At 38.0% G+C, this 103,882-nt stretch overlaps 10 protein-coding genes and 1 long non-coding RNA gene across 19 annotated transcripts; 6 read left to right on the top strand and 5 right to left on the bottom strand.

The window, feature by feature from the left end:
* Positions 1-5,654: 5,654 nt before the first annotated feature.
* Positions 5,655-6,603, top strand: LOC121894211 (protein S100-B-like). The gene is made up of 2 exons (XM_042406638.1): positions 5,655-5,823; positions 6,451-6,603. Exons 1-2 carry the CDS (start codon positions 5,695-5,697, stop codon positions 6,601-6,603), a joined length of 282 nt encoding a protein of 93 aa, XP_042262572.1. The 5' UTR covers positions 5,655-5,694.
* A 59-nt stretch (positions 6,604-6,662) lies between these two features.
* On the bottom strand, positions 6,663-16,394 carry LOC121894207 (bile acid-CoA:amino acid N-acyltransferase-like). 5 transcript variants are annotated; one of them, XM_042406634.1, is made up of 12 exons: positions 16,059-16,394; positions 12,566-12,693; positions 10,710-10,919; positions 10,166-10,265; positions 9,621-9,811; positions 9,352-9,527; positions 8,751-8,867; positions 8,487-8,572; positions 8,072-8,165; positions 7,844-7,924; positions 7,515-7,650; positions 6,663-7,359 (listed from the first exon to the last, which is right to left on the bottom strand). In XM_042406634.1, the coding sequence occupies exons 2-12, from the start codon at positions 12,672-12,674 to the stop codon at positions 7,259-7,261; spliced, it is 1,401 nt and encodes a 466-aa protein (XP_042262568.1). In that variant the 5' UTR covers positions 12,675-12,693; positions 16,059-16,394; the 3' UTR covers positions 6,663-7,258. The 5 variants fall into 5 exon arrangements, with proteins under 5 accessions (XP_042262568.1, XP_042262567.1, XP_042262566.1 ...); XM_042406633.1 differs by lacking the exon at positions 16,059-16,394 and adding an exon at positions 13,902-13,967; XM_042406632.1 differs by lacking the exon at positions 16,059-16,394 and adding an exon at positions 13,873-13,945.
* On the top strand, positions 15,524-21,441 carry sys1 (SYS1 golgi trafficking protein). Its single transcript, XM_042406637.1, has 4 exons — positions 15,524-15,665; positions 19,850-20,085; positions 20,185-20,252; positions 20,592-21,441. Exons 2-4 carry the CDS (start codon positions 19,924-19,926, stop codon positions 20,830-20,832), a joined length of 471 nt encoding a protein of 156 aa, XP_042262571.1. The 5' UTR covers positions 15,524-15,665; positions 19,850-19,923; the 3' UTR covers positions 20,833-21,441.
* A 667-nt stretch (positions 21,442-22,108) lies between these two features.
* On the bottom strand, positions 22,109-28,353 carry LOC121894209 (neuritin-like). Its single transcript, XM_042406636.1, has 3 exons — positions 28,022-28,353; positions 27,006-27,162; positions 22,109-26,257 (listed from the first exon to the last, which is right to left on the bottom strand). Exons 1-3 carry the CDS (start codon positions 28,110-28,112, stop codon positions 26,023-26,025), a joined length of 483 nt encoding a protein of 160 aa, XP_042262570.1. The 5' UTR covers positions 28,113-28,353; the 3' UTR covers positions 22,109-26,022.
* A 1,240-nt stretch (positions 28,354-29,593) lies between these two features.
* On the bottom strand, positions 29,594-34,989 carry LOC121894025 (translocon-associated protein subunit alpha-like). The gene is made up of 9 exons (XM_042406323.1): positions 34,803-34,989; positions 33,515-33,627; positions 33,333-33,423; positions 32,952-33,079; positions 32,390-32,524; positions 31,878-31,954; positions 31,017-31,095; positions 30,746-30,839; positions 29,594-30,567 (listed from the first exon to the last, which is right to left on the bottom strand). The coding sequence occupies exons 1-9, from the start codon at positions 34,870-34,872 to the stop codon at positions 30,503-30,505; spliced, it is 852 nt and encodes a 283-aa protein (XP_042262257.1). The 5' UTR covers positions 34,873-34,989; the 3' UTR covers positions 29,594-30,502.
* A 150-nt stretch (positions 34,990-35,139) lies between these two features.
* LOC121889209 lies at positions 35,140-35,986 on the top strand. Its single transcript, XR_006093465.1, has 2 exons — positions 35,140-35,714; positions 35,803-35,986. It is a non-coding gene; the product is annotated as an uncharacterized LOC121889209 (long non-coding RNA).
* Positions 35,987-39,050: 3,064 nt separating this feature from the next.
* LOC121894274 (signaling threshold-regulating transmembrane adapter 1-like) lies at positions 39,051-44,473 on the top strand. Its single transcript, XM_042406770.1, has 6 exons — positions 39,051-39,215; positions 42,712-42,828; positions 42,920-42,950; positions 43,070-43,128; positions 43,216-43,298; positions 43,864-44,473. Exons 1-6 carry the CDS (start codon positions 39,182-39,184, stop codon positions 44,101-44,103), a joined length of 564 nt encoding a protein of 187 aa, XP_042262704.1. The 5' UTR covers positions 39,051-39,181; the 3' UTR covers positions 44,104-44,473.
* Positions 44,474-47,529: 3,056 nt separating this feature from the next.
* Positions 47,530-49,637, bottom strand: LOC121894439 (ammonium transporter Rh type B-like). Its single transcript, XM_042407036.1, has one exon. It carries the CDS (start codon positions 49,236-49,238, stop codon positions 47,793-47,795), a length of 1,446 nt encoding a protein of 481 aa, XP_042262970.1. The 5' UTR covers positions 49,239-49,637; the 3' UTR covers positions 47,530-47,792.
* Positions 49,638-51,329: 1,692 nt separating this feature from the next.
* Positions 51,330-65,646, top strand: arfgap1 (ADP-ribosylation factor GTPase activating protein 1). 3 transcript variants are annotated; one of them, XM_042406668.1, is made up of 14 exons: positions 51,330-51,580; positions 52,390-52,420; positions 55,178-55,246; positions 55,939-56,048; positions 56,384-56,555; positions 56,903-57,003; positions 57,098-57,184; positions 57,285-57,399; positions 57,494-57,550; positions 57,652-57,684; positions 59,351-59,407; positions 60,831-60,890; positions 61,430-61,485; positions 61,605-65,646. In XM_042406668.1, exons 3-14 carry the CDS (start codon positions 55,187-55,189, stop codon positions 61,942-61,944), a joined length of 1,248 nt encoding a protein of 415 aa, XP_042262602.1. In that variant the 5' UTR covers positions 51,330-51,580; positions 52,390-52,420; positions 55,178-55,186; the 3' UTR covers positions 61,945-65,646. The 3 variants fall into 3 exon arrangements, with proteins under 3 accessions (XP_042262602.1, XP_042262601.1, XP_042262603.1); XM_042406667.1 differs by lacking the exon at positions 52,390-52,420 and having other exon boundaries at positions 51,332-51,580; XM_042406669.1 differs by lacking the exons at positions 52,390-52,420; positions 59,351-59,407 and having other exon boundaries at positions 51,332-51,580.
* A 1,706-nt stretch (positions 65,647-67,352) lies between these two features.
* Positions 67,353-89,385, top strand: elmo2 (engulfment and cell motility 2). 3 transcript variants are annotated; one of them, XM_042405880.1, is made up of 23 exons: positions 67,353-67,675; positions 71,947-72,017; positions 72,299-72,396; positions 72,794-72,834; positions 74,298-74,370; positions 74,474-74,524; positions 76,040-76,209; positions 76,362-76,461; positions 77,004-77,149; positions 78,084-78,162; positions 80,228-80,263; positions 80,649-80,699; positions 81,458-81,580; positions 82,096-82,215; positions 82,316-82,420; positions 82,511-82,619; positions 82,758-82,894; positions 83,979-84,142; positions 84,430-84,542; positions 84,639-84,746; positions 84,889-84,971; positions 85,087-85,164; positions 86,013-89,385. In XM_042405880.1, exons 3-23 carry the CDS (start codon positions 72,319-72,321, stop codon positions 86,211-86,213), a joined length of 2,166 nt encoding a protein of 721 aa, XP_042261814.1. In that variant the 5' UTR covers positions 67,353-67,675; positions 71,947-72,017; positions 72,299-72,318; the 3' UTR covers positions 86,214-89,385. The 3 variants fall into 3 exon arrangements, with proteins under 3 accessions (XP_042261814.1, XP_042261812.1, XP_042261813.1); XM_042405878.1 differs by having other exon boundaries at positions 77,004-77,155; XM_042405879.1 differs by having other exon boundaries at positions 67,363-67,456; positions 77,004-77,155.
* Positions 89,386-90,690: 1,305 nt separating this feature from the next.
* Positions 90,691-101,446, bottom strand: LOC121893802 (leucine-rich repeat neuronal protein 2-like). Its single transcript, XM_042405877.1, has 2 exons — positions 101,165-101,446; positions 90,691-94,185 (listed from the first exon to the last, which is right to left on the bottom strand). The coding sequence occupies exon 2, from the start codon at positions 93,762-93,764 to the stop codon at positions 91,407-91,409; it is 2,358 nt and encodes a 785-aa protein (XP_042261811.1). The 5' UTR covers positions 93,765-94,185; positions 101,165-101,446; the 3' UTR covers positions 90,691-91,406.
* Between the last annotated feature and the right edge of the window lie 2,436 nt (positions 101,447-103,882).

The following is a 103,882-nucleotide window of genomic DNA, read 5'->3' as shown; positions in this document are numbered from 1 at the left end:
GGTGAGGTGCCTGAAACTATACAAGAAACTCATCATTATTTTGACACTCCAAACTCCGATAGTGACATCCTGAGTAGTTAACTCAACTTTTCTACAAATACAGAGTGGAATTCCCCTTTAATAATCTTTGGCAATCTCCATGTTTGTTTTGATCATAGATACCCATCTGAACACTAAAGTAACTGGTGATCACCAACCAAGATTTGCACTGACTGCAGACCTTCACACAGAAGTAAGATGGCCTGCCTGAGTCCAGAGTAGCTAACCAATCACAATGCTTATGGGCATATCTTACCAAGGTTTTCTTTCGTTAAAGACAGCCCTCATACAAACTTTCATAGAATTACTTAGGACAGATTTCCTGAGTGTGCCATCTGAAAGTATTCTAATAAGTATTTTCACTGCACCATCTTGCTACTTGTCACCAGAGAAACTATAGACACATTCTTTTTTGTAGGAAAATACTTTCAGGGGACAAATAAAGAATCTGCGGTAAGTAACATCATTAAAGTCTTTACATTTAGAATAGATATACAATAGATTCAGCCATTGTTAAGGAATAGAATTAAAATCTTGATTGCTGAATGAATGGACCCTGCTGTAACTGAGATTGTTCAGTTATGATTTGACCTTTGCTCTTAAGTGAAGAAAATATCTTCACTCACTATTTGTTATATTCCATATGTATGAGGAAAGATCCATCTTGGTCATGTGATGTGGATACTTTAATCACTAAAGAGGTATCTGGACTGGACTGTGCTTGGTTGGAGTGATCGCTGCTTATCGGAGGGGGCTCTCTACAGAGGAAAAATGGGAAAAAGAAAGTCACTAGAGAGATGACCATCAAAACTGACCTCAGAATGGAATAAAAATTAGCAAATAATTGGTGAACAACAATTTAGAAAACAGTCGGCACAGTGCTGTGATTTGACATATGGTATACAGTTCTGATTACCTGCTCGTTGGTGTGCTTTTAAGTTTCTTCAGCTGGGCCAGAAACAGACTCTGTTTGCGAATAACTGGAATGAGCCTCTCGGACATCCTCTCTGAGATGACAGCAAGAGTGGCTCCATCTACCTCATGTTCTGAGAATGAGAAAGCATTTAATGAAGAAGAATGAGATATTCAATAAATCATAAATGGCAAGCATTGTTATGAATCTATAATTTGTTCAGACCATAACCACACAACAACATGACAAAATGGTGCTATCCACTAGAAACACCCTGCAGATATTAGCTCTCCAGCTAATGAAACAGCTAGCTGCCACCATCAACCACTACACATTTCACAACAAAACACCCCCACAATGAGAAGTTGCCCACTCCTGAGCACACACAGCTAAAACAATATTATTTCCTCAACAAAGGAGCAGTAAACAAGCTCCAGAGCGATAGCAAAACATAGCTTACCCTTTTTGTTTTTCCTGTTGATATTCCAAAGGTCATAATAAGCACACATCTCACAACAAAACCGCAGCCTGTTGCTCCCCAGCCGCAGTGCGTTGATCCCCAGCCACAGCTCACTGAGCCTACCAGTGTTTAGTAAACATGGTTGGTAAAAAAAAGTCGGTTTGCAGGTTGGGTCAGGTTCAGGTGGTTGATTAACACATATTTGCATGAGTTGGGCAGTGTGGTTTTGCTCTCACTGGTCAGCAGCCACAGTGCAGCAGAAGCCTCTGTGTGTGTGTCTGTGTGAGCGAGCAAGCGTACATACACAGCTTTGCTGAAACACGGTGCAAAACACAATGTTAGAGATCTTTTATGTAGTTATGAGAAGTGCAAGCAAGGAAAAAGACATCACCTGCAATAGTCTCACGCCGCAAGCATGCCATCGTGAACACCAGGATGTTGACTGTACCACATTTAATGACCACAGATGTCACTAATGAGAAGGAATTTCTGATTTCTACATACAGAACCTTTAATGGACTCCCAGTCATCCACTAATCCCTGATAATGGACACCTTGTCCCTTACATATTTGCACAGCCCTATCATGTGCCATTGACATCAAAGCAAATCCCTAGCGCACTTCTTTCTGTTCATCACTGCAATCAAACAGATTATTAATTTTGAATCAATATTGCAAATAACTTAGTATATCTCATAGGCCGATGAAGCAGTGTGATGTACAGGTTGTTCTCTTGATCCATGTATGCATCAAGGGCATGGAAGTCAGTTTCCTTCCCAGGTGTAATGGCCAACCACTGAGTTGTTGATTGGACACTGTAAGCATACAGATGCTCAGAGAAGCACCAAGTTTTGTAGTCTTCTATACAATTTCCACTGACTGCAGTACTTCACAATATGTATAACTGTGATTTCCTCAGCATGCACAAGGCAAAGGATTAAGAAGTCTCCAGTGGTGTATTTGACTCTGTCGTACAGCAGTTGTGTAGTTTTCCAAAGTGTTTCACTCAATTCAGCAGTGTCCTCTGCAATAATCTCTCTAAGCTCAGAGGGTAGTGCACACAAAGGTATCTCTATTAAAGAGTATGGGACATCTTCCGAACCAAGGTTTCCAGCTGATTGTGCTTACCAGCACTGGCGCATTTGATAGCGCCTTGCCAGAGTCTTTGCAATATTCTGGTAATTGTTTACAACTGATGAAAGGCGTTTAAAGTACAGGTGTTTGGCCTTGTATCTGAGACACCGATGTGCTCTCAGTGGACTGTGCTGATTGATTAATCGAGGATAGTGAACCAGAAAGTGAATCTTCGGAGTGAAGTTGTCAGGGAAAAGCTTCTGAAAACTCTTCAGAAATTCTGTGATGAGAGCAGACAGTGGACTCAGCCAACTTGTTTTGATCACAGGTGCAAGAACTATGTCACATATGGATCTAAATAGCAAATAGAGACCCCAGTAAGTGTTTTCCTGAGGGACAAAGCTTCCAATCAAAAAAGGTAAGAGTCGAAAAAGGGTCAGTTTTTCAACTGCTTTTCCTGGGATGACACCTTGTTGCAGAGCAGATGGCCTCAGCAAAACAGGCCTGTGAGTGACATCATTTTGTCCAAAGGGGAACTGTTGTAGCTGGTCAGTAAACTGTTGCAGTGTTACCAGTCTTTAAAGACTAATTTCAGGACCTGTGGGATGACTGTTTCCGCATCCAAGCAGTAGTGCTTTAAACATGTGATTGATGGTTTGGGTTTCTTTTGCTAACCAGAAATGCATGTAAGTAAAAAAGGAAGAACTGAGGGGACGCAGAATGAATATATACAAAAATAAAATTATAGTAAACTATACAATAGCATTAAGCTGCCATATTATCTGTTTTTACAATGGATTCTCTCATCCTCTAAAGTGTCACATCTTGTAGCACGAAGTCACTAATCAGCAAATAGACTCCTCCTCTCTTTTTGAAACATATAAACATGGCCTGCCTTAATCTTTTTCGAGCTTTGGGTGAGAATTTTTGCTTTGGGGGCATCCTCTCCAAAACCAATTATATCACAATAAGTGCATAATTAATGTACAGAATGTATTCTGTTATATTGTGATATAAGAACAATATCCTATATCTATCTACCCCCGCAACTGTTGTGGTTTTTGGTCATATTGTCAGAATCACTCACTAAATCCAACATAATGAACATAAAATGAGTAAAATGAGCATCATTAATATGGATTGTTGTGGTTTATTTATTACTTATCTGTTGCTTTTCAAAAGGTGCAAATACAAACTCCAAAACTAAAAAAAAAAAATCATTTTACATTTTTTAACAACCCTAGTCCTTCCCCTCTCCATTAAATACATTTTCTCCCAAGTTTACCACTTGAATAATTTCTCCCTACAGTATGTCCTGATGACTTGTCTTAACAGGAAATGCTGTATATAAAACCAAGGAAATAACATGCTGTCAAACTGCCAGTTTCATTGTGACATTTTATGACTTATCGTGACATCACGATCCCCTCCTTACCCATTTTCAAGTCAAGTCAATTTTATTTGTATAGCCCAATATCATTAATAAAATGAGGTTTTATTTCATACTTTGAACCTTGCAATTTAAAAGTGCTGCAGTTAATGTATTTCTGTCTATATGAAAACTGGCAATATGGCAAACAGGATGCCATTTACATGTGAGAGGTTGCTATGACTCTCCTCTGTGTGTAATTTAGAGTCTCTGCAGTTATAAGGAACAAGAATGGTGGTGGCTTATTGTTAGACTTTCCCAAATCATATTGCCTACAAATGCAATAACTAAGGGAATCATTTAAGTCCCAGTAATTATGTTTCTAAATAACAAGAGAGAAGAAAAGGGAAACAGTCTCCTCTCTGTCTGCCTCTGTAGAGAACACTGTTATATAGATGTACGGTGTGTACATGTATGTACAAAGTGTATATAGGCAGACATTTAAGGCTGGCATTCTGTTCATGTTTAAGAGTGCATCCAGCTTTGGTTGTTTCTATAATCACATTTTACTGTGATGGTCTTTTGAGTTCCTGGAGCTACAGCTCAGTGACAGCTATCCTTAGTCTCTGTTTCTGTAAGACCACTCACTGTTAAGTGCTAATTGCATTATTAGAGGAATATTACAGAAGCTATATGATTTCTTGGGATGGAAAAACAGGGAAACCTGAAAGCTTTTACAGCCAAAATCAGGAGGAAAGCAAAGGTCCAACTGCTACAATCAGGGGTGAAACAAATCATATTTGTAACTTCAGTTTGTGTGTGCATGTGTATCTTAAGTGTCACACATGTGTGAGTGCTTTGCTGAGTTTAACAGTTTTCTGCTTCAAATCTCTACTCAGATATTCATAAAGGCATTTCTTTTTTTCTCTCTATGTGTAATGCTAACGTCGATATGAGTGCACAATTGTTTTTTCACAACAGCTACAAATCTTATCCACACATTCAAAAACTAATTTCTCATTTTTATCCCACAGATTTACAAAGGATGATATGCAAACAAAGAAAGCCAAAAACCAAAGATAAACATAATTTCACAAGCTCAAGATGTTATTTGAATGCATAAAAGCACTGTTAATGAAAAACCATCAGAAGCATACGATGCAGTCTGTAGGCATTGTGCAGTTTTTATTTGTCTGTTGAGTATGCAAGATATTATCTAGAAATAATTAGGAAACCACTGAAGTTTACAGGACTCAAAGCACTGTGTGTGGACCCCACTTAAGGGGTGGCCGCAAAACAAAACAACCACGACTGCACACACACACATGCACACCCACACACACACACACACACATGTGCACAGACACATGCAGACACACACGCACTCACTAAGTGAAATGGAGAAACTTGATCATAGTCAAATGATGCATTTTAGGAGTGAATAGTTTTCACTCTGTGGCTCTGACCACTGATACCCATTAGTTGTGCATTACACAGTACATTGCAGATAAGAAGCCTTCATGAGAGTGATCAATACAGTTTAGTGTCCACAGTAAACTGGGCGAGGCAGTCAACACACTGCTGGGTGAGCCATCAGTTGCACTTAGGATCCTTACAAGACAGAGGAGTTTCTTCAGATGGAGGTAAGACAGGCTAAATGTTTTATACATTTATGATCTATTCATAGATGATAATAATATTAACATAAGTTACAAATGCTTGCATATATTACAGTGTATTTTATGTCTAAAAACATACAGAAAAAGAAGTATCTCTATCAAATCTTCATGAGGGAGTAAAACACATTTCAATTGTTTGTTGCAGGCCTCAAAGAAGAATATGTCAGACCTGGAGAGCAGCATGGTCACCATCATCCAAGTGTTTCACAAATACTCGGGTCATAAATGCAAGCTGAAGAAAGCAGAGCTTAAAGCGCTCATCGACAACGAGATGAGTCATTTCATACTGGTAAGTTATGGACCTGAAAGTGTACAAATTGGCATGTTTCTGGCAGCACTTTACAGTATAATTCCTCATAAAAACAACCTTTTACCAAGCATGTGTCATTTTCATGTCTGCTTAGAGACAGCCGTGTGCCACAGTTAATATGTGTGTTGTTGTAAATTAGATCCTTGGATATGTTGACAAAAACTGCACTAATGCTTTGATACTGTTGGTTGTTGGTCCAACACTAACCTAGAGTGAAATATCATGACAGTACTGGATGCTTCATGACAAGATACATCGAAATCTAATGACCAGCCAAAGATACTTTTGGCTTAATACTGAAATAGCGCACTAATGTGACATTTTAGCACACACGTTCAACTGTTAAATTACAGCTTGCTTGTGTTCAGCAATTATTCTGTGCTGACCAGCGGAGTCTGAGATATCACAAAATGGCAAAAGATAAACAACATTCTTCTGTCACCACCTTCAGTATCCAATCATTTTGTTTCCTGGTATTTAATGAGATTTGCAACATTATGGTGTTGCAAGTATGGCCACAGACTTTTGTTAAAAGTTAGTAAGTTATGTTAAATTATAGTTAGTCACTGGCAATGTTTCATGTCTTATTTACTCTTGAATGAACAGAAAATCCAAGAGAACGAAACCCTGGATGAGCTCTTTGCAGACCTCGACCAGAACGGAGACCTGGAGATTGACTTCCAAGAGTTCATTACCCTCATCGCCATGGTCACCTCAGCATGCCATGAACTCTTCATCCCAAACTACCAAAAGAAATAGTTAGCATATGTGCCTTATTATTATTACCCATTAAATTATTACCCATTAAAAATCTGAGGAACACAGAAACAGTGTGTATTTTATTTTTGGTGGGACTGACTACTGGCTATTTGAGAAGATTTTGACCCACATCAGCTAAATTGATTGTGCAGCATATAAAATATATACATGACAGCAACACATAAAGAATCATTCATTCACTATAACATTTGCATACTGCAGAGCTGCAGCGCCAGCTGATTCAGACCTGTATTTCTGGACCTGCGTTTCCTGTCTGATGCCAGCGAGAAAAGTAACAGCAACAGCATGGTGTAGACATGTGACGTTTCCAGTCAAAAGACAAAGATAATATTCACTTTTTTTTGTTGCATGTAAACTACTTGTTGAGTGTCACAACTGCAGGTGCCAGTAGCAACTATATGTAAAATGTTTGGGACTAACAAACTGCTGAGCTGACTTCCCTCCTGTATGTAATATATGTTAATGGACCTGTTCTGACAGTGGCTGAACGTCTCCCCCTTGTGGAGGAGCAGCTTGTTAAATGTGAGTGAGTGAGATTGTGAGTTTTTGAAGTGGTTACAAGCCAGTTGCAGGAGGTGCTTGCATCTAAAAACCAAAACATACACGTCCTGCAGTCCTCAAATAAAACAAGACCTCATAACCTCAGATTAGTTTCCATACAATCCAGGATTTTCTTCCAGGCATCTTCCTGGGCAGCAGCGTGGGGTGCGAGGTGACCTCCCCACAGAGTGATGACTGCAGGAGAAACAAAACAGGCGGCATTTTAGTTATTATTACTTCACACAACAATAGATACTTAATATTACAATCAAGGGTCTCACAGTTAAAATGTAATAAATATACAGTGGGATCTTGGCAGGCTCAAAATGTAATTCTGGGATAAAGCTCACGTTTTTTTGGTTTAACGCTCCACAGCGATGATCTTGAGTTTGGTGAGTAAGGCGGTTCGATCAGGTGACCAGCACCGGGATATGACAGACGGGTAAACAGGTGGGATTTACCTGCAGCTCTCAGAGTCTCCTCGATCTGATGACCAGAAAAATTGTGACTTAACAACTGTAACTGTACAACAAGCCCTAAAACAACTGCGTACAAGAGCAATGAAGTGTATTTAACAGCTAAAAGTGTGTGTTCTTGTCTAACTAGTATTACACAATAAATGCTCTCTTACATCAATGATGTGTTATGTTGGAAATAAAAGGAAAATAAGACAATCTACCACGTTTGCGTTCTCAATGCTTGAAGCACTCAGGTCATCTTCACCCACTATGTACATTAATGGACAAGCAACATTCTCAATCTGCAAAAACACAGGAGATCATTCTGAAGCAGACATTTCATTGATATAAAATATCTATATGCACATTATTTTGACCTTTATGTAATGCATGTGTGTGTATGTGTGTGTGTGTGTCTCAGTGGTGGTTTGTTGAGTCTTTCACATCACCTTCACTTTGGTCTCAGGTAAAAGGTTTGTAGGCAGGGAGATATCTCTAAAACTGACATGGCCTTGGTCATCATATGTCCAATATTTATCGTCACTAAAAAGATAATTTCACAGAAAAAAACACAAATCATATAATTTTTTTCAGTCTCTGGTGAAAGATCAGTCCTAAAATTGTTGAAAATAACCTCAATGATACTAATTTCCTGCTGGACACACAACTAAACAGTGTTACTCAGATAGCAAATTTACAAAATCCAGGCTATATTCCAGAGAAGTTTATTTTTACACAATCTCAACCAATAAGACATTTAGAATAACAATCAGTTAACAGTTAGCGTCTAAGATTAAAATTAGTACTTGAGTCTGAAGTAACACACATCATAATAGATAAATTCAATCTTAAATTACAATTTACCTTTCAAATTGTTCAAACCTGCCATCTGAGTCTGAGAGCCTGATGGTACTTCCAATTGGTCCGTTGATACAAATCACACAGGAAGGCTGGAGAGGAGAATATAAATTGTGAACTTCAAAACTTAATAAAATGTACAGTTAATTTTCTATTTCCAAACATTCAGTTATGTTGTCTTCATACCTACATATTCTAAATGGAAATATGTGGGCTATGTGTTGATCAGACTGTAAAATTTAGAAACAGACATTGAACTCTCTGACGTACTTTGACACCGTACTCAGTGGCAATTCGAAGAGTCAAGTAGACTCCGAAGGAGAGACCAATGATCCCAATTCTGTTGGCACAGACCTGATGATGATCTTGAAGTAGTTGGAAAGCTGACTGTCCAAACAGAACAAACAAGATATTTTAAGGGAATGAGAAAACAATTAAGGGAAATATGAGCTTTTATTAAAGGGGCACTCCGCCAATTTTACACACAAAGTTCAGTTTACACATCATGAGGATTACTGCTCAGCTTGTGAAAACCAGATTGGGCTTGAAGCTTTACATTTTTAATGAAAAGATTTACAAACTGAAGTTTTTGGAGTTAGAGAGAAGTGGGCATTAAGGGAGAGAGAGTATAATGAAAGGAAGCTATTGAGGGAAATGTATGAGCCAGTGTTTTTGGAGCTTGAGCCTTACTAGCGACTAGAATCAGGATATCTCAGCCTCTGTTGCTTCAACTTTGACTGTTCTTTTTAAAAATCTGTGTCTAACAAGTCCACCAACATTATGGAAGTGCAATAGTAAATCGCTGGTGTACCCCTCTCAGCGAGTGTTGCAGAAAACAATGAACAGAGCATAAAATAACATAAAGCCTTACCTTGAAATATGCATCACCAACATTGATGCTATTCTGTGGGGCAGGTAAGTCTTTGTGCCCAAAGTAGGCGAGGGAAAGGCTAGCATAACCCCTGGATGCAAACAGGGCGGAGCGGTACTCTACTAGTCCTCCACCCATTCCCCACAGGTCCAGCATGGCTGGAAACGGGCCTGGACCTGCCGGGAATAAGTGCAAGAGGTCAGAGAGGACACTACTTTTTCAAGCAAATCTTAAAATTTGTGAGTGAATGCATAAAATCGTGTGCTCACCGGGCGGTAAGAATAAGGTTCCTACAACTCCATTTTGGCGAACATCTATTCTCTTTACGCCTGGTGCCACATACCAGCGCTCAGTAGTCACAGCAGCCAGCTCAGTGCTCTGTTGCTCACTGGGTGACACGTGGCCCTCCAGTAAGGACATGTGCACCACGTATGGAGTCTCTACGTTTTTTTTCCTCAGCCTGTGTGAAAAAAGCACAATTATGTCAAAAAACTCTCATCAATCATTAACTATTTCTAGCAACAATAACAAGCATTTGAGTTTGGTAGCGTGCTTCCACTCCGGTATTGTTCAAGACCAAATCTGTGTGAGCAAATCCTGGGATTCACAACAATTAAATGAACATGATCTCTTATAGATTTGACAAACATGCTGTATTCAAATGAACCTAAATTCTATTACAGGTGGTGGCTGGAGGGATAGAGGGAAAGAGTGATTGTAGTAGCAAGGTTTCAGTGCTAAACACTCATAAATCTGAGAGTTAGTTTCAAAATAATCTTGTTCAGCTCTCAGTGAGCCTTTTTTCTTCACCTGCCTCAAACCTTCTCGTCCCCCCAGAGCCGGCTGTAGTGCCCAGAAGAGTCCCATTGGCTCACAGCCCAAATACGAACCCCCGACTGATTGATCTCTGGCCACTATTGGAGAGAAAAGGACACAGAGGGAGAAGAGACTAAATCAACATCCTACATAAAAGTCCAACTGGTTAATATAATTTGATTTCTAAAAGGTGCCTGCACAATGAACTGATTACTTACTTTCATCAGTCATTATTTAAAACTATAATTAAGTCACAACTGCAAACACTTTGTTCATCTTCTGCTCTTTTCAAATAATTTAGTATTCAGTAACTATATGTTATTCAATAATTAAATAAAATCCTGTTTTAATACTTGTTTTCTGTTATTCTGTTTTCCAATATTTATTGGAACCAGCATTTTAACTGTATATAATTTGACAATAGTGTCTTTTTTCAGTTATTGTAACATGTTAATATATTACATTTTTGGTCTTTAAATGATCACAAAAGCATTATAATCCATCAGTGAATATACTGTAGTACAAAACTCAGTGTGACTCACAGTTGATAGTACCATCTGCATTTGTATTATAGTGGGCAAATGACTCCCACAGGTCCCCATCTTCACTGTGCATTTGTGCACAGACTGTAACTGGACAGTGTGGTGTCAGGAAACGTCCTTTAACGCTGATGTGTTCATCTATGAGGGCACGAGCAGGTGTGGCTGTCAATACGGGGGCTTGTCTATAGCTGCTCCTCCATCGAACTGCACCTACAGGAAGAATGAAAATATACTTGTAATGTTTAGCTCTATGAAGATTCACAGAGGACACAATGTTGTAAAAGCTCTTATGTCAAGGTGTCAGATTTTGTATCAAAAGTAGGATAAAATCCAACAGTATCAAGGTGCTTTGCTGCCACAGTGTTATTCTTGATATTCTTACCAAATGGTGCCAAAGCAAGAAATTTTATAGTGTCATAATTAGAGCTGCGATGATTACTTGATTAATCGATTAGTTTCCAACTATGAAATTAATTGCCATCTATTTTGATGATCAATTCATTGTTTGGAGTCATTTTTGAAGAAAAAATGTTCAAATTCATTTACTCCGGCTTCTTAAATGTGAATATTTTCTGGTTTCTTTAGTCTTCTATGACACTAAACTGCATATCTCTGGTTGTGGACTGTTGTGGATGAAACAAGACATTTGAGGACATGACCTTGGGCTATGGGAACAGTGATTTTTCACCATTTTCTGACATTTTATGGACCAAACAACCAATTGATTAATTGAGAAACTAATCAACAGAATAATTGATAATGAAAATAAATGTTAGATGCAGCGCTAATCATAATAAGTGCCATATTTATAAGGAAATCCTTTTAAAAGAATCAAAGGTCAGAGCCGCTGTTTCTTGGACTATGACCTAACTGTACAGTAAAACCTTACTAACTAATAGCGTAGATTAACAGAAGACTTAGTGATGCCAAATACATTAGCTCTTTTGTGGATACGGCAATCTACAATGAAAATTACAAATGTGGTAATACCTACAACATATTTCCTGTCCCCTCTCCAGCCTTTGCTTTATAGCAAGTTTAATTATTGTCACTGAAAAGCTGAAACATGTTCCTGGGGTTTTCTGACCATATTCTAAAATATATGGTTATCTGTCCTGGATGGTCATATTTAAACAGCCTGTCATATCAACGAAGATAAAACATCCAGCATAAGATGCATCTATATCCTATGAACAGACTAAAAATGAAAATCTCACTTCTGTATTATATGATCCATATTAAATGTAGTGCAATTCTTTTTGCTGCAATGATGACACAAAATGGAAAAAATTCAAGTGGGGGTTCACTTGATCTGAAGTTTCCATGTATGAGGAAGGGCTGACATAGTGAGAGTATTGGGGACAACAGACCATCGTCACAGGACTCAACACCTTTCATTTATTAGGTTCAGGGCATAAAACAATATGTGACAGCAGTTCAAACACCTTTGTTACAACATGGCAGTCCCAATTCCTATTGTATGTAATGATTTGATGAAGCTAAACTTCAAAATGCTCCAAATTGTGTACAATTTCACTGAATAGAACATGTGTCTTAGTTTGACAATCCTCAACAGGTGTTATAAAGCATTTTGTAACATTTCAGTCATTAATCATTTGTTTCAGTGAGCAGCTGAGAGTCTGAGGATCTGGGAGTTCTACCAGAAGCAGCATGTCAGACAGTCAGGGGAAACTCCATGAACAAAGACAAATAGTACAACCTTCATGCATGAACAGTAGTTGTAGAGATGCAGAATCATGTGAGCAGATTTACTCAGGGTCAAAGTCAATTTCACTGCAACACAGACCCGGCTCTTCAAATAACCCATTTAAAAACACACAAAACAATATTCTTACCTGCTGTATGATGCAAACATGTCAGCCTCCTGTGTAGAGTGATGCACGGGATCATTTTCATGTCTATGAGCTGCCGTAGTGTTACCATACTCAGGGTTGCCCTCACCATTATGTTGTCACTGTCAGCCCTAGAGATTGAAATAACTAAAGATCAAATACCAACATGCATAAAACAATGCTGTGCTATGTCTATCTAGTGAAATAAGGTAGTTCTGCCCACAGAGGTGCAGAGTTGAATATTAAACCTTACAGCTGATCCCAGGGTGAAATGTACACTCTGCTGCCAGGATTTGCCTGACTGAGAACTTCTCTTCTGTTAGAAATTAACCTCAGACCTTTGTCCTGCATAACTCCGCAGCCTATAGTTACATAAGAAAACACGTGCTGCCTGGCAACCAGTCAAGTCCTGAAAAATGGGGATTTGTCCAGTTTGCTTGCAGGTTTGAGCCTGTTTTTTTATGCCAGTTTAATAAAAAACATTTTACGACTTATGACTACTAGATTCATAACTCAAACTATAAACATTACATTCTGCTTTGACTCGCCCTTCAGCAATTTGTATCTGAATTTGAATGTAAATGGCTTGTTATGAATGAATGTAGTTTTATTATTTAGTTCAGCTACAACTACACACAGTTGATGCCTTTTACACAACTTTTACTGTATGATGGTTCAGATCCTTTACTTAAAAACCCTCCAAACATGTTTTAAGACATAAAAATACTTGGGTTTGGATAATTATTTATATCTGATTTGGTTTTTCCACCAAAATGTTCTGTTTGAATTTTTAAAAAAAATACATCTACTCCTTCTCCAACATTGACAAATCCAGAATCTATAAATATGTAAATAGTATTCATTTCAAAAGTTTAACTGCTGAAAACAAGATGTCTCCTACTTCACTGTAAAGTTAATTCTCACTGTTTGTGCACTGTAGGCTTCAAGTTTCCACATCACATTTGTGTAAGTTGAACACTGGACCACGATTGGTTCCAAATTAGTTGTGATTTCATAAACCATGCTGGTAGGTAAAGTGGTAAAGTGAGATTTAAGATAAGCACGGAGGTATAGATGAATGTGTGAACATGCACAGATCTGCTGAACTCTCCACCAAAAGCAAAACATGACAAAACATGTTGAGAACAACTCTGACGACTGGCCCGACGCTTTCGACAGTATTAGCATTTATTGGACACAATGTCTAAAGAATTTAATAAATTCTTTGGGAAATTGCTGGAGCAGACAGCAGACTAACCCTAACCCCTAAATTTACAGTGAATCTTTTTCGGGCTACATTCATGAAATACCTTAACTTAGCATTTATAGTCCACCTAACTGTTAGAGAAAGTTCGTGCTGAAAACTTAAACTCCAGGCTGGATCCAAACCTAGCCTAAATCTTTTTAAATTCTAGGATGGCGAAGTCATGACCCGCCCTACTCTGCCTCTGATTGGCTAGTACTCGTTACCTTCGTTGGTTGGGTTGGTTAGAATCATAGACTGTATAGAATTAGGGTAAGAATATGAGGATAAGCCAATCAGAGGCAGAGTAGGGCGAGTCGTGACCTCGCCATCCTAGGAAAAACAAAATCGCTTATGTACCGTGACGTGTTCACCGTCATCTCTTCAAGTCTGAGAGGCTCTGGACTGCGAGGGGACAAAGATGCGGTCTGAGACGGGACTGAAGACCCACAGTGTTTCCATTGAGATAAATTGAAATCCCAGATCCTGTCACTCATTTCAACGTGTTTTTCTGTACGGTTCTAAAGGTTTTGATATATACACGTCTGCTGCTTTAAACAGTTCGGTGAGATTTCCCCTTTCGCCTACATGAACAGCTAAACACCGCTAATATACTCACATTAAATCATCAACTGAGGACCTTGACATCGTAGACAGACAAAAACAACCTTTGCCCGTCTACTTTAGCGGATTATAATAAACAATTCCAAGTTATAAAGCCTATAGGTCAGTTATTCTGTGTGTAGCCTACATTATAACTCACTACATCAATTAATTTTTACAACAAAAGTGAAAAAAGCAAACGTCATCAAAAGTAAATATTTTACCTGGCCTATTATTATTATTATTATTATTATTATTATTATTATTATTATTATTATTATTATCATCATCATTATTATTATGTGAATGTGTGTGTGTGTGTGTGTGTGTGTGTGTGTGTGTGTGTGTATTTCTATATTTTTAAACTTTGCTTTAACCCTTTACCAGGCACTCCATTTTTGTGCACAAGTCTGGTAATAACGTACCCAAAATAAAAAGGTTACTCATTTTAAATCTTTAAATTTTACAACAAAAAAGTTAGAATGAGTATAAGTGACCCTGAAAATAATGCCACCAAGGCTAAAGTGTTCCGTGGGGGGGGGGGGGGGGGGGGGGGGGGGCAGTGTTGCTTAACAGGTTTAAACGATTTTATCACGTCGATCAATTGCTTTTATGCTGATATTAAGCACCTTGAACTGCCATTGTGTATGAAAAGTGCTACACAAATAAAACTGACTTGACTTAGACACATCTCACTCACACATACCATACACGTTCACATATAGCATAATACTATCTTCAATAGTACAAAGACAACATGACTTTGCGTGAGAAAGAATGAGTATGTCATTATCATTTGTATTTTCTTCTTCAGTATGTTTGATTCTCATTTCATGAATTGCTTTGATTAAATCTTATTTTGAAAAGGCGATTTATTGCAACCGCCGGAAACGGGGAAAGAACTTCAAAATAAATGTCCCTCTTGCGTAGTAAGAAAAAAACAGCATATTTAGTTCAGAATTAGAATAAAATCAAATGCAACGTGGACTCCGAGAATATAGACATTATTCAATAGCGTGTTAGACATTTTCTCCATCAGTTGTGCTGCAGAGAACTAATTCAGCAGCATTTCTCATGTATTTGACACTGAAAATAATTCTTTAGCTGGTAAGTTTTACTTCTGGGTTCACCACAATGACTTCCGTGTTTTCAACCAAGGTTTGGCCAGTCCATCACAAGGCCCGGTTTAGCGGAGTTGTAAACACAGTAAGCAACCGACGGGATTATCGTTGAAACGGCTCATTCTTTATGGTTCAGGTCTGTATCTGTGTTTCTGAGTTTCTGAAACTGCTGCTCGTAAAGAAACCCGCCATGTTTTAGCTAACATGATGTAACCAGTCGCTAATCCTCCGTGTTGATGTGCCGTTAGTCGGTAGAAGAGACCTCATAGTTACTGCCAGTCGGTTAGTTAGGTTAAATGTCTGAGCTGCCTTGGCTTTTATTAGTATTTTGACTGAATGTCATAACGGGCTTTGTGTAATTTAGCCAACCACAAAACAGCGTTAACACCGTGTAGCCGCTTAACGTTAATAGTTGAGTGTGTGTTGGTGGGCAGTTAACTAGCTGCGGTTATTAGCCTGCTCCTGACGTTAAATATGAAGTAATCCTATGTAACACAGTCAGAGATAGTTACATCAGGGTAAGACTCACTCCACATTTAGGACACTTTCCTTCTCTATGACGTCGTGTCATCCACTGGTACTGAACTGGCTCAATATTTATCTAACATTACAGCACTCCCAGCCCAGTTTGTGCCTTTCATGCAATTGTTACCACCATGAATTCAGCCTAAAAGATCATTAACCGATTATATTTAAACAATATTGAAATTGTGAAAATATTGTAGGGATGACTATTGGTACTTTCACAAAATATTTACACAATGAGAGGTTTGATTAATAATCATCAGCAATGTGGATATAATGACTAAGTCGGTAACAGACGGTCTGCAGATGACACTTTCTATGATCAACTCACAGAAGTCTTGAAAGAGTGCAATCTCAACAAAGAATTATTACTTATGGGTGATTTTAATGTGAACTGGGAGGATAAAACTAAGAGGAAAAAACTAAAAATGATCACAGAGAAATTCCAACTAGAACAACTAGTAAAAGGCCTAACTAGGATTGCAAAATGCTCCAGTACACAAATTGATCTGATATTTACCAACAAACCAGAAAGAATAACTAAAAGTTATAATTTAATCACTGGCTTATCAGATCATACCCTAACCCTATGTGCAAGAAAACTGACTAAAAGTAGATTTAAGACTACAGCAACTAAGACAATGATCCTTCAATGCATACCCAGAACTAAGCAAGAAGAATTTACCAATGAAATTAACAGCTTGATGGATGGGATGATGTACTGTCCTCTGATGATCTGGACTATGGCTATGATACTTTTACTCACAGAATCAACTCTGTGAGGGAAAGATTTAATGTGAGGATACAGATAAAATCTAAAAATAAAAACAATTTAATGACAATTTGTGGAAACTAGTGAAATCTAGAGATGCTGCAGTAAGGAAGGCAATTAAAACTAGAAGAGACACTGACATGCTGATTTATAAACGTTTAAGGAACAAATTTATCCAAGAGCTAAGAGAAGCTAAATCTCATTTTTATCTCAATATTTTGAATGAGGCAAAAGGCAACAGTAAATTGATCTGGAAAAACATTGATAATCTCACAAGGAGGGACCCAAAATTTTAAACTCAAAGTCCAGGGAAAGTTAATTGAAGATCATCTTACTGTTGCTTCTGTCTTAAATAATTTTTCCTTGAGTCTGTAAATGAGTTAGGAAAAAAAATTACGAAAAGGAAACTGGATATTGTTCCTATGGATGCTACACGCCAGGTTTTCGAGCTGGTAGAAACTAATGAGTTACAAGTAAACAAAATCATCAGCTGTAAGAGATGCTTTCCAATTTGAAACCATGTTTGTCAAATCACACAAAAATATTTTAACTCTCCCTATTGCTCATTTAATTAACTTGTCTTTTAAACACAGCTCCTTTCCTGATGACTGGAAATGTGCCATTTTCACACCTATTTTTAAATCTGGAGACTGCATTGAAGCCAGTAACTACAGACCAAGAAGTATACTGCCAGTACTCTCAAAGGTTGCTGAGAAAGTTGTCATTAAACAACTGACAACATTTCTTAATATAAGCAATTTTGGTCTACATTGTATGCAATTTGGCTTTATTCCACTGAAACAGCTACCTTGCACTTAATAGAGCAAATTAAATCAAGACTTTACAAAGGAGGAGTAGTTGGTGCTGTGTTTTTAGATCTGCGTAAAGCATTCAACACAGTCAATCATGATCTTTTAATATCGAAACTCACTAAATTTAACTTCTCATCTAGAGCATTGGCATGGATGTCTTCATATTTATCTAATAGGAGACAATGTGTTAAAGTTGGTGACACACTGTCCAGTACCATGAAGTGCACAATGCGTGTTCCACAAGGGTCGGTGTTAGGTCCCCTATTATTTAGCCTATATATTAATGATCTCTCTCAACAGTGTCATGATGCAGAGCTACAAATGTATGCAGATGACACCGTTGTGTACACACATGCAAAAACAGCTGAGTTAGCTGCTGCAAAGCTAACAATTGCATTGGAGATGATCACACATTGGCTTGATCAATCATGTCTGAGTCTAAATGTAAACAAGACAAAGGGTATGTTTTTCTCTAAGACTATGGTACAACTTCCTAACACCGATATTTTCATCAAGGGTGAAAAAATTGACATAGTTACTGATTTTAAATATCTTGGTGTGACACTGGATCCAAATTTGAACTTAAAGAAACATGTTAAAAAAACGGTTAAAACCATAAAGTACAACTTAGCAAATTTTAGACATATTAGAAACTGTCTCTCTTTGGACGCAGCCAAGATATTTATGCAAGCTATGATTCTTTCCCATATGTCTTATTGCATCACATGTTGGGGGCAGGCTAGAGAAACCGCCATAAGACCTCTTGAGTCCTTATATAAACAAACTCTAAAAACTCTGGAAAAAAAGCCAATGCATTTCCATCACTGTAGGGTACTGGAGAAATACAATTTACTGAGCTTTGAGGATTTTAGATAATTCTCAAATTTGTGCCTAGTTTATAAAATTTTAAATGATTTGGCCCCTCCTCCACTATGTGACTTTGTGTCCACTCGCTCAGTAAGTTCTATTAGATCCTCCAGAATATCCTCTATACAAGATTGTACCATTTCGTCGCACTGCATATGGGCAGTCAGCTTTCTCTGTGAAAGCCACAACTCAGTGGAACGCCCTACCTGATGATATGAAGAACTGTAGTTCAATCAATACATTCAAGGCCAAATTAAAAAAATCCACTAAAGACCAATCAGCTGTGTAACCATTGAGTCTAAACTCCATCTATGGTCTTGATTTAAATTTGACAAGTTCTAATTGACATTGTGGGTGTATGTGATGTGCTGTGTGTAGTTTTGTATTTTGTATTTTGTATGGTGCGTTTTGTGTGTGTGTTTTTTTTTTTGTTGTTTTTGTTTTTTTGCTTTGTACTGTTTGTTGTTGTGCTGTTGTATGTTTTTTGTTGGGGACTACAGATGCAAACTAGCTTCAAGCTAACTCTGGTGCAGTGCATCTTCAATGTTTCAAACTGCACCCTGTCCCAGTCAATAAATAAATAAATCAATCAAACAAGGCAAATAATAGAACAGCTAGAATGGTCTATCACGATAGTACAATAACCAAAATCTAAGACGATATGTAGTCTCATATCATGATATCAATATAATATTGATATACTGCCCAGCCCTATTCTGAAGGTATTTCCACAATCCCCAAATACTCTTCTAGCCATCTGGATGAAAAAATATTTCACCTGCTGAATCATGAGAAAGATTTTTAGTTAAAAATCTTCTTTATTTTGTGGCTGACTGATTTTTTTTCTTTTTTTAATCCAGATGGTTAGTCTGTCTGTCTTTATCCTTTTCTTAAGAGAACATTGCAAAGCTCTACCCTTGATTTCAATGTATTGATTACATTCCTGGCCTGTTGATAATGACTAGTAATTGACTCCGGGGGTGGGGGTAAAAAAGGACTGTTTGCACTGCTAAACTAATCACATGCCTTTCACTCACCAAATGCTTCAAGAACAAAATACCTTCATAATTTTAAGTGTCAAGCAATCATTACAAGCTAACAGAGGTTAGCGCCCCTTTCGAAGTATCCTTGCTCCATCTGTGAAGATGAGAAAATGACTGTTGATAAGTTACTTTACAGCAATGCAGTAGGCTTAATAGTTTCAAAAAAACTGCTGTAATCTGACGTTTTTTGTCCTATTTCTGTGTAATAAATCTGGTGCATGAAGGTTTTAAACCCAAGAAATGAAATGTGATAATGCTTTTTATTAAGCTTAACTGTCTTTTGTCTGTATTTTTGTTTCAGATTTTTTGAGCTCACACTCTGAATGGGCCAGCTGGTAACATCCTTTGGGCCTCTACGTGTAATATCAGTCCACGATGACCGGTAACTTCCGTAGCTACATTTGGGACCCAGTCCTCATTGTGAGTCAGATTGTGCTGATGCAGTGCATCTACTACAGCTTCCTGGGCCTGTGGTTGGCAGGAGTGGACAGTCTGGTGCAAACTAGTCGGTCACTGGACCAGATCTTTAGCTATGAAGTAAGTTATGGGATCCATTTTGTCTGTGTAACCTGTTTTTTTTGTGCCAAATTTGTGTGCTCCTGAAATGGTATTCAAATCTTTGCTGTGCTTTGGCAGGCTCTTGGTTTTGCAACAATACAGGGCAGGCTCTCAATGATGGCGTTCATATTGAATTCACTTACCTGGTAAGAGACGTCTTCAGTCTTTTCTCTGCACATCAAAGAGATGCTGTTTGTTTAAGTATCTTATGAGACAACCCTTATTAAAGGGTGTTAAGTATTTATTCACTCCTGCACAAGTGAAGGATTTCCACCAGTAGAACTAAACACTGTTGTAACAGTTCTTAATTTAGATTAAGTAAAAAATATTGTAGTCATTTATTTTAATTTCTATAGATCTGGTGTGTAGCAAGACCTGAACTTTAACAACTCTGAAGGTGGATCTTTGTATCTACAGGAATCTTATCTGAAAGCAGAGGACTGCGTTGTTGATAACATAGTTTTTATGTCTCGTTGTTCCTGCAGCGCACTTGGTCTGTGGTTCTTCGTCCGTCGAGGGAAACAGTGCCTGGACTTCACAGTCACTGTGCACTTCTTCCACATGATTGGCTGCTGGATCTATAATGCTCATCTTCCAGGTGCCCTGTCCTGGTGGCTCGTCAATGTGGCCTGCATGGCATTGATGGCTGTAATTGGAGAGTACCTGTGCATGCGGACTGAGCTCAGGGCTATTCCAGTCAATAGTGGACCCAAATCTAACCTTTGAATTTTTGTTGACGCCACGCTGAAAATTGGTGGACGCTTAACCCTCGAGGAACTTGCTCAGAGAAGGTTTTTCGCTGCTGGCAAAAGAAATGGAACATGAACCGCCATCAGCATATATATATATATATACATATATATATATATATATATATATATATATTGGATTGAACGTCAAGTGATTCACCAGATGAACTGACCTATTTATTCATAACTGTCCATTAAATGTTGGACAGTATTAACTGTGTAGCATATTAAGATACAGATTTTAAGGCTTATCAAAAGAGACGTCAGTTTACACCCTTCTCTCAACCGGATGACTATAGCTTTTTGTTAGTAATTCTTATTTTGTGAGTGTTAATATTCAGTACATTAGCATGAACATCCTATTGCCTCATCTAAAGACATTTTAAGATTGATGATATTTGTTCTCTTTTTACACCCATAGGAAATCTTCAGAGCAAATATGAGAGAGCAAATGTCAACAACAGACAGTGTTGCTCTCTCTTTGCATTGGTATAATTACAAGGTGGCCGCGTTGGCAAACAAACATCATGGTTGCTATGTTATGTAAAGGATACTTTGGTTTTAAAATTAAAATCTTCCACTTACACCTCACTGCAATTTAGAGATGCCAACGTGCAGATTTACCGAGTGAAGCTTTTAATCATTTTTCTCATAGCTGCATCTAAAAGTGAAATGTTGAATTATGAGCTCAGTTTTCCAACAGGTATATTATAGTTTTCTGATATCATACATAATCAAACAGACGTAAGTCAAAGTAAAATCAGGCTTATTTTTACATTTCTTGATAATGTTTGTATATTCAGTCTAATAAGAGCTCGTTAAACGCCTTCCCTGTCAAGCTTGTACAGCATTTTGCACCAGTAGGGCTGTTTGTTTCCATCTCTTTGTGTCATGATGTATTATGCAGACAAGGTGGCCACTTAGGGGACCGTTTGTCAGACACCAGCTGTGTTCTGACAGCAGGCTGTGTCTGTGTTCCCGAAAAAACTATCACCAACGTGCAACGCCAATGCTTTCTGGAACAATTTTAGCCTCCCTATTTTGTGATGGCTTTTAAAATCTTGTCTAAAATAACAACTTCTTATCATTATTACAGTTGCTCATCTTCACATTCTGTGCAGTGACTGTCAGATGAAACCTTTGCAGCTTTGATAGTAGATATGTGATGTGTTTCGAAATTCAGTTTCTAAAATGTACATCATTCTGCTGCAGGGGATTTAAAGGAATAGTTTGACACATTAAGGGATAAACTTATTCGCTGTCGGGAGTTAGAAGAGAAGCTCGACTTTATGTCTGTCTATTAAATATAGCTGGTTAGCTTAGCTTAGCAGGTAAAACCAAGTAGGTAGCACCTCTAAAGCTCACTAATTACCATGTTATATCTTATTTGTTTTTTTGTGTGAACAAAGTGTAAAAACAGTAAGTTGTGTTGGTCTCCTGCTGACGCTGAAGACTCTTGGAGGTCACTGCGCTCCACCAAAATAAACAGCATATAACGTGTTATTCAGTGATCTTTAGGTGGATTTTGTTGTCTTTGAACAGAGCCAGGCTAGCTTTTTCTCTCTCTGTTTCCAGTCTTTATGCTAAGCTAAGCTAACTGACTGCTGACTTTAGTTTCATATTTACTGTACAGACTTGACAGTGGTATCAACTTTCCTATCTAACCCTCAGTAAGGAAGTAAACAAGTGTTGAACTATTCCTTTAACTTATGTTCAAACTCATGACTACTCTTTCTGAGGCAGGGTAAGCTAATATTTGAGTATTTCTAGCAATGGCTGCTCTGCAAGTTTTCACATGCAATGTCACCTTTATATTCCTTAACATAACTTTGTTTTTTTTATAATGGATTTAAATACAAATGGAGAGATGGACCTATTCATGTGATTAAATTCTCGGACCTGTTTCCAGTGCTGAAACATCACAGATGGGGTGTATGTTTTTTTTTTTCCACTTTTTTTTCTTTTCTTTTTTAAATGTAGATGTTGAAGGACTTATTGTACAATTTAAGGACTGTCATGCAAATGCTGTTTAATAAAACACCACCAGTGCATATTGATTGAAATAAATCTTTGTCAGGAAACTGTAGGTGAAAAAATAATTGGCCATTATGCTTCAGATGTTAAAGATAGGTCTTCTAATGAGTGCCACAGCACAAGCGTGTCTTTGGTTCTCTGAAGGTTTTCCACCCTGGGCCTTGATCCCTCATTTTCTCCCATTGCTGCCTCTGCTGGAAGTGTCCAGGTGGAAAGAAGCAGATGGGAGAGCACTAACGAGTTGGAAAAACACTAGTTGCGATCCTCATTACCAAGACTTTTCTTGAGGGAAGACTAAAAACAGAAACTCGGTTGTAAATGAGTCGTACAGCAGTGGACTCGCTGCTTTCTCTGAACCATTTCTGGGTCATTGATTAAACGCTCCACTGTTCCACCACTTCTGCTTTCACTTTCTAGATCTGTGCTTTCCATTAGTTTGCTAAAGGTGATGAACACAAGAGCTGTACATTTTAAACATGGTGCTTTATTATTACAAACACAATACTTTGCCATATATTGCTTTATACAGTCTTGTAAATAGTGTGCTTTTCTATCAGTAAACTGAAAAAAACCACATGGATACTGAACTTGTTTTTACATTCAGAAGTTCTTTCCATGTTGAAACTGTCGTTAGGGTTCATTTCTTATGGTATAATGCTCATGATAACACAATCATTTTCATGCTTTCTTCAACAGCATATGAAGGGATAAGAGTCCTCTCTAAAGTGATCATACATATTGCTCATGCTTTGAGGACGTTTTGTATTCTCACCACCAGACACACGATGGATGACGTTATGCTACCACATGAGAAACATGAAATAATTAGAAACAACTACAACAAACATGCTGATGGAGGTAAGGCGGGTGAGGGCGGGAAGGTAATGAATCTGCATAAGAAAGGATGCTGATACACCGGGAGAAATAGCCGATAACTTCATGCACAGATTAATACCACTGTACACTTTGTGTAAGGTAAAATCAACAGACTGGCCATTTTTCTCTGAAGCACTGTCACAAAAATTATCATGCATCTGTGATAAAAGAGATGATGGAAAATATTCACGACCACAGTCAGGAGTCGCCGACGTTTTGATGATGCCTGTCAGGATTGTCAGTGTTAAAGGAGATATGCAAATGTTGACAGTTTTGGGGAAACAAAATATACAAAAAATCTGATTGACTCTTGCTTTTTAATTCTTAATTTGTTCTGAATTTTATTTGACTGTCGCAGTAACTGACAAAGTCTTGAGGGAAATTTAACCTAATTACTTAAAATACTATTACAATTAGTGATATCTCACATGGTTTATTGGCTAAATATGTCAAATGAGTTGGGATGATACCATGATAACTGTAGCACTCATGAACTGATGTACATGAATATACGCTCATTCTTCTCTCTGCTCAATGTGATTTTTGTGTAAAATCAAGTCTGTTTCTCCAAATTAAACCAACTAAATGCATGAAATAGGTACTATAAGCATCATAATTATGCAATGCATTAATAGATAGATCTTTAACTGAAGTATTATTGATGCAATAGCAGTTGTATTTTCAAAAAAAATGCTGTTTCATTACACAGCAGCTATTCATTTTTCTATTGCATATTATTGGACTTAATTTAAGACTAATTGTTGGAGTTGAGCTAATAAATGCTCGTGCCTGTTAACTGCAGGTGATGTAACAGACATTTGTGAAAAAATAATGAACAGTCACACTTGAGATTTTCTTTTACACAAACATCAACAGGTCAGAGGTTTAAGAGTAAGAGTTAACCAAAGCATGGGGCGAGGCTCTGAGAGAGCGAGAGAGGAGCTGGAAAAGTGAACGTGTGATGGCATGTCGGATGTCTCTTTTTGGTGTCTTTGTAGCAGCCGTGCAACATCAGCCCCACAGGGCTGAAGTGTTGAGGGGGAAGAGGGGTCAAAAGCTTTATACAAGTGGCTTGATTGTCACTTACACAAACATTTACTACACTTTGAAACAATGGGCCTTTTCACCTTTTTGTACATGTGAACATTGGTTAGGTTCTACCTTTGGTGCAGTTAATTCTCTCAGATTAATTTCTGGTTTGAACTTTATGTTTGTCCTTTGAACACATTAAAATAAGTGACTCCTAATAACTCAAATTAAACAAAATTGTTTCCAATGACTCAGATTTGCTAAGATATTGCTGTTAAGTGCATCTTTAAAAGGTTTCTTGTAACATGTTAGCTAATTACATCATTATGGCTTGGCTGTATTGATATAAACTAGAGATTTAAATTTGTTTGGTGCTAAAATACACTGTAGCTCTTAATTAAAGGAATAGTTTGACATTTTGAGAGACGCGCTTATTCGCTTTCTTTGCCAAGAGTTAGATGTCAACACTGCTCTCATGTCTTTATGCTTAATATGGAGGAGAGTGGTGTCAATCTTCTTGTCTAACTCCCAAAATGTTGAACTATTTCTTTAACTATTGTGATAAAACCATACAATACATAGTACAGGGAGTGGACACAATACCAGGAACACCTTACTGTCTTAAATATGAAACTAGTACAACACCTCCACAAATACTGCTTTAAAAATCACCTCAGGGTTGAATCCACAAAAACAGACCATGATAATCTTCACAAATGTAGTATTTATTGCAGGGCGGATGTCTTGGATTGTATCAGGTTTTACAGGTTTCATGATATTGTGTCCACCCCTTATATATTTATATATTGGGCAACTTGGGCAACAAGAGCCACAGGTGTCTGTCTGACTGTAGATTGTGCTGATCAGACTCTGCTCAGATTGTATCTGAAATCCCTAAAATACATGTGAGTACATGATTGTTTGCTTTAGCCTGCCTGGCCTGATAAATTGGCATGAATATAATTTTCTCAACAACTGTGCCAGCTTTTAGACATAAGGGAAGATCAAGCTGAAATATTTGAGGGGATTTCAAATATTATTCATCACAGCAAATATTGATTGACTTGCCACAGACATCCGTGGCTCTGTGTCAAAATAATCCTTATTAAAATATTTGTCCCTCTTAAATCCGTGGCTTTAGGTTTCAGCTATGCTCAGGAGGGAATTTGAGGCCCTCCTCACCCTTCCCATCTCCTCACCGCCGCCCCCACTCCCCTTCAGTCCCCACCTATACTGAGGACCAACAGGGCCCAGTCGTGATCAGCATGCCTATCAGTGGCAGGGTAAGTGCAGCGAGAGGTGAACCTATGCTGGGAGAGGAGCTGGGGCTGCACAGGTCGAACAGACTTCCCTGGAAGCGCATCTTCCTGGAGTCCTGCCTCAGCGTCTCCCAGATGGAGCTGACTTCCTCCTGACAGTCGGACAGCGCTGTGAGGGCACATGTGTGGAAAGCTTCCCAGTGGCTGTGGCAAACAAAGGATCATCAGATCAACACATGCGTCTGCCATTTTCCCTCAGAATTTCATCCCCTGCTACAGCATGCAGACGTGTGCACATACTGGCTGTTGCGGATTAATTTGCTTGCCAATAATCTATCACTCAGATGGCTACGGTGGCTTCAACTAAGTCAAACTGAGCTTTAATTACCATGGCAACTGAATCAGAGAGTGAAACAATATCACAGATGATATTGCAAGTGGGCAATTTCAACAGAAGGCTTATGTGTAAATCTTTGTCTTCAATACACTGTGTTGGGGTTGTAGAGTACGTGCAGTAACAATGACAAAAAAACGTCCCCGGAATTTCATTACTGCTGCAGCAAAGTCATAAATTATTTAGTACAATGGCTCAGTGTCTCAGCACCATTCATTTCTGTATTCTCCCTCTGAGATTGTGGCAGCGGCTCTTTTCCTCTCCAGTATTTTGTCATGATGCATATGTCATACTTTACATGTCTGTATTATTCTACTGAATCATGCATGATTTCATACAAATACAATATGACCTTATGCACAGTGTCTGTAGATCAATGGAGGTTTGAAGTTTCTCTTTGCCCTCTGTGGTCGAAAGTGAACTAATCTGCAGTCTTTTTCTGATTTCCAATAAAATCAAGCTCATAAAAAAATATGTTGGTATTAACGCATATGTCCAGCGCTCACAACAAATGGCTGCCGCATGCATACTTTCTCTTACTGATAAAGGTATTATCACCTGCACACAGCCGCAACTCCCCTCTCGCTGGTCACGTTCTCCTGATAGTTGTCCATGCTTTCTCCCAGCTCCAGGACACAATCAGAAAAGTCCTTATAAATGTTCTCACACTTCACATCTGCATCTGAGTCTCCTGACACAGTGAAGGACAGGAATACTGAACAAAAAAAAAAAAAAAAAGACACAGGTGAGGTGCTTAATTTTACCAAGCTTTACCAGTGTGTGATGTTTGGCCTGAAACTGTTTCTTTCAAATGAACAAGTTTGAAAGATAAAGCAGTAGCAACATCCCTGATAAATACAAAGTTATCAGATTCCTTTGTGGTTTTTCAGTTTTATAAAAGGTGCATCAGTCCTGTTTAGGACTACAGGCCATTTGGTAGATTCTGGTTCCTCTTCCTCTATATCTCCACACTCTGAGCTTTAAACACTGCTTATGCTCATGCAACTTCTGCACAATAATCCCATTCAGTGTCTGATTTGGTCTGTCATTTCCTAAACTTGTATAATCAGCAATGCAATGTAGAGATTTTGCAGTCCTGCTATCTGAACTTCACTTAATACAGATGTCAGTGGGTGGAAAGCTGTGAAGCAGATGTTACCATTAGTGCTCCTGACCACTGCAGCCCTCACAGATATATCTTTCTACACAGGCTCTGTTTAGCTGTTTGCAATTCAAATTGTAAAACTTGTTCTGTAAGAGAACTCAAATAAGAAAAGGATCTAATTTTTTATTTTTAAATATTGCATGTCAAGCTTGCACTCCATCCCCTTACTGTAACACCCAGTATCTCTCGTCGATGGGTGTACTCCAAGCTGTGGCCACAGTACAGGTCTCTTATCCATGCAACATCACTAATAACCATGATGAAACAGTGATGGAGATATATAAAGATGACAACAATCATAGCTGTAACATCTCTGATGCAGGTAGATAATACCATACAAGGCTGACAAAACCATCCCGAGTAGTCTGCAGCCTTAAAGGAAACCACGGAGGAGCGTGAGATGTCTTACCCAAGGCAAACGCAAGAATCCCTCCGATCTTCGTCGACATGAAAAATCCCATATCATCCCATTTCAAGCCAAGCGGAGCGCACGGGATCATGCAACCGAGGTAGATCGGGAATAAAGGCGGTGCGCTGACTCACGCGGGGCTGATTAGCTGCCCATTATTAATGTGTGTCGGTGTGTATCAGCGATTAAGCGGCGAAACACACACACATACACACACACACACTTGGTGGGTGTGTATGTACAGTCTTTTCTTTGCTCCGGCCGACTGCTGACGTTACCTGCCTCCCGGCGCGCGCTGAGCTCATCTTCCCCTCTCAGCACCGGACAGCTCTCACCTCCCCGAGGAGGAGGAACCACCACGCAACCCTGCTGCAACCTTCATACAACACAAGGAGCACTCTGAGGATGTCTTTTTTTTTAATCTCTCATGTCATCTCAGTAGGATCTCTACTTAATCCTACTATTCACGTGGTTGATGCAGTGCTGCACAAAGCAAAGGTTAGAAAACTTTTAACAATCACAAACTGACTTATTGATTGGTTAAACTTTTTTTCTAATAGTTTCCCATAAAAAGCTATAATTTGGCACTAATCATGAGGGAGAAAGAGACAATTAAGTTATGAGACTTATTTAAGACTGTTGTGTGAAGTTAAAAAGTCATATGAGCATAAGGAGGATTGTTGGAAAAGTTGCATGGGGGAAATAGGCAATAGATAAATGATTAAATGTGTTCCAATAAATAAATAACTAAAAAGGAGGAGCTGAAAAATAAAATGAAGAACTACTGAAAGATACAGTAGGGTCTAAGTGACCCTAACCAAAAGTCTAAGTGGTCTTAGACTTTTGGATCCCACTGTAAAGAGAAGAGTAAAAATATTTTTTAATTTATCTACTGACTGGAGGTAAATTGGAAAAGTGTAGTGCTCTATATTTCTCTTTACACTCCATTTTTATTATCTAACTAACTGCATTATTTATTGATGTTTTCACGTGTATATATATACTGTATTTGACTCATCTGATAAGCTTTTACTGGCTTTTATCAGCTTTGAGGCTCCATACAAAAGCAGTTGTCGATTTACAGAGGAATTTTCTTTTAATAACTGCTCCATTTAAACCCACATTTATTCATCATTTATGTTGCATCGTATGCTTGCCTTTGGATGAATTGCACATTTTTGCATGCAGACCTGCTGTGCACTGACTGAGAGGCTCTAGGTTACACTAGCTCAGCATTTATTTAGAATAAATTAATTGAGGTGTACCAATTGAAGACGGTCTCTTTTACTTAGTTGTATTTCTGTCAAGTGTCAAATACTTCCCAAATTTTCTTTGGAAATTATTAGGGATTTACAGACCTGTAGAATTAAGTGTTAACAAAAGTTTTGAAAAATCTGTGGCTAAAAACATAATTTCCTCAAGTGGCATCATCCATCGTTGTCATGTTATTGAAAATGTGTTCAGTAAATTACAACATCACTGCATGAAGCACAAACTGTTGAGACAATGACGAGATGAGAACTAGATAATATGATTAAGTTTCCAAGAGAAAAACTAACAACATACACAAACTTTGTTCACCCTTTTATTTTTTTTCCAAAAGGTGTTTTATCACAAATAATGGCAAACAATCCCAAAGACTGCACCATTTGCACCCATTAAAGAGTCTGAAATGCTCCACTGAGACTCAAAAACAGATTAATTAACCTGCAGAAACCTCCAGAGAACACTGTTTTAATTTTTGTTTAATGACTGCAGCTGCCATTGCCCCACTGCAATGATACCAAACCTTTAAGAAACCTCAGAACACTGAATGGTAGAAACATACTGTAATCAGTGTGAAACATTTTAATGGATTCCATCTATTTTTTGGTAACATAAGGTCTTTGCATGGTCCCTCACATACGGTACAGATAAGGCACAATGGTGTTTACATGACAGAGAGGAGGAGGATTTATCTCATTCAGCAGATGACATATGAATGTTTTGAAGTCCTAAAATCCATTTTATCCTAATAATGCAGATAACAAATAAAGTTATTTAATCTCAAATGCAATTATTATGACTTCACAGCATTCATATGGGCAGAACTGATGTATTAATTTCTCCTTTTTGGGGTCAGTTTGTACCACATTCCCATGTTGATTTCAAACACTTGGGTTTATCTTTAATTAACTTTCACACACGCACACACGCATACTGACAAAAAAATCCCTTTAAAAATGAACTCAGTTATTCAGTTATTTTAGTGTCTAAATGGTCCCTCTGATCAGAGCAGTAGAGTCCAGGATGCTCTATGGTAGTGATACGAGCGGAGCAGCAGGCTGAGATCCATACAAACATCTTTAACACTTTGCTTGGGCTGAAGATTGGACTCCAGAAATGTTGATCCATTGTGAATGGGGAACTGTGTTACTGTGGCGAGGAAATGGGCTTTGAAAGCCTGACGTACAGTATGATGATGGATGGAAACCGACAGTTTTATTGATCTACTCCAGCCGTCCTCTTGGTTCGCTTCCGTGGAGATGTTTTAGGGGACGCCTTGTCTGTAAGACAGGATGTAACGATCAGCTGTTTGTACAGTTTGTGTCACAGTAATATGAGCAAAAGATCACCTTTCACATTATGGAAAAAAGAAATAAATGAAAAGAATGTTGAGGCAAAGAGGAGATGAGGATTCTCTGTGTTATTACTTGTGAAAGTCAGGGATAAAAATGAACATACTCATGACATTGAGAGTCTCCTGAGGGATCCAGCTGATGTCCACATCGTTTACCCCAACAGTGCCCTTCTCTATTTTCACTGAGAGTCTCTTTTTCTGCAAAACACAAGTTAAACACATCTCATGTTTAATCCAATATCCTGCCTCAATCTCAATCTATCCCTTTTTAATGTTATCGGCTTTACATGTAAAAAATATTTTGTTACATTTACATTGGTAATAACTAAACAAAATTATTAAAAATACAACATCTGATTGAAGGTAAACACGTACCGTCCTTGAATCCAGGACCTGATACATTCCAAAGAGCATCAGGACCACCAGTCCAACCAGGAAGACGTACATGAACATCCTGCAGATAAAAGAAAATCAATTCTTTAATCAGTGAATAGAAATCACTAAAACAGTTCCACAGTTCCTTATTTTTGGCTTTACAATTTATTTAAATATCTCTAGCAACCAAGAATAGTTTTTAATCACTTGACTAGTTTAAGGGAGTGGTATGAAAACATTCTGCATTTAACTTACTAAATAATGTGAGCACATTATTGATTTTAGAGCACAAACAAACCATCAAAAACAGTCCTATTCAAGCAAATAGCTCATTTTAATCAAATGCACATTTTTAGCAAGAACTGTAAGTATAAAGACTAATGAAACATAACTGGTCCTTGATTTGAGATTTCTGGGTGGAAAACACTTTCTCTTGCTGGACTAATTTGCTGTTGACAGTTTCTGTGCCTCACACAAGCAGCAGCACAATTCTGACAACTAATCTCTTTGTGCCAATTTCACACCTCCTGTTACAGGCTCTTACATGTGCTACAATAGTTTGGGAAAGCTGGCATTGTGAGAGAGTTGGATTCTGGTATTATGTGGGAAAAATACTGAAATTTAAGCATTATTTAAATAGAGCTGAGATGCAGAAATAGGTTTACTTTTTGACTCATGTCATTAAGTATGTTTTCCACCTGCTACCTACAGTTAGCGTTCGGATTTAGTCATTTTGCTGCTTTAGCACTTAGCATGCACTCTCAAAACTAACTGCAGTAAAGTAATATAAATAGCAACATTTTCATTAACAGATATTTACATGATAGGATAAAACATAAACCCAGCAGTAGAAAGCCTTACGTTTCTCCATCCAGTCCTTCATCTTTCTCAGTGATGGTGACAGTCTGGTTGTAAATGGCAGTCTGGAACATGTTGCCCTGAAAAAAAGTTGAAAACAACCAGTAAGTAATTACCTTACGTAAACCAGCTCCTTAAAACTTTCAAGAACTTTCTTTGCTCCTTAAAATCAGAGGACTCAGCATTCTTCACATCCTTCGTTATCAGCATGAAAACAACAATCAAAGCTCAGCAGGCAGAATGACTGGAAGGTGCCAGTAGTAGTCCCAATTATACAAAAATGTAAAAAAAATACAGCTGTGAAGGCTTACATGGAGGCCAACTGCTTTGCTGAAAATGGCCTCTTCATGTATTAATTTTCATGAATCATCCAAAACTGTGGTGGGGTGTGAAAAACCTTCCCGTGGTGCATCTTGACAGTTACCGTCTAACATCATCACACTACATTTTATCTCTAAAAAGTCACCCTGAACAGACAACCAGCACCAACCACAAATAATGAAAAACTTTCTTACCTCTGTGTCAAGATAGTTGAGGAGGATAACAAGACCGAAGGGACGACCAGCCATGGGTTGAGCTGGGATGAAAGAGTACTCGAAGGAAGCCTGAGCCTGAGGCTGAACTACAGTGCTCAGGGGCAAAGCTGTGAACTACACAAACACATACATTGTTAAAATTAGACTTCTTAAACTAGGACATAGTTTATATTCTCCAGTTGTATTTTTTGTGTTAGGTGGCAGGACAGGCGGCAAAACTAACTCCTGTCTAGAAAAATGCTAAAAATCTAAGAGATTATATAAAATTGTAACAAAACATCACATTATTAGGCCTTAATTGTTTGAATATACCACAAATTAATATTTTAAAAGCCTCTATTTCATTCAGAGGGACATTAAAGCAAAAATATTATACAACCACATCATTAACTTTGAGACAGTTTGTGAAGAAATTTTTGATAAACTCAACAAATTCAACAAATTATTGCATTTTTAAATGACTTTGCTTTGCATCCAGCTACAGATGAGTTGAGAAGGTGAAGTGATGTTTGATGGTGGTTTTATTTAAGATCCTACTTACGTTCTGAATGTAAAACTGGAAGTCTTGGGGGTAACGGAAGGACGCCTCCAACGACTGAACGGTGAAATCCTGACTCCCCTTGTTGGTGAAACCCACCAGGAACCTCACGATTTCATTGGCAGGGAACTCTAAATTTATGATGGATGTGAATAAATATTAAATATAGTAAAAAAAATAATGCATGAGTTCTGAGATGCACCAACAAAACCACAGAGTTTTCTCATATTTCACCCCATAAAACAGAAGCAGCTCAGGATCTTGTATTCAATTTCATGCTTCCATTTTTGACACAATTTTTTCTTCCGTCAACAAATGTTATGAGTATTAATGCTGTAAAAGCGCAATGATTGAAAAAACAAAGCAAAAAGAAGCCAGACAAACCTTCTCCTGTCATGAAGATGATGGTTGTGTCGGCATCAGGGTGAGAAGTCATCAGTTTATCGGCAGCTTCGGAGTCATCGTCGTCTCCTTCCTGAAGATGAACATCACTTTGTAACTTAACCGTCTGTGTATATAATATATGGTTTTGCTTTGTGCACTGCTGTATGATAAAATATATATACCGAGGTTTGTATCTGATCCTCCTCAACAAGCACCTCTTCTTCATCTTCCTCTTCATCTACTGCAACATCCGGGTCAGTGTCCTCAGCAGAGTCTGGCTCTGCAGAGACGTGGCCTGTGAGGAGGCAAGAGAGCAGAGGTTGAAAGCTGTATCATGATATTGTGTTATATGATTAGATTATCGAGGATTGTAGGTATCATGATGGTGATGGAAAGTGTTTTTCTGGTCTTAAAAACTGTTTTTAAAGTGTATTTTCACAGCTAACAATCTTTGGACTGTTCTCAGTGAATGAAACAGACAATAAATGTCCATATTTGTTCACCAAATCCAGATTACTAATAATTTTCCTTCTTGAAATTGTTTTGTGTAAATATTTGGACAAATACCAATAATCATCCCTTAAATAATTCCACGTTGTATCAATATATGTCAGTATCAAGATATTTAATCAAAAATATGTATTTATTTTCTTGATATCACACTGCCCTAGGTGGTTATTTGAGAGGAAAGCCTCCTGTAGCAGTAAAAAAGTGTTATAACAATATGATTTAGCCTACTTTTTTATGTATACTGAATGTCTTTTCTTTCTGTTAGAAGTTTTATACATCAATCATAACTTTATCATTCAGAAAATAACTAATGCAAAAAGCAGAGAAAAAACAATGAGTGATGTAATTTAATCATGCAAAAGCTTTAAATTGATTTACCTGCTAGTACTTTTCACAGTCATTCAAATTCAGCTTAAAATGAATGGTTAGATTAAGTTTTTCCACACATTGTTGTTGTTGATTAATGTTTATTGTAGCCAGTCTGCAGCCTGAACAATATATTCCCCCTGTTGATGTGTGTAAGAAAAGCGGCCAAAGAGAAACACAAGTTACCATCTTATCTATGGTGACGTGTCCCAGCAAGAGGGAGCCGTTAACTGTTGTGCTGCTGCATCCAAAATGTATATAATGTTTGGCCTAAAACTCCCCTCTGAACCCCAGAAAAGTGAATCTTAACTTCACGTTAATTTACAAGTTATTTTTTTAGCGGCAGAAGCTGGAATTGACGATCGTTTTCATTCATTTCAGAGTATCGAGTCTGTCCCATATTTATGAATAAATCATGAATAAAACGTTTTTACATTCATGCTAGTAAAGCAGCCGTGAAGACAGACAACAGACTGAGTATAGCTCTATGACTATATGCCACGTCAATATGTTAGGCTGTCTTCTTTTTTAACTTTTTAATTTTGTAGAGGCGGAAGGATAAACCGAGTCAAACGCAGCATAAATGTGACTTACCGATGGATATCAATCCACAGGGGAAGGCCAAGAGGAACAGAAGCAGCAATTTTGATCCGAAATTGAACATTTTTGCAGACTTGAAGGCTGAAGTTAGTAACACATCAGCGTTCAGGAGCAGAGAGGACAGCAGTCGAGCAGGGGGCGGGATAAGAGGAGGTTAGACCCGCCTGTTGGATAAGGTTCCCGGCTGCGGCCTGTAGGAGAGGGGGCGCAACGTGAGCATCCAGTTAAACCCTCGGTTGTAATACCACCTCTGACCACAGTGTGTATTTCAATAGCAGAATGGCGCTGTCCGCATTTCCTCTCGTTGACTCCACGGGAAGTAAAGAGTGAAGAAGCAGCAAGTCAACGTTTACGACTGATTTCGCTGAAAACTTCAGCCAAAATTTGAGCTATTCGTGTCTTTTTATGTTTGTAGTGAACGAAACTCACAAGACTTTTCATTTTTCGAGCTGATATTTATCTGCTGGTCTTAAGTAAGTTTGTTCCAGACATTTAATTCAGCTGTTTTTCCGCTGTGGAACCGAGACAATGTTTTATCTCTGAATGCGATAACATTGGTAATATTAATCGGTAGTAACAACAATGAACAAAAACAAATGGACATACTGCTCTCTCCTGCATTTGTGAGTGACAGTCAACCACTGTAGCATTGTTGTCTCTAATCTTGTCAGACAGATAAACTGATTCAGATAAACAAAGCCACGCCAGACTTTGTCAGATAAACAGTACGTTAGACACAGATGTGCACGATGTAACTCAGTGAATAAATTAAAATGTCACTCAGTAATATTTGAAGTGCGAGTTATATAAATGACTTGTGTGGAAATTCTGCACCTTGTTGTCTGAGCTGTCTCCTTGAACTGGTCTCATCTTCAGTCCTTCAGTGCATCGGTGTAACATGGTGAGGTATGAAACTTTTACTGCTGTTGGTTCATAAACAGACAGTTTATGTTCATTATGTCACATTCAGTCGTACTGACTTCTGTCCCTCCAGCGTCTGCCCAGACTCTTCAGGTTCATCTCTCCTCTGGTCAGACCACGACCAGCTAGACTTTTTGTTTGCCATGTCTGTATTAACTTTGTGTATTCATCAGCATCATCAACATGTGCATAAGCCTTCATAAACCAATCATATTGGCTGTGTTATGTATGATTTGATTAAATGAATTGAATTATAAGCCCAATAAATGTCCTGAATCTATCTGTTGTCTGCCTTGATTAGTTGTGTGAATAACATTCAGTGATCTTTACACAGACTATATAGTGTTCATCAAAAATGACAAAGTTAAAAGAATTTTATGTATGAAAAGAAGAGAACCTAATAATATTTAATTATGATCATTGTCACTCTGGGCCAGGACATTGCTGAAACGAATTGTCAGTGTCATCTCAATGAGGCTTTCCAGGTTAAATAAAAGTTAAGTAAAAACAAATTAATTATAACAACAACAATAATATTAATATTAATGTCTTAAATGGTAAATGTCATAACTCTTTCATGGTCAGATGGCCTTTTATTCAAGTCAGAGCAGTACTCTACATTTTGCAGAACATAATTATACTGTGTGAGTGTTTGAAACTTTGGGAATGACCTGAAAAAGGGTCATTTGGATACATTTTTCATTAATTTTTTTCTATGGTTACTGTTATCAAAATTATATTTACACAGAACGCAGCGATGATGGTAAATTAAAATAAATCAACGACTACAAGAGTAAATATTTACATATTTATTGTACTGTAAATATGTAGCCTACTTCATTATTTTTCTTAAGTAATATGTTGAATACTTTACTCTAATGTTTTCTTTACACTGTGACAAAGGATCTGATTACGTCTTCCACCAGTGATCATTTTGCAACAGGAAATACCCAATATCAGCCTCACGTTAATAACATTAATAGACACCATTTCTTTCTGCCTCAGAAATAATGGTTCAGTCTCTGATTTGCTCTATCAGAGTTTAGAGAGTAGCTGAAACCACGAAGAAGAAAATTAGGACAGCAAAGGATGTTGATAAAGCAAAAGACCTCAAGATGTTGCTGTAGCTCATTTAGAGGAAATATATAATATATATGTATATAAAGTCAGATGAACATTGCAAGGAGCTGCACAGAACTGAACAAATGTTTGAGTCATCAGCTGAATATGGTTGAACCCCATGATTGCTGCTGGGAAATTTACTGGAACATTACCAATGCACAGTGGTTTGTGGAGCTTCACAATGGTTTTTGGTGAATGCACCAAACACTACTAATAGTGCCACACGGTACAATTTCTCTGCTGCTTCTGCTAAACTCACCACATTTAAATAAAATTATCGGACTGCTGCGTCCTTTGTGCACTGTCTCCTTTGATATTCCTTAAAAAAACTCACACATCCTGACTGCCTACTTGTAAAGAGTCATCTCTTTAAATAATTTTTGTTCCATCATCATACAAAGGTGGATGTGGTTTGATCTATATAGCTTTGTCTCCTTGCAGGAAACCACTCACCCAGAGTCAGTGTGTGGGATGTGTGAAAACAGACTTGAGAAATGGCTGGAAGACGTCAGATCTGAATTCACAATTATCTCAAATATGAGAATAGTGTATATGTGTAAGAAAAAAAAAATTAAAATATCTTATATAAAGGGATAAAACATTTTTCTGGTATTATCTTTTGTCAGTTGTTATACAAACTACACAATTTCAACTTTGTCCCTCTTTGTTGTCACAATGACTGCCCAGTACAACCAAATACAACTCTAATCTTTAAATATCCTTTACTAAAAGTGAGTATTGTGGCCTTATAGAAAAATAGTGATGAATAATAATGTTCTGCACCTGGATTAGAAGACAAGAAGAATTGGAAATCATGCAGGTCAATACTGCAGGAAAATCCAAATGATTGCTGAACATGGCAGACAGAATGCCGAAAGTGTGTGTAGCATATTTAAACAATGGCTTATTACACTCCACATTCATTGATTACCTCTGAGTGTGTTTACATTTGCACCAGCATCCCAGTTATGATCAGGTTTTTGAATACTGGGATACTGTGGCATGTAAAAATATATATTAAATTGATTTGACTTGATACGGTGAACTGGAAGTGAATGTTTGACTCTGCTAAGGTGAAGGAAGACTGTATTGTTGCTCCCATTTTCTAATGCTGGTGACAGATATATGGCTGGTGATCAGATGGAGAAGATAAATCCAGCAGAGCGGAAACAGAGCACAGTCCAGAAAACAAACTGAGTTCATCCTCAAATATTGAGAGGACTCAGAAATTAAAGAGATTTCATGGATGTGGAAAAGCCAAACATGTGGCTGCACCAACACATGATGAGAAACCTGGTTAATTAATTTAATTTGAGTAAAAGCCATGTTTTAATACGGTCCATGTAAACATTAAGCATCATGTCCTGAATATCATCAAAACCAAGGGCCTGTTTCACAAAAGCAATTTGCGAGTACTGCTTACAAAATCATGCCAGTGTACCATTTCATAAATGTTTGTCACCTGCAAATTGCTGATGAATTTGTATGTGCTACACTGCTCTTGCATCATTGTGCATGGGTCGTAAATATGGTGTTTTCTTTTGATTAGTTCAGTGTGTCAAAATTAATGCGAGAGGAAATGATCTCATTTTGCAAGTTGCAGCTTGCATGTTGCAAATTTGGTAAAAAAGGGGCCCTGGATAGTGTGCATGCAAAACAGTCATAAACAACAGTGTAATCTGGTCAAGCTAGTTCAATTATAGAGAAAAGGTTTGCTTCAGTTTTATGAGTTTTATGAAAAAAGGTGAGGTGAAGGTGTTATACTGATGATGGAATTTTTCTTCATATTTACTGGTTAGTCTCAATTTTACAGCTGTCTGGACTGGTGTATAAAGAGTTTTGGCTAATGAGTTCATGCTTCATTTTTATTGACATATGAATGTACCTGTTTACCATTTGCACAAAAGTGTTGATTTTGTTTTTCTTAGAAAAAAAAAGAAAAAATATGACAAATTAAGTAGATACTAATAACAGTCAAGTGTGACTACTACTCTTATAGATAACCACATAGATTTTATTGATAATTTAAGAAACAACTATTTGTTTTATCTTAATTAAAACTTTTTTCAGTGCCCATGTTCCTTAATATTGTCAGAAGAGGTTCAGTCTCATTTGTGTTACCTTAACATGATTCTCAGTCAAAAAGTTTGTGGTTTTCTGCAAAAGCACACATCCTGTGACATCTAACACTGCCTTGAAGGAACAGTTGCTCCTCCTGAATAGCTGCACACTAAACAAGACAACAGATGCTGTCGTCGTGTTTATCGCAGATATAGTAAAAGAGACAGAAACAGATAGAGAGAAGTGTCCTCGGTCAAACCTCCATTGTCATGGAAGGCTGTTGCAATTGGACATTGACAAATGGTAAGTCTTGAAATAAGAAAATGTCATGTAAATGGGAGCTGTAAATGATGATTTTTGATGTGATTTGAGATTGAAAAGGCATTTATGAGATTTTCTGCTCAAATGTCAGTGACAAAGATGTTCAGTATTCACAGTTAAGACCAACACCATCAGGTCAACACAGGCATTTAGCAGTAATCACATTTAATATTAAGTGCAAGAGGTGCAAGTGGAACAGCTTGGAACTCGTTCTCTACACCTGATTTACATGAAATAATACAGGGGAATCAATAATACCCTTTAGACTGAAGAAAAAAGTTGTTATTTGTTAGGTGGTGTGTGAAGGAGAAATACCGCAGGTCCTTCCTTCCTGCTGCTGGCAGACTTTGCAATCATCGCTGCTCCCAGTAGACCACACGCACCAAAACAAGACAAAAAAGACAAATTCACTCATGTACAATATCAGTGTATACTAAAGTGTGCAATATCAATATTTCCTATGTGCAATCAAGTGATTTCAACTGTTGAGTCTGTTTTGCTTTTTTACTTATGCTTCTTGCTATTGCGTCATCCCCTTTGCTGCTGTAATGCTGCAAATTTCCCCACTATGGGATTAATAAAGGATTATTTGATCTCTTATCTTACAGAATACAACATACAGTAGATATGTGGTCACTACAAGTAAGTTAGGGAACATTCTATGTTGAGATTGAGCAGAAGTCTGGATTCTTTCTGAAGAGACGAGTCTTATGTTCTACCAGGAGATCGGTCTATCACTGGGGTGTCAGATATGTAAATGGAAAAATTTGAGAACACAGTTTTAAAAGGTAAATACATAAATTCATTGCATAGAAGAGAATTTACAATAGCTTCTATCACTTTTTTCTTTGGTTACCAGTCAGTTGCCCATTTACTTTTCCAACTCTGACAACTCAGAGTCACAACAGGGCATTTGGCTCCTTTGTGATGACAAATCGGAAACCAACAGTAACCAAGTGAGTGGTGTAATTCTACAGTAAAGAAGGGTTCATGTCTAACTAATCCATTGTACAAGCTTTGAATAATTGAGTTTGAAATTTGCACACTTTGCACTTTTATTAATTCTTTTTTTTTTATGGTCCAACTAAATCTAAATTAACTTCTCTGTAGAAGCTGTTGATGTTCTGTTAGGGGGGTCAAGAATCAAGCAACACTTGTAATATAAAGAACAACTTTATTATGAGACCAACGTGTTTGTTGCCCCCTTCAGGGTCAGTACACAACACACCACAAAGAAAAACATTTGAAGTGAAATGTTCTTTATACAAGTGTTGCAGGGGTCTTGACCCCTTCAGACTTCTTTCCTTCTCCATGCACCTTGGAAGTAGGTGAAGTTGTGCTAGAAATCCCTACTCTAATTCAAACACATGGACATCTTGAAAATTACCCAGCACCACTAAACTGATGCTATAACGGTAACAATGTGATGTAATTAATAATAACCTTCAGAAACTCTCTGATGAAAATGCAACTAAATGAAAGGAGTCAGTGTAAACCACTTAAAGGCATGTTTGAGTATTACTTGGTGGGTTAATTAGGTTGATGATTTCTTTGCCCAGAGGTAACATGCACGCAGTGTTTCACACATCAACACAATATGAAAAATAATATTCATATTATGTTATTTATATTCATCACAGAGGCCCTGTGCATCAGATAATATTCAGTGATAACGTGCTCTGTTTGTATTTTAAGTGCGTTTCCTCTTTCTGAGCTGCTGTTTAAGCACTTCAACAAAACCAGACGTACTGATGGGTCCATTATTAAAACAAGCACTGGGTGGCCACACAACAAACACCACAATTCATCAAATTTCCTAGATTTTCAAACATAATTTGTCTGAAATTTGATGTAGTGGCGTGGCCAAAGAAATTGTGTATTGATTTGCACATCTGACTTAATTCAAGCATGATCCAGGTTCAGTGAAACGTTAGAGTAATCTTCCGCAGTAAATTGGATTGACGTGCATTTGCAAATGTTGTTTGAGGTAGGAAACACATTCAACATGTTTTGCTGAGCATGTACTTTTGCAACAAAATGTATGTGTACAGTGCAATCGCACAGTTTGCATTTCATGCTTGCAAGCATCTCAGTAAAACCGCATATTTTCTTGCTGATTACTGAGCAGATTTACCAAAGAAAGTGGAGATCAAATCTCTTGCTTAAGAGCACCACAGCTGTACGCTCATGATTTATTTTATGACCTGTGTTTTTTTACAGGTTTTTTTCAGCAGAGATTTAAACTGTCCACTGACTACAAGTTTACATACCTGTCAGTCATGCAATTTGGAAACTTATTTCGCTACATAAATTCATCATTCATTCATCTAACCCAAACCCTAAAATGTCAAAGAGAAATGTTCAGTACTTAAGTGTTTATTTTGGCACTGATTATAACACTAATATTATACAGCTTATATTTATATACATACATAAGTGTGTTATCACGCTTCTCATCTAAACTCTCGACAAGAAAGTGAATCGCATATTTCTCACCATGTTGAACTATCCTTTTAACAACCCCAGATCCCTCCATCCCTGTCTGACTTTCAGTGATGAATCAAGCGGCAGCTACCATTGCAGTAGACAAAACCAATCAAAGCAATTTGTGAACAATAAACAACATTGTCGGCTGACCTGTATCCCAGATTTGAAACACTGAAATCATTACTAAAGAAAAATTTTCCTACAGCTCTCTCCAGTTAAGTGCACAACTTACCTGCCCTGATCATGAGGTCAAGGATTGCATCAGTAAATCGCAGCAGTTGTAGAAAAATTGAATGACATTTTCCAGTGATGTATGTATTCCTGACAGCATACTGACGGTGACAGTGGACACAAATGAATCTCCTTCTTCCTACATTAATGTATTTTCCTGTTGTTTTGTCCTTGCTGTATAATGTCCTTAATGAATTATTATTATGGACTTTTAATTGCCTCTGCATATATGAAATGTATATTTCAAACATTTAAGGTGTGCAAAAGCCAGTGAGTGGGGTGTTCCTGCAGGAAGTTTGCACGTTGTCCCCATGTCTGTGATGGTTGCTGGGTACTTTGATTTTTTTCCCTACTATTCAATTTGCTTTGTGTGTGTGTTCAGGATGTTACCTGGTTCCCACTTATGTGAGTAGGAAAACAATCATGCACAGGATAGATAATCGATGGATGGATAAGTTTTGGAGCCAATCGTGGTCTAGTACAAACCTACAGCACACATAGACTAAGAATGGTGACTACAGTGATGTAGGAAGAGTTAAACTTTACATATTCACAGATTCTTGATTTTTCAATGACTAAAGGAGTAGATGTAATTTTAAGAATTTCTAACCAGGTGATTATTAGACACAAATAATTATTTATGTTTTATATGTGTTAAAACATGTCTGGTGGGGATATTATAATTATTCTCTCTTTCTTTCTGTCTTTCTTTCTTTCTTTCTTTCTTTCTTTCTTTCTTTCTTTCTTTCTTTCTTTCTAGGCTGGGGCTTTTTGTGTATGTCATTTCGACTACAGATACTATTTGGGGTCATCAGTGCAATACTGGTCCTCTCACTGTCTTGGAATATTTTTTTCTGTGTCTCAAAATGTTGCTCAGGTAATCAAATTATTTTCTTTTACAAATTCAGTGAAAACAAGTTATTTTTCTGTATCTGAGGGCAAACATGTTCTTCTGTGTACTGTAACAGGAAGGACATGTCGACCAAGGATCAGACAAAGGTATGTATATATTCACTGATTCTCTTAAATGTCCTCTTAAATAGCAGAATTTTAGTACTCCATGCATGCCAAACTGAAAACTAAAAAGTGTTTTTCCCTCTCTGTATGTCCAATTTAAGGAGCACACGGCAGATGGAAGAAAATCCTATTTATGGAAACGTAAGCTACATGCAAACAAGTAGGTGAACTGTATGTGTGTGTATCTCTCTCTCACTTTGCCTTTATACATTTGTGTCTGTTTACAGTTTGATGTTTATGTCCACAGGCTTTACAGAAGTTGAGCATCCACATTCGTCACTCACCTCGTCATCCATGACTTATGAGCAGAGAGTCAATTCTGACTCACAGGTAATGTTTTACACCCCTGTACTAAGACAGAGGTCTTTACCGTAGGTTCACATCATGCTGTGCATCTGCTATTGATTCACATGCATCACTAACCTTCACAGAAAATGTTGCCATAAAGGATAAAGCAAAGTGGTAGTAAAATAAAAAAGAAACAGAAGCAGCAACATGAAAACAAAAAACAAGGATTGTAGGAAAGGCTGAGCTCAACAGTGTATGAGAAAACATAAATGTGTAATCAGAAAAATGAAACTATTGGTCTCTACGGTATTAAAAAAATTTCATGAATGCATAAAGTTATTTATAATGATTTTTATCTTATTCCTTTCACTCTAACTGCCATCAGACTGAAAGAGTCTCATTAGGATGTGTTTATACAAACTTTTGGTTCGCCTTCATAAGGTCAGGACAGGACATGGTTGTATTGGATTGTATCAGTGGTGGAAAGTAACTGTGAACATTTACTCAAGTACAGTACTTGAGTAAATGACAACTTTGCTGATATTGTCACCATAAACCTGCCCCTGTGTAAAGACATTACATTTTAATTTTTTGTTTCTCCTTCCAGTCCAAAACTCAGGACTGCTATGCCAACCTCACCCTGAAGCCTCCCCGGCTGCAGTCTGGCTGCAGCTCTCCACAGATCCAGTACTCAGATGTGGTTCATTTAGAGGAGCCAGATAAGGAAGATGAAGGCAATGCAGACACCGTCTCCACCATGTCTGATCTGTATGCTTCTGTGCAAAATCAGCGCACCAAAACCATCAACAATGCAGACAGCAGAGAGGATTACGCCAACCATCTCTGAGGACGGCACTGTTGCTGATGCTGAGCTGCCAAAAATTGCCTTTTTGCAACTTGACTGGCTGCCACAGGATGGCACTGTTTGTCATTATATCAAAAATAACCACCCTTTAGTGTAGTGATGTGCTGTAAGTCATACTTCTCATGCAAACTAACTGAGTGGTACACGTATTACTAAAGAATGTACATTTTTGTGAAGATTCAATGCATTATTCTGACATATCTTGCTTTTTGTTTAACTTAAATGAAAACAAACACAGCTAATATCTCTGTAAGAGCAAAGCATTTTATCAAAAATTCCCATTGTTTGTACTATACTAAACATGCATATGATATGAAAGATTATAACTTGTTTTAAGACATTAAAATACTCTGCTTTCAATAAAAATTTGTGTCTGACATAATTTTTTCACTAAAAAGTTCAAGTACCAAGTTAAACATTTTTAAAATCCAGAATTTAGGAATTTGCAAATATTGTTTTTTTTTCATGTCAAAAGTTTAACTGCTGGACACAAGATGTCTTCTACTTCACTGTAAAGTTAATTCTCAGTGTTTGTTCACTGGAGGCGTCACGTTTCCACATCACATTTCTGTAAGTTGCATACTGGACCATGATTGGCTCCGAACTAGTTGTCACTAATCATGGTCGTACTGTATGTTCAGTTAAGACCACAGATAAGCTTTTCCCCTTCAGCAGATAAATGTGAAAACATGTCTCTAGAGTCAAACTCTGCACAATGACAGTCAAACATACAAGTGAGGTAACAATAAGCAAAGCACCTTTTTGAGTGGAGGGGGACTTTAAAATACATTTCAAGCATCCATAGATAAGTATCTGACCAGTCAAATTTAGCTGATTTCTAATTTCCCACTGATTAAGTCATTGGTGTTGTAATGGCCAGTATATCTCCCCAAGATTAAATTAATGCCACTTAATGTCACTTATTAAACCTGTCAAATCAATGATTCACTTGATCAGATCAGACAAAAAGGCAACTCAGAATTAAACTGAATGTAAAAAACACATTCTGTTTTAAGTTAGTCTTTATCATATATTTATCATTTATAGTATATACAGTATATGTCCTATATACATAGAGCAAAATATGTTAAATGTCTGTTTTACACGTTCACTACACCTCACTCATTGCTTCAAGCCATAACATCTACTGTATTGTTATACAGACATTCAATTAGGCTTTTTTGAAGAAAGGTCATACTAGTCTGTACTTTGTATTTTCTATCGTGCAGCCTTATTTATGATGGCAGTAATAACAGTTAAGGAAGCAATAATCAGCATGAAAAATACTATGCTTTTATAATCATTAATGGCTAATTGCAGGACAGTTGTAAGTGTCCTTGAACAGAACAAGGTAATACACCTGGGAAGACAAGGGCATTCTGTTGTCCACTTGTTTTTGTAATCATTATTTTTAATATTGTAAGTAGTATGGAAATTAATGCAAAATCTGATGCTGTCACCATCAGTGATTTGTAATCAATAATCCTCCTTGAATCTCTAGAGTTTGAAAAGCCAAGGAGTACTAATTGACCTCTGACAAAGAAGAATCATACAATTTTGATTAATGATGACACTTCCACTGCTGAAATTTGTGTATCATGTCAAAATGTCACAAAGCTGAAAAACACATTGATTACTGTACATACATGTCTTTTTAGTGATATGTATCACCATTACTTTTATTTTAAATATAGTTATTGAATGTTAAAAAGAAAAGGCTGGGCAATTCAGATAAACAGAGGCAAGAAACCAACACTGAGAATCTGAATATGAACTGAAATCTTTGTGCAGCAGAGGTCATGATCGGCCATCGTACTTTCACTGATCATACAGTCCACTGTAGCTTTTTATTAGAGGTCAAATATCAAGTGGTCACAGTGGGGTTTTGTTCTTGATAAGGATGATGAAACTAAAGAAGAAAAAATGTAATATATGTGCCATATGCACTTGAAAATGTGATGCTTGTGCTTATTTAGCACCTCAAATCATTCTTTGTCATTTGTAAACGTTTTCAGAGGAGGAACCTAAACTTATGTATCAGCACTCTGCAAGTTATAAACTTTGAAGGCTGCTTTCCAATTAACATGGAAACTTTCCTACTGTCCATGATTACATAAGACACTTATCCCTATTAGATAATAACAGACACTGCATTGATAGAGGAACCTTTGTAACTAATACCAATCACTCTCCTGGCTGACCAAACCAACACCTGTTATCTGTTATTTATCAGCATTGTACAGCACATAATAAGTATTTTATTGACTCAAACACATTCCTTATTTTAGAAAAATAGAAAGCTTGTATTAAGAATGTGAGACATAGACAAGAAATTTGTCAAACTAATTAATTGATTAAGTGTAGTAAATAACATAGATGAAAAATGATAATAATTTTGCTTGCAATATAAAATACCCTTAAAGTGTAAATCAATAAACTTTCTAATCATGGAATCGAGTGCAGAAGAGTTTGCTCTGTAATTAAACTGGGGTTTATTGGTAACTGAGATAACAATATTGCAAAGTTTGATGTTTTACATTCTTTGGCTAGCATGAGCAGGACATTCTGTATTATTGGGGCTATTTATGGAATACAATAAAACTGTGTCTGTAGCACCAGGTATTGAAAACTATCAAATACTATCAAATACTCGGTCAGATTGTGAGTGTGGTTTACGTGTTAATTGATCAGATGTTGCCTTATTTATAAAAAAATCTCAATTTATGTATTTGACATGTTTAACATTGGCCGCCATCAGGTAAGGTCCACAACCTCCACATAAAAATAGAGTGAAACATCTAATGATGAGCAAAGTGATGTTTATGTGTAAAATCGGTTGAGTAGCCTGCACAATAAAACACAGTGTGCCTTTAAAGGCTACTTATTTGAATTTACACATGAGTCTACAGACTGTAATTTCAGATTTTACAATTGAAAGTGTTGAAAAATAAAATGTCATTTCATTAAAAATGTGGTGTTTGATGTTTTGATTGTGAGTTTGCAGGTTAATGGAGTCACTCCTGCCCAGTAATTAATTATACACAGGAACAAACAGGAGATGATGCAAATGGAGAATATACATAGTTGCACACTAAATACCTTCTCAAAGCACATGATGACCATTTCACTGAGGATTACTCTCATGCAGTAAGCACTGAGTAATCATTAATTATAAATGTATGATAAAATGGAAAAATGAAATGAAGGTAATGATGCTATTAAATCAACCAGTGAGAGCATGAGCTGAATATGTTACCTGGAAAATGTGCTATAACACATTATCAGCAGCAGTAAAATAGATACATCAGGATCTTCATGAAATCAGTTTATTTCAAATGGAATTCATAAAATACAATATAATACATCATGTGTCATATTTTACACATTTAATTCTCTTTTGCCATTTTACATACAAAACAACAACTGTAAAATTCATATAAATAGTATTAACAGCTTATATTAATTTTTAAGAACCCTTCATCTTAGATTCCAAATATATTTTATCCCTTCAACAGGTATAGTAATCAATCTCACCTCTGCTGGACACCAAGGTGAAAAATATCTACATTTTGAAATAGTTGTGATGACAATAATTCTCAGGTGATGACATACATTTACATCAACATTGATTGTCAGTGAAATGCTTAAAATGCCTGCCTTGGTGTGGCGGCTCAGACCTTGCTGTTCATAGAGGTGATTTGTCCTTTTTCATCACAGCTTATGGGGTTCTTGAGCACTTCTACACTGTCAAAGTCAGAGGGCATGTCGAAGAAAAGTTCATCATCAAAGCAGTCCTCGTCATATGGGGATGCCATGAAGGGCAGCTTCATGACCAAACCAGTGAGAACCCCACCAACAGCAGACACTCCGATGGTGCAGAAGATAGCTGCCAGCTGGTAGAGAGCTTGCTCCTGCGCGGTACGACCCAAGCCCGGCTTCAACCCGGGAATCAGCTGCTGCAGCTCCAGGAGCTTTGGATCTCCCTCAGGTGGAGCACGATGGGCAAAGATCTGGTACATGCTGGGCCCATAGGTTTCCTCGGTGGCTAGGAGGATAGCACAGATTCCTGCTGTTGATGATATGAGGCCAGTGAGTCCATGGAGATTGTGAATGCCACACTGGTCTTGGATCCTCAAGCGTCGTGCTAAAAAGGGGGTCAGGTACCTATAGCCAAAGAAACAGGCAGTACAGCCCATGATGCCCAGACCGTATGCAGCTGCAGGGGAAATCATCATGTCCACTGAAGCCCCGACGGTCACACCACCCGCCAAAGTCACATTCTGAATATCAGCCATTGTGAGCTTGCCTCTCTTATTGAACACTGCTGAGAGGGCAAAAGCAGTGATAGTGGATGAGCTCAGACCTATAAAAGTGTGGAGGATTGCTCTGTGTTGATCGTCACCCTTAAACGTAAGAGCAGAGTTGAATGAAGGCCAGAACACCCATAGGAACAGGGTTCCCAACACACACAGGATGTCAGAATGATAACTAGTGATCTCTTTCGCATGTCCCTGATTCAGGCTCGGCCGGTACAGAACAAATGTCACCCCTAAACCAAAGTAGCAGGCAAACAGGTGAATAAGAATGGTACCACCTGCATCATTTATCTTAATGTATTTCAACACAGCCCACTCTGTCACAGAAAAGACAGGGATCTCCAGCAAAGCCATCACTAGGAGCTGCACAGGACTGGTCTTCCCAATCACGGCTCCAAAGGAGATGAGCACCACGGCACAGGCGAACTCTGCATTCAGCAGGTTGATCACTCCCAGGTGAATTTTACCATCATAGTAAAACTGGAAGTAACCTTGGACTAGGATCGCCCACTGGATCGCAAATGTAGCTGTGAGAAAGTTGAAGACCATCCCGCTGAAGCCGTAGAATCGGAAGAAGGCCAGCAGGCAGCCGAAGCCAACGAAGATCATCACCTGAACGTCGGCAAAGTAGGGGTAGTCGCGATACAGTGAGTTCTCCATCGGGTTGGTCTCATTGTTTTGCAGTTTAGCGTTGGCGTTGTCATCATAAGTGACAAACATAGAATAAAGAACTAGAATGACGACCTGCAGCACTAACACTAGCACTGGCAGACGCACCTTCAAACTTGTAGACGGATTCATGATGATAAACAACTCACAGGCAAGTGAATGGCTCCCCCTGCGCACAAACACCCCTTTTATACCTCTGTTTTATCAGATAAGAACCGGTGATAGTATTGGGTAAAGAGCACACCCCCACACAGGCATATAGTTATCTAACAGTGCATCACCTTGAGTGAGGACTGCACTTTAGTCAAAATGACTTTCTCTCCTGTCTCTCATTACAGTCCTGTCTACAGTTAAATCTTTAAAAATCATAAAGATACTGTACAGCAATGGCGTGAGTTAATATTTACATTTAACTTGACTTTTCTCATGTTAGATGTTTGGTATATAAAACTTAAATTGCAACAGCTATGAGAGCTATTATTGCTGGTTGTTGTATTGCTCAATTCTAGGCATTCATCTTTTTAGTCAAGCTTTTTATTAACAGAGTTTTTGCTTGTTTTCTGTATGTAAAGTGTCCTTTGGTTACGTGAAAGGCACTTAAAATTTAAATTAACAATAATAATAATAATAAATTTTAAAGATTCTTGATTTTTTATTGTTCTGATATGTTCCCAATGACAGTCTGATGACAGAAACATAGACAATACTTTTACCAATACCAGTTTCAATATACAAGGGCTAAATGTGATGCCTGTCCACCAGTCATTCTAGTGTGGAAAGTGTGTGATTGATTAATTGACTGAGAATGTCAAAACTTTCAACTTTGTCTAGACCTGTCCTGTTTTGTTTGTTCTATACATTTGTGTCACATCTTATCTTTTACGTGTTTTGAGAGACCCTTGTCTGTCAAATTGGCCTCATTATAATTACATATGAGCAATCAGGGAATTGCTTATATATAGATGCCATTTTACGGATTTTAACAAGATCATGGGACTTCTTTTGTGGTAAACCATATTAAACACAAATTATTATTCAAAGTAGAGTATTTTATATACACCTTAAAGGACCAGTGTATAGGATTTAGTGGCATCTAGTGGTGAGGTTGCAGATTGCAACCAAATGAATACTACTCCTCAATGGATGTATTATAAGAACTGCATACTGGACTGAAAATGGCGCTATTCAGTCCAATAAGAATTGCTCGGTTGGTGCATATGTCAAAAAATGTTTCTAGTTTCCGAGTTCGCTTCTGCGTTGTTCAGCCCACTGAATATGCGTAGTAGTGTTTCTCCAGCTGGCCCATAGACTTTACATTGTGATAATGTCATTGATTTTTAAATTGCTTTCTTGGCTCACAGAAAGGCCCCCTCTAGAGCCAGTGTTTGGTTTGTCTGTTCTGGGCTATTGTGGAAACAAAGCAGTGCAAGATGGTGGCCTCTATGGAAGAGGACCTGCTCCTTATGTAGATATAAAGGGCTCATTCTGAGCTAACAAAAACACTTTTTTTCATGGGATTATATACTAATAAAAACATACTTATGACTATTATATTCCATTTCTGCCAAGTCTGTTCCACTAGATGCCACTAAATTCTACACACTGCACCTTCAAAGCATGTCTGTAGGGGGTCTTGAAAAGGTTTTTTTATTTTTATTTTTTATTTTTTATTGAGCTAAAGGAAAATGTACAGAACAAGACTGGGAATAGCTATACAAAATGAAGGATGGAATTAAATCAACGATGGTTGAAGCGGTGTTACAAAACATTTGAGTAATCATAACACACAAAGAGGTACCATTGTACCGAAAATCAAGAGAAATATTTCTTCACAAACAAACCATATTAAAACAAAGTAAGAAAAAAGCAAAAAAAACTGGTAAACTTTTAAGAGCACAAGATAGCAAGGAAGAGACATTTTAAGAAGCAAGGACCGGAATATAGATGTATACAGTTTCTTAGCCGTTTGTTAATTTTTTCCATATTTTTCAGTGACTTAAAGTAGTCGGCAAAGTTATGCATGAACACAGTGAAAGAGGGAGTACTGCCATTCCACTTACAAGTATGTATATGATATTTGCCCAAAATAATTACAAGATTAACGGTATCTGAAACGGGTCTTTACGAGGTGGTCATGCCTTTTTATGGATATGAATGGCCTTGTTCACACTCCGAGTCAGTGGAGGCAGCAGAGACAGAAACAGAGCGAGAAAAAACCCAAACGAAGAAGAAAAAGGAGAACCTACTACCATGATGCATTGCACTGCCAACGTAGGCAAACAGGAACATGGCTACCGGTGTTTAACACCAACAATCCGTCTTCACGATACACTTCTCTCGGCCTCACACAGCCTGTGACAATAATATAACATTTTTCTGTGCCTCTGCGACTGAAGGAAAACCTCAGTAGAGTCTATCAGCGGAGCCAGCAGACCCTCTGGAAACAGCGTCTTCGTTGTTCATCAATCAAACAGGTAACGGATCAATTAACGCCGGCTCAGTCCACAGCTAATGTTAGCATCATCAGTCACCAAGATAAATCACTTTCTAACGTTTGTCCATCAAGGAAACCACCTCTGAATAATAAACAGAAGCAAAACACCGCAAATTCGTCATAGTGCTTTACATGTGTATTGTTAAATATACACGTAAACATCTGTATGACATCTGAATGCAGCTGTGTGTGGAAACCTGGTCGTAACTTAACATGACTGAGATTTTAATCTCTCTAATAGACGGAAGTCATGAAGACCTTAAAAACAAACCATATGTCGACTACCTAATGATTATGGCCTCGCTTGAGGAGAATCTTGATATTATAAAAATGATACAGTAGGGATGCACCGATCCGACTTTTTCCAGTCCCGATACTGATACCGATATCTGGACTTTGGGTATCGACCGATACCGAGTACCTATCTGATACCAGTGTTTAATTAATAAGCTGTATGCCTCACTGTGTGGAAGAGACTGGGATCATTTTCGTATGTTTAAGGCAAAATCAGGCTTGACTTAAACATTGCTTTCCTAACTTTGTAAAACAAAATGTAACAAATAAACACACTGATACAAATGAACTGAATTGTTATTTATGAAAATAATTGTATCCGATGCTGACCGGCCCATTGTCATTGATACCTGATCCAGCTATTTGAGTATTGGATCGATAGCCGATATCGGTATCAGTATCGGTGCATCTCTATATTACAGCAAAATCTGATCACAGCCTCATGAAGCTAGTATTTGTAAAGAATATCCATTAAAATCAATATATCTTCCGTAGGAATCCCCCAAATTGCCAAAGGTCTGTTGAGGTGAGAAACATTTTTTTAATCTGGTTGCTCCAGAAGGCTAATGCTGGTTTGAGGAATGAAAACTTACCAACTGACTGACACTTTTTTTTGCTAATATTTACCCTCATGTCTGCTTCACTGTGTTGACTTGTGAAGGGTGTCTCTATGAAAACATCTCACCTGTCAACGTGAAAATCCACGCTAAAACAGAAGAGGAACTGTATATTGTACCATTCAAGTGATTTTGGAGAGTAGATTCAGTATATTTAAAGTATTGCTGAACTCATTAGTTGGACAACAAACAATTATTGCCAGCAATTTTGATTGTCGATTAATCTTTAAGGCATTTATCAAGCTAAAAGGACAAACATTTGCTGGTTCCAGCTTCTTGAACGTGACTATTGGCAGCTTTTCTCTTCCTCTCTCCATTGTATTACTGTAAATTTAATAGCCTATATTTGGGTTTTGGACTATTAGTCACACCAGTAATTTGAAGATGTGATCTTGGGCTCTGGGGAATTATAATGGATATTTTTCACTATTTTCTCACATTTAATAGACAAATTAATCAATAAATTAATTTAAAATATACCTGACAGAAGAATAAGGATGATCATATTTTGTCATTTTTTCACAGTTTTCACCTGAACTATTTTATTGCCTTTGTAACAGCTGATTTTGATAAGTGCTATATGAACTTTATTATCATGCTGTATTTTTGTATTGTCCACAAATCCCATAAAAAAATACCCAAACAGTCCTTTTCTCTATCTCTTGATACTTTCCCTGTCTGAGGCACTAAGCTCCAAGCCCATTTGTTCCTGCTAATAATGTCAATCTTTGAAAACTGTACATATATACAGTATATTTTCATATTTGATAAAAGCTATTTCCTAAACTGTTGGCAACTGTTGTTTTTAGCAAATTTTGTTCAAACAGGATTAAAAAACTATTTTCTGCCATGCATTAATACACATTTGGTGTTCTTGTGAGTGTTTACGATGGTAGGATTTTGTTTATGACTCAAAATAACAGTGTCCATGTAAATTGTATTGAAGAAACATGTCATCCCAGTGCAGCGGTGCGGCTCACTGATGTGTTTTTAATATTTTTTGGACAGAAATCAAAGTCTATGGCACACAGCTATATCAAGCTTTGGCTACACAGGAAATACTTGTTAGCAGGATCAATTCATTGTTGGATTTGGTCCTTTATGTCCTTAGGTGACACTTCAGTGGTGTTGATCCATTGACGCTGTTGGGATGTTTGTGTTTGTTTGTGATATTTTATCTGAAACTAGTTAGATAGAACGGGCCTTTTTCACTGAAGGCATTTTGACATGTCACAGAAGGAAAGGCACAGGTATAAATAGTAAAATGAATGATGGCTGAATTGCATTTCAGTGCTTAGCTGCTGTTTAAGGGTGCTGTTATTGTGCATGCTGGTTCACTGTCACATGGCTTATTGGGACACAGAGCCAATAATGTTATTAGTAACACCTGAGCTTTTCCTACTTTGACAAGTCAAAATATTTGCTGTGAAAAAGGTTTATGTCTCAAATGAAAACAAAGGAAGTGATTACAGCTGTGAATGTGTAGCCATATCCCAATAAAATGATCACTGGTTATCATCACTCCACAATGTATGCAGTTTCATGGGCAATAGTGACCTCATGAGATTGAGATGGCTGCAGAAATGTCTTTATTTGAAGATGGGGATATGTTTCAGGTGGACAAAGTCATGACTTTGTGACCTGAAATTTCCATGGAAAATATAAAAAAACCTAAATTAAAGAATGAACACTCATGAAAATTAGTCAACAACAGTTTTAATGATTAATCATTTAAACCATTTAACAAGCAAAAATACTAAGCATTCACTGGTTCCAACTTCTTACGTCGGAGGATTTGCTGCTTTTCTTTCTTGTTTTATATTATTGTAAATAATATCTATGGGGTTTTGTACTGTTGATCAAACAAAACAAGCAGTTTAAAGACATCACCTCATTATTTCTTTCAATATATTCTTACACTTTATAGACCAAACAAATAATCAATTAATGAAAAATAATCCAAACATTAATCAATGATGTAAATAATTGTCAGTTGCCTTGATCACAATATATAATGATATATAGGATTCTCAAATGGCTTACCCTTCATAACATCCACATCAGTAAACAACTATTATTTGTGACCTTAAAAAGTTGAATACATCATTTTATAGCGAGAATCTTATTTGTTTTGTCAGCAGTAACTTGCAGTCTGTGTCATTCTGCTGCTGCTGAGGCTCTTTGTCACTTTCCCTGACTGCAGACTGCTGCTGTCAACCACTTTCCAGGCGAGACACAATTCATCACGACCCTCAAACACATCTCCGGTCTATGGAGCGGGTCCAAGTTTTGTTTGTTGATGACATCATGACTACAGTCTGTTTAGCAGTTCAGGTTTTGAGAGACAGTTTTAAATTCACAAAGGACAACTGAACCCTAGTATATAGGCTAATATAAAAAAACAACAACATGCCTCTTGTATTTTAGGGTGGATTTTCTCTTGAAGAGACAGTCCAGTAGGAATATGTGATGTCAGTGTGTTAAACAGGGCTCTGGTATCAGTTTTATTCAACGGTTCCTTTCAGATGTAACTTGGTAACATGAAGTGATTAATTCCCAGGAGTATGATTAGTTGTTTTGAACACATTTGAATGCATATTTTGATCATTTGTTTTGATAAGTCGAATATGATCGATTATAATTTTCTTCAATATAATTCTCTTTAGTGGGTCAACATGGCGAGTCCAAGGACCAGAAGGGTTTTGAAGGAAGTGAGAACCCAAGACGAGAATAATGTAAGTCCTCATAGCGGCTTATTTATGTGGTCATGTGCTTTCGATAGTCAAAATAGTTTCAGGTCTTTGGAACCTTATAAATCACACAGCAGGTAGCAGATGTTTGACTTCAGTTCGTCACCTTCTTATAGTCCTACAAAAAATGTTAATGCTTGTACTTGTTCAAATAAATGTTTGTAATTTTGAGTGGTGATGTCACAGTCTGTGGACATTTATGCAACATGGTTTTTATCTTTGACAACAGCAGTAGGACAGATTTAATGTCTTCTAACAGATGCATTATATAGATAAATACATTGTTCTGTATTATTCCAATGACGTATCTTTAAAAAGTGATACCTGCTTAAAATCTACTGAAGTAAATGTTAACATTTAAAGAGACCTGGCTTTTGTCTTTTGATAAGTTCAGATGAAAAAATGTAATTTTGAAATCTTTGCTTGTCCTTTTTGCTGCTAAACTTATCCAGTATAGGCTAAATGTCTATGTACACTGTTGAGGTTTTAATGGATGTTTTGTACCATTTTCTCTTCAAGGAAAATGTTTTGATCTTAAAATATCTTCCTTAGAAGTGCAGGGTCAAGCTACAAATTACCTTCATTGTACAAAAGTTCTAAAATCCATCTTGGTAATTGTTTACTGAAGATACATAAATTTATTATTGGTCCAATGCATCTTGTTCTTTTTTTCTCAGCTTTGCTTTGAGTGCGGGGCTTTCAACCCTCAGTGGGTTAGTGTGACCTATGGGATCTGGATTTGTCTTGAGTGCTCTGGCAAGCACAGGGGACTGGGAGTCCATCTCAGGTATGAATGCTGAAGTCTATTATGACGTTGATGACTTTGTTGATGTTCATATTTGGCATCGGTTAATTTCACATCTGGCTCAAATGACAGATTTTGCAGGATGGCTGATGATTGCATGTTTTCTGATGTTTACATGTTTTTATTGTTTTATGTTTAGTGTGACAATTAGCTATGAAATCAAATTTTATTAAGGAGTACGCTGAGTTTTTTGATCAGCTCACCTTCCAAATCATTAAAAATCCCCCCAGAAATCAGTGTGTTTCTGTCGGTCATTGTTACTGAAATATTAAAGCACAGCAGTGATTAATTCAGTGATTAATATTTTCTCTTTGCAGCTTTGTGCGCTCAGTCACCATGGACAAGTGGAAAGATATTGAGCTTGAGAAGATGAAAGCAGGAGGAAATGGAAAATTCCGCTTGTTTCTTGAACTCCAAGATGATTATGATCTCAACTGGACTTTACAGGAGAAATACAACAGCAAAGCTGCTGCGCTCTTTAGGGACAAGGTGAGCTGTACAGATTTATTGAAAGATGCTCAATGTCCATGCAGAGTGCAGACCAAAACTATATTATTTCCCAACTAACTAGTCTAACTGGTTTTCATAAAACCTTATGAATAGATTTCTTAGATTTTCTTTAGTTATACCTTGCACTAGATAAAAATTGATTAGATTATTGTGATTCTGATCCAAGATTTCCACCACTGGAATGTTGTTTTGTTTGACTATGAAATGAACCAAAGAGGCAACTTGATTTTTAAAGCACTCAGTAAATAAGTGTATTTACTGGAATTATGTGAATGTTTAAGCTAGTTGTATAATGATTCAACCTCTTCTGATACTGTATATGACAGGTTGCAACTTTAGCAGAGGGTAAGGAGTGGTCCATTGAGACATCTTCTGCCAAAAACTGGACATCTCCTCAACCTAAGACCAGCCTTTCATCCTCTCATCGGTAAGAGTGAAGAAAAGTTCATACACAAGCACCATTTGGACAACCAGAGACAGAACAGCCATTAAAGCAGTGAATTCATGTTTCTGTTGTATAGCTCTGGGGGACCTGGACAAACCTCGGCACAATCCGGAGACAAAGCTTTTGAAGACTGGTTGAGCGATGATGTGAACTCTTATCAGAGGTTAGAGCCTCACACACTGCACCTGCTGTCTTTATTTCTTGGATTTTTCTGTTTTCTTTAAATGAAGTTTTGTAAAATTCTTCTTTTTACACTTCTTCAGCGGAGGAGGTTACAGCGGGAATCAAGAGAATCGGTACGTTGGCTTCGGCAACACAGTGACCCCGGAGAAGAAAGAGGATGATTTCCTGAACAATGCCATGACTTCAATTTATTCAGTAGGTCACAATATATCTTCACTCTGAGTTGTGTTTTCCTTCATTGGAGTACATTTCCATGTGATGATTGTTGTTTTGTTTTGTTTTTTTTCAGGGTTGGAGCAGTTTCACAGTTGGAGCTAGCAAGTTTGCTTCTATTGCTAAAGATAATGTAAGTGTACCAGTGCAATAAATGCTGCATTGCATTTTACTGCATTTAATTTGTGTAAGAATATCTTAGACCCCTTTTCTCTCTTTTTCCACCTCATACAGACATCTAAACTGGCAAACCAAGCAACCTTAAAGGTAAGACTATATCGTTGTGGGTTACTGGTTACTGGTACTGCTAATAATGTTTTTTTTTTTTCTGTCAGGATCATATTTGACTTTTCTCTGTCCTCTTCTATCTATGATATTAATTAATGTCATTTTACTTGAGGGTATTTGCAGAGTTTTCACAAACTTGATGCCATTTTGCTTGATAAATCGTCGACATTTTGCCTGGTAACTCTTAACATATAATGTAAAGTTTCAAGCTGTAATAACTGTGTTACTACTTTAATATCTCTTTGCTCACTCTGGATGTAGTTAAGGGGCTATAAGGCGCCCCCAGAACCGGTAAAGCAGATAATAGGTGCATGGCGATTTTTCCGCATCATTGTTTTTTCTTTTTTTCTAAGACGCATATCATTTGTGTCTGCTTGCCAGTATTTTTTTTTTTTTAAACCATGAAACAAACATTTTGCAAAATGGTGGATGTCATCTTCATCATCACGCGCTTCTGCTTGGATAACACGAGGCCTTGTACACTTTGAGTTTATGGATAACCTGTGAAAGACAGTTGATGAATCTAAACTGTCATCATGTGGACTATAGTAGAGGACGGGAATTAGCTGTAATTCCTTCCCCTAATATAGAAATGTTATTTCATGAACTGTTTACTCATCCATTGATAATGGGTTATCCATTCATGCATGACAGTTTTTGTGTTGACTGCTAACAGTGCTGTAGGGGTGTAATGGTATGCAAAAGAAAAATAACATATCGGCACCCTTCCAAACATTTGGTACTTATTTGAACTCAATATAGCTAAATTTAGCAATGTTTGTGTGTTTTTTGTTTTGTTATTGTCTCCATAAGGCAGGGGTTCCCAAATTTATTACTCAAAGATATGCATCTGATTTTTATTCAAGGTTTCAAAGTCAGAGGTCTGGGAGGTGGTGCATAATCAAAGTGGGCTGATGACACATCTCTCTTACTCTTGTTTTTGTTTAATGGGCGGCTCAAGCGGCCCACAGAGCTACATTCATACTAGTTGTAGAAACTGTGCACTAGAGAAATGAGACATATTCTGTATCTGCGATTTAGGAGCTGATAGCAAATTCCCCAGTGTAACGTTAATGCGTCAACTTGGCAGCAACAACGAACACACAACACTCTCTCCAGCAGTTTACGTCACCATGACAACGATGTCCACAATAAGGAAATAGGATACATTAAAACCACATTCATCTGTAGACAGGATCGCTGTGAATGATCTCTAGCTACACTGTATATTCAACTTCACTAACAATTTATTGATCAATAGAAAATTTATTTTTAAATAGAAAACCTTACACTTCATAATGTAAGGTATGGGCTGGGTCCAGATTGACTTGCCTATGAGTAGCACTGCAATAAAGCAACATGTCTTTTATGCAACATGTCACTTTGCAGAAGGAGGCGAGTTTTGTTTTTAAGATTTGGAATTAAAGAAGCACACCAAAGACTTAAATGTGTATGCAGTGACGTATACATTGATCTGCAAGTTTTTTGAACCATTACACCCTCTAGTGCCTGTTCAGTGTCACAGTGAATGGATTGATCAGTCACTTCATGCATCTGCAGAACAAGCAGTTCGGTGTTTTGCACTAACTGTGAATGTTAAACTGTGTTTCATTCAAGTGAACTCTCCCCTCTGACTTTCAACCAGGCCACAGAGTTAGGACAGACATTAAATGAGAATGTTATCAAACCTACCCAAGAAAAGGTAACATTGATGTTTGAAGTTGTTGATTTGGTGGTGGGATGCAGTGCTTTAGACAAAGAACAGCTTCAGATGTGAATGTGCTATTTTCTACACGCTTGTCTGTGCCAGTTTATCTGCTTTATGCCAGCTTACACTAAACGACAAAAGCCCTGCTTTCAAGAATGTAAAAAAAAAATAAAAAATAAAAAATGAAACCTCCCAGTCTGTGACTCAACCATGTGGCAGCAGCATACTGTTTATACCAGAAAGGGTGTGAGTCAGTGTGAACTCTCAGCACAGTCACTGGGCAAGCCTTAAAAGTACATTTTAATATTTCTAGGAACCACAGACTCTGCTCACAAGTCAGGCTTCCTTTCAAGGCATTCAGTTTTCACTCTGAAGTTCCTGTCAGTCTCTTCCTGTTGTTATGTGTTGTAGAAGCAACACAGGGGTGATTTAATGTATGGGTTAGTAAATCCTGTAATCCTGTAAACATTTGAATTTTCAATGCAGCTTCCAGACTCCACAGTCCACACTCACCTTCACAAATAGAAGAAATCTATTTTTAATACAAAGATCTGAACCAAATTTATCTTCCCATTCATCTGGCAAGAAATCTTAGCCAAGCCTCTTGGCAAAAGAAAATGAGCCAGTCTTTGTCCTCAGGCTTCTAACATCGGGAGAGATTTTCTTGTGGAGTTCTGCAAACATGAAACGACACAACTCGGGAGTTTTTCAGTTGACAATTAATTGCTCGCTGGCTTTGCAGAGGCAGTGTGTTTGAGCCTTTGCATCAAAATGAGCTTTCTGTTTTTGGCAACATGTATGAACTGAATAATTTGTCACCGTCCTTGAAGTAATGGTGAGTGTTTTCCACATCCGTAAATGCTTCCACATAACTGCCTTAACTCGTACTGTCAAGTGAGCAGCTCCTGGATGTGTCTTTTTAATGAGATGAAAAAAACAACAAACAAAAAATGATCAAAATACAAGAAGATAAAATGAGTCAGTTCATTTTTTATTTAGTAGGAAATATCTTCTATCTCAACATTTGAAGTGGTTTACCCTTTACACTGGGTTGGGTAAAAAACCAGGGACTGAGAGAGACTGCTATTAACTATTTAATCTGGCTTTTGTCTTCTAATGTACAGTTGGCATTGGTAAAGGTATCTATAGTTTGTGCTTTTGTAGCTCTTTCTTACAAAATGGTTGTAGCTGCATTATTCTGGAGTTTCTCTTGAGAAGAACAACCTTCTGTTAGTCTAACAAAAAGTCGTTCTTCTCTCTATCACTGCCCTCGGCAACACATGCGTAATCACTTATCTCACAAACAAGATGATTGTTGCTCGCTACATGTTCTGTTTGACAAACGTATTTTCTTAAAGATGGCTATTTTTTTATTGTGTTTGATAATAATTAAATTATAACAATTTGGCTCATCCAGGTGAAAGATGGCAAATTGCTAGATGAAATGACAGTAGGCATCACTGGGCTGGCAAACAAGGTAGGATGGGCAGACTTCTGCCACGCTGTACAGATCCAAAACCAGTCTCCTGAGCAAGGAACAACAAAAACCACTCCGATTCACCAGCTTACTGTTTACACCTGGGTTTCTTTGTCTAAATGTGCACAAACTGTGCGGTCCCCCGATGTTGTCACCCTCAAAGGAGACTGGTTTTGTTCTGATGTTAAATGTTTGAATACTAATTAATTTTTAATCTCTCATTTTTCTTGCTGCCATTTTATTCTGGTGGTGAGTACTATGTAGACGTAAATATTAAAAAATAAGTATTGCAGTTTTATTATTACTGCCTCTGTTTCTGTTGCTAAGATGGAAATTACAGTAGAATCGTCTTTGTCTTGTAGCTAATATTGAATAGTTGTGGTATTTAAGTTTCATCAATTATCATTTAGTTTCCTGATTATGTTAAAGACTTCATGCATTAGTCATTTATTTATTATTGAAGTGATAAATATTTGATACATTACATTACAACTGTATAAACATTATGTCAACTTAAGTATTCTTTTCTCTTTCCTTAGGTTCAGGGAGCTGGTGCAAAATTGACAACTCTCTTCATGGGTAAACCAGAAGATGGGTAATAATAACAACTTCATACAGTTTAAAAACCCCACATACCAAAAAAATTTGTTTGCTGTGATTTAATCCTATAAAACGTGAAATATTCAAGCATTTCCTCATGTCGACTGTGTTCAGGTCTGCTGGAGAGAGCTATCAGAACATGGATGCTACTGAAGGATATCAGGGCAGTTCTAGCCAGCCTGTGTCAAAGGACTTCTGGGAAACCTTTGGTAGCAACAGCTCCTTGAAGGCCAAGAAATCTCCCAGCAGTGACAGCTGGACCATCCCAGATAATTCTGCAAAGAAGAGCTCTGACAGTTGGGACAATTGGGGCTCTGAGGCGGCGTCCAACAACAAACACAGCACAGAGGAGAGCTGGGAGGCCTGGGACAACCACTGGGACAACACGGATGGTAAGGCAAAGAAGAGTCCCACAAAACCTGCAGAAGAAACCTGGGATAATGCAGACTGGTAGTGATCTCATAACCATACAGCTCCTCAACTTTTTTTCCCCGCTCTGGCCTTTTCTCTCTCTCTCTCTCTCTCTCTCTCTCTCTCTCTCTCTCTCTCTCTCTCTCTCTCTCTCTCTCTCTGTTCATCTCACTTGCACTTTCAGGGAATGAGCTGCATCCAACTTACTTCCTGTCAATGCATTCAAAATATATTTATCAAACACCCAAGAAACAATGAATGAAGCTCTGGGTTAAGTTGAGCTCATGATGAAATTAATATTCTTAAAAAAACTTGGAACTATATTGACTTGCGGTCATGTATATTATTGTAAATTATCTTCACCACAGGAAATTAAGATAAATCAGTGTAGATATGGTCATACATTAATGCCCAAGCTCCCAAAGTATAATACTCTTAATGGTGCCAGTGTTCATTCTGTATAATGGTTTTAATGATACTGGTACTCAATTCGCTACATTAAAAAATGATGCATGAGCTAGAAAATCAGACATTGTAAATACAAATCATTGTAAATACAGTATGAGTGACTAAACACTAATCACATCCTTTTCTGTGTGGCCAATAATATCGACTTATTCTGCCCCCTTTTGTTTTGTAAAACAGATTTTGAATTTCATTTTTGATGAGAATAAAGTCGTTACATACTGTGGTCCCAAAGTGTCATAAAATTAAATAAGCAAATAACCATTATAACAAATTGGCTACCATCGGTGTCAATCACGCAAACTGACTTACAACTTATATGTTTGTCAAAATGGATTTAACATGGATGAACTGTTGAAACTCATTTTGACTGATACAATATTGTGAATTTACTTCCACTTTTTACCATCTTCACCAGCTTTTGTTAACAATGGCTAAAGACCTATCTCTAACTCTCATTCAAAAGTCAAGTTACAATTAAAATATTCTTTTAATCACATCCAGAACATCATATTTATACTTGTTTGTTATGCAACTCCACATGTAATGCTACTTTCCTGCAACATTTTGCAGTAAAGTAGCATTACATTATATTACATTGTTCTGTTTTTTTTTTTTTTGTTTTTCTTTTACTTCTCTGCAGTATACAGCTGAAATAATCCATTTGGATTGAAAAATGTCAAACTATAATATGCCAGGAATCAATTGCGAAGCATTGAATTAATACCCACCATTAGATTGTGATCTACTGAGTAGGGGTGTTTTCTTGTGATATTATACTATGTATTTGTCATTTCTTTTTCTGAACTTGAAGCTGGCTGGTGCTTTTTGAATTAATGTTAAGTGCAGGCAGGCAGGATATGCTGTATTTGCCCGTATAAACTGATTTTAAACCAGGCTCAGGTTGTGTCAGGCTCCTAAAAACTTGCATTCTCTTTTAAATCCAGCTGATGTTCAGAAACAGTGATTTTGAACAGATTTTCTTTTTTTTTTTCTTCTTTTTTTTCAAGACACGCATTTTTAAATAAATGGTGTCTAAATATGAATTATACAGTTTGATGATAAAGTCACTCATTGCAGGATAATATACTGCATGTACTGTATGTGAGTGCGGAGGTTTTGAGAACTGGACACAGATGGGGGACTGTAGACTGGATTGTTTAATGCATGGTGTTGTAACTGCCAAACCTGTGAGCCTGTAACCCATCGTGGGTCATTGTAAATTTCATCTTGCATGAAGCAACACTGTGTGACCTGTTCTCCTCATCTGTGTCAACTGTCATTGCACCTCAGTCAATATGAATTGTGAAGATCTGGTGTCCCATGTATCTTGACACTGGAGTATTAACATCTGAATTGTGGAGTAATCTCATTATATGCTGAATTCGTAGATGGGCATAGCTCTCAAATACTTGTGAATTAATTTAATCAACCTTGTGCATCCCTCAGTCAGATTCAATGGCATCTGCATTTACTGCACATTGCTCACTTTAGACGTGATAGTATCATGGAAAGCTCATTTTTTTGGAACAAGATGGAATGTAATTAGGGTAAAATTGAGCATTTTATAAGCCTGATGGTCTGATAATCTTACATTTTAAATGAGCCATCCACGTGTAGAACTAGGGAAATAGTTGCAAGATCTAATTTTCTGATGTGGCCTTTAATTGCCTGTGACATAAAGCGTTGTGACTTAATCATACTGTAAACAAACGTAAAGTTCCATTTGTTTGTACATGTAATTACCTAGAGATGCTCAGTTTTCATAATGATTCAAACCACTCAAACTCAAGTTAAGTATACGTGAACCAATTCCAGCAGAGGTTTAATTTGTCTGAAGTTAAATTTTTACATTTCAAGATGCAGTAAATCACCAATATGAGAAGACATCTTAACACTCATCTGATTCTTTGAGGCTTGGCGTCTGTGATCATTGATCAGTAGTCAATTATTAACTGCATACAGAACAGTCCACTAGTGCAATATAGTTGCTGGACTGTTGTCTGTTATTAGGGTGTATTAACATTTTGTTGTACTTAAGTAGGTGGTCCCCATTGGGTCTCATAGTTGATAAAAATGTAATTTTACTATTACAGATTTTAACTATTACAGGATAAAAGATCCTGGGAACTTTATTCCATGCCCATTTCCTACCTCTAAAAAGTGTTCAGTTTACTGCCAAATAACCAGTAGTGAACATGTTTTCTTTTCTTAATATTTCAGCATTGTTTTGATGTAGATCTTATTAGGCTTCATTAACTGTGATCCATTTTATCCTTGTTGAAAGAATTGTGTTTAAGCAAAGCAACAAAGGATGGGTCTACAATATTCAGTCTTTTTTTTTTTTAGTGAGAATTCAATGATGTAAACAAAAAAAAAAACAAAAAAACAAAAAGATCACTCCTGGAACATTTGTGTTGCTGAACCTCTGCAGTCATGTGTTCATGTACGTTCATGTGTTCAAAGCCTTAAACAGCTGTGTTTGCTTTCTGTTGATTCTGATGTCAGTTTGCTTGCGTGTGTCTGATGCAGTGAGGTGTACATGTCGGTAAATGATCATCTAAGATAATGTCAAATGATATATTGTCACTCTGAAGCTTTATAATTTTTTTTTTTTTTCATTTATGATGGCATGACATAAAACATGTCAAATGCCAGGAAATGAATTGAAGACTGCTGTGATATCTCGCAGTTTAAAAAGGGAAATATTTGAACAGTCACTTGTCTGAAATCTGTAAAAGAGCTCATAGCTTTGAAATACAATAGTTTTCCTTTTTGGTGAATGTCTTGTTTGGATTACTAATACACTTGATTTGTGGATAAATCTCTGAATGTGTTATTGAATGAACTGTATCCAATAGGTCTTGACATAAGGTGATGATTTTTTTTTTTTTTTTAATAAAACCGGATATGATTTATTTTGCCACATAGTCTAAATCTAATTCTAAACTTTCCAGAGCAGCAGTTTAGCTCAGTGTCTGTGCCTGTTGAGCATTTGAGATCGGGTATGTCAATGTTTGTTGAAATGACTATTGTGTCAGAAATACTATTTTTGATGTCATGCATGAGATGTAACGTGGAGCTAAATACATTCAGCTGTTTTGAACTTTCCGAAGTCGTTTCCTCAGTGATTTTCAGTGCAGTCGTACGCTTGCCCCTTCCAAGTTTCACCAGCAGCCATCCCATGAGGTGCGCCAGTGTTACCGACACAGTTTCGGCTGTGGATATTTTTCCTGTACACATGGTTTCTGTGTTAAATAAAAATGTATTGTGCCGTGAATGTTAAAAGTATTTTAATTATTGTTTGTGTGGTGCAGAACCTGGAGCCAATGTTGAAAATGTGGATTGAAACGTGATGCTTATGTCAAGATAGTTTTAATCTGGCAAGGTTTTATTTTAAAATGTTGCTAATTAGCCAGAAATACAAACCCATCAGCAAACTGTTAAATGATGAAGGTTGTAGGGTGAAATTTCACATAAACTTATTAAGTGAGATCTTGAGATGCACAATATTTTTGTGGCTGATATTTTACTCTCCAATAAATGAGAAAATGATTGTTAATGTTCCAATTATGGACAGTCAGCCAATAATTACATCTAATAGTGTGGAAAGATAGTGTGAATAAACACCACCAGTATAATCATATCACAGGCAGATAAATGCATTATAAATACAGTCACTGCTAGAATCGTGTGACTCCTGAATCTTGTATCATGTAAGAAAGATCCTTTTACAACTGGGTGCATGAGGCTACAGTACAAGGGTGTTTTATAGTCCAATTTTTATTAATTGCATTGCTACCTGTTAACACTCGAAGAGAGAAAATTATAAATATTTGATGAATGTTAGTAACAATGATTAACAAATGATCAGTCTAAAAATTGGACCTAAAGAAGTTTGCCTTTATTGTCCTCTGAAATTCCATATCGGTGCATCTCTGCATATATTAGAATTAAGCAGATGCCGTAATGTTTGCAGATGGAGTTTGTGACTTTCTCTTTTAGCCTAAAGCTTTGAAATCATGTCTCATAAAATGACCAAAGAGAATGATATGTCCAGATCTGAAAAACATATGGACCATATGTTTCAGATTAGGCATTTTATGATATATCAATTTTAGATTTTGTTGGTTTGGTCTTGCAAGATACAAACTCATTTTGGAGAGGAAAAAAATAATTAAGAAAATGAATCACAGATGGTAAATAACATAGTTAACCACATCATTTATATAGTAGCAAATAATTACACCCCACACACTCTATCTCTGTCTAATTAAGCCATACACTGTCAGTGATATGACTGTTGATCACTGTTTATACAGAAGTCAAACACTTGTATATAGAGAAACAGTGATGTTGCATCCTCAGTACAATATCAGAGTGCGTTTAAAGTCCCCCTCCACTCAAATATATGTTCTCATTCTTGTTCCTACTATTGAATGTTTGAGCTTCACTGTGCAGAGTTTGACACTAGAAGGCTGTTTTCACATTCATCTGCTGAAAGTGGAAAGTTTCTCTGTGCTCATTAAAAATCCAATTTTAAGGGGCAGGCCTCTGAGCATGATTTGTGAAATCACTAATAGTTCGGAAGCCAATCCTGGTCCAATATTTAATTTAGACAAGTGTGATATGGAAACTTGAAGTCTCCAGTGCACAAACACTGAGAATGGACTTTACAGTGAAGTAGGAGACATCTTGTGTCCAACAGGTAAACCTCTGATATGAAATACATTTGCATATTCATGGTTGTGTAATTTTTAATGAGGGAGAAGGAGTAGGTGTTAAAGATTTTAAGAAGATAATTAAACTTTTTTGGTGGAAAAACAAATCAGACACATCATTATTCAAAGTAGAGTGTTTTACATACATCTTAAAACATGTTTGGAGGGGCTCTTTAAGGAAGATGTCAGTTTGAGTGTGCACAAGTGATAGAGATGATGAAGGGCCTACCTTATTTGCAGACAGTGACATTTACATTGTGTCCCGCCTACAAGGCGTGGAATAATTGTGTCTCCTCTCCAAAAGTATTTCATCTGAAGAGAGGAGGTGGGGGGATACTGAGAGCATCATCGATGGCCCAGTCACACAGGGTGAGTCACACGGAGCATCGACATTATAGCCCTGCAGTTAAATCATACAGCCGGGCAGAGTGAAGCCTGTAGGCATCAGGACATCATCTGAACAGCCGCCGGCCGAGATACCAGCTGCATCATGACTGCAATGGAGGAGCAGACAGGGACTGGCTGCCTCACTGAATAACATTAGCCGCCTTCTGAGAGGAATAACGCTGGTGCTGACTGTAAAAGCGAGTGAGTGTGCCCTTCAGTGTTACTTTCAGTAAAAAATAAAAAATAAATGATGGCAGGAGGTAGTGTTGTCGTGTGTTTGCCGATGTTTAACATAGCGACCGTTATCACGAGTTGTGATTGATTCCGCTAAATTACCACAAGGTTGCAAAAGACGCCGATGCTGCATCTGTCAGAGCTCCTTCTGGTCACCGTAGCTCCATGCAGCCTGATCGATTAGCAGCTAATCAGGCCTTAAACCGTTTTATAACTTTTAATGAAGGGCTCTAATACAAGAACTGTGTATTGATAACAGTAACGTCTGAGAGATGGTAGCTAACGGTAAGTTAGTGCTGGATCATGCCAACCAACGGCTCGTCTCTCAGGATGCAACAGGATAGCTTATGGCGTTTCATGCAAAAATAAAAAATAAAAATACTGCAAATCAGTCTTAATTTGTTTATCTTGTGACGTGAATATTATGAAGGAAAGTTATTTTTCTCCACTAATGGAGCAGCCATCTCTTTATAAGGGTTATGTAAGTTAACCAGAGGGGGCGCCACTCCGCCTCAACTAGCTGACTAGCTATCATAAAAGTTAGGCGCTTCACAGTAGACGTGCGTGTATATATATTTTTTCAATTTTTAACCAGCTCAAACCACATTATAAGAATAGTAACATTACGTGAGAAACATTAGGGTGGTGCTGAGAGAACAGAAAGAAGAAGTTTGTCCCTTGACAGGAAGCTCCGACCTCATTGTGGGATTTCTGTTCATGCTGCAGCTCCTTAGCAGTTGTTGCTATGCTACCACAGCGCTGTGGCTACTGGTGTCCAGTTAAAACCACTGACTGTATATAAAGATAAAGATTTATATACTGGTCTATGGTTTAAACCTCCCAGTACAGCAGCCCAGAACCCAGCTTACACACCAGTCAGATGACAGAGTTGCAGAAAAGAAGGATAAAGAACAACAGTATCAAAGGGACAGAAAACAGTTCATATCACTTCACTTTTCTGGGATTTATGCTAAAACATTTGTCATCAGCACATGTATGTTAAACTGTACTGAGACATCCAGAGAAATAGAAACATCTGAATTAAATGTAGCAAACATTTTTATATGTCAGAGCAGGAAAAGCACAGGTGTAAATAGTAACATGATGCATTGGTGTGTTATATTTATAGCACATATATTAAATTTTAAGGTCGTGGTATTCTGTTCATTTAAATGAAACAGCCTTTGTTAATGTAATCAGAGCCACCTGTGCTTCCTCTGCTATAACAAGTCTATATTTCTGCTGTAAAAAAGGTCTTTAACCCTGCGATATATACTGTTTTAATTAAAATGTTCAGTTTAGTTAGTTCAGTGCAAGTTGACCTCTTTCACAGCGGACATTTTGACTTATCAAAGCAGGAAAAGCACAGATGGAAATAATAACATTAATGATGGCTTGGTTCCATTAAGTGACCAGTAAGCCACTGCAATGATCCAAACAAATACCAGAGCCCTGGAAATAGCACACTTTAATGGATTGCAGACTTAATTAATATTATTATTTACACCAGGGGTTTCCTGCTATGAAAAATCTATGTCTCTCTGCCACAGAGAAGTCATATTCTGTGGAATACATTATATTCAAAGGTATTTCTAATACTTTGCCCAGCTCATTTACATGAGGAGACAATGCTAGAAATGCCTTACAGTATAATGCATATCAATGCAACCACACAACAAAGTTCAGACTCAAAAAGCACCTTGTTGAATCTGTATAGTGGATTCTGTTTTTCTGACCTCTTGATGGGTATGACCGTAAGTACCTGTCGCAGAAGTTTTTTTTTTCCGACTCTGAGTATCAATGCAAATCATTTTTGTTTTATTCCTCAGCTTCCCTCCTTTACACAGACAGCTTTGATTCAAAGCTTGCATTTATAACTTTGTCCAATTTTCTGATATTCATTATTACTTAAGCTTGAGAAAGAACTGCCAAACAGAACTGCAACAACCATGTTTTCCAAATGCATCAGGTCATGGTATATTTACTGGCCTACAAGGGTTTAGTAAAGTTTTTGGTCTGTTGCTGTGATTTCTGGCTTTCAATAAGTGGCTAGCAAGACATTTCATTTTCAGTTATTTTGCACAGTGGTATATTACCATTTCACAAGCCATTTCTGTTAGGATTTAAGCCATGATCCATAAGTCACTTTGCTTTCTAAATGGTTCCTCATTCATTAATATCTGTCATGAGCCATTGTAAGCTTTACTTGATGTGCGTTCTTCCCAGGTGGCTGAAAGAGGCTGATAAAAGTCACATGGAGCCCATTTAATTTGCTTAATATTCCCCTCGGTAGTTGTCTGAAAGTTTAGTTAACACATTCAGTAAGTGAATAATGGTAGAGTTCCAGTGTGGCCCTGTTCTGTCTGATGGTTAATCAACAATAATCAGGCTTTTTAAAAAAAAACATGAATTTAAAACTATTTCACAGTATTGGATAGGAAACCCTAAACATTCTCAGATAGCTTACGATTTTCTGTTTATCATCATCTGTTTATATATTGTATCACCTGTTGAACTGTCTAGTCCATATTTCTTAAATGATATTGGGAATCCAAAATTGTCATTTCCAGCTACATTCCGAAATTAAACAATTATTTATCATTATTATGATATAAAACCCCATTTGATATCATTTTTATTTATAGATGATCATAAACCATAAATATCAAAAGTTCTACATGCTGTATTATGATAGTGGTAGCTGGTTATGAGTGCTGAAAATTGAACTTGTGTCCTTTCTTCCAATGTTGGAAGAAGGCATGTTGGACAGTCTGCATGAAGGTGCGGGGGTGGTGCCATCTCTCCATCAGATGGTTGGTTGAAATCTGAATTTAATCAGTTTTCACTCCGTACTATTTGCCAAGTTCATGTTAATTTGTAGTCGATGTTAATCACCTAGAGTAGATAACATCCCCGTCTCACTCTGCTCATCTCTGTTGTGACAGATTTTCTGAGGAATTAAATGCAATAATCCAAAGTTGTTGAGATGAAAGGATGCAGGCCGAGCTTGTTATTCATAGAACTACAGCTTAAATTTTTATTCCATCTTTGAGATGTTTTCATCATGAGGAGCCAGCAGCTGTAGTGCAAAGATGCTCTGTTGTCTAAAAAGAAAACGTTGAAAGGACAAAATGTGCTTTATTTCATGAGTGATCAAAGGATAATGGTGTCAGGTGTCACAGCTGTTGTCGACGTAACATATTTATAGATTCAGACAAACATTCTAAGTCACAAAAAACTGTGCTGCAGAGCTGGAAATGAAAACACCGATCGGGTAAATCTTTAGCGAAGACGGTCATTTTAGGCTGGTTTGTTTCACCCCTTAGTTTGGTAATGATTAAGATTTCCTTTTCAAATGAGCAGCTGTAAGTGTTTTGTATCCTGAAAGCACCCTGAATTCAAAGAGCCATTCAGAGAACAGTTGTGTCTTTTTCTTCCAATCACCAGCAGAATCTGTCAGACAGCTTTCCATGCTCCCTTTAAGTCAGAGCGGAGAGAGATCTCTCTCCGTTGCCAGAGACTGTTCCCAGCTGTGTCTTTCTTGCTCTTGTATTTTAAAATGGTTGTTCCAGATAATGAAATAAGTTCATAAGTGTCCATCCGCTGGTACAATTTAGTGTTAAAGTTGCAGCAGAAAGGGGTAATGAAATAGGCAGAAATGGTAATGGGTAAATAATAGTCTGACTTTGCAAATATGAAAATTAAACAGTCGTAAAAATTGAATGACAATTAATATATGATCAGCATGAGAGTTAGGAATAAAATGTAGTTTCAGAGCAGATGGCCAGACAGCTATTTCCCATTTTGTTCTCATTTGTAACCATCTGCACAGCTTTTGGGGCATAACTACAATTAACTGGTATATTGTTTAGCATGCTGTTTAATATCTGTCCTGCTGATATATTGGTTGGGAACTATTTCAGTTATTTTATAACAAGTCCAGCCATGGAAGCATTGCGCTGAGTATTAAATTGTGTGTGTTTATTCCTTCACAATAAAAACACCAGAGCCCAGTTGGCAGAAGCCTCGACCCAGTCAGGATGAGTGTGTGTGTGTGTGTGTGTGTGTGTGTGTGTGTGGGGGTGGTTTTGTAAAACAGTCATGCTTATTGATCCGTTCACTGACAGATTCAGTTCAGAGCAGAAGAAACGCAGGGATGGGGAAAAATTAGCTCTTGGAGTTTAAGGAAAACAGCTTTTGCTTTTCCGTGACCAATGTGTGGGTTTCTGTGTTCACAGAGGAGCTGACACAGTGGTTTGTACAGCAGAGCTGTGAGAGTGACTGACCTCCATCAACACTTCTCCACTAGGTGATGTATAACCTCTGCAGTACTTCAGAAATTAACAAATGATCACACTGAAAACCTACAAAACCTATAAAACCTATAAATAACCTAAAAATACAGTTACATGAGTGTTCCCACTTTACAATGTTAGTGACATTTATTCTAGGGCCCCATTTAAATGCAATTCAGCGTTCAAGAGAAGTTAAAAGTGGTTTTAAAAAGTGCTTTGACAACCTGTCTGAGGACGTTTTTATTAGAGATCACAAATTACCAGCCAATCTGATTTTTTTTTTTCTCCTTTGTAGGGTGCTACAATAAGACAGCCATGCCACCCCCAGCTGACATCGTGAAGGTGGCTATTGAATGGCCTGGTGCTAATGCTCAGCTTATAGAGATGGACCAGGTCTGTACATGTGAAAACGTGACATTAAAGACGTCTCCAGTTTGCCTCTAATAACGTCAGCTAGCCTGTCTAAACCGTTCCAATTGATTGATTGTTAGAGGGGAACATTACGCATTGCTTTGATATCTTTGAATATGGAAGCTATGAGTAATGCTGAGAGGAATACAGGACAGCGCCTGCAAAGGTTGTCATGACAAATAACCTTTCATGAGTAATAGATTTAAGAAATGTGATTTTGCTCAGCCTTGTTTTAAAAAGCATACTCTCCCGCCAGAGGCTGTCATCATTGTCATATTAAAAGAAAACATGGCAGTGTGAGTAGTGATAATCCGTGTTTCATTTCAGCCTTTTTATTGAGGTAATTTTGCATGTCTGTATTCTTTTTTTCTGTTTGCAGAAAAGACCTTTGACCTCAATTATTCGTGAAGTGTGTGATGGGTAAGCATTACTCCTACATATGTTAATATTTTCCTGATGATTTTTTGATTGTCTGTGACCTTCTGTTTAATTACCTTATATATTACCTTAAATCACAATGTTTTATATTTCTTTGGGTCTTTTTTTTCCTATATTACCTAAAGAATTTGTGAGTTTTTATTTAGATTAAGTATAGGAATTAGTTTGAATTGTGATCACCTTGCTCATCATGGCGGTTTGGATGGATAGACTAGCACAGCAGATCATCATCACATGCAAAGATTTATTGCTGTTGACACTTATTTACAAAAGGTTAAAGTTGCATTTTAAGCATCATTTGTTCTGCATCGCTCCTGTAAACAAACAAAACCACAGTCAAGATAATTGGTGGCTTGTACATTATAATTTGGAGAATCTTTGCTTCTTTGTTCAAAATGTTCTCTTTGGTTTCACTGCTAATGATGTATAATGTTAGAGGTAATTTATCTAGTTGTCTATTGACTTGAAAGATCTGAAAGAAGAACAGCAGTCCACCTCTTTCTCTGTGCTGTAAATTAGTGTCTATTTGTGCAGAAAATCAGTAAAGATCTTTTTGTGATTTCAACCAAGAGGCACACAAATGACACTATGTCAGTTATTACACATTAACACACTTGAACAGGTCTATGCTCAAATTGTTTATTTATGAGACAGCCCAGCCTATTGAGTTGCTGTCATTGGGGGCTGGGCTTCCTGCTGGCCCAGGCAGAACAGGAAGTACGGAAAGAAAAATGTTGATGTTTCTCTTGCTTTTGTGTCATAGTAGAACCAGAGTTTTGTGTTTTTGATAAACTGGGGGTTGTGGTATACAAATTTTGATTTCAATCTTTACCTTAAAATTAAGTGTATGGTTCTTAAATCTACCTTAATATCAAATGTGTGGATGATTATGATGCAAGACTAAAAACATATCAGTCCATTCACAGCTGGTCTAACAGCTGTTTTATCACTCCAGTGGTTCACACATGTAAAAACATTCATAATCGTTCTTAGCCACTGTTTTTACTTTATCTGTTATAATTTCCTCTTGTGTTTTAACTTCGGCGTCACTGGTATCTTTCTGTTTTTTATTTGCTCTTTTGTCTTTATTACTTTAGTGATGAATATTGCAAATTTTATCTCACCCATCCACCTCTTGGCTGTACCTACCTTCTGCCTCCATTTTTTTCCCATTTGAAACAGAAAATTCTTTTCACTTTACTGTGAACACCTACTGAATAATTCTCCTCCACAATCTCTCAGTTTGCCAGTCGTGTAAATACAGCAGCTGGAGGGAGCAAACTGACTTTCAGCAACCTTTTGTTCATGCATACTAGAGTATGCTGCATAAAAACATTCCCGCACATCCTGGTAAAACACGAGTGTTTCAGTTGGTATCTTTACATAAATGAATACTGATTAATACTATTAGTACTTCTCATCAGACGTTCTCTCTCCATCCTCAGCTGGTCTCTGTCAGGCTCAGAGCAGTTTGCTCTGCGTTATGCTGATGGCCCTCAGCTTTATATCACTGAGCAGGTGAGCTTTGCTGTTTTCTCCCTAATCTTGTCACAATGACATTGTAAATGAGTGCTGAACATGTGGCAACACTCCACCTTTATTATCATTTATTATCATTCAGAGCCGCAGTGAAATCAAGAATGGGACCATCCTTCGATTGGCCATTTCTCCTGTGAGTCACTTTTGCTTACTCAGTTGTGTGTTTCATTACGATGTATTTGAAATTATAATATCTTTAAGACAAGACACAGTAATCTGTTTGTATGATTCACTCATGTATATTTGCACTCTCCATCCAATTCATTGAATCTAATTTTGTAGTGACTTTAAAAGTCTGAACACATGAACAGACTCTTGGTGCCCTGTTTTTTGCGCAGCCACATGCCATTTCACTGGCTTTGCACTGGTGATTGCACTTGGTGATTATACATACATGGATTTTTTGTGTCTCTAAAATTGTGACTTCAACCAAAAAGACATCATTTTCTTTTTGGACAAGCTGGTCTGGACTCCATTACCAAACTGTCAGTATATCATGGTGGGGAGCGCATTGCTTTTAAAGGAATGAGAGGAGCTGATGTGATTTGCCACGGTTGATAGCAACAGCCTCTAACTCACTCACTAATAATGTATGATAATATATTCTTTCTAATCCCACCCTGCTTCCAAGTGCACTGTGGGTGCCTCTCACGCCTCCACCACGAATATACCAAAAGTGCTACAAAATGCATTGCGCACTTGGCTGTGCTTTGTTTATCATTCCAATGTTTTATTCTTGTTGTTTTGGCCATCATTCCTATCAGTAATAATAACACTGTACTTGCCAAGAGAATTGCTGAGATGCGGGAATGTGCCAACATTTCTAAAAAATCAGACAGGGCAAGAAACACAAGCAATCAGGCAATCAGGCATGTCACAAACAATCATGTTGACCTCAACTTATTTCAAGGAGAAAACAAAGGTGAACAGTAAAATAATTACATCCTTCATCCATCCATCACAGTTTGGCGACCAACATCCTGGTTCAGGTTTGGCCAACCAATATTTACTATAGTTACCTTACCGTAGGTCCATGCACACAGTAATTAACAACATCTTGAGCACACTGCCTTTCTAATCTCCAAATTTAAAGTGAAGTGATGGGCAAAATCACAAAATTATGTTACAATTAACCAGAATTATCTTTTAAGCTCTGCACCTTAAAATCATCAATAAAACCCTTTTATGTCTTTTAAAGTTCTCTTACTAGCCTTTTATAGAATAATATTTGGGACAAAGAGCAGGTCAAATTTATAGCATATAGGCTATTAGATGAAGCTGTTGTGACACTTGACCTGACTGTCATACAAATTATGTCATGTATGCTGCTTTGAACAGACTGTAGTGTCATCAAATCAGTTCAACATGGCCAAAATTTCTGTTAAATGCAAAAGAAAGTTTATTTCTACCATCCTTTGTCAGGTCAAAACATATTAAACTGTACAGTTTTTTTTTTTTAAATTGTTCATATGATGTAAAATTAGGACTTACATGTCATAGTTGTTTAGCACTGAAAGCATAAGTCATAGTCTTAAAAATATTCCAGAGTAATACTGATGTATTTGACTCCATAAAGGTTAAAATACATCAGTGACATGGTTGGTGAAGTGAACTGTATCACTGAAGTAATGTTTTTCATGATTGACAGGCTCGTGCTGCTCGTCAGCTCCTGGAGAGGATCCAGTCCCACGGTATCGACGCTCGCCTGGAGGCTCTAAAAGAGCTTGCCAAGCTGTCTGCAGACCCAACCTTTGCCACAGAGTTCATCAATATGGAGGGCATCGGGACACTGGCCCGTCTTGTCGAGAGTGGCACCCAGTAGGCACTTTTTTATTTTTCTGAAACTGATGTTTCTTTTCGCACATTAATAACAGAGTGAAGTATTTTCCAGGCCTGACTAATCCTCCTCATGTTGGATCAGGTCAAATGTTGTAAAAATGCCTGCACTGACTGTTCCCTTCTTCCTTCAGCTTTGGTGAAATGCTGGCCTTCACTCTCACTGCTTTCCTGGAGCTAATGGATCACGGCATTGTGTCCTGGGACCTTATCTCCCTCTCCTTCATCAAACAGGTACAGGTTCTTCATCAAAAGAACAAATCATCGGACAGACACATTAGAGATTCATAGAGAGCCTACTGGACAAATTCCCACAGTTTTAAATTCCAAGGTCTATCTTTTTAGTCCTTTTTTTATTCATACACTTTTATTTAACTTAACTTGACCTTCCTTTCTTCCTACATGCCGGAAATGAGTGGGTGCTGCTGTTGCCTAGCAACTCCCCACATTATCTCGAGCTTCCTCAGTGTGTGTGTGTGACTAGTTTTCTTCTGAAAACTTAAATGTGGCCTTGACAGTCACTCAGAGGAAACTTACAGAACTCTTTTATGTAAAGATGTACTTTTTCATTGCACAACTAAAATGCTGCCCAGTAAAAACCTTGAAACTAATGATTTTCATGTTTTTCATCTTTTGAAGATTACATGTTTACACAGCGGTCAAGCTAAAACCAAGACTGTTTTTTCCAAAAAGTTGACTTGTTGAAAACACAAGTCTGTTTTTCAATGTTCTATGTTTTGTTATCTTCATAATTTCTCTCCCCTGTCTTTACACAGATTGCAGGCTATGTGAACCAGCCCATGGTGGATGTGTCCATCCTGCAGCGCTCTCTGGCCATCCTTGAGAGCATGGTGCTCAACAGCCACAGCCTCTACCACCGAGTGGCACAGGAAATCACCGTGGGACAGCTCATCGGGCACCTGCAAGTGTGAGCACACACACACGCACAGGGGCTTCCCGCACTCTGATATGGGGAGCAGAGGAGTGAATGTAGTCGTATGGGGTAACTTAGGAAGTAAAATATTGTAAAATTTGCCAGGATATTTGACTTTTGGCACTTTTTAAAGGGTGAGTTCAGGATGTTTAGATGACTTCAATTCAATACCAAAGCTGATGTTATTCTGGATTTTATTTCATGTCAACAAATCCCTTGAAAAGACCAAAACCAACAATGCAGTAGTCCATCACTCAATACTTCCCCACTCTGTCTGTGGCACTCATTCCCAAGCCATTTTTTCCTACTGAAGATGTAAATCTTAAAAACAGGTCATAAATGTATAGTTTATTTTTCAAAAAAGTAATTTCCTTGAACAGCTGGGCACTGTATTTTTTAGGAAAAGTAGTAAATAGTGTATTTGTTCAGGGACTACTTTAAACATTGGATTAATACACATTTGGTGCTCTAGTGAGTATTTACAGCAGCAGGATGGTGTGTGGGATCGGAATGAGCAGAATGATAGAAATGAGCCATATCAGACTCTGGCAACACAGGCGGTATGAGTTAGTACGTAGGATCAATTAATCGTTGGGTTTTATCTTTTTATGGGATTTGTTGACATTAAAAGATTCAGAAATGTTCTAAGCTAAGCTTTCTTTTTCTGACCATGTCGCAAAACAAAAAATAACTGTCCTGTTTGAATCTCTATACAATTAATTAAAACTGATTGTGTGAAAGAGAGGTGTCTAAAAATCCTGCACCCACACCCCTGGTATTAGTAAAAGTACTAAAAAAAGTACTAAAAACTAAGATTAATTCTAATGTAGTATAGTTTTTAGCCTGTAGTTTAAATTCGGTATGGAGAATTGTGGAACATGATGCTTCTAACTGGTTGTTATGTTGCCTGATATTCCTTCAGGTCAAACCAGGAGATCCAGACGTACGCCATCGCTCTCATCAATGCTCTTTTCCTGAAGGCACCAGAAGACAGACGGCAGGTCAGTGCACAGCACTCGTGTATAGAAAATTAAACTGAATAGATATAATAGATGGACCTAACTGGAATACTTGTAATGTCTCATCCTCACATGACACTCTAAAGAAAGCCATTGATACATAATAGACTGACATTTATCCATAATAGTCAAATGTTTTTTGGTATGAGAGAGCTGCTAATGTCTGCAGCTGTAGGTTAGTTACTAATGACTCTCATAAGAAGACGTCTGTCTGCCAGCTGTCATGTTGTAGACTCTGTCTGGCAGTCATCGCTGTAATGATGGGCTCACTCAAAATAGTACTTGCTTTCCATTTTATGTTTGCACATTTGTTATGCTGCAGTTATTTCAGACAAGCTTAGTGAGGTAGACCAGCCATCCAGCTGTAAGTGAAGGATGACTGTGTCAAACAGACAAAGAGCTCAGATGGCACTTTTCAGAATGCAGTCATTAAGGATTTATTTTTAGGTAAAAATCAATGAAATGTGCTCTTTTCTATCAAAGTCAAGGATCAATGCTGTCCAGTGTTACATCATCAATGAGATGACTGAATGAAACTTTGCTTTGTTAGCAGTGTGTGCAATTTCACAAATGTGGCTTGAAAAATTATTCAGATAATCCAAATAAACTAAAATATAACATTAAGTAGCATGTTATGTAGAATGTTGCATAAATGTTGAGTTGTCTATTATTTGAATGATATATGTTCACTAATATCTTCAATCTCCTTCCAGTTTGATTTTACAGTTACAGATAGAAACATCCCAAACAAATGAATTCTGAATCTGAAATATTTCTGTAGCGCAGACAAATGTACAAAAACTAAAGGAAGCAGGTGCTTCTTTGAATGTCTGTTCAGTGTGTCACTGATCACTATCATAATGTCTCATATGTCTGTGCCCTGCTCACTCTGCAGTGATAACACCACATAATGACATAATGCACTAGCACACTGCAGCGTCTCATCCTATTTCACACACTGTCTTGTCTCTATATCATGTCTTGTTTTTAAATGAGGTTTCATCGTACTTAATTAATTTTGATTTGTCAGTTGATACTAATTTAAAACACTAATGTATTTTCAGCATTGAGACACTTTTAACACTGTTCTATTACAAAGCAGTTGTCTTGTTGTGTATCAAACCTACAAAATGATCAGTTCAACTGGAGGAAAATAGAGAGAACAAAAAATTGAACAGTAGAAGCTCAATAATTGCACCCTACAGGTGAAACAATTAACATTTTGCAACTTGTAATAGTCTGAGGTGACATAAAACATAATTTAAAGAACAACAGGCATTTACAACTAATTAAGAAGACATCATTTCATCATACTGACATCTCCAGCTGCTGTTGTTGACCACTGGAGGGCGAAGTGAGTCAGCGTGAGTGAGATAAATACACCAGAGAGACATGTTGGATAGTTGAACAGTACTAAATGCCTGTTTACAGCCCATTAAATACATTAGTGTGAAGTTCCTCTATAAAATTTAGATTTATGCATATTTTTCTTCACACTTGCAGTTTTTATTGTTTTGATTAAAATGACTTGTTACAGTAATATACATATTACATTTTGAAATGATGCAGTGCTACTGGTCACAAGCCAACATCTTCAATTTTGGTGTTTTTTCTCTTTAGAATATTTCATTATTGGACAGGCTTTTTTACAATGAAAGAAAAAAAAAATCCAGGATTGGTTTTAAATCTGTAATCAAGAGTATGTGATAAACACAACAGTCAGGAGGGCAACTATGACATCCCAGTGATTTTCATGTGTAAACCTTATTTGAACCTGTTCCTGTGTGGGATGATAACATTTTATGAATCGTAGGTTTGTGTAATAATTTAAAATCCAGTTGTATAAAACCAAAAATGTGTGGTTGTCAAATATGTTTGTCATGACTACTCTTTGACTTTTTTATTTGACATTATGCTGTTTCATGTTCTTATTCCGTTGCATGCTGTGCCGGTGATGTATCCCTTTTATCTCATGGTCCATGTGTGTGCACTCTTTGTTTCCATTACTGTTACACCCACGTCCCTCCTCCTTCCCTTCAACCTGTAGGAGGAGTATACTAACCCGCTGGAGCAGCACCTCACTGTGAGTACACATCCCTCAGCATCTCATACCATCCTCTCCACCCCACAGCCCTTCTCCTCCTCCTCCTTTTTAGTTCTTTCTGTGTCACAGAAAGCCATTACATAATTCATGCAAATTAAGATAGAACCATAGCGGGCTGCAGCAGCAGACAGACTGTGTTGACGGATTGAAGTTAGACTTCAAGTTTTATCATGTTTTACAGAAGGTGTGAAGGACAAATGGTCCAAAGCAGTGCTGGAAATGTAGCTTCAGAGTTGCTGCATTTCAGAATTTGTCTAAAGTTTCCATCGACTGTAGGTTGAGTCAAGAAAATTACTTCTTTGCTGTGTGTTGTAAAGTGTCTGACCTGTGTGTTGGGTGGATGCATCTCTTTCTTTACCCTCAGGAAATGGCAAGCACTCTGGCCCAGAAACACCTGCGATCCATCATCCTCAATGTGAGTAACAAGCCTGAAGCACAAAACAAAATGTTGCTGGATATTTCAGCTGCGCACCAGAGTTCACACGACAGTGAAATACTCAGATGTGAATACTGAGATAAGGAGATAAACTGTGTCGTTAAAATCAGAAACATAGTGTGTTTGAAATGATTTAGTATTAAAATCTTTCTAAATGCAAAATATTTCTGTTCAACCTTCTTTGAGACTATCCTCTGTTGAATTTGGTGGTCATTGGGGGCTGTGAGTTTCATCCCAGCAGACCAGCAGTCCAGAAAGTGGAAAGATTTTACTCACTTGGAGAGCTGTGACGCAGTACCAGCAAATGTGATATGGCATGAGGTCCATGAAGTGGATCAAAATCGGCTCTGAAAATGATTCCTTTTGGCACTGACTGGAAGTGTCTGACTGAAGTGGCTGCAAATGTCAAGCGAGGGAGACGCTGCAGTTCTGCTTCCTGGAGCAAGAAAATATCCCAGAGCAGCTCCAATGATTAGGATACCATCTGTCAAATTATTTTCAATTTTCCATGTTTTGCAAACATTACATATGGAACATAGTCAGCATATAATAGGATTATTGATTTTCTGTCTTGAGTCTTTTGTCTTTAATGGGAGAAAAAGATTTTATCAGGCTTTTTCCTTTTTAGTTTGAGGGGCGGATTTGTTTTGTGCTCTGTGACTTCATGCATTGATATTGGTGCACAAATTGTAACCTACTCGTGGCTCTACTTTTAACATAAGGTTCTTCTTTTCCAGCATGTTATAAGAGGAAATCGACCAATCAAAGCAGAAATGGCACATCAGCTGTATGTGCTGCAGGTGTTGACCTTCAACCTTTTGGAGGAACGAATGATGACCAAAATGGATCCTAATGATCAGGTAAAAATTTAAATAAGTTGTGTATTTCCTCAATGCACCATAATCCAGTTAAACTGTTTCCCACATTACTAAACGCACCGCAACAGATGCTGTTTGAATTGAAAAGAATTTAACTCAAAAGAAATGTAAGTAATCAGTGGGTTGGCTAAATTAATGGCTGATAATCAGATACCTTCTCTCACATGGATAGCTTTATCATCCCAATAAGCTGCTTTAAATGTGAAAATTAGATCAGTAGATTTTAATCTTCTTACTACTTGTTTTATCAATTCTTCTTAACAGTTTCTATGTGGTATTTGAAGATGCAAACACACGTTGCAAGTCTCACACTAACCTGTAGTACAACAGGCAAAAAACTTTTTTTTTTCAAAAAAATAATATTACAACACAAAAATCCTGTTTTGCCATCTGCTAACCACAGAATCACCTAATTATGTTTTCTATTATGCTGCTATCATGAGTATCATGACTATTTTGCTGATATGCTGTAAACATGTTGGCTTGCTGTGGCTCAGGCTCAGAGAGACATCATTTTTGAGCTGCGTAGGATTGCCTTCGATGGGGAAAATGATCCCACTGGTACAGAAAAAAGGAAGGCAATGTACACCAAGGACTACAAGATGCTGGGTTTCACTGTGAGTCTTCACTACAGATTTAAGTTTCTTCTGTGAAAGTAGCTGTTTACATAGATTTTTTTTAAAAATTGGCTCACATTACTTCTGTTTTTGAATGCAGAATCACGTGAACCCAGCCATGGACTTTACCCAGACTCCTCCAGGGATGCTGGCTCTGGACAACATGCTGTACCTGGCCAAGGTTCACCAGGACACATACATCAGGGTTAGTTTTGGCGTCAGGCATGACTTTGATGTTCAGCTCTCGGAGGCAGAGAAGTCAACCACACCTAACATCTCTCCTCACTCATGACAGATTGTCCTGGAGAACAGCAGCCGCGAGGATAAGCACGAATGTCCGTTTGGCCGATGTGCCATCGAGCTCACTCGAATGCTGTGTGAGATACTCCAGGTTGGAGAATTGCGTAAGTAGAAAGAAGAAAAGGTTTTGTTGCTGTAGAAGTCTTCAGAAACTGTACTCCAGTCTAGGATACGTGTGTGTGAGAGAAACACTTTTTTTTTGTTTTTGTTTCTTGTTTTTTGAAATATTTTCTTTTGTGTAGCTAATGAGGGCTGCAATGATTACCACCCCATGTTCTTCACCCATGACCGGGCATGGGAGGAGTTCTTCTGTGTCTGCATCCAGCTACTTAATAAAACCTGGAAGGAGATGAGGGCCACTGCTGAGGACTTCAATAAGGTCTGGAATTAAAGCACTCTCTCAGTAAACTCATTTATATTCATATATAGGATATACACACATTTTAACAGTCCTTTCTTTGACTCAACTTTCACTGTGACTTTCCCCCTAAATCAGACTATAAAGACATATTTTTAATAATGTCATACATGGCTTGTGGCATACATGGGCATGTAATGGGATTTTTCCACCATTGCAAACGTCATGGTATAACAACAGTGAATATGACAGCCGTGACAAAAATAGAACTGAATTTATTGTAGAGCAAAATCCTTTCTTCTCAAAACTAGTGTGGATTTGCTGCAGCGCTGTCCAGAGCACAGTAAATTTTAATATGAAAGAGACAGGAGCAGTAAAACATAGATGATAGATTGAGATGGTTTATGCACTGCCAAAGAAAGGGCTCCAAAAAATGCTGAATTTTTAAAACTGCTAAAGTCAGTCAAATCTCATTAAAATATGCCGTTGTAAGAAGCAAACAACTAAATATTTGAATTATGCTGCCTTCAATTAATCAGAGATCAATGTCAGTCTTGACATTCATACAGCCACATACATCCATAACTACTGTAGCTGCTGCTGAATTCTCCTGCTGTCTGTGACTGAGCAGCCCGCTGGAGCAGACAGCTGAAAGGTTTTTGGTTTATTAAATAATACATGACAATTAAATTCTTAATGTTGTCGATTTCAATTCAAAGCACTTTGTCCAGATGAGCACATTTAAATCAATCACATTCATTGGAATGGAGAAAGAATCAATTGTTACAGAACAGCTATGACCATTTAGTATATATTTTAAATATTGATGCCTTTAGATGTGGAAAGATGTTTGTCGACAGAATTAGATTTTAAAGGGGAAAATAATGGCTCTGTGAATTACAGTTTAACAACTTAATAACAGCACTCACGGTTCATTAAAAACCAATGCAGGTAGATCTGAAAAAGTAACAAGGGACAGCAGCTCTGCAAGCTGATGAGAATACCAAGCATGTATCTCACTTCTTAATATTTAGGAAGTCTGCCGTGTTTTTACTACGCCACCTTTCCTGACTCATCCCGTGTTATCTGTTCAAACCCTGACCAGGTGATGCAGGTGGTCCGTGAGCAGATCACCAGGGCTCTGGCGATGAAGCCATCGTCTCTAGACCAGCTGAAGAATAAACTGCGAGGCCTCAACTATTCAGAAATTCTGCGTCTGCGACAGTCAGAAAGAATGAGCCAGGATGACTTCCAGTCTCCACCTATCATGTCAGTCTGTCTCTAAACTACTGCTATAGGTTGATTAAGGTTTTTTTGTCATTTCTAGACTTTCACGTAAAATTCAGCAGTGTAGTTTGGACAAAACGTTTAGAGGTATTACCTCATTTAGCTACTAAGGATTTTTGCCTTGTTTTAGCAGCAGATGATATTACTGCTTAATCCATCTTAAAAACAAATTCTGCTCAAGCACTATAATAATAGTAAATAGTGTTTTACACATTATACAGTATGTGTCCATGCTTGTGCCTGTTGCTTAGGCTGTGTTTGCTCTGCAGTGAACTACGGGAGAGAATTCAGCCCGAGATCCTGGAGCTCATCAAGCAGCAGCGACTCAACCGGCTGTGTGAGGGAAGCTGTTTCCGTAAGCTGGGGAACCGCCGGAGGCAAGGTACTGTATCAATACAGTCAATTTACTTTTCCTTCTGATGGAGTGTTGCTGCTGTGGAGCATGAGCTAAGTGATGTGTTTCCTGCATCTTTTGTAGAGAAGTTTTGGTTCTGCAGACTCTCTCTGAATCACAAAGTGCTGCACTACGGGGACTTGGATGAGTCACCTCAGGGTGAAGTGCCTTTTGAGCTACTCAGTGACAAGAGTAAGAGATTCTGACATATTTCTCCAAGTGGCTCCATCTCGTCGTAACACACTGTCATTAGCAGGTCATACTGTAACTGTCAGGAGGCCGACCTCACTAAACCTCTCAAATTATTAAATTGTTTCTTTTGCATTGCTCCCAGTCCCCGTCTCTGATATCAAGTCTGTGGTGACCGGGAAGGACTGCCCTCATATGAAAGAGAAAAGTGCTCTGAAACAAAACAAGGTAGTATTATTTTATTTTCATTGTCATTCTAGTCACATACAGTAGCTGTTGTTTCATTCTTATCCGTCATTCAGTGAAGGAACAGTATGTTGTCTGACCTGTTTGCTTCTCTCAGGAGGTGCTGGAGTTAGCCTTCTCTGTCCTCTATGATCCTGATGAGACGCTCAACTTTGTTGCACCCAACAAATATGAGGTAATCAGATATATGAACAATAACAAATTAACAATTCTAATCTTTTTTACCATGACCACTGAAAGCTCTTGACTCTGGTTGACTGGAAGGTAGGGAGCAACAGTTGGGCTTAAAGCTGCACTAATCAATATTTTTGTATTAACAATGGATCAAACCAATATGTGTAATGTGAAAGGGGTGACTAGTAGTGATTAACCCACAGAGAATTACCACCCCTCCCCACCCACTCTGTGGAGCATGTTAGTGTGTCTTTCAGCTTATTTTTTTGGTTTTACGGCCCACCACGACTTTTGGTTCAGTCTTACCAACATGTTTCCAGCAGCAACAGACAGTTTTCAACAAAAAAGCTTAATCTTCTGTATGCTACCTGCCTTTCATCAAACAGCAGACAAAGTTAACAACTAGATGGTGAACATTATGAATATTGCACTTAACATTCGTCAGGTGCCCAGAAATATGTCTTTAAATAAACTCTAATCTTGCTCTGTGTCTATAAAGTGGTACCATGTAAATGTTTAGCATTTCCGCTCCTCTCCAGTGGCCAAACCCCCCCCCCCACACACACAGACACACAAAAAAAATTTAATTAATAAAGCTTTAAGTTAAGAGCTTGGAGCTAGTATTATTTGCAAAAAAAACGCAACAACAACAAAAAGAAATATAGCTGCTTAGGGAGACCCAAGCAAATTTAATTTCATATATGTTTCCATAAATCCGTGTTTCCAAATTATTGTAACTTTTCAGGTAGTATCCCTTGCATAGCAAAACATAGCTTCTCTGTCTGGCAACTGTCAGCTTTCATGTATATTCCTCTGTCTTTCTTTGTGTGTGTGTGTGTGTGTGTTTAGTATTGCATCTGGACTGACGGGCTGTGTGCGCTGCTGGGCAGAGAGATGGGTAGTGACCTGACACGCAGTGACCTAGATACTCTCATCAGCATGGAGATGAAGCTCCGCCTCCTCGACCTTGAGAACATCACGATCCCAGAAGCCCCGCCCCCTGTGCCGAAGGAGCCTAGCTCATATAACTTCACCTACAACTACAGCTGAGATGTGTGTTAGTGTGTGTGTATGTGTGTGTGTGTTTGCAAGCATGCGTGTGTTTGTCAAGAATGAGTACACTTTTCTTCATCTTTTGATGAATTTAGCGGCAGATGTGTGATCTGGAAAAGCCTATTTTATGTTTTGTTTTGTTTTTTTTTAACAATTCAGAACCCGGGAGAGATCCTCTATCTGTGTTTGTGATGTTGTATGGTTTGTCAGAGGAGGAGAAGTTTGTTTATAGCTTCACACGGAAGTCAGTGGTCAGAGTCCACTACAGAGCAATGAGTGAATCTCATTTATCAGTGCAGTCTCCAGGCAACGTCTTAATCTTGACTCGCCTGTCTTTGCAATTTAAAGGTATAAACCTGCCAAGAAAGATAAAAAATGATGGTGCCCGATGGTGAATATGGATGGAAAGCTGTACAAATCTGCTAATTAGTCTTAGTCAGTCAAGCCATATGTGTGATCTCCATGGCAACAGAAGATGAAGTAGCTTCCTTTCCAGATTCTTTGATTCGGCACAGTGAAACATCACATACATCCCCGCTGTCAGAGTGGAGTGAGTTGGGCTCAGAGTTTAAACTATACTCCTGTTGAGTATGACGTTTCTGGTTAAAGGACGGTCTTCCCAATCAATTCAACATCCTGCTGCCCATCATGGTCCCAATGTCAAGATATCCAATCAGCAGTTGAGAATTTGACAGGTCAGAAAAAATACATAGCAGTAGTATTTATTTGTTTAATCTTTAAAACGTCAGAAAATAATGAAAAATGTCCATCACAGTTTCCTAGACTCCAAGTTAATATTTTTAGATTGCTTGTTTTGTCTGACCACAGTTCCAAAACCTTTTCAGTTTGATATATTCAGTTTGCTATTATGGAAAACTGAAAAAACTCCAGCAAATGTTCACATTTGAAAGGCTGGAATTCTTGGCATTTCTGTCTAAAAAATGTCTCAAACAATTAATAGATTATAAAAATCGTTACAGATTATTTGTCTGCCAATTGACTAATCTGTAAATTGACTCTATAAAAGTGTTTAATAGTATGTATCCATCAAGGCTTTTGTTTACTTAACATTCATGCTGCTTCAGGTGGTTTGAATCACTTCTCGCCTCAGCCTAGTACATCTTTTCATAGCCTATTATATGGTGTGAGTAAATATATCCCATTGGATCAATGAAACTGTTAAACGTATGTGATGTGTGAACATTTTTGAAGATGCTCTTGCCTACCATACTGTATGTGTCTGTGAGTGTGTATGTCTGCGTGTGTGTGTGTGTGTGTGTGTGTGTTCAGAGTTCGAGACTCAGTGTAAATTGTTCATCTTAAGGAATTGTTTCTGAATCCCACACAATCTTAATATTTCCAAAGCTCTAACATCCAACACATTAATGATATGAACCACTTTAGTTGAATCATAGTCACTGCATTGCCTTATCAGTCATACACTCACTATATAGTTTGGCATTTATAAGCGGTATATCAACAATGAATGAATGGTTTATAACACATAACATACTATAATGTAGTTGAATGCAGATATAAGGACATTTTTAATTGTTTATGAATGTTTCCTCCTATGAAGCATTCATAGGTGGGATGGTATAAACAGTTAATGAACATTTAATGTATATAAGTATAACGTTGTTGTTATAATAATATATAATCATATATCTTCAGTAGTTAATTATAAGATATATAATGGCTGTATACTATACACATGTAAAGCAGGTTTAAAACTATTAATAGGCTATTTAAAACTACTGAAAATATTGTTATATATGATGTGTTATCAAACATTCATTAACTGTTTACAATGTACAATAGCCATGAATGCCTCATAGGATGAATTACAATTATTAACAAAGATAGTAATAAACACTTAAAAATGTCCTAATATTCACTACAACTACATTACAGTGTGTTATAAACCATTTGTTAATTGTTTATATACTGCTTTCACATGATAAACTGGGGTCGGGGTTAGAACAGAGTGTAACCGTATTTGTAAAGATTATAGTGACAAGTTACAGTGACGTTTTTCTTCAGTACAACGGTTTTGTTTGAAACAAACATACCTTTACATTCCACGTGTGTTTGCTGGCTCTGGTGTTTGATTTTTAGACTTGTTGACACACTGTGCACAGGCAAAAGAGACAAAAGAGCAGCCCTGTTGGCGTGTTTTAATTCACATCCCAGAAGCACCACCCTCAGATGACAGGAAGCAGGTCACAATCATGGCTGCAGGCATCGGGAGTGTCTAGTACTGCTCATGTATCTGTATGAGCGTACTGTATTGTGTGCTTTGTATACAGTGATATAAATTATAGTACTGTTGCTTTGGACCCACAGTGTTAGTTTTAAACATTTTTGAGTATTTTATTCATGTCACATAATGTCCTGTCAACTATTAATCTAGTACTAATCACTGCTGTCATTTGTTAATGCAGAATAGAGTTATATTTTTGTAAATGATTGTACAATCTTATTAGCTGTGAAGAGAATGGGTATCGAACTAACACAACATTTTCACGTTGCATCACTCTGTACAGTACAGTCAACATGCTCACTACTGTGGAAGGACATTTCACCACTGAATAAAAAAAAGTTTTCGGTTTTCACATTTTTTTAAAGCCACAACCACGTTTTCAAACCACAAGCACCTCATATGGGCTTAGATTTAGTAATGACACCCACTCCAGCACCTAATGATGATGTCAGTGTTAATGTATCTTATACTGCTAATGGGAATGCTAAAAATTCCCAGTGCTGTTGATGCTGTTTGTGAAAAGGAATATATTTGAAATGTTTTCTGTTTTTTAACTGAAGTTGGAGGTTTTAACTGCTTAAAAGGTTGTTTTTTTTAAATTCCAGTAAACCCTGAAGCTGCTCACAGAAAATTAAAAAAAAAAACATTAACTACAAAATGCCACAGTGAGTAAAGGGTTGTTGCATTGGATGTACTAACAGTATGACTTGAAGTTTTTGCATCTGGTACTCTTTCACATGACTTGCTAAACTATTTATTTACACTTGCTAGCTATAGTAAAGAATGACATGTTGTTAGTTAAGAAATAACAACAAAAAACATTGTATGTATATACAGTATTGTGTTGCCTTATTGAAGAAAACGTATTATGTTTTGTGTGAATAAATACAAAGTCTAACTACGGTTGAATGTTTATTTTTACTGGCTGTTCCTGCTTCTATCTACTTTTTATATTAAAGGCTGCATGAATTTAATGTATATTGACACACATAATTGAAGAGAATGAGTTTTAGATTTGCATTTGTGTTTTTTTTAAAGATAATAAATTAATATGTAGGACCATTTTACTGCGGCGTTAATAAGCATGTCTGAATAAAAAAAAGAAACAGCATCTGAAAAAAGTAACTTATTTAGTTGTTCACTAACACTGTCAATCATTTTGATAGCAATGGCAAATTTTTCATGACCCTGGTGGTCCTTGTGCATACAAACTGCACTTTTAATGCATATCAGGTCTTAAGAACTATAATGCTAAGGAATAAATACATCACATTAAACATTACAACTCATTTCACTCTTTTGACTGTAACAAACTCGAGTAGAGAGCTTGTGTTAGTAGTACAAATTGTTAGTAAATACACTTGTACCTATCATGGTACCTTTAAAGTACAGATTCACATTTTTTCATGTCTATTTTAATATAATACTTGCGTGCCACTGGTCGCTGTAATCATTCCTCCTGTTCATACTGGCAGTTAAGTGCTGTAGTTACTAGAGTGTTACAATGTATAAAAGATGACAAAAAGCCTTCCAAATTTCAGCTGAAGCTCACATGAAGCTTCAGTCTGAAGCCTCTCTGTGAAACAGCTCTTTTCTAAAGTTAGTCTTTTTTATACTAAATTATGAAACTCCCTGTTTGTGCTTTGTGCCTCAGGAGGCACAGAGAGGGTATCTTGTACTAAAAGACAACTTCTGGAAGATAGCAATCCGATTTGTCTAAACATATTTGCTTCAGCTGAACAGCAGAACACATTTTTTTTACAACAAAGACTTTGGATTTTGACTCCTATCTCTTACTGTAGATTTTAGTTACATCAGGAAGGAAATCTCTTTACTTCAAGTACAAGTAGGAAGAAACATAGCGACCAGTTACTCTTAATAAACAAATGGGCATGTGAGAACTGTACCAAGACTAACTCGCAAAAATCTGAACCTATCTTAACCTGGCTGAAGCCTTTGCCCAGTTCCAGATCTTATCCAGCAGGGGACACACTGTGTCTTGTGTTTACTAAGTGGGTGTGAGATGTCCTGAGCCATGATACTTATGGAGGAGCAACAGCAGCTGCACAGGGATAGGAAGTTCTAGCTGCAGATATGATGTGGTTACTGATGTGTGTACTGGCTTGATCTCCCATCAAGTAATGATTGTATTTTCAGTATAATCTGAACTCAGTATGTGGTAAGAAAAGAGAAAAAAACAGCAAAATCATGTAAATTAAAAAGATTTTATTGTATAATAGCTCAAAATAGAATTTAACACAATCACTTTTAATTACTTTTATGCTCAAAGAGGATGTGGGACGTTAGGCGGGGAATCTGGATGAGTATACTGTATATGTACTGCAAGTGCAAGATGGACAACCCAGTCCAAGGTACTGAAAGCTAAGCAAAAGGGCTGTTTACATCAATCACTTTGACTTACAGAGCCAAAACAAGCAGGAATTCCATTCAGTATCAGCCTCAAGACAGAGTTTAATCTGCTTGGATAAAGTACGGTTCAGTCTGCGGAACATCTAGATGGGAAACGTGACAAATACCCTGGAGGTCTGAGCCGCTCTCCTCTGTAAATATCTGTCCCTGGATTGAATCAGGTTTTCTTTAGTTTCAGTCCAGCGGTCATCAGCAGCTCAGACTCAATTATTTCTCCTTTGTTCACTCGCTGTGCAGCAGGAGTATGATTGTCCGGTTTAAATTCCCTGGCAAGGGTTTAGGCATTCTTTACAATACATCTTAACACAGAAACAATTGCAATATATACTTTATATGGTATATAAAATAAATACAAATCTCTTTCTACACCACTGCTCTGATCTACGATTCTTCTAGTTGTGATTCACAAAGTGTATATTTGACATTTTGTATGTGTGTGTGTGTTGGTGTTTCTTGTCTGCATTTAAATGTGCACAAATGATCTCAGCAGTCCTGATCTAATAGCAGTTTCTCATCTGCTTTGGCTGATGTTTGTTGCCCTCCTCTGTCTTTTGGCTGATGATCGGAGCCTTTTGACTTTTGATTTCCTGTAGGAAGGTACTGCTGTGCTTTCCTTCCTCTTCGCCTGGCTCAGTATCCCAGCCCTGGCCTGCTAGCAGCAGCAGTATGAGTGCGAGGAGCAGTAGTGTGACTGCTGTGGAGGTCAGCTCTGGGCTAAGCTGCAGGCTGGGCTGTGGCTCTGGTGCATCCTTTGTCCTGAATGAAACACACTGAGGCTTTCTGCTCTCTTTTGATTTCCTGCTGGCATGCTTGGTGCCCTCACTCATCCCTAAATGTAGACACACTTGGTAAAATGTCTCTGCCTGCAGGTGGGTCAGGTTGAAGCTCTGCGTGCCAGCCAGGATACGTGTGGTGTATGTAGGTGTGTGTGTGTTCGAGTATATGGCTTGCCAGGATAAGCGAGTTGAGGGGAGGTTGCGCCCGCTGTGCCAGGACAGGATAGCAAAGTGTTCTCCGACTTCTCTCACCTCTAACCTTGCATCCGCTTGGAGTAATGGATATCCCTTCAGATTAGCAGCCATTCCCCTCTTTCTTTTCTTTTCCCTGCCATGCACACCCACAGTAACACTGCGTGTATCTGCTCCCAGAGCATTCTCAGCTATACATGTATACAATCCTGCCTCACTTGAGGTGACCTTGTTGATCTCCAGACTTCCCTCAGGCAGTAGTCGGTAGTGTTTGGAGGGGTTACAGGAAGTAACATCTTGAGCGAGAGAGGTGCTGGAGGCGGATGTGTGATTGAATCTCTCAGAGGCTGTCAGGCTGTGGCAGGGAGAAGGAGCTAGTAAACCTTTAGATGCATAGCTCGGAGCAGGACCGAGTCTCAGCCCAGAGGGAGTCACCCAGTATAGTTCAGGCTGTGGATCTGCAAGAGCTCGGCAGTGCAAAACCAGTTCTCCTCCTTCTCTTACACCCACGTAGGAGGGGAGGGAGCTGGAGGGGATCATGGGGAGGCAGGAGGCTGACATCTCCCTGGTAGACACCTCTCTTACCCTGCGAGCTCTCAGTTCTGGGGGTTCAGAGCAAAGGGTGGCCTTGGGTTGGATGAAACGCACCATCCGGGGTGTTTGTAAGTTGGTTTGCATTTCTCTATCAATGTGAGGGTGAGAGGCCTCCTGGGCGGCCCAGTGGAACAGGCAGTCACAACGGAGTGGGTTGGAGTGTAAGCTGACCTCCTGAAGACTTGGCAGGGAGAGCATGATGTGCTGGTGCAGAGCACTCAGGGAATTGGAGTTGAGCATTAGACTCTCCAACCTTCTCAGCTGAACAAAAGCCAGTGGATGAATGTAGGACAGACGTGGGTTGTTGGTGATCTCCAGCTTGGTGAGCTCTGGAAGGTTCTCTAGGGCGGCTCTCTCAATGGACACCAGCTCGTCCATGTTGTTCAGGCCGAGCTCCTTCAGGTGGACCATGTCTCGAAAGTCTCCCGTCTCGATCAGTTTGATGCGGTTCTTGTTGAGGTCGAGGAACTTCAGTCCTGGCACTCTCCTCAGGGCCTGAGTGGGGACCTTTGTCAGAAGGTTATCATAAAAGGAGAGGCTCTCCAGTCCCTCCAACCCTTCCAGTGCTTTTTCAGCTAAGCCCCTCAGACCCATACCACCGAGGACAAGACTCCGGAGGGATTTTAGAGCCAAGAATCCCCGCTCAGGCAGGGCCTCTACAGGGTTTCCCCCAAGCATGAGAACTTCCAAGCGAGGCAAAGCCCTGAACCACCGAGGATCAATGGTGGTGAGTCTGTTGTTGTTAATATGCAGACGCAGAAGGGAGTCCAGACCCGTGAAGGCTCCAGGTGCTACTGAATGTAAGTTGTTGTGGCTGAGAAAGAGTTCCTGCAAAGCTGGCAGTGAGAAGAAGGAGGCCTCAGGGAGGTGACTGAGATGGTTTTCTTCCAGGTGTAGAGACAGCAGAGAGGGCAGGGACGAACTCTGTGTTATTGTCCTGACACGGCTGAAGCGATTCTGTGATAGGTCGAGGTCAGTGAGGTTGGGGAGTCCATGCAGCACTGCAGTGTCCAGTTCAGATATAAGGTTGCTCTGCAGACGCAAGGTGTGTGTGTTTGAGGGTATGGGTAAGGGGAGCTTGGTCAGCAGCAGGTTGTTGCAGTCCACAGTAGGAGCTTCATGGTAGACAGAATCAGGTGAGAACCATGGCTTGATCTGACACACACACCGCACAGGGCAGGAGACGTGCCATGGTAGCGCGTGAGGTAGTGAGCCCACAGCTCTGGGCACACACACACCAACAAACACACACAGGAGACACTGTGACTGTAGAAGCACTAAAGTCGGCCTCATAATCCTCACAGGGCACAGGAGCTGATTTAGACAAGGTGAGGAAGGCTTGAAGAGTTTGTTATGAGAGTTTGAGATTAATCATTTGGATATGTGTGATATTAACAGTTTCAAGGTGTGTGTGCAAACTGTGAAAGGGAGGCCAGATGGTTTAGTGTCATCATTTAAAAAATCGAAGCCAAATAAAAAGTGATTATATTGTTGATAGTGTTCTACGGTGGCTTCCGACAAATAAAAAAAAAGATGTGTAAGTTCTTTTTGTAGCCAAGCTTGGCTCTATAATGTCAACAAGTTTTTTATTGTATAACTTTGATTGCAGGTGTAGTACAGGGATTGCACAGTGCTCGATGACGGCCTTTGTTGTTGTTTGATCTCACATCCTGGCCACAGGTGGAGGACTCATGGCTCGCAGCATGGCGGCTCACTGCTTTGTCAGAAACACAAGAAGAGATAAACAAAAATTACGGAAAAATCAAATCAGCTTTCTAATACAGTCAGCTGATAAAAGTGTCACTTAAACACAAACATATTTCCACACATTATACCTCATCAGTTCCCACTCTAAACTGAGTTTATTGGATTTAAAATACAAAGGATGTTTTAACAGTTTTCAAGGATGTATAATGCAGACTCATAAAAACAGAAATGCTCTGCAGCTGAGAAAAGCAGGGGAGAAGATGAATGAGAACGGAAAGAAAAGGCTGAAAAAAGCATGTAGAGGGAAGCCTCTGTTTTCTAAAGAGAGACTGTAGCAGCACAATTCGACACATACAGAATAATGACAAATAAATGAAGATGACCATGGTAAAAACCGAGAGAAAGAGAGTAAGAGGAAGAGAGAGAGAAACAGCTCCATTCTTACTTTCAACCTACAGGAGAATAGGTAAATATGCAGGAGTGATGAAATCACGTTGCATGTAAATATTTCATGTCAGTACTTCAAATTCAGTGCCTGTTAGAACATAGCGTCCCACAAATGTTACTTATTATGTAACCGTTAAAAAGACCCCAAGGATCTTTTATATTATCAACCTTATCAGCCTTAAGCCAGTACTTAAGGCTACAATGGGAAAGACTGTGTAAATGAAGCTACTGCTGGAACAAACACACACACACACGCACACACACACACACACACTTCTTCAGTTGTCCATCGAAAAAACAGTGATGGCTGAACAGTCCTATCCTGGACCCACAAGCTCTATCGTAGGTGGGGCATGTATATGTGGTGGTAGTAGTGGTAACCATGGCTGTATTTCTCCTGGTCTATTCTCCTCTGGAGTATAGGCCAGGAGAGTACAGTCCTCTGCATACTGCAGCTCCAGGACATGCTCTCTACAGAGTTTGGTGGTTGCATGGAGCCTCCTGATCTTAAAGAGGTTGCCATCTAGTCAGAAGTCCACTGCCACACCACCGCTGTCAATCTCGTTGTGGAGAAACTTGGTGACAAAACACCCCACAGGGAGTAATTTAATGTGCTGGACTAAGAAGCATCAACCTGTTAAAAACCTGTGATTTTAATTTACATGGGTGTCAGGTTATATTTTCTTTAATAAAGTAACGCCTAAAAATACAGACCAAAGTGTTGCATGTGAGTTATTGTGTGTTTGTTTGCATTCAATAAAATGTACAACAGGTTTCATTAAAATCTGCATTATTGGATTTTGGCCACTTGGGGGCAGCACAGGAGGGTAAACACAACATTGAAAATATCCGATTCTTACATTTTCCAGTATGCTCACCAGCTAGTCGTAAACTTTATCTGTCTTGTGTTTGGTGGAGGGAAGGTAGTGTTTAGTGAGATTTTAGAGCATCTTTGCTGAAAACAGCTACTTGGTGCGGCCTAAAATGAACCTAAATCGGGTGAATCAAAACAGCAATGTAGCTGAAAGACGCTAAAATGACAGATGTAGAGATTAAACTGTGAGCCACACCTTTTATATTACACATAGTAATTCAATCCACTAAATATTAAAATGTAGATCACAGCAGCTTTAAGTTTCACTGGCTTTATTTGGACTTCCACCTTTTACATGATGAAAAACTGCACAAAAACTATTCATACACTATCTTACAGCCCCCGTGTGTAGAATCCTTGTGATTATATCATCTTTCAAATAAGTGTGATGGCACATGTTTTTGTTAAGAGAAAAATTTGACCTTGGAAGTCATGTGATGCTACCAGTGTCTTTTTTGATACTACCACTTGAAATTTACAAATTCATCACAGAGAGGCTTTAACTCCTTAACAAACTGGTTAAATCCTGAGTTGACAAACTTTGAGAAATGTTGGAAAGCAGAAAGCCTCGTGATTCTTTCTGAATAAACCATTTAAGAACCTAATATCACTGCAACATTTTGTAATTAGGAATATTTGCCTCTGTATATTCTGACTTTTTTCTTTACCTTTCAGAAGAGGTTCATGACTGTTATCAAAAGTAATCAAGAACAGTAACTGTTTTACTTTAAGTGTGGCGTTTTCAGCTTCCTACACAAAGAAGGGAGTGCTTGTTACATCATTATTGAAGCATTGGCAATAACTACACTGGTTAGGAACTGAAGTAAATGAAGGCGGTGGATAATAAGCACAAAATATTGACTAAATGATCTAAGATTTAAATACATGATCAGAAACACACACTTACACACATGCCAAGAAGCCGTGCAAGGCTTACTGCACAGTTGCCATGGAAACAAATCTCCCATCCTCACTCTTTCTCAGTGTTTTGAGATTTACTTCAAAATTTGTTTTGGTCCAACATGTGTATTATGGTAGTTGATAAAAACACAGACGAAACAACACTGACTGGACTGAGGAAAAGCGCGTCATGACGACATCTCTGAAACTGCAAAACTGTATTTCCTCCCTTATCAATCTCTATTTGTTCTACCAAATCACGTCCTGTATGTCCAATTTCTCTGATGATGTTCGTATGCTTCTTTTTTTTTCTTTTTAAATAAGAAATGAACCTTTAACCTTTCCAGACACCAGCAAAGTCTTTCCATCCTGCCAGTTGGTGAGACAAAACTCTACATCTGCCACTGAAGTCTGCAGGCTACATGACTAAGAGGAAGTACTGTTCAACTCTGCAGGCTTTCACGTCTGTTAGTGGATGGGGGAGAAAGTGTGAAGAGATGATTGCCAAGTTTTTTCCACTATAAAAGAGGGAGAAGAATTGACTGATTAAATTTAGCACATCTATTAAGATGAAGAGAGAACCTATTAGCATTTAAACAGCATGTGGTTTGATTACACAAGTAGCACAACATGAGCCTTGTGTAGCTTTGTAATTATGTTTGTGTCAGCTAAGTGCAGAATGTTATCCAAACACTGAGTCAATTGAATGTCTGAGCTGTAACAGGAGCAGTCCTAACCCTCCTGGGGCTCTTCTCACTCTTCTATCAGTCATTCACTTTCATCTCGACTCTCTCATCTTTTCATATGCAGCCTGCTCAATAATGGATTCATCATTTAATTTTGATGTCCCTTGTTTCTGTCATTTGCTCTCAAAAAGCCAACAGTGTTTTTTCAGTTTCAGGACAGCAGAGCTGTGTACTGATGTGTGTATATAAAGGACTTGGGCTGTTTTGTAATTTGAGCCACTCAGAAAAGGACTGTAATACAGAGCTGTATGACTCAGCGGCTACTTTCATGACTCTGTCCCTGTCGATAAGTAGAGAATATTTTTGCACTTAGTCAAGTCAAGTAAAATCAACTTTATTTATACAGCACATTTCATACAATGTAAGCTCAATGTGCTTCACACACAACAAATATGAACAAAATAAAATACATTGTGAATACATATTTAATATATGAAAAAACATAAATTCATAAAAATCCATCCCCTGCCCACCCACTTACACAAACATACCCACTCACACATACCCAGCGAGAGAGAGAGAGAGACAGACAGACAGACAGATGGAGGCACTAGCTAGCCAAAGGCCTGAGAGAACACGTAGGTTTTCAGCTTGCTTTTAAAAGACGACACAGTTGTGGTACATCTTATATCATCAGGCAGTTTGTTCCAGAGAGTGGGCCCATAATGACTGAATGCACCTTCACCAGACTCACTTCCGATCATGGGTACAGTTAGTAGACTAGTGTCTGATGATCTGTGAGTTCTGGAGGGTTTGTAAGCAGCAAGCAGGTCAGAGATGTATTTAGGAGCTTGACCATTAAGTGATTTGTAAACAGTGAGTAATACATTGAAATGAATTCTGTATTTTATTGGAAGCCAGTGACCTGATTTAAGTATAGATCATTGATTACTTTTATAAGAACTGTTTCAGTGCATTGGTTAGTCCTGAAACCAGATTGATACACATCATACAGATTGTTGAGTTATAGGTATGCAGCTGTTTGTAGACAGTCTTTTCAAATATTTTACTGAGAAAAATTATTTTGGAGATTGGTCTATAGTTATCTTATTATCTCCATGGAGCTTTTGGTGTTACAGATACTTTTTTGTTTTTTATGGGTGCAATGCTGTCATTGATTTGACCAAGAACACAGTTGAAGTAATCCACCATGGCATCACACCATGTCAGCATACTGACTGATAAACATATCTATTGCACTTTCATGGATAAAACGCTTGGTTGGCATGCTTAGGGAGCCAGGTCATACTAAAAAATGTACAGAAGGGGTCTGAGATTACAACATCTAGAATGGATTTAACTGTAATATTTAGACCCTTTGAGATAACCAGGTCAAGCGTGTGGCCTATTTGTGGGTAGGTCCTGTACATGTAACATGTTGTGAGAATTGAAATGACTCTAACAGATCAGTAAACTGTTTTCTATCTGCATTATTGAGTTTATCAGTATGGATGTTGAAGTCTCCTGAGATAACAATGCAATCAAATTCAGTTGAAATTTTGGATAGTAGCTCACTAAATTCTTCTAAGAGGCCATGCTTAAGCTTAGGAGGGTGATACAGTGTAATTAATAGGGTAGGGGATACAGATTTAAAAACAACAGCAACTTACTCAATAAATGAGAAATAGCCAAAAGAAATATTATTAAAGCTTAAATGATCAGCATAAAAGGCAGTAACATTCCCGCCCTTCCTATTGTATCTTGTACAGTGTACAAAATTGAAATTTTCAGATGTTTCTATCAACTCTTTGTTACCGGTCTCATCCAGTCAGGTCTCAGTGAGCATAATACAATGAAGTCTGTTGTTACATATAATGTCATTAACAATGAAAGTTTTGTTAGATAGGGATCTGACATTTGGCAGTGCCAGCTTTAGAGAGCAAGTAGCAGCAGCAGCAGCAGCAGCAGCAGCTGGATATGACATAGCAGGTTTAGCAGATTCTCCAAATGAGCAACATGACTGATCTAAGTGATTGGTTACAGCAGTTGTGTCTATTGTTGACTATTGCTGGAATAGTGCAGCTGCACATCTGGCTTAGTGGCCATTATTACTCCCCTGACTCCTCTGAATCTTTGATTGTTTGTTATGTGACTGCACAGTAGCTCACATATTATCCACAGCAACGTCATGGTCATACAAGGATGAGTAATGGTTTCTAAAAAACAAAGCTGCACTGACCTTATTCCAAAACAGCTGAGGAAAAACACATTTTCTTTTAACTACTCATAAATGGTTGCAGGATATGCTACAAGGTTTTATTTAATGATTTCAGTGGAAATAGTGAGTGGAAATGTAATTGTACTGAGAATTTCCACAAGTCCTAAGTTTAATTTGATTTTTTTATTATTATTATAATTTTGTGATAAAACAGTTTTGGCTTTTGACAGCATTTGTTAAATGTTACTGCAGTTTCTACATATCCAGTTGCATCCAACAAAACTTAGTCATAACATTGTCCTAAAAAGAAAAGAGCACAAGTGCAGATGTGCATTAATGTGCACTTTAAAAGCAACATTCAATATTTTAAAAGATACTACTCAACACACCAGACTTTTGTGCACTTTTCTTTAATATCCATCCTGAACCCTAAATTAAGTTGAGTGCACATTTTTTAACCAATATCTAAAGTTAAAGTCAAAGTTTATTTATTTAAAATGCAAAACAACACCACTGGGGTGTCTCAATACACTTCACAGCAGTAAAACAGTATTAAAAGAATCAAACAATATCTGATCTATCCATTTTTCAGCTGGACAGGTTCTTCTTTTTGTTTTTAACCATTTTATTCTATCATATGGGAGAGTACATCTACAGTAGTAACATCCTAGACACAAGTAATCATGATTAAACTCAGTTTAACTTGTTTCATCAGTCTGTCATTTTAGTGGGCAGCCTATTTAGTGATATACACAACAAACAAACTCTGCATCTGATCCTGTTTGCATTGAGGCTTGTCTGGTACATTGTTGAATAAGGTAAAATAATTGACACTTAACAGATAATACAAGCAAGGGAACAAGCCAATATAATGATACAGCGAGGTGGAACCTCAATCCTTCAAACCCTACACACAGTTGACACACACGCGCACACACTGCTTTTTTGAGAGAAAAACATTACATGTGGATTTCTTTTACAATAAGTTCTACTTTTGGAAAAAGAATCTGACATTTGAAAATGCAGAATCAGAACTAAAGTGACACATCCTTTTTCACCTCTCAACAACTCTTCTTGCAGTATGGCTTGTGCCGTACAATTATACAGATTACACTGAGACAATTAAGTGAAGGACAATAGATTTGATGGTCCTCTCATCAGGAAGTAAATATATTGATTGAAAGTTTCCACAGCCCCTTTGGATGTGAAAAAAAAGCATAGGAATAAAACATCTGCGTTATTTCACACCAGTCACATTCATGCTTCTCCAGAAGTTAAATGACAGACATGCCTCTCACTCTCTGTTGCATTTGACTTTGCTTTTTCCAATCTGAGAAAGAGCCTGGAGAGAGCTGGACAAAAGACATAGATGTCGTAATGGATAAAGGGAGTAAAATATAGCAGAGATGAAATATATGCTCGCATGAGACGGTCCATTGCATAAGGTTTGTTTGTGCTGTGCAGCTACGACACAGAGAGACACTGCAACAGGGCGGAATAGCGAGAGGGAAGATTTAGAGAGCAGGAGAGAGAGAGATGGTAAGACAGAGATAGAGGTGCTGGATGCAGATCCTAATAAAAAAAGAAACAGAAAAAAAACAGACATATAGCCCTGCAGCTGAATCTGTTCCAACATACACATAGACGCACATATACATGAACTTGTGGTTTATTTCCCCCTCTGTCGACAGAGCTCCCCAAGCTTCTCAATTTCTAGCACACATATATACACACCTGCTACATCAGCTTTGGATAAATACTGCTTTCACTCTGAGTGCATCCATAGCTGCATGTGTGCAAGAGTGACTGCATGTCTGTGTGAGAGCTATAATGTCCTATCAACATATTTCAGGATTCTTACCGTAACAGAAGGGGTGACTACATCTCTCTCTGTCGTTTCTTTCTGTCTTCATTTGTTTTCAGTCTTTCTTTGCAAATGCTTCATGTGCTGGGATGTTTCTTCTTCTTCTTCCTCTCTCTCCCTGTGTCTCTCTGTCTCTCTCGCTCTCACTCTTTCTCAGTCACACATTTATGGATCTCTTAAGATTCCTGAAATATCACTTCCCTAGCTCTCCCTCTCTGTCACTGGAGCTGAAGAGAAAATTGGCACAGACTGAATCTCTCTCTCTCCCTCTCCCTCTCTCTCTCTCTCTCTCTCTCTCTCTCTCCCTCCAGCTAAAGAGGAGATGAGGTGTGTTCTGCAGCAGAGCTTCTGTCCCTCTCATCTCTCCTCCTCTATTTCTATTGCCTGCCTCACTCTCTCCCTCATTCTCTTTCCGTGTGTCACAACCCAAAGGTAAACCACTTGAGTTAGTTACAGCGTGTTATTTCTGCTGGATGATAAGTTTCCTTTGGCTTCTGGTGACAAGTTTTCTACCATTGTCTACAGATTTAAGAGCTGCTTATTATGACAGGTTGTGGATGTCAGTCTATCGGCATCTTTAGCACAGTATTTATTCATTGCAAGATGAAGATTGTCTCTGCATCCTTAAAAACCTACAGTGCAAATTGCAGAACATGATTTCAGATATCAATTTTGTACTGTGTGATCTTAGAAAACTTTGTGACAACTTCATATTTCAATAAGGATTAAATTAACCTTATTTGAATTGATTTAATTTGTATCATTTATTTAAGAATGTAATCTGAGAATAAAATGTACATTCATACACCTTATGCACAGGACTTGCCTAAAAGTCTGTATCATTGAAAGCTCTCCTAAGAGCTTCCATATAATTTAACATTGACACATGGTGGCTACTTATAAAGCAGTTCCTCCCTTTCTCATCTGTATTACTGCAGAGTACCTCCTAATGTTTTACACTAATGCAGGATATTGCTACTTGAAACTGATGCATGCAAAATATTCTACCTGTAGTGGCAGCGCTGTAAGATCAGAGCACAGTCAAATATAGAAAATATACTAGAAACTGACAAATTCATTAAAATTAGATTCTGGTCCTGTGGTTTTTATATTCTGTTTTAAAACCAGAACAGCTCTCCTAACAGCCTCAGTATAATATATATTGACAAGTTGTGGCTACTGGTGGTAATTTATGTATGAAAGAACAGTAATTTAGTCCAGTATGGGTGCAGACATTGAGAAGCTCTCAGATTTACTGCAGCATATATTCTCAATAACACCACCATGGCTTTGTAGGAAATAACTCATGTTATTTGGTTATATGCAGTAATGAAGGTGAAGATTTCAGTACAGTTTGACTATATTGGAATGAAGTGATAACTCTACTCTGTGGACGGCTCCAGGCTATGGCAATACAGCAGCATGATAAATGATAAATAATATGCATGCAGCTTTGCAAGTAATCCCCCTGCTTTAATTAACTTGGAAGTAAAAGACACTCCGCAGTTCATACAAAAACTGTAAAGCCAAATCAGGTGGAGGCTGAAGTGGAGAAAGTTTGTGCAAATAGCATCTACAGTAACGGCAGTGAAGAATATGTTAGTGTTTAAGTAGTGCGGTGAGATGTGATGATGGGTGAGGTAGGATAGACAACAATATGTCAATGTGCTATTTACAGCTTGTTACCTGCCACCCCCAAGTGGCCAAAATATCAGTTAATGCAAGTTTAAAGATACTTCTTTCTATCTCTCTCAGGCTCTATCAGTGGTCAGATATCCTGTGTTGCAACTATGGACGACACCGGAATTCAAATGAACAACATCAACTAAGTTGACTTTGCTATTAGTATTTTGTGTAAAACATGTCCTCTGTTTCTTTTCTATTACTGCAGAGTACCACTCCTAATGTTTAAACAAATACATGATATTGCTTTTTTAAACTGATGCATGCAACATACTCTACCTGTAGTGGCAGTGCTGTATGATCAGAGCTCCCATGGCTTCCTGCCACGATGCCTAGAAATAAAATATTTCTGGCCGTCAGACAGGATACAATATGTCAAATCACATCTTTGGATTACCAGAGTTGGATGCCAATGTCTATATAGATATTCTGCATTATTAGAGAATAAGATCCTGTCAGCTGAAACCATTTATTACGAGATACAGCATAATAAAAGCTCAGGATTTCAGCAGCAGTCATTACCAAAAGGCATGTGGGGAATGCAGTAAAACCCAAAATATGCATAAATAGACTTGTTTTATTACTCCAATTTTACCATTGTTTTTTTTTCCTCTCCAAACTCCAAACTTTATTGATTGCTCTAAACGTATTCAATAATGAAAGGCAAAGTCAAATGAGTGTGTCATGTGAAGTGTGTGTTAAACATTATTAAACATCCAGACAGTCTGAAATGACATGATACCCAGAGTCTTTCTAGGGTCAAATGATGCTGGCAGCTTAAGACATGCATTTTTTATTCAGTTCTTAGAGAGCATATTAAATGAGGAGCTTGTGAAGACAGGTATAGAAACATAGCCTATGGTCAGTGATGACAAATCCATCAGTGCTGATGCTGTATCACAAAACACTTTCAGCAGTTCTTCCACAATATAAAAAACAAGCGCTATGAGTTATATACAAAAAAAGACATTTGTAATTCATGGGCAGAGCAGTGCATACTTTGTGATGTCCTGCCTCCTGTGACAGTTCAGA

This window comes from Thunnus maccoyii, chromosome 3 (genome assembly GCF_910596095.1).
Source record: "Thunnus maccoyii chromosome 3, fThuMac1.1, whole genome shotgun sequence".
Lineage (NCBI taxonomy): Eukaryota > Metazoa > Chordata > Actinopteri > Scombriformes > Scombridae > Thunnus > Thunnus maccoyii.
Note: the sequence above shows the minus strand (reverse complement) of the source record. Positions and strands in the feature narration are given on the sequence as shown.

Coding starts and splice junctions, on each gene's coding strand:
- LOC121894025 (XM_042406323.1), bottom strand. CDS start 34,872: ATGTTCAATTTCGGATCAAAATTGCTGCTTCTGTTCCTCTTGGCCTTC. Junction 33,424..33,514: donor AGGATCAGATACAAACCTCG/GTATATATATTT, acceptor GTTCATCTTCAG/GAAGGAGACGACGATGACTC. Junction 31,955..32,389: donor TCAACTATCTTGACACAGAG/GTAAGAAAGTTT, acceptor ACTTTTTTTCAG/GGCAACATGTTCCAGACTGC.
- arfgap1 (XM_042406668.1), top strand. CDS start 55,187: ATGGCGAGTCCAAGGACCAGAAGGGTTTTGAAGGAAGTGAGAACCCAA. Junction 56,049..56,383: donor GGACTGGGAGTCCATCTCAG/GTATGAATGCTG, acceptor TTCTCTTTGCAG/CTTTGTGCGCTCAGTCACCA. Junction 61,486..61,604: donor ATGGGTAAACCAGAAGATGG/GTAATAATAACA, acceptor GACTGTGTTCAG/GTCTGCTGGAGAGAGCTATC.
- LOC121893802 (XM_042405877.1), bottom strand. CDS start 93,764: ATGAGGCCGACTTTAGTGCTTCTACAGTCACAGTGTCTCCTGTGTGTG.
- sys1 (XM_042406637.1), top strand. CDS start 19,924: ATGACCGGTAACTTCCGTAGCTACATTTGGGACCCAGTCCTCATTGTG. Junction 20,086..20,184: donor ACCAGATCTTTAGCTATGAA/GTAAGTTATGGG, acceptor GTGCTTTGGCAG/GCTCTTGGTTTTGCAACAAT. Junction 20,253..20,591: donor ATATTGAATTCACTTACCTG/GTAAGAGACGTC, acceptor TTGTTCCTGCAG/CGCACTTGGTCTGTGGTTCT.
- LOC121894211 (XM_042406638.1), top strand. CDS start 5,695: ATGTCAGACCTGGAGAGCAGCATGGTCACCATCATCCAAGTGTTTCAC. Junction 5,824..6,450: donor AGATGAGTCATTTCATACTG/GTAAGTTATGGA, acceptor TTGAATGAACAG/AAAATCCAAGAGAACGAAAC.
- LOC121894439 (XM_042407036.1), bottom strand. CDS start 49,238: ATGAATCCGTCTACAAGTTTGAAGGTGCGTCTGCCAGTGCTAGTGTTA.
- LOC121894274 (XM_042406770.1), top strand. CDS start 39,182: ATGGAAGGCTGTTGCAATTGGACATTGACAAATG. Junction 42,951..43,069: donor CGACCAAGGATCAGACAAAG/GTATGTATATAT, acceptor GTCCAATTTAAG/GAGCACACGGCAGATGGAAG. Junction 43,129..43,215: donor CGTAAGCTACATGCAAACAA/GTAGGTGAACTG, acceptor TTATGTCCACAG/GCTTTACAGAAGTTGAGCAT.
- elmo2 (XM_042405878.1), top strand. CDS start 72,319: ATGCCACCCCCAGCTGACATCGTGAAGGTGGCTATTGAATGGCCTGGT. Junction 76,462..77,003: donor CCCTCTCCTTCATCAAACAG/GTACAGGTTCTT, acceptor GTCTTTACACAG/ATTGCAGGCTATGTGAACCA. Junction 82,895..83,978: donor CTGCTGAGGACTTCAATAAG/GTCTGGAATTAA, acceptor AACCCTGACCAG/GTGATGCAGGTGGTCCGTGA.
- LOC121894209 (XM_042406636.1), bottom strand. CDS start 28,112: ATGATCCCGTGCGCTCCGCTTGGCTTGAAATGGGATGATATGGGATTT. Junction 27,163..28,021: donor GATTCTTGCGTTTGCCTTGG/GTAAGACATCTC, acceptor TTTTTTGTTCAG/TATTCCTGTCCTTCACTGTG. Junction 26,258..27,005: donor GGAGTTGCGGCTGTGTGCAG/GTGATAATACCT, acceptor TGTTTGCCACAG/CCACTGGGAAGCTTTCCACA.
- LOC121894207 (XM_042406631.1), bottom strand. CDS start 12,913: ATGCAGGACAAAGGTCTGAGGTTAATTTCTAACAGAAGAGAAGTTCTC. Junction 9,528..9,620: donor AACCTTATTCTTACCGCCCG/GTGAGCACACGA, acceptor TATTCCCGGCAG/GTCCAGGCCCGTTTCCAGCC. Junction 7,651..7,843: donor GCATTGAGAACGCAAACGTG/GTAGATTGTCTT, acceptor TCTGGTCATCAG/ATCGAGGAGACTCTGAGAGC.